Here is a 144,179-nt window from a genome sequence, read left to right on the forward strand (position 1 = left end):
TAAAAGGACCCCCTAGATTTGTTCTTGCACATAAAAGACTTTGCAATACTGGACAAAGAAGAATAATGGCGTGGCGGGGTATTTTTGATAGTGTGCCCAAGTCCAACTTTGGACGTTCTGATGAGTGCGTCCAAAAGTCAGGTGGAGAAAATATCCATTTTTATAACTGCAAGATGCCTATCTTTTTTATTTTTAATGGACCAGCTAGAGGCCTTGCTCCCTCAATGTGTCTTTTTTGGCCATTTTCAACCAATGGCATGTCCAAATGACAAACACACAGAACAAGCCATTTGGAGGTAGGAGGAGCTAGCATTTTTAATAGACTGCCAGCAGAGAAGTGGGGCATCTTAGAGGGCTCTGCTGTGAACAACGTATAATTAAACTCTAGAATTTGTTGCCGGAGAAAGTGGTGAAATCAGTTAGCTTAGCAGGGTTTAAAAAAAAAAAAAAAGTTTTGCTAATTTCCTAAAAGGGAAGTCTATAAGCCAGTATTGAGATAGTTTGGGGAAATCTACTGATTATTCCTAGAATAAGCAGCAGAAAATCTGTTTTACTGCTTGGGATCTAGCTAGGTACTTGGGAGCTGGGTTGGCACTGTTGGAAACAGGATTCTGGGCTTGATGGACCTTCGGTCTGTCCCAGTATGGCTATTTTTATATTCTTACGTGTATGTCTCACCATAACCCCCATATGACTGCTGGTGTCACTTATATGGCAGTACAGTAGGGTTTTGGTGTGATCACACTTTCCACCCAAATCATTGTGGTTAGGGTGGCATATGGGCCTGGGTCCTCCTCTTTATGATTTACTACTCCACCCACAAGACATAACATAACATAAATTCCATTTCTAGACCGCATCACCTTTAACTTCTATGCAGTTTACAAAACATTAGCTAGGAATATATAATTAGACTCTAATCCGTAACCACTCTTTTATATTATGCATGGCCACTCGGAATGGGTCAGAGAAAACACATTGCTTATATCCGTCAACCCCCCCCCTCCCACGAAAGGAGCTCAGACGATGAGTAAAGAGAAACCAAATCTCAACCATTCTTCTGTCATCCTACTTCCTCATTTAAATAGGTCCCAAACCACTTACGCAACTCCACTGCCTAGGAATCAATAGTGAAACAAGACTGTTCTCAAGTCAGCACTATAAAGGCTTATCCAGATTGAAGTCTGGCCCATTATATCTGAAGACTTGGACAGAAATAGAAAACGAATTCGAAGGGAGTAGAGCAACTGGGAAAGGAACATCTTCTTCTGGTAATTGTGCTCAGAGCCATGGAAACTATCTGAGCGTTTCTTAATGACTAATTAGCAGTGCAGAAGAAATACTTGAGGGGAGAGACTGAGCGTGATACACTAAGGCTGATTTCTAGAATGAACTATTTCATGGCAGCTGATATATTTTCCCAGTGCTTGCAGGCGACATTATTTCTTCCATTCTTTCTAAATCGTGGCTTGACAATTGCACATTAACCCTAATAATAATAATAACAGTTTGTAATCCGCTTTGAACCGAAAGGTAATGGCGGAATAGAAATCTGTAATGTAATGTAATATAATGTAATGTAATGTAATATACCGCAATACCGTTAAGTTCTATGCGGTTTACAATAGATTAAGTGAGGTACAAATTGATTGAATTTAAGAGGGAGGAAGAGGAGAGTTAATAGGACCGGAAATGCGTTGTTGAGGAGAAAGAGATTAATAGGACAGAGGAATCACTATGGAGGAGAAAGAAGATGAGTGGGAAGACAGCTGGCAGACTGTAAGGGCTGAGGTTATTTATTCAAGCAATAAATGGGGAAACTCATGCCTCTAACCCCTTCTCCCCCGCCCATCATGTGAGGAGTCCACGTCAGACATACTGTAGATTGCAGTGGCTTGTGGTGAGGGCTTTCAGGGGATCCTACAGCCCTGCTTTTCTATTATTTACTTTTTGCTTGATACAGTTTGATTTGTTGATTAGTCAGCCTGCTCAACCAGTCAAACTGCATCAAATAAAAAGTAACCCCCCCTCCAAAAAAAGCTGGGTTCTTGGGCTGGGGATTCTCAGAACCTCCTGAAGGCCCTGACAGTACTGATCTGAATTTGATTGGCTGAGCAGCTTCTGTCTGTTGCCTGCTTGACCAATCAAATTCGGAGCAGTGCCCTCAGGGCCTTTAATGGGTGGGGCGAATCCCCTGAAGGCCCTGACCGCACACCACTAGTAGGCTATAACAATAGTTCTCAAACCTCTCCAAGGGAGAGATTTTGCATGCTTACTACCTCCATTAGATGGAAATATCTCTAATGCATACCCTGAAAACCTAACTGAATGGTGGTGTCTCCAGGACAGTCTCCTGGGCAGTAATGCTTTTCTTATAACTTGCTTTCACCTCTCCCTCCAAATGCATTGCTTGCACAAGGACGGCTAGAACATCTTATATCAGCAGCCTTTGCTCTGCATATATGGAGGCCTCAAGAAGAAGGAACAGGTATGAGTGTAGAGGGGTGGAGGGGCAAGGGTGTAGTGGCAGTTTATAAGCACTGGGAAAAGGAGGAAATTTGCAGAAACAAAATTCTATGTTTTTGGCATTATTTCAGATCATTGATTGAACCATATCCCCGTCATTCTCGGTTGGGCTGAGAACATTTTGGAACCCCCCTCGTAGTGTGAAGCGTTTCAGTGTCTGGTAACCAGAGCTGAGCTTGTGATGTCATAATGCCTCATTCCACCAATAAGAGCCAACCTCATCAGTGATGTCACAATGGCTCGATTGTCCTATACTTGGTTCACTTTTATTACATACGAGGGGGTGCCGAAAAGTTCTCAGCCCAACCCACCAACTTCCTAAATTCTGAGCGTTATTTTGCCACTGGAGCTGAAATAAGTGTCAATTTGCAGAAAATAAATTCTATGTTTTGGCATTGTTTCAGATCATTGATTGAACCATATCCATGTCTTTCGCTTCTTGGTTGGGCTGTAAATTTTTCTGAGCTGATATTTCATTTTCAAACCTGTGGAGAAATTTTTGACTATCAAATGTGGTGAATTTTTTGATTTACCCAACAAGACAGACACGGCTGTAGCAAGGAATTGGTCAGCAGCTATTTACAATATTATATGTATTTCAGTTCTGGATCCACATGAGGCTCCTTTTACTAAGGTGCGCTAGTGGTTTTAGCACGGGCTACAATGCCGCACGCGCCAAACGCTTATGCCTCCATAGAGCTTGCATTAGTATTTTTCGTTTAGCACATGGTTAGGGCGCGCTAATCTTTAGTAACAGGAGCCCATGGTTAAATTACCTCTTGAATATTGGGTAATCTGACCAAAGTAATTCATGAAACATTAAAACACACTCCTACACTGTCAAATAAAACACATCTGAAGCCTGATGTAAAAGAAATGGTTTCTTTATTGATCAAATCAAACAGAAAAACAGCCCCAAATAATAATCCATATCATACGTAGATCCCGTACTTTTCATTTCAGCTGATTCTAGCAACGAAGGCAAACACACTGTGCCATACTATCCATCCTCTCAGTGACCTTTCCCCCTTCCCCCATCCTTCCCCTACTCTTAGGCCCTCTTTTACTAAGGTACACTAACCAATGAGCGCACGCTAATCGAATTAGTGTGCGCTAATTCGATTAGCACGCATTAGTCAATTAGCGCAGCTTAGTAAAACGATTCATAGACAAAACCGCCGAAGACAAAGACGCGCGCCGACAACTGAGCGCAAGACGGAAGCGCGCGCCGAAGAAAAAGAGTGTTTTTAGGGGGGGTTTGTTGGGTAACCCCCCCCACTTTACTTAATACAGATCGCGGCGGCGTTGTGGGGGGTTTGGGGGGTTGTAACCGCCCTCATTATACTGGAAACTTAACTGTTTCCCTGTTTTTTAGGGAAAAAGTGAAGTTTTCAGTAAAATGTGGGGGGTTACAACCCCCCAAACCCCCCACAATGCCCCCACAACGCGGCACGATCTGTATAAAGTAAAGTGTGGGGGGTTCCCCCCCCACTCCCCGTCGGAGCCCTTTAAAAGTCATTTTCTTTGGCGCGTGCCTCTGCGTTGCGCTCAGTTATCTGCGCGCGCCTTTGTCCCGGCGCGCTTTTGACCTGACACCTAGTAAAACAGGGGGTTAGTCTATCTCCACCACTCTCTCCTTCCACGGCTCAAATGCAATTTTGCAAAACACCAAAATAGGAGAAAAAAAAAATTCCCATATGACAAAATGCAAGTGAAAAAGAATTAGGAGAGGACCAATTAAAAAAAATAAATAAAAAAGACACCAGCCGATGGAGGCACGTGTGAAGTTTAAGTTTGGATGTTTTTGCTTTAAGGTACTATTCGGTTTAGCCCCTAAATACATAACTGACCTTTTCTCTTTCTCAACCAATAGACATAAGAGAGGCTCACACTTGAATGTTGTTTCTCCACTGGTTAGAGCAGCGGTCTCAAACACGCGGCCCGCGGGCCGCATGCGGCTCTCTAGGTGCAATTTTGCGGCCCGCGGTCTGGACGCGATGATCAACTGCTCCCTTGCTGCAGTTGATTGTTCCGGTCAAAGCTGCGGCCGGCGGCATCCCTAGCGCCATCCACACCAGCATTTCTCTTCTCCCTTCCCTTCCTTGTGGAGCAGCAGCGTGTCTGGCCGGCTCAGTCGATCGTTCTGTTCAAAGCCACGGGTGGCAGCTCCTCGCGCTATCCACTCCTGCATCGGAAGCTTCTCTGACGTCACAACATCAGAGAGGCTTCAGACGCAGGCGTGGATCTCGCGAGGAGCCGCCACTCGCGGCTTTGAACGGAACGATCGACTGAGCAAGGGAGCCGGCCAGACACGCTGCTGCTCCACAAGGAAGGGAACGGAAGGGGAGGGGAAAGAGAAATGCTTCTGCTGCATAGGAAAGGGGGACCCTAGGGAAATGCTGCTGCTGCTGTACAGGAAAAGGGAGAGGGAGGGTAGGGGGAAGAGAAATGCCTCTCCTGCACAGGAAAGGGGGAAGGGAAATGCTGTTGCTGCTGCTGCTGCACAGGGAAAGGGAGAGGGGAGGGAAAGGAGAAGAGAAATGCTTCTGCTGCACAGGAAAGGGGGAAGGGAAATGCTGCTTCTTTTGCTGCTGCACCCAATTGGGGAAAGAGAGGGAAGGAAGGAGAAGGAAGACAAGGGAGAGGAGAGGTACAAGAGATGCCAAGTTCATGGGAGGGAGGGAAGAAAAGGAGATACCAGACCATGGAGGGGGAGGGAGAGATGGCAGGGCATGGGGGGAGGGAAGGAGACAGATGCCAGACCAAGGGAAAGGAAGGAGGGAGGGAGAGAAAGGAAGGAAAGAGATGTCAGACCATGGAAATAGGACGGAAGAAGAGAGAGATAGGAAGGGAAGGTAAGACATGGAAACATAGATTTTGAAAAGAAAGCAGGAAAACTGAATATTAAGTTAATACCAAAGATGGATGCAAGGCAGAAAGTGAAGACGGAGAGAAAAACAGTCAAAGGACAAGAAGGCCCTGGAAACAGTTAAAAGCACAGAAAAATAAAGTCACCAGCCAACAAAGGTAGGGAAAATGATTTTATTTTCAATATAGTGATTGAAATGTGTCAGTTTTGAGAAAGAAAAGATATTAAACTTTAAATGTGAAAGCTGCAGAAAAAATAGAGTACTTGGAGGGCCACAGAAAAAATAGTTAATGTCTTATTAAAGAAACTAGTCATTAAGCCCGTTACATTAACGGGTGCTAGAATAGGTCTATCTGTCTTTCTTTCTTTCTGTGTCTCTCCCTCCCACTGTCTGTCTTTCTTTCTGTCTGTTTCTCTTCCTGGCCCCCTTTTCCTGTCTGTGTTTCTTTATTTCTGTTTCTCTCCCTGCCTGCTGTCTTTCTGTGTGTCTGTTTTTCATTCTCGTGCGCTGCCTGCCTATCTTTCTGTCTCGCTCCATGGCCCCCTTTTGTCTCCCCCCAAAGCAAACCAAGATTGTTCCCTGGCCCCCTTTCGCTTTCTCCCCCTCCCCAACTTCCCTGTGCAGCAACAGCAGCATTCCCCCTTCTGTGTAGCAGCAACAGCATTCCCCCTTCCCTGTACAGCAGCATTCACCCACACTTCCTTGAACAGCAGCAGCATTCCCTCCTTCCCTGTGCACCCACCCATTGCCTGCTCCCCCTGTTCCCTTCCTTTTCCCTCCCCCGTCCAGCAGCATTCATTTTCTGCTCCCCCTGTGCATATGCCCCACAGAAATTTACTTGCCTCACAGAAAAGCACTGCACCGCGCTGTTGCTGGCCTCAGTGTCTTCTCTACAGTGCGGCCAACCCTAGCGGAAACAGGAAGTTGTGAGAGGGCGGGCCACAGTGGAGAGGAGATGGTGAGGCCAGTGGCAGCACAGCGCAGCGCTTTTCATTTAAACGCTGTGAGCATGCGAGAGGGAGGAGGAGGAAAAATAGATGCCGGCAGGGGGGTTTGGAGGTCAGGGCGTGTGCGGCAACCCGCCGCTCGCGCCTGAAGATTTTAAAAGGGCGCTTGGCGTTGGGAAGTTGGGGCACATGCGGCAAGCCGTCGCTGGCGCCTGAAGATTTTAAAAGCGAGTATTTTTTTTTTTAGTTGAAAGATGCGGCGTTGGCTCCTCTCATGATCCCCACCTGTGTCGGAAGTCCGACGCAGGCGGGGATCGTAAGAGTAGCCACCGCTGCGTCTTTGAAAGAACGAACGGCGGAGATGAAGGGAGAGAGTACTGTAGGGGCATGCGGCTCCTACCTGCGGGTCCGTACATCACGGCAACGGCAATAATGGAGCAGCCACCGCTGCGTCTTTCAACAGGGAGCAGGCCAGACTGGCAGTTAAAGTTGGAGCTTTGGTCTGGCCTGCTCCCTGCTCGTCTTGCCATATTGTATTTTTGATCCCGTGAGAGGAGTCACCGCCGCGTCTTTCAACGAAAAAAATACAATACGGCAGGGAGCAGGCCAGACTGAAAAACAGCAGAGAGCATGGCAGAGCGAAAAACAGAACCCTAAGCCGCACATGCGCACTCCTACCTGTCGCTACAGCTCACGGAAAAGTGGCGCACATTTAGGAACTGCGCATGCGCGGCCTAGCGTTTTATTATATTAGATGACAATTTTGCATAAGGTAAAACTCTTTATAGTTTATATATATTCCCTTTTAACTCTTAAAGGAAAGTTTTATAAATTATAGTTTTACCTCATGCAAAATTGTCATTTCTTTAATAAGACATTAACTATTTTTTCTGCGGCCCTCCAAGTACCTACAAATCCAAAATGTGGCCCCGCAAAGGGTTAGAGGATATAAATTTAAAAGACATCATCAACATCTTTTCTCATATCAGGCAGTATTATGGGGTAAAGATCTGGAACAATTCCTTATGCTCACTAATACTTATGGGGAATTCAGGAGACACCTAAAAACATATCTGTTCCTGAAGTACTTAGGTAGCTGATTTGCACAATCTTTCCCACAATAACTGATCCCTAGAGCTGTTAGTCACTAGTTTTTAACTTTGTTAGTTCTACTCAATTTGTAGCATTTTTAATCATTGTAAACCGCAGAGAACTTCACGGTCCTGCGGTATATAAACTGCTAATAGTATTATTATTATTATAGAAGCTAAGAATCAATAAACACATAGGGCTCCTTTTGCTAAAAACACTAGTGCACCTTAGTAAAAAGAGCCCATAGTTAATTGTAATAAAACCTAGACCATCAGGTCTTTATAAGAACAATTGCCCCAAAAGTAAAAGTTCAGAAGGGTTCGATCCAGTGTCGTGTTTCGGTGCAACCACCTGCATCAGGAGTCGCAACAACCCTGAGTCGTTTTAACCACACGTATCTGTTGTTGGAGATAAATAATCCTCAAAGAGGAAAGTATCCGTGTGATTGCCTTCTCTGCTAAATGATCCACGGAGAGCTAGCTACCGATAACACCCATCACTCAACGCCAAGGTTTTAAAATGACAATTAAAACATCCCTTTCCATTTCAAACATCATCAACTCTCACTCAGTTTATCCTCTCCTGACTCTTTTCTTTGTGGTGGGATAAATCCAGCCGTGCTGCCAGCCACACCCCTGACTCCAGGGCAGACAGGGACACGCTGGAATTTATACAATGCATTTTAGCTTTAGTCTGGCCCTTATTTGCACAGATTTTCAAGCAGGCTGAATTTTGCTCAGTTAGATTCATTTGGATTTAGCTCACCACTTTTTCAACAGTACAGAGAGCTCGAGCTGAGCTACATGTAGGTACAGTTGGTATTTTGCTGTTACCAGAGGGTTTATAATCTTAGTTTGTACTTGAGGCGACGAAGGGTAAAATGACTTGCAGAAAATCACAAGGAGCGATGGCAGGATTTGAACTCGGCTTCCCTGGTTTTCAGCCCTGTGTTCTAGCCTCTAGTCAGAATGGTATATATTAATTTATTCAGGTACTCAAGCATTTTTTCCTGTCTATCCCGGTGGGCTCACAATCTATCTAATGTACCTGGGGCAATGGGGGGATTAAGTGACTTGCTCAGGGTCACAAGGTGCAGCATGGGTTTGAACCCACAACCCCGGGGTGCTGAGGCTGTGGCTTTAACCATTGCGCCACTCCTTCCTGCCCAACCTGCCACAAGCACCCTCCCTTCCCTTTTTAATTTTCCAGGTGGGAGCAACATCATGAACTTGCCTCCCGTGTTGTGCCATCTATCCATCTCACATCACATCCTTGGTGCGGAGCCCAGAAGTGACATCAGAGAGAGGTGACACTAATGCAGGCAGCAAGTTCATAACGATACCCGTACAGGGAAAATTGAAGAGGGAAGAGGGAACGGAAGGAAAGGGAAGGGGTGCTTGCTCACGCGGGGGGGGGGGGGGTGTCAAGAAGAAGTGTGTGTGTGTGTGGGGGGGGAGGCAGAGAGGAGGACGGGTGTCGGCACCCCTACCAAGACAGAGCTGGTGTGGACACCTAAGAATCTCATACACGACCTAGAGCAGGGATGGGCAACGAGGGCCGCAATCCAGTTGGGTTTTTAGGATTTCCCCAATGAATATGCATAAGATTCATTTGCATACCATGGAGGCAGTGCATGCAAATAGATCTCATGCATTTTCATTGGGGAAATCCTGAAAACCCGACCGGATTGCGGCCTTCATTGCCCACCCCTGACCTAGAGGCAGCCCCGCTCTGCAAAACTGCTTATGCATGGGATGTAAGTAGCGGCTTTTCAAAAAAAAAAAACAAAAAAAAACAAAACAGAGGAAGGACACTCGCTGAAAATCAGTGGAGGGAAATTTCAAGGTGATGCTAGGAAGTACTTCTTCACCGAAAGGGTGGTCGATCATTGGAACGAGCTGCCTCAGCAGGTGATTGAGGCCAACAGCGTGTCAGATTTTAAGAGAAAATGGGATATTCATGTGAGATCTATAGGGGAGTAAGAATCAGGGAGTGGGTCATTGGTATGGGCAGACTCGATGGGCCTTTTTCTGCCGTCAATTTCTATGTTTCTATGTTTCTATAGTGCTGAAATCCCACTCTCCCTAATCACACTTTGTGATTTTCTAGTCTCACTCTATGATCTTGGGCATCATGTCATACTCCCCCCCACCCCGCATTTGGCAGGAAAATAATATGTGTACCTGAATAGAAGTTTGCATGACCTTGGATTTGGAAAACACAAATAACAAATTCAAGCGTCGTCTTTTTTCGACAATTTGTATATTAGTAAAAAAAAAAAAAAGAATCACAGTCACCTCTTTGGGAATACCCAGAGGGGGAAATCTGTTGCTGCAGAAAACATCTCTCTTGGCTAGAAAAGGTATTCTTTCCCTGTGGCACCAGGAGCATGTGCCCAACATTTCTATGTGGAGAAATGAAATGTTTACTTTATTTAAATTTGAATATATGGATGTCAAGAGGGCCGGCCCAGGTCAATGGAAGAAATTTAAGGCTATCCTTTTTGGGAGGGCTTGTCCCATCGGGCTGGAAGTTCTCTTCTGAACTTCTGGCACTGGAATGGCAGAGGGGTTTCTTTCAGACTATGTCTGGACCTTTTAGGTGTCCGTGAAGGATGAACCCGGATGATCTTATTTTGTCATGTTGGTTGTAGTGTTGTGTTTTGTATGTTCTGCTGTTTCAATAAAGAACTTTAAAATGAAAAAAAAAAAAAGGACTCACAGTCTTCAAAGAATTTTGTAAACAGATGAGGTCAATTTTCTAAAAAGCTCAGTTTTTCTCTCGGGTATCTAAATTTTAGGGAACTATGGGGTCTTTTTATTAAGGCGTGCTAACTGATTTAGCGCACGTTTAAATGCTTTTTAAATGGTTGTTTTTGCTTCAAGGTACTTTATGGCTTAGCCCCTAAATATATAACAGACCTTTTCTCTTTCACAACCAACAGACATAGGCGAAGCTCACACCCGAACTTTGTTTCTCCACCGGTCAGAGGTTGTAAATTTAAAAAAGTCATCAGCAACATCTTTTCTCTCATCAACCAACATTGTGGGGTAAAGACCTAGAACAATTACTCGCGCCTACTACCTATAGGGAATTCAGGAAACGTCTAAAAACACATCTATTCCTGAAATATTTAGGAAACCAGCCTATACAATCCTAGCCCTCAACAAACGATCTCTAGAACTGGAGGAGGGTCACGAGTGGTGTTCCGCAGGGCTCGGTGCTCGGGCCGCTGCTATTTAATATATTCATAAATGATCTAGAAACCAGGGACGAAGTGTGAGATAATAAAATTTGCGGACGATACAAAAATATTTAGTGGAGCTGGAACTAAAGAGGAATGCGAAGAATTGCAAAGGGACTTGAACAAACTGGGGGAATGGGCGGCGAGATGGCAGATGAAGTTCAACGTTGAGAAATGTAAAGTATTGCATGTGGGAAGCAGAAACCCAAGGTACGATGGGAGGGATGTTATTGAATGAGAGTACCCAAGAAAGGGACTTGGGGGTAATGGTGGACATGACAATGAAGCCGACGGCACAGTGCGCAGCGGCCGCTAAGAAAGCAAATAGAATGCTAGGTATAATCAAGAAGGGTATTACAACCAGGACAAAAGAAGTTATCCTGCCGTTGTATCGGGCGATGGTGCGCCCGCATCTGGAATACTGCGTCCATACCTTAAGAAGGATATGGCGTTACTCGAGAGGGTTCAGAGGAGAGCGACACGTCTGATAAAAGGGATGGAAAACCTTTCATACGCTGAGAGATTGGAGAAACTGGGTCTCTTTTCCCTGGAGAAGAGGAGACTTAGAGGGGATATGATAGAGACTTATAAGATCATGAAGGGCATAGAGAGAGTAGAGAGGGACAGATTCTTCAAACTTTCTAAAAATAAAAGAACAAGAGGGCACTCGGAAAAGTTGAAAGGGGACAGATTCAAAACGAATGCTAGGAAGTTCTTCTTTACCCAACAAGTGGTGGACTACTGGAATGCGCTTCCAGAGGGCGTAATAGGGCAGAGTACAGTACTGGGGTTTAAGAAAGGATTGGACAATTTCCTGCTGGAAAAGGGGATAGAAGGGTATAAATAGAGGATTACTGCACAGGTCCTGGACCTGTTGTGCCGCTGCGTGAGCGGACTTCTGGGCATGATGGACCTCAGGTCTGACCCAGGAGAGGCATTGCTTATGCTCTTATGTTATGTCAATCACCAAGTCTATACTTTGTTGATTCCACTCAATCTGTAACATCTTTAATCATTGTAAACCACATAGAACTTCACGGTCCTGCGGTATATAAAAAAATTGTTATTATTATTATATTCTATGGGTGCCTTAGCATTTAGCATGCCTTAATAAAAGGATTCCTATGTAGGTCATTTTAGAAGGCTTGTGTAGATTTCACACATAAATAATGGCATTTAAATATCAAAATTATACCTTTAATAAAACTATAGCTGAAACAATCACTTTGATCACCTCTGGTTTGCAACCTGCTTCGCTAGCTATTCACATTTTTAAAAAATTGTTACTCAAGAATAAAATAGAAATGGAGTTTATTTATTTATCTTAACCTATATTCCACTTCATCAGACAAATAATTGATCTTAGAGGACTGCGAAAGAACATCCATAATTGCAAAAACCATAAAAGCAACATCAGACACAAACAGTCATGTTAAATTCATGGATTATGGATTATAGAATAAAAACATTCCACTTCACAAGATCACGCAGAAGTTCTGATGACCGAGGGATAAATGCTGCTGATAACAGAAATAAATTAAAGATTTACAAGCAAGCCTTCAGTTGCAAAACTTTTATCTCTTCTATGCCCAAGGCAAAAACCTCTTTTCAAAACAAGAGCTGGCTGACGGGAGTGGAGGAATGGCCTAGACTCGCAGGGGTGTCAAAATCCCTCCTCGAGGGCCGCAATCCAGTCGGGTTTTCAGGATTTCCCCCAACGAATATGCATGAGATCTATTAGCATACAATGAAAGCAGTGCATGCAAATAGATCTCATGCATATTCATTAGGGAAATCCAGAAAACACGACTGGATTGCGGCCCTCGAGGAGGGACTTTGACACCCCCGGCTGTAGGGTTACCAAAAGGAAGACGGATTGAGACATCTGGGTTTTACTTTCATTGAAAGCAATGGAAGTAAAACCAGGCTGTCTCAATCCGCCCTCCTTTTCCTGGAGCCACATGATAACCCTAAGACAGGGGTGTCATAGTCCCTCCGCGAGGACCGCAATCCAATTGGGTTTTCAGGATTTCCCTAATGAATATGCACTTGATCTATTTGCATGCACTGCTTTCATGGTATGCTAATAGATCTCATGCATATTCATTGGGGAAATCCTGAAAACCCGACTGGATTGCGGCCCTCGAGGAGGGACTTTGACACCCCCGACCTAGAGCAATGTCCCACAAACTTTCTCGAGCCGCGGCACACTAAGGGCTCCTTTTACTCATGTGCACTATGCTTTTTAGCACGCACTAAATTTTAGCGTGCACTAACCATGCACTAAACGCTACTGCGTGCATGTTAGTCTATGGGCGCATTAGCGGTTAGCACGTGCTAAATGTGCGCTAAAATGCTTAAGCCCACCTTAGTAACACAGGGGGTAAAGGTAGTGGCTGTGGCTCGAGGCACCTGGAAGTGTGCAGATGTCGCCATGACGATGTCATGTGACTGTGTGACATTACGTTGATGGCCCTCCAGAAGGGCCCTGAGATGCCAGTGGGGGATGGAAGAGGGCTGGAGAGGAGAGACTGAGGCACACCCTGTAGGCAGTCAGCTGGCGCCGGCCCCTCTCCCCCCCCCCCCCCCAGTGTGCCGTGGCACACCTGAAATCTCAGGAGGCACACGGGTGTGCCACGGCACACAGTTTGAGATGCATTGGCCCAGAGGTTTGAAGCCCTGCCTCTGCCCCCTGAGGTTGTGTGTTTGATCCCCATGCCACTCCTTGTGCCCCTGGTAAGTCACCTAACACTCCATCGCCCTGTAGTTAGGCTGTGAGCCTGCCAGGACAGATAGGGAGAAATACCTAGAGGCTCATTTTCAAAGTACTTAGACACACAGAATACCATAATGTAAGCCCTCCCTCTTTGAACGCCCAATTCCCACTCTCTTAACATTTAATCTTAGGTTACCTAACCAGATAAAGTAAGAATTATAGCAAAAAGAGGGAAAAGTTAACATAAAATATAAATTTAAAAAAAAAAAAAATTTTTTTTATAATTTCTTTATTCATTTTTAAACTTACATCAAGTGTACAGTAAATATCAACCAAATATAATACAACATCACTTGAAAAATTTTCAATATCATACACCAAGAAGATTTAACCCCACCCCCTTCCCAAATTCATATACAACTAATATATACCACATGAAAATAATATCTTACGACAATCATCTATATATTCTTAATGGAAAAACAAGAAATCCCCCCCCTCAAATCCACATCTGTAATTAAGATTGGGAAAAGTGTAACTTATTCATTACTATAATTTAATAATATAAAAATAATTTAAAAATATAAAATTACTCTAAATAAAAAATACAAGGAATAAGAGTTTTAGTTGGTTTATTGTTTCAAGTCTAACAAAAAGTATATATATCTAAATAACTTTAGAATTAGATTTCAAAAAAATAAATTTTCCTCAAAGAATTTAGCCCTTCCAAATAATTTTATCCTCACAGAGTTCAGATGTCAATTTTTCTCACAGGGTTCCGTTGTTTGATTTCCACAGCCGTTGGGTACCAGCGCTTCTTCTTTCCTCTATGGAGATTCAGCTCTAATCAACAGCGTACCTACTTCCTAACTAAAAAAAAATCAAAGGAAGCAAAACCTTATCACCCTGAAAATTATATTTGTTTCTTTATTTTTTGACTAACTACCCATAGAAAAGAATGGATAATTGAAATTCCCTAAACTTTTTCCACCCACGATGTATCTTAAACTATTCTCAAGTCACCTCAAACCAACCTGTCTTCTAGACTGATCACTACTCAACTGCTCTCTCTCTCTCTCTTGCAGTTTTCGAATCCTGACCAGCACTGCTCCTTCTACATGCAATCATCAGACCTAATGCAGACATCAGCATTCCAGAATTCATACTGTCAGTCAGGCAAATACAGCATTAATTTTGCTGGCTAACAACAAAAAAACTTTTCCCTTTAAAATATTAGAGAAAAAAACTTCTATCAGGTCTTCTGCCCTGGGTAAACTATAACATATTTCAAATTTATTTTGTAATCCATGGTTACACTAGGTTTCTATGGTCCCTTGGGTGTTTAAGTGCTTTGAAAATGAGCTCCTTAGAGTACCCGAATGTAAACCACTTCAAAAAGAAGCAATATATAAGAAATGTAAAATAAAATTTTTTGTTAGTGGCGCAGTGATTAAAACTGCAGCCTCAGCATCCTGAGGTTGTGGTTCAAACCCACGCTGTTCCTTGTGACCTTGGGCAAGTCACTTAATCCCCTCCCTCCCCCCCATTGACCCAGATACATTAGATAGATTGTGAGCCCACTGGGACAGAGAGAGAAAAATGCTGTTCTGAGCTCTCCCGGGAGAACGGTATAGAAAATTGAATGAATAAATAAGAAAGACCATTGGGGTTGCATTATACAGGCTGATATACATAAACTGTTGAGACCCCCAATCTTTGGATATTTTGCCCCCCCTAAAAACTATCACACCTTACAAAAGATTCCAGAAAACTCCAGGCCCAGGCCAATCAGTGATCTGAAACAATGTCAAAAATGACAAAAACATAGAATTTAATTTCTGCAAACCGGCACAAAGCCGCGCTATCGTTTTTAACACCGGCCACGGCGGTAACAGCTCGGACGCGGCAGCTGGCACTAAAAACGCTAGCGCGGCTTTGTAAAGGAGGGGGGGGGGGGTAAGATAACACTCTTTTCAGCTCCAGTGGCAAAATAACGCTCAAAAGTTAGGAAGTTGGCTGGTTAAGCGGAGAACTTTTCAGCACCCCCTCGAATGTAATGTGAGCCAAGTCTAGGACAATCGAGCCATTGTGACATCACTGATGAGGTTGGCTCTTATTGGTGGAATGAGGCATTGTGACATCACAATCTCAACCAGACACTGAAACTCTTTATACTATGAGGGGGTGCTGAAAGGTTTTCAGCCCAACCAAGAAGAGAATGTCGTGGATATGGTTCAATCAATGATCTGAAACAACGTCAAAACATAGAATTTTGTTTCTGGAAATTGGCATTTAACAAAATAAGGTAACACTCTTGTCAGCTACAGTGGCAAAATAATGTTCAGAATTTAGGAAGTTGGTCGGTTGGACTGAGAACATTTCAGCACCCCCCTTGTATATAATAAAAATGAGCCAAGTATAGGACAATTGTGACATCACTGATGAGGTTGGCTATTATTGGTGGAATGAAGCATTATGACGTCACAAGCTCAGCTCTGGTTACCAGACACTGAAACCCTTCACACTACGAGGGGATCCCGAAAAGTTCTCAGCCAGCCGAGAATGACGTGGATATGGTTCAATCAATGATCTGAATCAATGTCAAAATGTAGAATTTCATTTCTGCAGATTGGCACTTAACGACATAAGATAACATTCTTTTCAGCTGCAGTGGCAAAATAACACTCAGAATTTAGGAAGTTGGTCGGTTGGACTGAGAACATTTCAGCACCCCCCTTGTATATAATAAAAATGAGCCAAGTATAGGACAATCGAGCCATTGTGACATCACTGATGAGGTTGGCTCTTATTGGTGGAATGAGGCATTATGACGTCACAAGCTCAGCTCTGGTTACCAGACACTGAAACCCTTCACACTACGAGGGGGTCCCGAAAAGTTCTCAGCCCAACCGAGAATGACGTGGATATGGTTCAGTCAATGATCTGAAACAATGTCAAAATGTAGAATTTCATTTCTGCAGATTGGCACTTAACGATATAAGATAACATTGTTTTCAGCTGCAGTGGCAAAATAACGCTCAGAATTTAGGAAGTTGGTCGGTTGGACTGAGAACATTTCAGGACCCCCTCGTATATGCCATATGATTGAGAACGTAGTGATTTGTACCAAGGCTTTTCCAGATACTTTTTTTTTGCACTGAAGTTATATAGACAAATATGTTTTGAGACTTTTCATGAATCAAACACAGCGTGCTTCTGATCCCTGACAAATGTATTCACACAGCAACAGTTAAAGCAAAAGGCAGCTGTGCCATCTCACCCTTTTTACCATATACCCATCAACACTTCTGGACCTTTTCAACTTTTGTTCTGAAGTTATGCCTTATAGAATAAGCCTCACAAAACATTTGCGGACTCTGACAGCCAAGGCATACATCTGTTCCGTGCCTCCGGCAAACTTTCTCGGAAAGACCCTGTAGGTTCGGGGGTAAGAGCTTGATCACAAATCTGCCGGGGCTGCTGCTGTCATTGTATTCTCCTGGCAAATCCAGCTCCATTTCAAAACAGCACAGCTGAATTATTCCTGCAGTTATAGAATTGCTTAGCTTTGATTTTAGTTTGGACTTTTTTTTGGGGGCAGGAAAGTAGTAAAATCTGAAATTTGCAGAAACGTATAAATTTGGTGCACACGTTAAATTTGTCGCAAAATAATGGAGGTTTATGATAATGATTTGTCTCCCTTTGTACCCACTCTAATAATTTCTTCCATTGGGTCCTGACTGCAAGGCTTTCTCTGTCAAGAAATACACAGGGTTCCATTCTCAACAAGCACATTAGAAAGAGAGGGAGGCTATTTTGAAACAGAATACATACAATTATAGGGGGGGAAAAAAGCATGGCAGGACAAGGAAACAGTAGGAACCTAAGATACTTTGTGTGTCTAAGTGCTTTGAAAATGAGCCTTTTAGTTACTATGAGGAGGTGCTGAAAAGTTCTCAGTCCAAGAAGAGAAAACCTGCATATTTTGACATTTATAGACGGTCCCTGCTCGGAAGAGCTTACAGTCTAACTTGGACAGACAGGCACGACATGCCAAACTCAAGGTGAGAGGAGTTAGGAGTCGAAAGCACCTTCGAAGAGATGGGCTTTTAACCGGGCCTTGAACACTGCCAGAGGCGGAGCACGCCGTAGGGATTCGGGTAGCTTGTTCCAAGCATATGGCACAGCAAGGCAGAAGGGACGGAGTCTGGAGTTGGCAGTTGAAGAGAAGGACACAGATAGGAGGGACTTACCAGCTGAGTGGAGCTCACCGGGGTGGTGGGGGGGGGATCATAGGGGGAGATAAGTGAAGAGAGATAGTGAGGGGCAGCTGAGCGAGCACATTTGTAGGTCAGTAAGAGGAATTTTAATTGTATTCAGAAATACAGTCAAACCTCGGTTTGCGAGTGTTTTGCAAGACGAGCAAAACACTCAGCAAACTTTTGACTCGTAAACCGAGTGCTGACTCAATTTGCGAGCACCCCCCCCCCCCGATAACCGGCATCACTCCCCCCCGCTCGCAAAGGCCTCCTCGCTCGAACTGGCCCCCCTGCCTGAACAACTTAAACTTACCCCCCTCCCCCGCCTAGCACAGGCACAGATCGTGTGCCTAGAAGATCTTCCGGCTTCCGCTTCTGCCTACCTGCCTTGAGCATGCATTTGCGCATGCTCAAGGACTTCGAATTCTTCCTCTCGCCGAGAATCTCGGCGAGCGGGAGAATTAGAAGTCCTTGAGCTTGCGCAGATACATGCGAAGATCTTCTAGGCACACGATCTGTGCCTGCGCTAGACGGGGGTGGGGGTGGAAGGGGTAAGTTTAAGTTGTTCGGGCAGGGGGTGCCGGTTCGCGCGCGGGGGGGGGGGGGGGTGCCGGTTGGAGCGAGGGGGCCTTTGCGAGCAGGGGGAGTGATGCCGGTTATCGGGTGGGAACATATCAAAGCGAGTTTCCATTATTTTCTATGGGGAAACTCGCTTTGATAAATGAGCATTTTGGATTACGAGCATGCTCCTGGAACGGATTATGCTCGTAATCTAAGGTACCACTGTAAATGGGAAGCCAATGATGCGACTTTAGGAGAGGCTCTCCCGGAATATAAATCGTGCAGCCTAATTCTGAATGGATTGGAGGGAAGCGAGATGGCTAAGCGGAAGTCCTGAGAGTAGCGAGTTGCAGTATTCTAAGCACGAGATGATGAGAGTGTGGATAAGTGTTTTGGTAGTGTACTCAGAGAGGAAGGGTCGGATTTCAGGAATATTATAGAGGATAAAGCGGCATGTTTTAGCGATATGTTGTATATGGGCGGCGAAGGAGAGAGAAGAGTCAAAGATTATGAACAGACAAAACTGGAAGGATGAGAGTGTTGTCCACAGAGATGGAGAACGGACGCGTGAAGGTAGGTTTAGGCGGGAAGATGAGCAGCTCTGCTTTAGCCATATTCAGTTTTAGATGGCAGTGAGACATCCGGGCTGCCGTGTCGGACAGGCAGGCTGAGACTCTGGTAGAGATATTTAGCGCAGAGAGGTAGATCTGGGAGTCGCCAGCATAGAGGCGATACTGGAAGCCGTGGGAGGAGGTCCGCGCTCCAAGTGAGCAAGTGTAGATTGAGAAAAGGAGTGGTCCAGGCCTTGAGGTACACCAGTCGATGGCGGGAAGGCTATGGAGGAGGAACGCACCTATAAAACTCATCACTAATTCCAAAAAATTTGATCATGTGTCGTCCCTTCTACAGAATGCCCACTGGTTGCCAATATCCCATCGGATTACTTATAAAATAATTTTGCTCTGTTTTAAAATACCAGCATTCCTAGATAAACTCTTAATACCATATACACCATTGAGAACTTTACGATCTGCAGATCACAGTTTACTTGTAATTCCCTCCCTAAAAGTCATTAATACTCGAAGAAATGAAATATTCACAATTTATGCTCCGCAGCTATGGAATACTTTACCCTCATATCTTAGAGAAGAACAAAAGCTCGATCGCTTTAAAAGCAACTTAAGTCTTTTTTATTTCAAGATGCTTTTCACACTTAAGTATCAAATGCATGGTACTTCTTTTTACAGAAGTTTACAACTCAGGAGACCTCAGAGATTCCCCTTGTCAATCCTTTATGTGCTTCCCTAGACTCCTTTCTTTACTATAACGATTGTAGTGCAACCCATTTCCCTGTTGTGTCATGTTGGTCCTGGTATGATTTGAGATGTAGTCTTATTTTATAATAATGTACCCCATTTTAAAGTGCACTTCGCTTAGAAGTATTATAAGCGATATAATCAAATTTTAAATAAACCTGAAAAATAAAATAAAAAAATAAACCTGATTGCATACACTGAAGGTGTGATGGGACAGGTAGGAAGAAAACCAGGAGAGGGCAGAACCCTGGAACCCCAACAAGGACAACGTCTCAAGGAGTAGGTGATGATCAATAGTATCAAAGGTGTATCAGAGACATAGCATTTCATTTCTGCAAATTTGCACTTAACGAAATAAGATAACATTCTTTTTAGTCGCAGTGGCAAAATAAGGCTCAGGAAGTTGGTTGGTTGCGCTGATAACTTTTCAGCACCCCCCTCATACTTAAATGTGTCATTTCCACTGGAATAAATAAAATTAATATGAGTTCTCTCTCAATCGCCTGAACATTACCAGACGTATATAATCTTGGAATGATATTCCAGAAGTTCTGAACCTTCTCATTCCTGGTTGATCAGTACATTGACAATGTCCCCCACTACTCCCCCCCCCTCTACAATGCACTGAAATCCCCTCTCTCTCCTTCTTACTGTAATATCCCTTCCCACTACCCTCAACCTTTACTTCCCTTCTCCAGCTAACCTCAACGACATCATTCTATGTCAATTGTTCATTATTGTTCGTGCACTATTTGTAATCTCTGATATGTTTATAACTTTGATAAATTGCTGTGAACCGCCTAGAACTCCCTGGGTATGGTGGTATACAAGAATAAAGTTATTATTATTATTGGCTGGAGTTCCAACCCTTGTCTACCTTCATCTGAAGTTCTAGTGAGGTCCAGTGGAATTCTGTGCATTCTTGCTGAAATAAATGCCATGTGATATATATTATTACTGACAACCTGTATTGTATGTCTATGTAATATTGTACCTTCATCTGAAGTTCTAGTGAGGTCCAGTGGAATTCTGTGCATTCTTGCTGAAATAAATGCCATGTGATATATATTATTACTGACAACCTGTATTGTATGTCTATGTAATATTGTACCTTCATCTGAAGTTCTAGTGAGGTCCAGTGGAATTCTGTGCATCCTTGCTGAAATAAATGCCATGTGATATATATTATTACTGACAACCTGTATTGTATGTCTATGTAATATTGTTCCCCAATATTGATTCCAAAATGTGTACGAACTTTCAGTAGTGTAGGCTTTGATCATGTGCCTGTTGCCATCCCCAGTGAAGAAAGGCAGCTGGTATAAATAATATAGGGCAGTACATGTTACTGACACAGATATAAACAGTTGGAGAAGTAAAAGAGCTTCTGAAGCAGATGAGGCTGCTGATAAGTACAATCAAATGGAGTGCACATGGCTGCCCCCTAAAGGGCAATTCTATAATACAGAGCCCACATTCACAGAGATACGGCTACAATCAGCTGGAGTATACGTGCCTGCCCCCTAAAGTGCATTTCTATAACATGCACCCACATTCACACACCACTTGAGTGCACAAACTTACAGAATTCAGTCACTGCTGCCAACCATCAGATTACTGTAAATAAGAGACTGACTTAGTAAATTACTCCACCCACGAGGAGGGCCCGCTGTACAATAACTCAGCTCAGAGACATAAAACTCCGAAGAGGGGGAGGTAACCCCCCTCTTGGGGCAAGAGTTTACCATCCAATCATAGCTTAATCAATGATAAAAGCGGGTCCAACTCAAAGGTGTAAAATTGATTTGTAACTGTATATTTTGACCGATCACTATTTTTGAACTTAATATGGTGTGACTCCTTAGTAGAACTGAACTTTCAGTTGGCGGGGTCTCCTGAAGCAGACATCGAAACGGGGCCGCGTTGGGACCCTGATGAGCTTCCCCTGAAACTAAGTTAAGTGAGGCTTTTTTAAGTTTCCAGTGTCAACCTGAGTGCAAAAGTTTTTGAAATCATCGAATACAGTATTTCAATTAAGATATATATACAGTTACAAATCAATTTTACACCTTTGAGTTGGACCCGCTTTTATCATTGATTAAGCTATGATTGGATGGTAAACTCTTGCCCCAAGAGGGGGGTTAACTCCCCCTCTTCAGAGTTTTATGTCTCTGAGCTGAGTTATTGTACAGCAGGCCCTCCTCGTGGGTGGAGTAATTTACTGAGTCAGTCTCTTATTTACAGCCAAGTGTCTTTTCTGACTCCTTTGATACATTGTCCCTGCTGTATTGGAATCATCAGATTACTGACAGGTTTACTAAACTTCAGGAAAGCGATAAAAACCCACCTTTTTACCTGATCATCCCTAATCTCTATTTCTACCCCAGCAAAGTTATACTGCCTCACTGAATGTGCCCTCCACTTGACTTATAGGTGTAACTAAGTCTCTATTCGCACACTCGTTTCTAAACTATGCAAGATCTTATCTCCCCACTACATGTGCCAACACCAAGAATGCCTTAAACATAGAAACATGATGGCAGATAAAGGCCAAATGGCCCATCCAGTCTGCCCATTCACAGCATCCACTATCTCTTCCTCTCCCTATTGGCTAAGGCTCTTAACATTTGCATCTCCTCTTCTTATAGGCTAAGGCTCTTAACACCTGAATTGTGATGCCATAGAACTTTATGGTTATAGAAACATTGTAACATGATGGCAGATAAAGGCCAAATGGCCCATCCAGTCTGCCCATTCACAGCATCCACTATCTCTTCCTCTCCCTATTGGCTAAGGCTCTTAACATTTGCATCTCCTCTTCTTATAGGCTAAGGCTCTTAACACCTGAATTGTGATGTCATAGAACTTTATGGTTATAGAAACATTGTTAATGAATTAACTAATATAATAAAGGTACAATCGTATTCTGTATAGAACAATCTCAACTTAATGTACGTTGTAAATAGTTAAAGCAGGGGTTCATTCACTCAAAACATCACAAAAACAGGACAGTTGACAAAATCATAAATAAACGGAGAAAAATAAACCTCAATTGTGGGTCGCCAGGACTACACAAGTACCAAAGCTCACCACCTCATCACGGGTTTATGAAAAAAACTCCGTACAGTTATAAATTACTTTCACACTTCAGCATCACTTTAGAAGAATGTTTATCAAAAGATTCTCAAAGGATTTGAAATCAAACGTCCTGTAATTTTCTATAAATCAGAGAGACAGCCCCAAACTAACTAAATGTATGGCAATCAGCTACAGCTGTAGATAAATTCTAAGCAACGTTTAGTAGCGTGGCTAAACAATTATGTATCTTAGCATGTATAAGAGAGTCAAACACTCATCTGAAGAAACATCTTCGTCCCGATAGATAAGATCTTCTATTTCGCCTGCGAACAGGCTACTTCAGGGGATTATTTAACACTGTAGTCTCCACGCTGTCAGCTGTATAACGGGCGGCCAGGCACTCTCAAAATGGCCCTCAGACCGAGATACGCGCCCGACTCGTTTAAAAACTGAATCGAGTCGGGCGTCATGACGTCATCGCAAAAACGCGAAGGGTCATAGGTCAATCCTCACTGCTCCACATATATTCTACAATCCAGACCGAGCAAATGAACCTTGCATTCATAAGAAAGGCTGCCACTCATATTCAGAATTTAAACCTAGTGGTTCTATAGTATGGAGGCGATTTATCCATTGTTGTTCTTTTTGCCATAAAAGATTTCTTATGTCACCTCGTCTCATTGAAGGGATCACTTTCTCCACCACCCAACATCTAAGATTTTCAAACTTGTGTTTTAACTTAATACAGTGAGCCACTATTGGAGCTGTCATTTTACATGTATTTAAGCAACTTTTATGTTCAGTTATTCTTGTAGTTAAATTGCGTGATGTTTGGCCCACATAGAATAATTCGCATGGGCATTGTATTATGTAGATCACGTTAGCTGTTTGACAGGTGGAGGTATGTTTGAGAATGTAATTTTTCCCATCAATAGGATTTATAAAATTCGAGAGCGGGGTCATAATTTTACAATTAATGCAATGTCCACATGGGCTATGTCCAGGAGTAGATTCTAAACTCTCTTCTGTAAATTTTTCTTTAGATGTATGACACAGCCAATCATTTAAGTTTCTGTTTCTGGATTGAGGAAAAATGAATCTTTTATTCGCAAAACATGGAAGTGTTTTCAGCAGTGGGAGATGTTTTTTATATTTCTTAATCATCTGTGGAGATGCACATGTCTGTTTGATAATACAAGGAATTATTTCAGATTGTTCATTGTTCTCAGGAGATTTGTTGTAATCCAATAATATCTCTCTGGGATTGCATAGCGCTCTTTTCTTTGCTTTCTTAATTATAGATATTGGATAATTTCTAGATTTTAATCTTTGTTCCAGTACCTTTGCTTCTTGGAGAAAATTTTCTTTACTGTTGCAAATTCTCCTATATCTTAAAAACTGGGCAAAGGGAATACTGGTTTTCAGGTGTACTGGATGCATACTGTCAAATCTTAACAGTGTATTTCTGTCCGTTGGTTTTCGAAATACTGATGTTATTAAACGGATCCCGTCCAATTGTATACATACATCCAAAAAGCTTATTTTGTTTTTACTAGATGACATGGTAAATTTGATGGATTCATGGCACTGATTTAGCTCTGAAGCAAATTCTTGAAGTTGGACTTGGGTTCCTAGCCAAATTATAAACACGTCGTCTATAAAACGCCACCATTTAAACACCCATTGAAATCCTATCAGTTTATAGATGAAAGTCTCTTCAAACCACGCCATATATAAATTGGCTATGGTTGGGGCAAACGATGCGCCCATAGCTATGCCAGAAAGTTGTTTAAAGAGTTCTCCATTAAAAATAAAATAGTTATTTTTCAAAGCTATGGCACTTAGTTCTTTCAAAAATAGTACAAACCCACTCTCAGGGTTATATTGCCTATTCCATAAGTTGACCAAAACTTGAAGGGCTTCATCTTGGGGTATGCTCGTATATAACGAGCAAACGTCAAAAGTAACTAAAGTACAATTTTGTAAGGTATCAGGTTCGATGTCATTTAGCATTTTAAGAAACTGTGTAGTGTCCTGAATGTATGACTTAATATCCTTCAGGTGATCCTTCAGCTGATTGCCATACATTTAGTTAGTTTGGGGCTGTCTCTCTGATTTATAGAAAATTACAGGACGTTTGATTTCAAATCCTTTGAGAATCTTTTGATAAACATTCTTCTAAAGTGATGCTGAAGTGTGAAAGTAATTTATAACTGTACGGAGTTTTTTTCATAAACCCGTGATGAGGTGGTGAGCTTTGGTACTTGTGTAGTCCTGGCGACCCACAATTGAGGTTTATTTTTCTCCGTTTATTTATGATTTTGTCAACTGTCCTGTTTTTGTGATGTTTTGAGTGAATGAACCCCTGCTTTAACTATTTACAACGTACATTAAGTATAGAAACATTGTAACATGACGGCAGATAAAGGCCAAATGGCCCATCTAGTCTGCCCATCTGCAGTAACCATTATCTTTTTCTCTCTCTGATAGATCCAAGTGCCTAGCCTAGGCCCTCTTGAATTTAGGCACAGTCTCTGTTTCCACCACCTCTTCCGGGAGACTGTTCTACCCTTTCTGTAAAAAAGTATTTCCTCAGATTACTCTGGAGCCTATCACCTCTTAACTTCATTCTTATGTTCTTATGTTCATGTGAACTGGCACATATACATGAAAACGCCCTTATGTTCTTATCCTATGCCCTTCATTGCAGTTTCCTTTCAAATGAAAGAGACTCGACTCATGCACATTTATATTACGTAGGTATTTAAACGTCTTATCATATCTCCCCTCTCCCGCCTTTCCTCCAAAGTATACAGATTGAGATCTTTAAGTCTGTCCCCATATGCCTTATCACGAAGACCATGCCCCATTTTAGTAGCCTTCCTCTGGACCGACTCCATCCTTTTTATATCTTTTTTGAAGGTGCGACCTCCAGAATTGTACACAATATTCTAAAAGAGGTCTCACCAGAGTCTTATACAGAGGCATCAATACCTCCTTTTTTCCTACTGGCCATACCTCTCCCTATGCAACCTAGCATCCTTCTAGCTTTCGCTGTCACCTTTTCAACCTGTTTGGCCACCTTCAGATCATCACATACAATCGCACCCAAGTCCCGCTCTTCCGTCATGCACATAAGTTCTTCACCCCCTAAACTGTACTGTTCCCTCAGGTTTTTGCAGCCCCAATCCATGACCTTGCAAAATTGTCCAAATTTATTGTATTTATAGCTGCTATAAAAGGGCCTATCGTTTGCCATGCTACTGTGCTCAGCCTCCAAAACATGTTTTCAGTCCCCCATGCGGTTCATAGGAATTATCTCTCTGAGACATTAAGGGGGGGGAGAGGCGGGTATTTTTGATTATAATTGAAATAAATCATTTTCATAAATAAATAAGGGAGGGGGGTAATATTTTATATTATGATGATCAATTATAGGATTTCAAGTGTATTTGAATGCTTAATTGATAAATGTCAATATTGTACTTGATTTAAGATTTGAAATGAATAAAGATAAAAAAAAAAAAAAAGGAATTATCTCTCTGTTGCTGTTCATCCTTTTAATCTGTTGTTCTGTATATCATATATGTGAATTTGCAACCTTGTTGCCCATCGTTTGCCATGCTACCATGCTCAGTCCCCAAAACATGTACAGACCCTGTTTCCCCGAAAATAAGACCTAGCCCCAAAAATAAGCCCTAGCATAATTTTTAAAGATGCTCCTAAGATAAGCCCTACCTCAAAAATAAGCCCTAGTTAAGATTGACCCGCAAAGCCCTCCCCCGAATGTCCCCAACACTAGTGCTGCCGAATTCCCCCCCCCAAAATCAGACTTGTCAATTCAGTGAACCCCACACTCCAGTGATACCTGACATATCTCCGCTCTGAGGCCTTCTAAAGCAGCTGCGGCAGCAGCACTCTGAACTTGCTGCTTTGTGGTCTTCCCCGCTGGGGCTTTCCCTCTGCTGCATCACAGTGGGGAAGGTCAGTGGGGTCTGCTGCACAGGGGGATGGGAGGGAGGGATAGAAAGATGCTGCAGAGGGAAGGCCTGGCCCTGGCAGGGAAGATCGCGAAGCAGCCCACTTAGAGTGCTGCCGCCGTTGCTGTTTTTGGAGGCTTCGAAATGGAGGTATGTCAGTCTCAAGGTGGGACGATTGGTGGGGTTCTGTTGCACAGGGGGATGGGAGGGAGGGATAGAGAGATGCTGCACAAGAGGACGGGTGAGAGGGGAAGAAAGATGCTGCACATGGAGGGAAGGGGGCAGAAAGGAAAGAGGAAGAATTGGGGTGGAGGAGAGGAAGGGAAAGATGATTGTTGTACATTAAAAAAAAAAAATAAGACATCCCCCGAAAATAAGCCCTAATGCATTTTTTGGATCCCAAATTAATATAAGACATTGTTCTATTTTTGGGGAAACACGGTAGGAATAATCTGTTGTTCTGTATATCTGCTATATGTGAAGTTGTAACCTTGTTGCTAACCTTCTATTGTGTATGTAAACTTGTAACCCATTTTGGACTCTTCTGAGAGGATGGGCTCAAAAATCGACTAAATAAATAAATAAATAAAATGGCAGCAACCCCCTCTCCCAACAAAACAAGAACCTGAGCACAATTCTGTAAGGGCACATGTACCGGTAAGCAGCAGAGGGTGTAAATGCAAAGGGTGTGTGTGTGTGGGGAAGGGGGGGGGGGTGAGCATGGGAGGTGTTGCCACTTAGGTCCGCTCTTCCCACATGTGGCGCCCGCGGTTGTGCCAGGCTGATGTAATCGGGTTACGCTAGCATTTTTATAATGGAATCTGGTCACCCAGGCTCTCACAGCACCTCACCGGGGCACCAGGAAGTGGGCATCCAAGTTTATAATTACCCCCCCTAGTGGCTGGAGTGGCCATTTAAATGCTAAGCTGAACACGTAGCAGTATGAGACACTGATGCATGGCTAAGGGTGCCAAGCCTGACGGAGATCAGAGAACAAAAATTAATAGGATGAACTGGGAAAGCATGAATCATAGTAGAGCAGTTGTTAGTCATAAAACAAACGCAAGCAGTAATTTTGCCTTGATAAACTACTATCTCCAAACCAGAATGAATGCTCTGTAACTATCGAGTGTGATTTACCTAAGATGTGTTATAGCATATGGGAAAGATCTGTCTTGCTAAGCTTCTGTCCCATATACTCATAATAGGGGTGGGGGGGGGGGAAGTCTTAGGGGCAATTCGATAGAGTCTATCACTCAAGTGCACTGGATGTCCACTTGTGAGAGTGCGTTCTTTTGTCTGTGGAATCAGCTGCCTACTAGCATTTGAGAAAAAGAATCAATGCCTAAATTCAAAAAAAGAATGAAGGCACGTTTCTTTTTTCTTTTTTTTTTTTAAGTTCAGTACGTTTTATTGAAAATTTTTCATAACATAAGAATAAAACAATACTAATACAGAACAAGAGATCCTGACAATAATGCTTGTGTTGGTAATCAATAAATGCACAAGTCAACACCCAAAATTAGGCAATGATAATACGATATTCAACGTTATTTAACTGGTCAGAAATGGCACTGGCAGGTTAAAGAGCACTAAACCATTTAAATACAGGGATGCTCGATGAAGTTTACAGGGAAATGCTTTTAAAATCAATAAGAGGAAATATTTTTTCACTCAGAGAATAGTTAAGCTCTGGAACGCGTTGCCAGAGGTTGTGATAAGAGCAGTAACATTGGGACTCGTACATCAGCCACACTCCTCAAATATATCTCATATTCACCCCGCCCCTTTTCCAAATAATTCAAATACGTTCTTTAATTGGCAAAAAGTTGGCCGCAGCTTTATTTAACATCATCTTCAATACTCAGTTTATTATAACATTTAACATACAACCAAATTCTCAACCAATTTCTCAAATTTTTCTTGAATCAATTCCTGGTGCTAATTAGTATCGAACTAGCCCCAGTCTCCCCCTATCCTCCTTTACATTCTCCGGTGACCCACGGTGTCGTCAAGCCACCTCAACTCGTGGCGGCGCCACCCACGAGGACATAATTCAACTCTTATCTCATATATATTAACTTTCAAAACATTTGTAATAAAATGCTCTCCCCTAGGCCCCTCCCCCCAGCTGCAACTCCTCCCCACACAGTCCCAAACACCAATCTCCACAACGTACCCCTCTTTCCCAATTCTCCTACCCAATGGGTGGGAGAGAGGGAAATGCCACTCACAAAACTAATTTTACCTGCCCAAACTCGACTCCCAATCCCTTTCCTTTTCCCTCCTAGATTTTTGGCTAGCGCGCGCTAATCCGGAGCGCGCGCTAAAACGCTTAGCGCACCTTCGTGGAAGGACCCCTAAGTTTTAGGCTACCAAGGTAATTGTTCTACTGGAAGAGAAATTTGTCTGTGATGAACAATGCATGTCTTTGGGGGGAGGGGGAGGGGAAGGGATGGTGGGGAGAGAGGATACTTCTATTTGATCATGAGTAGGGAGCTGTCATAGATTTAGCTAAATGCAGAATGTGATAGGGGTCAGACTCATTTCACCAACCTTTAATCTACCCAAATGAATTATGGTCAGCTCTCTGTCAGAAGTACAGGGAGAAGCCTTTTGTTTTTACATTAAGCAAGAAACTGACTCGATTCGCTCAATGACTTCCCTTCTTTCCATGGCAGGGTGTCGCAGGAAGAGGGCCGAGGTGCTGGTTTAATCTGCTTTTGCTCAGCACACGTCCATATTCCTGAGTTTCAAGTTTCACGTTTTATGTGGTCTTGATGTACCGCTTCTTAATAACAAAGCGGTTTACAATTTTACAAATATAAAAATATGTTAAAATTATTAAAAAAAAAAAAAAAAGGGAGAAAAACAGACAACATGAACATTACAGACAAAAAACATGCTACATTAGGGAAGTGGGTAGGATACGTTGCATGAAATTAAGGGCTCCTTTTACTAAGCTGCGAGAGCGTTTTTAGCGCGCGCAGAATTTTAGTGCATGCTAAACCCGCGCTACGCGGCTAGAACCAATGCCAGCTCAATGCTGGTGTTAGTGTCTAGCGCGCGTGCCAATTCTGCGCGTGCTAAAACTGCTATTGCAGCTTAGTATAAGGAGCCCTGAAAGGTAAAAGGGTTGGAAAGAGCAGAAGGGATAAGGGAGTCTTCAATATATGGCCAAGCATCTGAGTCTCGTGAATTGAAAGTCCTAGGGACGAATTTCGTAGGCTTCCTTAAACAGAAAGGTTTTAAGGTTAGATTTAAAGTTGTTGAGAATAGTTTTTCGTCTTAGGGGCAAAGGTAGGGAGTTCCATCGTGTGGGGGGGGCGACTACTGAGAAGATAGTTTTGCGGGTTGTATCCTAGAACAACTGACGGACGGAAGGAACTGCAAGAAGATATTGTTGAGAAGAGCGCAATGATCGTTGAGATTCGTAGGGGATCAGCAATCTGTCTATAAATGAGGGAAGGTGACTAGATTGTACTTTGAGAGAAGGAGAGAATGAGAGGGTGTGGGAGATGAGGTAAGTTAGGAAGATACTACAGACAAACCACAGTGGAGGTGTGCAGTAATGTTTCGGCCAACGTGGCCTGCCTCAGGAGCCTTATTGCTGGTGAACTCTTGCTTGCGTGGTGTAGCCTATAGTGAACGGGAAGCATCATCAGTGCCATGGAATCTTCACAAGCACAAGCACCATTCACTATAGGCTACACCAGTGGTCTCAAACTCAAACCCTTTGCAGGGCCATATTTTGGATCTGTAGGTACTTGGAGGGCCTCAGAAAAAAATAATGAATGTCTTATTAAAGAAATGACAATTTTGCAAGAGGTAAAACTCTTTATAAATCTTTTTTTTCGGCTAAGTCTTAATAATAATATTGCCATTTATAGCTAAAGAGACATATGATCAAGAAACTTTTATTTTACTTTTGTGATTATGATAAACATACCGAGGGCCTCAAACTAGTAGCTGGTGGGCCGCATGTGGCCCCCGGGCCGCAAGTTTGAGACCACTGGGCTACACCATGCAAGCGATAGTTCACCAGCAATAAGGCTCCTGAAGCAGGCCACGTTGGCCGAAGCACGTGCGTGCCGAGCCAGCGCAGAGATTTCTATAATTGCGGAATAAAGTTGCACACCGGCGTTACTGCCCATCTCCACTGTGGTTTGTCTATTTCTGTCTGAACTGTGGAGGTTTATTTTCTCCTGGTTTTTCTGGCTGGAAAGATGCTACAGACGTGACTCACGGCAGTTTTACAAGTACTTAGACTAACCCTGACAGTTCTATATAAACAAGCAAAACTAGAGGGAGTCTTATAATAAAGATTAAGGCTCCTTATAAACAAACGAAAGCTAACGTGGAACTGTATTTCCAATAGAAATTCAACCTATTTTACGTCTGTGGTAGACGTCTATTACCGCAGTCTCCTTGATTGCACAAAAAAAATGTCATTCAGAGTTTCTGAATAGTAATAATAATAATAATAACTTTATTCTTCTATACCGCCATAGTCGTGAGACTTCTAGGTGGTTTACATTGAAGAGGGCTGGACAGTCAGTGAATTACTTTTTTTTTTTTTTTTTTTTTTAAATCTTTATTTAAATTTTAAACATATTATCAAGAATAATCTTCTTGTACAGAATATGAGTGAGTCAACATAATATAAAACAAATGAAGTAACAATTATATGACAAAATTACTATTTACTCATCAAAATTAAAGTCCCAAAATTAAATTGAGATCCAAGATGTTCCTGAGTGAGAATTATTAAAAGAAAAAGAATAAATTCAAATTGCAATTAGGCGGTCAGATGAGAGTGGACCAAGAGTAAATTTATACATTGAGATCTTTTTTTATCCCCTTCAAGGCCCTTCCTGGAGAGAAATCCTGTCAACTGAGAGGGCTCAAAGAAAATATAATTGCAAGATTTATACTTTACAATGCATTTGCAAGGATATCGTAAAAGAAATGATGCCCCCATTGCAGTGACCCCAGGCTTAAGAAGCAAAAATTCCTTCCTTCGTTTCTGAGACTCCCTTGTCACATCTGGAAATATTTGAATTTTATGTCCAAGAAATTCTTTATGTCTGTTCTTAAAATAAAGCTGTAATATCCAATTTTTATCTGGTGATAAAACCACCGTAGCTAATAGGGTAGCTGGAATAGCTACCTCCCTCATTGAAGATTCCAATAATAATGTTATATTGTCTTATACGCAGGAGTGGACGTGTTTGAAATATTAGAAATTGATTTAGTGTTTTGTGTAGATACTTTTTAGATGATATTTCTGTCGAATATCACCTAAAAAGTATCTACACAATCCCTAAATCAATTTCTAATATTTCAAACACGTTCACTCCTGCTTATAAGACAATAATTTATTCTGCATGCTGTATTTCCCTTATCTCTGCATATTGTAATTCACTGACTGTCCAGCCCTCTTCAATGTAAACCTCCTAGAAGTCTCACGACTATGGCGGTATAGAAGAATAAAGTTATTATTATTATTACTATTCAGAAACTCTGAATGACATTTTTTTTGTGCAATCAAGGCGATGAGTTAGACAAATTGCATTGTGAACAGTGAAAGAACTGGGTTTCAGGGTAGTTTTTCAAGGACTAAGGGCCCTATATACTAGACGTTTTATCCTATAGATATAAAGAATGTAGGTTCTCTATTTAAAACGATTTAGTTGGCCACTGACCAATTAAATCGCTTGGTTGGGGCCAGCTGCTAATATTCAGAGGCACTTAACCAATGCCGAACTCAAAGTCGGCTTTGTTGGAGGTGGTCACTTAAGTGGTGATAGTCAGCCCTTAAGTGGTTAGGTTTACCGCATACATGGGACCGCATTAAAAATCTGTCCTATTTTTATGCGATAACCCATGGCGGCTTAAATGCTGAATATTGGATTACACTGGTGTGCAAAAGTCTGTAACCACTTGTGAATTTTGCATTCTTTCAACTTTCTGACCTTTTATTTTAATTTCTTTTGCGCTCCCGAGAGAGGTGGTGGAGAGTAAAACTGTGACTGAGTTCAAAGAAGCGTGGGATGTACAGAGAAGATCTAGAATCAGAAAATAATATTAAATATTGAACTAAGGCCAGTACTGGGCAGACTTGCACGGTTTGTGTCTGTATATGGCCGTTTGGGGGAGGATGGGCTGGAGAGGGCTTCGATGGCTGGGAGGGTGTAGATGGGCTGGAGTAGGTTTTAACGGAGATTTCAGCCGTTGGAACCCAAGCACAGTACCGGGTAGAGCTTTGGATTCTTGCCCAAAAATAGCTAAGAAAAAAAAATAAAAAAATTTAAATTGAATCAGGTTAGGCAGACTGGATGGACCATTCGGGTCTTTATCTGCTGTCATCTACTATGTTACTATGACCCAATATATTTGTTTGTGTACCAAATTATATGGGATCCATTTGGCTATTAGAATCGACTTTGTAAGATCACTTGTTTCTAATTCTACAATTTTGTTGATACTGGAACATAGCTACTATAACTTTTACAGATCATGCTTCAAAACTGGATCAAGACTGTCCAATCGGCACGCATTATTTCTGACCTTTCAGGAGGCTGCTTACATCAGCCAATCACAGGCCAGATGTCTAGTAACAGGGCAGCTATAAAAAGCGCAAACTTTTTGGGTTTCACACACTTTCTGCACAAACCATGAACAAGACTCGGAACCTGACGTTGGAGGAGTGTGTTCGAGTGCCAGTGATGAGCGAGGAAGGATTTTCGTGCTACCAGATCTCCAGCAAAGTTGGCTGCCGTCACACCGCAGTAGTAAAGATTGTACATAAGAAGAAAGCGACAAGGTGCTTAGGTATTTTGGAAAGCATTCCAGAATACTGTGTGCAATTTTGGTCGCAGCATCTCAATAAACATAAGAACATAAGAATTGCCGCTGCTGGGTCAGACCGCTCATTCGGCGGTCCCCAGGTCAAAGACCAGTGCCCTAACCGAGTCCAGCCCTACCTGTGTTCGTTCTGGTTCAGCAGGAACTTGTCCAACCTTGTCTTGAATCCCTGGAGGGTGTTTTCCCCTATAAATGCCTCCGGAAGAGCATCCCAGTTTTCTACTACTCTCTGGGTGAAGAAGAACTTCCTTATATTTGTACGGAATCTGTCCCCTTTTAACTTTAGAGAGTGCCCTCTCGTTCTCTCTACCTTGAAGAGGGTGAACAACCTGTCTTTATCTACTAAGTCTATTCCCTTCATTATCTTGAATGTTTCGATCATACAGCAGAATTAGAAAAGGGAATGAAATCGATAAAGGGGATGGGACAACTTTCCTAAGAGGAAAGGCTAAAGTGGCTAGGGCTCTTCAGCTTGGAGAAGAGACGGCTTAGAGGAGATATGATAGAGGTGGAATGGAAAGATTTGTAATTAAACACTGGAATTCATTGCCAGAGAATGTGGTGAAAGCAGTTAGCTTTGCGGGGTTTAAAAAAGGTTTGGCTAAATTCCTGAAAGGGAACTCCATAGGCCATTATTGAGATGACTTGGGGAAATCCACTGCTTATTCCTAGGATAAGCAAGCTTAAAATCCGATTTACTTTTTGAGATCTTGGCCACTGTTGAAAACAGGATATTGGGCTTGATGGATCTTCGGTCTGTATCCTATTATGGCAACTCTTATGTTCTAATGTTCAGAATACAGGGTTGCATGTAACTAACTTGTCCTCCATACTGTTTGCCCTGAAGGTGAATTTGTTTTGACAGAGTGTGAAATGTCAGTGGAGAGACCGCATGATGCGCCATCTCTAGGGTGTCAGCCCAGCCTCCACTCCACTGATAAACTGAACTGGGCATAGCTACATGTGCTTGTTGCCTTTTGAATGGGCTGAGCTGGTGATCGAATGCAAGTTAAAGAAACTTTTTTTTTTTTTTAGCTTCGACTCGCTATAGATCGAGGTTACTATTTTGATACTTATTACCTCATTGATATTAAAAGTTTGCAGTTGGCGAGCCTCATAACTACGAAGATGGCCACACCAACCCTTCCACTGACAGCCGAGGTAATAAAAAGAGAAAAGCCCAGATCCTAATGTTTTCTATACACACTTGTAGCTTTGTAAATTGCTCTTTGATTTTCCTGGCACAACTCAGCACATTGACACGAGCAGAAATACCTGTTGAAGGTGAAGGCTTGACACCAAATTAATCATAGGCATTGAAGTCTTTATTTGGAATAGCCAAAACCCAAATCAGATTATGTGCCAAAAATGCAGACAGAGGGCCCCTTAATGTGACAATCTGGCCAGTCTCCCAGAGGCATCAGCAATAATCCAGTTTAGCTGGAAACTATCCAGTGAGCGTCCTTTATAAGGATTTAGGCAATAAGAAATCTGCCGTGCAAAATCTCAGTGATGGGACTAAAGCGTGCCAGACAATCGCGGACAAATGAGCAGATACAAATGCACGCAGGACGTCAGCACGCTGGATTAAAAGTCAAATTTAAAGAGCTCCGAGGGTGGGGTGCGGATTGTGTGTGTGTGAATCCCTCACTTTACTTAGAAGTGTTGGCGCTGCCGTGGGGGGTGGGGTGGGGAACCCTCCCCCACTTTCCCTAAAACAGGGAAAAATTACACTTCCCCCCCAACACCCCCAATGGCAGCACCAACACTTCTAAGTAAACTGGGGGGGGGGGGGGTTCTCCTCCCAACCCCCCCCCGTCGGAGCGCTTTAAATTTAACTTTTAATCCGTTGTGCTGACGTCCTGCGCGCATTTGTCTCAGCTCATTTGTCCGTGTGCGATTGTCCCGCGCGCTTTCATCTATGAACCAAAAACTCTTGTGTTCTAAAAATTACGAAGTGAAAGCCAGGGAGAGCTTGCTTCGTCATTCTACACTGGCAAAAGAAGGAGGAAAACAATAAGCCGGAATAAAAACAGAATCCCCGTTTAGTCTGTACGGCAATGAGTAAGAATTTATTGATATATTTACCCCCTCCCACCCTTTTACAAAACCGTAGCGCAGGTTTTAGCGCCAGCCGCGGCAGTAACAGCTCTGATGCTCAGTGTCAGAGCTGTTACCATTGCAACCGGTGCTAAAAACCGCGCTACGTTTTGTAAAATGGAGGAGGGTGTCGATTTGTAACGCTCCCTGGAAATGAATGCCTGTGCAAGAGCCGATTAGAGCTGGACCAGCACTGGCGTTCATCTGCGCAGAGGCGATGATTCTATCAACGTACCGAAAACATATTTTTATGTTTATTAAAATCTTTATATACTGCATATACAGCCAAAAAAGGATCAAAGCAGTTTATAATATAATTCAATCAAAATTATGAAAAGAACTCCATTTAAATAGAAAAGAAAAAAGTAACATTCCTAATACATAATATTATATAACAATCTAATCCTATTCTAAGCTTTGATCCTCGACCTGGCAGCAGGGCTTCAACGCTACGAAATGCAAGATCATGCACCTTGGCAGCAGAAATCCGTGCAGAACTTACACCTTGAATGGTGAGACCTTAGCTAGAACTTCAACAGAACGAGACTTGGGAGTGATCATCAGCGCAGACATGAAAACTGCTGATCATGTGGAGAAGGCTTCATCTAAGGCAAGACAGTTGTTAGGTTGCAGCCGGAAGCCTGAAGTCATAATGCCATTATACAGAACCACGGTGAGACCTCATTTGGAATACTGTGTGCAATTCTGGAGGCCACACTACCGAAAAGATGTGCTGAGAGTAGAGTCGGTGCAACGGATGGCCACCAGGATGGTCTCGGGGTTCAAGGATCTATTGTACGAGGAAAGGCTGAAAAATTTGCGGCTGTGCTCACTTGAGGAACGTAGGGAGAGAGGAGACATGATCGAGACGTTTAAGTATATTACCGGCCGTATCGAGATGGAAGAAGAGATTCTCCGTCTCAAAGGACCCTCAGCCACAAGAGGGCATCCGCTCAAACTCAGGGGCGGGAAATTTCATGGCGACACCAGGAAATATTTCTTCACCGAGAGAGTGGTTGATCCTTGGAACGAGCTCCCGGTGCAGGTGATCGAGGCAAACAGCGTGCAAGAATTTAAGAGCAAATGGGATCCCCATGTGGGATCCCTTAGAGGGTTAAGCCAAGGGAACCTGTCACCAGGAGTGAGATCCCTAGGATAGTAGACTTGGGGGTGGGTCAGTAGAGTGGGCAGACCTGATGGGCTATGGCCCTTATCTGCCGTCATCTTCTATGTTTCTTTTTTTTATTTTTTTTATTTTACAGGTGCTTTATTGATGTGGAGTGCTTTTTAGTAGAGAGCCATCCAGTTGCCAATCCATTTATCTGAACAAAAAAACCTAAGAATAAAAAGACGCCTTTGATCGCAAATTAAAACAGACACAAGCTGAAAAGATGAGTTTAAATAGGTAACAACACATTATAACTTGCGACAGACATCTTTTTGTAGAAGAGAAGCTGAAGTGCGGCACTTAAATCTTTATGTTCAGCAGTTCATCAAGCTTATTCTGGATGTCTCCATATACTGTATTAAGCAGTTCTTCTCTAGATTTTGTTCCATCTAATTGCACCACATCAACATGTTCTATGTTTCTATGTTTCTAATCTGCTCTTCGCTTTGTTGTTGGCTGTTTTTAAAAAAAATATTTCCAGTGACAACATGTGGAAAACGATGCTGTAGGGTGGTCTAAGTCACGAGGGATGGTCCTACCAACCACCGAAAGGGACCTGGGTACCACAAAGATCGGGCAACACTGAAAACAAAATGTGGAACCAGTTCCTGGGCTCCCAAGAGCATAAAATGGTGAAGTTTATGAATACAGAAACAATTCAAAAATATCACAATGTGCTAAAAGTCAAATTGATACAACATAAGGCCACTGCATAAATCGTAGCCAGACCTTACACGGTCCGTGTTTCGGCTTTATAAAGCCTTCCTCAGTGGTACTAAAAACATAATGATATAAAAAACAGGCAACATGTATACAAATTGAAACGTGAATAAAAGGAGAAAGAACAAAAAACAAATTAGAAAATGACAAAACCAAACAATATACAGTCTAAAATGCACAAATTTTGTGCCGCAGGTTCTCAGTTGGATCGAGATCCGGTGACTGAGCGGGCAGTCGGTCACCTTCACTCATCCATTTGGGTACAGTTTTTTGCTCGATGACATGGTGCATTATCGTCGTCAAAGAAGTAACCACCAGGAAACAAGTTCACTGCTGAAGGCGACATGCGTTTCTGCGGGATTTCAATGGACTTCACCATGCCCTCTACGATATGAAGCCGACCAGCACCGCTTGCGGTCAGACATCCCCCATACCACGACCTTTGTAGGATACTTAACTGACAGGGTTAACGCATTCAGGCTTGAATTCTTCTCCTGGATTTCTGCGCACATACGTTCTGCGCTGATCGCCCAAGATGCAGAAAGTGTTCTCGTCATTAAATAACACCTTCTCCGACATTTCCTTTGTCCACTTGCCGTATTGCGCAGCCCATGCCGTTCTTCGCTTTCTTTGCTACGCAGTCAGTTGTGTTTTTTCCTAGCTTTACACCCTCTCAAACCAAATTCCAGGCACCTACACCTCACTGTGCTTGTACTAACCATGGCCGAGCACTTGTCCTGCCATTCCCTCAGCAACAGAGGTGACGTCCGCTTCCTATTGCAATCTTGTCTATAACTTATCGTTCTTGGTCGACCTGAATGCTGTCTATCCTGTGTTCCTTCTGTCTCCTTCTTCTTCTGAAGCAGCCAGATCACTGTATTTTGATTGCATCCTGTCCTCTGACCTTTTGGTTGAGGATGGGCGGGGGAAGGCTTCAGGTTGGGCAGACTAGATGGACCATTCGGATCGTTATATGCCGTCATCTACTATGTTACCATCTGCCTGCTGGAATAACCCTTTTCACCAAGAACCACTATTCGAACCCGGTTTTCCTCCGACAAGAACCAAAATTTGGACTTCATTGCTATTGATGTTGCTGGTCAATCAGCTGGAATCCCAGAAATTTATACTTCACGCCATGTAGTGAAGCTTAATGCTGATTGGCTGCAAAAATATCACTTCTGATTGGCTGCAAATGCTACGCTGCTGATTGATGAATTTCGATGCAATTTTCACACATGCCTGTTATCCAAATCATCCTGATCAATCTGATGTAGCTGAATAGTCACAGTTATCAAGGAATTACCAGACATTTCATGAAATTACATGGAATTATACTTTTCAGACAAAATTATGTTCTGTTGGTAGCTTAAATTAGACAGACAAATCACCACTCTGTTATCTTCGACTATAGACTACAAAGCCTTCAGGAGAGACATTAAAACCATACTCTTCAAAAAACACATAAAACCTATCCAGCACAACCAATCCCAACCCAATATCCAACACTCTATTTACCCTTAGATCTCTCTAATACTCTTATCTACCAAACGTTATCTAAAACCCATAATTTCACCCTATTCTTATCTCCTAAAGACCTCCACTTCCCTTTGGTAACTCTTTACCCAACATACAGCCCTCAGAATCATCTACTCACTAGGCAAATATGACCACATCACCAAAGCATACCTAGACTCACACTGGCTACCAATAAAAGCAAGATCCCAGTTCAAATTCTACTGTCTTCTATACAAAGTAATACATGGAACAGCACCCAGCTACCTAAACAACAGAATACACCGTAACCTCTCACACAGATTAAGGAGAACTCAGAGCCTATTCACTTACCCCCCTCTCAAAGGAACACGACGAAAGAAACTATATGACAGCCTTCTAGCGACACAGGCAGCAAAGATCGATACTACCATCACCAACCTACTGACCAAATCAATAGACACTAAAGTATTCCGAAAAGAAATCAAAACTCATCTCTTCAAAAAACACTTCCCATCATCATAACCTCACAAAAGTATTAGAAAATGCTCTCATGACCACCCTACCACCACCACCAGCAACACCTGAATCCGGACAGTATTATCTCTATTCGTCTAAACAACAGAATCCGGACAATATTATCTCTATTCGTCTAAACAACCTATCACTATCTACTATCTGCTATCAATTTCTCCTGGAAAATGTCCAGAATAACAATTGTAACTTGACGCATTCTTGATTACATGTACTACAATGCTACTGGAAATGTCCAGTCTTCTAACTTGTAATCCGCTTAGAACCGCAAGGCACAAGCGGAATAGAAATCACTAATGTAATGTAATGTAATATATTACCTTAAAAATTCTATGTCATCGCTTATTCTATTCCTTCAAATTTTGAATGTAATTCTTGTTTTAGTTTGGATGTAATCCGCCTTGAACCGCAAGGTAATGGCGGAATAGAAATCACTAATGTAATGTAATGTTAACTGAGTCTCAAATGACTAAATATAGTCAAACCTTTGATAGGGAGTAACTTGATGTGCGAGTGTTTTGCGAGACGAGCAACACATTTCATTAAATTTTAACTCGATAAACGGGCGTTGTCTCGCAGTACGAGCGCGAATTCGCGCGTCGCGTCAAGTACGCACAATATACGCGCGCCGCATCGCTGAGCGCAGTTGAAAGTAATACAAGCACCCACAGTACAAGCGTGTACAGCATACGCACATCTCACGCTGAGCGCGGCTGAACGTAATAAAAGCGTCACGCCCAATTCACCCGCAGTTTAAGCGCACTATACAACTGTGCATATCGAATGAAAGAAACAGATTCCAGTGAGCAATGATTTGGTTAGTTATATTGAAAGTCGTCCAACACATTGACCCTCGTCTCCCTCACACCAGCCACGATTCCATTCAAAAGTAAAGTGCAGGTTATTTGTTTTAATGTATATTTTAATTTTATATAGTACAGTATTTTGTATTAAAGTTTTCGGGTTGTGGAACGAACCGTCTGAGTTTCCATTATTTCCTATGGGGAAATTCGCTTTGATATACGAGTGCTTTGGATTATGAGCATGCTTCCGGAATGAATTATGCCCGCAAAGCAAAGTTTCCCTGTACTTAAATTTCACCATGTGATGCAGGACTTTTGCCTAACTTTTGACACCCTTTATCGAATCAGCCCCTCAGTGCTGGGCACTGGGGAGCTTGTTTTCTGTCCTGCTCTATCCCTGGGCGCGTTTGCTATAGTGCTGGATTTCCGAGAGTCGACCCACTAGAATCTTAACTGCGGTGATTCACAGGCACCTACTCTCATAAGCAGAGCAGCCCACCCCCTCTCCCCCCCGTACGGAGTGTGAATTCCTGGACAGGCAGGAGCACGTGGGGTAGGGTGGAGGAAAGAATGGTATCTCTGAGCTCGCCCAGGTGCCTCGGTGTCATGAGCCCAGATAGGAATGTTAGTAACCTTAGTAACGCACGGTAACAGTGCTGTGTTTTTCGCAGCTGTACGCTTCGTTTTACGACGACTGCTACCGACGGGATGGCTGTTATATCTGAAGCTGTATCAGCCTTTGCTATTTTGGGAGTCGCTGGAGGGAGTGAACAAATGATAACAAGCTTCAAACAAATGCCATTCCAGTTTATGAATTGCAAGTTTCAGAGGTGAAGGCCTGAAGGGCTGCATGGCAGTCAGGGCAGGATTAATTCTAGGTACCCAAGTACACTGGGCCCCCTCCATGGCCCTGTCCCCTCCCTGCCTCTGCCCTCTTATGTCCCGTCCCACCCCCCCCCCCCGAGCTCCAGAAGTCCAAGTAGCACTTTCTCCTTCCTTCTTCATTATTCAGTGCAGCCGAATTTGCAGTCTTCAAAAGGCCACGGGCAGCGGTTCCTACACGCTGCCCCAGAAGCCTTCCCTCGAATGCAAAATCCCAGCATCAGAGGAATGGCTTCCGGGTCAGCTGCGGGCAGCATGTACGAGCCAATGCCCACAGCCTTTTGAAGACTGCGAGTTCGGCTGCGCTGAATAATGAAGGCGGCAGGGGGAGGCAATACTTGGACGCCTGAAGCCGGACACAGAGGCAGGTACACTGACGTTTTCAGAGCAGGCAGCATTTTGGGCCCCCCCCTGAACTCTTCAGGCCCAAGGCACGTGCCTACTTGGCCTACCCTTTAATCCTGCCATGATGGCAGTCAAGTATTAATACTGTATAGGAAAGATTGCTGATAGAGACCTAACCTAATCTAAATCTGATATAGATCTAACCCAGGGATCTCAAAGTCCCTCCTCGAGGGCCGCAATCCAGTCGGGTTTTCAGGATTTCCCCAATGAATATGCATTGAAAGCAGTGCGTGCACATAGATCTCATGCATATTCATTGGGGAAATCCTGAAAACCCGACTGGATTGCGGCCCTCAAGGAGGGACTTTGAGACCCCTGATCTAACCTAACCTAATTCTTAGTTTTATATACCGCCAATGTTTCAGAAAATCTTTTCTAATTGCACCCTCTGTGCCACACTCACACCTGTCCTCCCCCCCTGTACGTCTTAAATCTTCGGCAGCACGAGCAGCTTTTCTGGCCTGCTGCTCACGCCGGCTTTCCCTCTGATGTCATTTCCTGGCCCCGCGACCCGGAAGCGATTTCAGAGGGGAGCCAGGCCTGTGGGGGGAAGCAGGCTTGAATAGTTGCATGCGCTTCCGAAGATTTTAAAGAGGTATGAGGGGTGAGGGAGGGCGTGAGTGTGGCATGAGAGGGTAGAGAGGTGCTGGTGCACCCACCCGCATGGCACCCGGGGCAGTCTAACCATCTGCCCCGCCTTACTATGACACTACTCCCACCCACTCTCTACTCTTGCCTATGGATGTCAAAATCTTAAATCCAGCTGTTCACTATATAATAATGGGCCTACAAGGGACCATGTTAGAAGAAGGACTTTGCTTTCCCTTCATGCACTGGGAATGGAGAAATGCTACTTTGACCCCTGAAACCACAAGAGAGGTAGATCTGAATAGGCTCTATACACAAACGTCATGTGCCATGGATGAAATTCAGAGACACTTTTGTCCTCCAAATGTAACATAGACTCCACCAGGGTTAAATCATGGAATTCTTTGGCATCTGTCCATTAAAAAAAAAAAAATAAATTATATCCAATATTTCCCCTAAATAGAGCCCCTCATGTATTATCATTTTTTTGAGACTCTGAAGTCTGAAAAGTTTTTACGCTCATGAAAACAATTGTCCAGTTGGTATGTTCCACAGCTTGAATCAGCCTATTCAGACTTTCATCAGAAGGTCTTTATGTAAATGCTATGCTGGTTACGAAAGATTATCTGAAACATTTGCGTTTTATAGAAACACAGAAAGAGAGAAAAAAGATGGCAATACACGTTTAAAAAAAAGGTGCTGATGTAGGGGATGGAACTCCTCTCGCATGAGGAAAGACTAAAACGGTTAGGGCTCTACAGCTTGAAAAAGAAACGGCTGAGGGGAGATAGGATTGAAATCTACAAAATCCTGAGTGGAGTAGAACGGGTATGAGTGGATCTATTTTTCACTCCGTCGAAAATTACAAAGACTAGGGGACACTCGATGAAGTTACAGGGAAATTACTTTTAAAACCAATAGGAGGAAATATTTTTTCACTCAGAGACTAATTAAGCTCTGGAACGCGTTGCCAGAGGATGTGGTAAAAGCGGATAGCGTAGCTGGTTTTAAGAAAGGTTTGGACAAGTTCCTGGAGGAAAAGTCCATAGTTTGATATTGAGAAAGACAAGGGGAAAGTCACTGCTGGCCCTGGATCGGTAGCATAGAATATTACTACTCCTTGGGTTTTGGCCAGGTATTAGTGACCTGGATTGGCCACCGTGCAAATGGGCTACTGGGCTTGATGGACCATTGGTCTGACCCAATAAGGCAATTTTTATGTTCTTATGTTCCCGGAAGGGAAGAGCTTTAAAGTTGTACAATTAAACCATAATCCCCAAATTGCAAGGATATATAACAAAATATGGGGCCTATTTATTAAATTCTGCCTATAACATGCCATTAACAGCCATTTATGATTACATGGGCTGTTTGAAAATTGCTCTGCATAATTGAAGAAGCTACATAAGACTCCAAAGTCATTAAATATCACAAGCAAGGAATGTCTGCAAAAAATAAAAAATAAAAAAAGAGGGCACTTTTACTAAGCTGTGATAAAATGTGGCCTAAGGTGTTATTATTATGAGGGGAGTGCTGAAAAGTTCTCAGCCCAACCCACCAACTTTCTAAATCCTGAGCGTTATTTTGCCGCTGTAGCTGAAAAGAGTGTTTGTATTATTTCGTTAAGTGCCAACGCGCAGAAACAAAATTCTATGTTTTGACATTGTTTCAGATCATTGATTGAACCATATCCACGTCATTCTCTTCTTGGTTGGGCTGAGAATTTTTCAGCACCCCTCATAGTATGCAGAATTTCAGTGTCTGGTAACCAGAGCTGAGCTTGTGATGTCATAATGCCTCATTCCACCAATAAGAGCCAACCTCATCAGTGATGTCACAATGGCTTGATTGTCCTAGACTTGGCTCACTGTTCTCAGCCCAACCCACCAACTTTCTAAATCCTGAGCGTTATTTTGCCACTGTAGCTGAAAAGAGTGTTTGTCTTATTTCGTTAAGTGCCAACGTGTAGAAACAAAATTCTATGTTTTGACATTGTTTCAGATCATTGATTGAACCATATCCACGTCATTCTCTTCTTGGTTGGGCTGAAAACTTTTCAGCACCCCTCATAGTATGCAGAATTTCAGTGTCTGGTAACCAGAGCTGAGCTTGTGATGTCATAATGCCTCATTCCACCAATAAGAGCCAACCTCTTCAGTGATGTCACAATGGCTTGATTGTCCTAGACTTGGCTCACTGTTATTAGGTACGAGGGGGGTGCTGAAAAGTTCTCAGCCCAACCAACCAACTTCCTAAATCCTGAGCGTTATTTTGCCACTGGAACTGAATTTATTTATTTCGTTTCATAGCTCGTCCTCCCCAGGAGCCCATAACGGGTTACAGCGGTACATTCACAATATTTTGGAGGCACGGCATTATGGGTACATTCACATTATACTGAACGGTGACATAAGGGAAATAGAAGTGTATTTACAATATATTTATGCATATATATTGCAAAACAAGGCCATGATCTGCCCCATAACCACCCACACTTTCTGGTAGGCACCTTGGAGTAAACACCTACCTCGAAGTGGTAGGTGCCTACCAAATTAGGCACTTACCATCTAATTAATTGTGATTGAATTGGTTTTCAATTGTCATTTTCAATTAATGGCACCGATGAATACTTTTAAAATCTTAGTTCAGTCATTACTCTTGAGTTTATTGGACTACTGCGATTTTGTTTACACGATGAGTACTAAGAAAAATATGGCTAGATTGACCTTAGTTCAGAACATGGCAGTTAGATTGTTTTATGGCCTGGGGAAATATGACCATGTGACACCTTGCTACCAGGAGCTGCACTGGGCTTACGGTTGAGGCTCGGATAGGGCAATCTTTAACTTGGGATGTTTATATTATAAAGTTGCCTTCGGAGTCGCTCCACTGTACCTTGTCGACAGGGTCGTTATGGTGTCACATAAGAATAGTAGAAAATCTCATGCTTTTATTCACGTTTCCATCAGTTAAGGGCTGCAAAAGTCAGAAATATCATGAGCACACTCTCTCATATCAAGCAGCATATTATGAGAAGGATTTTCGACTGTTGCTATTCAGATCTATCTCTAATGAACATTTTAGAAAATTGTTGAAAACCTCTCTCTTTTCTAAATTTTGGACTAATTAGATATGTTTGTATTTTCATCACATTCTCTATAATTTTTTATAGCATAATCTTTTGTTAACCGCATTGAACTTATGGCTATGCGGCCTAGAAATATGTTGTTATGTTACACTTTCCCCTCCGTGAATTCGCAGGGGGTTAGGGGCAGAGCCGGCCTGCGAATATTAAAAAAACACAAATAATATTTGGGACGGTTCTGCCCCTAACCCCTGCTTCCCCCAGCTATTTTAAGCCCTGAAAGCCCCCCTTACGCCTTACCTGATGGTCTAACGGGTTTTTGAGGCCCGAGCGATCTTCCTATGCTCCTGCCCTGTGCAGATCGCTCACAAGAAATGGCTGCTTTGAGCTCCCGTAGTCTCTCGAGCCATTTCCTGTGAGCGATCTGCACGGGGCAGGAGCGTGGGAAGATCGCTCCTGCCCCGAAAACCCATTAGACCACCAGGTAAGGCTTAAGGGGGGGGGGGCTTAAAATAGCCTGAAAAATGAAAACGTAATTTTTGATTTACAACCGCGAATAAGCGAATCCGTAGATACAGAATTCGCGAATATGGAGGGGGAAATGTATATGTAAATAATTAATCCCCTCTTTGACGAACGCATAGCACTGGTTTTAACCGCTCTGATGCTCAGCGTCGGAGCAGTTACCGCCGCTGCCGGCGCTAAAACCCACGCTATGCGTTCGTAAAAGAGGGGGTAAGTTAGACTTCTAGACCAGCTAACCGCATCAATCTAGGTATTTAACGTCAGGCATCATTTATTGAATCAGGGCCTTATCGAATAACGTTCAATGCAGTTTTTTTCTTCACCCACATTTGGCTGCAATTTACTTAATGTAGTCTTTAGGAAAAGGGCCCCGTTATCAGAAACTGGAAAATCAGGCTTGGTCTCCCTCTCTCTCAAAACACTTCTAAGATTTGATTTCTAGCAAATTGTATTGACATGAATTCTTCTGTCTCATTTAATGATATCTGTTCGACAAAGCGTAGCCTGGCACCTTTGCCTCCTGTTAAAAGCCTCCCCCCCCCCCCCCGATGGCCGCAACCCCTTCCCTTCAGGACCTCCACCCTGTCCCCTCTCCATTTTGAGATGCTGTCAGAGTTCAGGCCACATTCCTGTTAGCAACTGGAGTGTGGGTCCCCTTTTGTTCACTGCCACCAACTGCTGAAATGTGCGTTCAGCACTTTTTGTCCTTCCCCCGGCATTAAAGCCTGTTATTCCGATCACTTTCTTTTGAATTCCGAGATGCAGGGCACCACTTTAAAGACGGGAATGACTTAGCGCAGCCTTTCACTTGCACATTGGCAGGACTTGGCTGGATTCCTTGTTTTCTTTGCTTTCAATAGAGAATGCCTCAAGCAGAGACTGCAACGTTCCAAAATTCTTCTGGAAAGATAAGATCATCTTGAAATCTATAAAAGGATAGGCTTGCTTCTGATGGTTTTTACCCTATCAACAGCTTTATAGTCAGCTTCCATTTCACTAGCAATAAAGCAGTGAGTACACAGTGTCACTTACATCCCAAAATGTCAGATGAAAAAAAAAATAGGACTCTATGGAACTTTGCAACCTTGTTGCTTTGATCTTAGCTTTTGGATAGAATTCTAATCCAGTGCTAATTACAGTTTGTATCAATCATTTGCGCAGTGAATCCGAAATAAAACATTTCAAATCAAAATTAAAAACATTTTTGTTCCAGGATGCCTTTGGACAATAACTGTCCTCTTAAGGACAAAAAAAAAAACCAAATTTTATATTTTTTTACCCTAACCTATTGTATTTTTCTGTTTTGTTTCGCTTTCTCTTTTACGATTGTAGTTCTTCCCTTTCTTTCCTATTGTTTGAAGTAAGTCCATTTGTCTTATTATGTGTTTTATTAAGATGTTTTGGTTGTATCTAGTATCCCTGATTTTTAATCTGTTTTTATGTAAATTTTATATTGTACACCGCTTAGAAATTTGATTAAGCGGTTTAAAATTTTTTTTTAATAAACTTGAAATTATCTCTGCTTTATAAGACATTTAAATCACTTTTTATTTATTGTGGTTCAAATATACTTTTTCTATGAACTAGAGAATAAAACGGAAGAAATATAAGTCTCACAGCTATACATCAAAAAGAGGGGAGTTTTATATCAAGCTCATAATTTTTAAAAATTTTAAAAGTTAAAAATTTTTTTTTTAAGCATTGGCTGATAGGTTCCTACCTGATTCTACAAAAGGTAGGTGTCTCTCGCATGGCGCTTAATGGCGTCTAATGCCTAAGTTGGCGTGTTTAGGGGTGGAGCGGGACATAGGCGTCGCTAAGTGTGATTCTGTAAAGAACTTAGATGCCGGTGATATAGGCTTTTAAAACCCTGGCCTAGATTACAGCCACCTAAGTTTTAATTTAGGTGCCGATAGGCACGATTCTGTTCATGGCACCCAAGCATGATTGACATGCAGCCGGTGCCATTTTTCTAGGTGCTGGCTTAGGCACCATTTACAGGAACTGGCCCCTACTTCCTTCATAGAGCACTATGTAGTGTAGCAACATAGATACATAAGAACATAAGAATTGCCATACTGGGACAGACGGAAGGTACATCAAGTCCAGTGTCCTGTTTCCAACAGTGGCCAACCCAGGTCCCAAGTACCTGGCAGAAACTCAAAGAGTAGCAACATTCCAGAGCCAGCCTCATCACTGATGCCACAATGGCTTCATTGTCCTATACGTGGCTCACATAAGACCATAAGAGTTGCCTTTCTGGAAGGTCCATCAAGCCCAGCATCCTGTTTCCAACAGTGGCCATCCCAGATCCCAAGTACCTAGCTAGATCCCAAGTAGTAAAGAGCTAGAGTAAATACTCATAGCTAGATTGCTAAAAAAAAAAAAAAAAAAGACAAATTTATAAATTATAGTATGCCATAACTTACAAGTGTAATTCTGCATTTCACCCACCCTCCACCCAGACTTTTACCCATCACATGTAGGTGCCATTGTATAGAATAACGAGTGGCTGGGATTATTGGCATCTATGAGCGTATACACATATACTCCCTTGGTGCCTAAATGTTGGCATCCTCATTATAAAATTATTCTCCATTTGTGCAAGCCAAGACTATCCCTATAGTCCACCTACACAATGGGTTTCTGACAATTATTGTAATATTAAGATAGGAAGACCTTAATCATCTCTACCTGTGAACTGTGTTCTGTTTGTTAATTGGAAAATAGGTGCTAATGAAGATTAATTGCTCGTGACTCATAGTAATTAACAGTTTCTTTAGCAGGGCAATACTAATAGAAGAACAGAAGATGAATTATACTGAACTGGACCAAAGGTTTATCAAACCCGGTATCCTGTCTCTGACGTGGCCAATCCAAGCTACATGTACCAAGCAGGTTCTGAAAGAATAGGTCCATTCCTTAATGTTCATATCCAGAAATCAGCAGTAGCTGTCCCAAGACTACATGCCTAATAATGGTTTATGATTTTTCCTCCAAGAACTTACTTAGACTTTTTAAAACCCAGCTATGGTAACTGCTTAGACCAGTGGTTCTTAAACCTGTCCTGGGGGACCCCCAGTCAGTTGGGTTTTCAAGATATCCCTAATGAATATGCATGAGTGAAATTTGTATGCCTACTATCTACTTTATAGGCAAATCTTGCTCATGCATATTCATTAAGTATATCTTGACAACCAGACAGGTTTAAGAACCACTGGTCTAAGCAGTTACCATAGCTGGGTTTAAAAAGGTCTAGATAAGTTCCTGGAGGAAAAATCATAAACCATTATTAGGCATGTAGTCTTGGGACTTAGACCACATATTCTGCCAACCTATTCTGCTGCTTAACTGCAATGAATGAAAAATTACTTTCTCTGGTTTGTTCTAAATGTGCGATGTACTGGTTTCTTGAAGTGTCTCCTTGTCTCAGTATTATGTGTATGGGTAAAAAACTCTTCTCTATTTATTGGGTCCACTTTATTCCTGATTTTATAGACCTCTATTGAATCTTCTTTCAGCTTTCTCATCTTCAAGCTGAAGAGCTGTAATCTGTTTAGCCTTTCTCCATAGGGAAGCTGTTCCACCCCCTTTATCATTTTGGTGGTCATTTCTGGTTTTAAGAAAGGTTTGGACAAGTTCCTGGAGGAAAAGTCCATAGTCTGTTATTGAGAAAGACACGGGGGAAGCCACTGCTTGCCCTGGATCGGTAGCATGGAATGTTGCTACTCTCTGGAATTCTAGAATCTTGCTACTCTTTGGGGGTTCTGTATGGAATGTTGCTACTATTCGGGGTTCCGGAATCTTGCTTACTCTGAGATAATGGAATGTTGTTACTCGTTGGGTTTTGGCCAGGTACTAGTGACCTGGATTGGCCACCGTGAGAATGGGCAACTGGACTTGATGGACCATTGGTCTGACCCAATAAGGCTATTCTTATATTCTTATGTTCTGTACCTTTTCTAGTTTTGCTATATCTTATTTTGAGATGGCATAACTGGAATTGCATGCAATACTCAATTCAGTTGATAAAGAGTCATTATGACATTCCCCCATCCCCTTCTGAATAATTCCAAAGAGACCTTCCAAGTGAGGTGATAGGACAAAGTACAATACTGGGGTTCAAAAAGGGACTGGATGACTTCCTGGAAGCGAAAGGGATTGCAGGGTACAGATGGTTACTTTAAAGTACATTAAGCAAATAGGGTATGAGCGTTTTAGGTTAGGATCAATAACAGGTCATGGACCTGGGGGGCCGCCGCGGGAGCAGACTGCTGGGCATGATGGACCCCTGGTCTGACCCGGCAGGGGCAATACTTATGTTCTTATGCCTAAAGCTAGGTGCCAAACCTACCCCTTCTTTTATAAAAGCGCAGAAGAGATTTTTAGCGCCAGCCGGCACGCTGAATGCTCTGCGCTGCTCCGACACTCAGGAACCCTATGACCGTCAGAGCAGCGTAGAGCAATCAGTGCTAAAAAAAACCTCTTCTGCGCTTTTGTAAAAAGGGGGGGGGGGTGTTAATTAATAAGTTGGTTTCAGCAACGAGTTCATATTTGAAAAAAAAAAAATTTAAATATAATCGGGATGTAGGCGCCTATCTTCTTAGGTGCGATTCTATAAAAGAGCGTATCACAAGATGTGTGTCGTGGCACACTAGTATGCCACCCAAGATTCCAGGTGTGCCGCAAAGTGTGTCGGGAGAAGGAGAGGTGCCAGCGTCAGCGGACTGCCTACAGGATGCGCCTCTTGCGGCAAGAGGCACGTCCTGCGGGCAGTCAGCTGGTACCAGCGCCTCTCCTCTCCACGCGTCTTCCCTTCTAGCCCCCTCCGCTGGCGGCTCAAGGTCCCGTCTGGAGGGCATGCGTGGACATCGACGTGGTAATGTCACGCACGCGCCTGATGTCATCACGCCGACCTCCAGGCACTTCTGGATGCCTCGAGCCGTGGCCACCACTAAGCGGCACCTAACACCGAAGGAGGCGTGCGTAGGGGTGGAGAAAGATTTAAGTGCCACTAGGCAAGATTCTCTAAAGCAGTGTTCTTCAACCACCGGTCCATGGACCAGTGCCGGTCCACAGAAATTTCCTGCCGGTCCATAGGGCCAGCATGTGCATCAGGCCCAAAACAGTGTTCTTCAACCGCCGGTCCATGCTGCGATCGATGCAACGTCAGAGGGAAAGCTCTCAGATGAAGCACGGGATGCGCAAGGAGCCGCTGCCCGCAGCTTTGGGCACTGCATCAGTGAGGAAGAGGGAGCCGGCCTGAAGATAATACCGGGGGCGGCATAAAATGGCCAGGTGGGAGCAGACCAGAAGGTAAGGTATAGCATGGAGGGAGGGAGACAACAAAGATAGGGGGGAATGATTTTATTTTTGAATTTAGTGATTGAATTAGGTCAATTTTGAGACTTTACATCTGCTGTCAGTGTGCTTTGTGTAGTTTAATTTTGTGGTTAACCATTATGTGTTGTTAAAAAGATGATATTGTGTATCTGTGAAAAATAAATGGAAAAAAATAGTGTTACAATTAGTACTATTATGGAGGCGGGGTCTGGGGGGTGGAGATTGGGTAGAGATGGGCGGGGTCTGGCCCATTACTTAGCCCAGTGTTGTTCAACCGCTAGTCCACAGACCGATGCCGGTCCACAGAATAATTCTTTTATTTCTGCCGGTCCATAGGTGTAAAAAGATTGAAAAACACTGCTCTAAAGGACTTTAAAACCTTGGCCTACATTACAAGTGCCTAAGTTTTCAGTTAGGGACAGTTAGGGTTACCAGACGTCCAGATTTTGAGGACATGTCTGGAGGTCCAGATGGCTTTTCAGAACCTGACACTTTGTCCAGGTTTTGAAACGAAATCGCGTTTGGAGGGGGCATACGTGGTTGCAATGCGGCGATATCATTCGCGTGCCCGATGAACAGGCAGTGGGGGTTGGGGCTGGGGGGCAGAGCTGAGGGCGTAGCTGAGGCATAACGGGACAGGGATGGGTGGGCCTGGGTGGGCCTGGGTGGGCGGGCCTAAGGGGTCCTGATTTTACTGACGTAAGATCTGGTAACCCTAGGCACGGTTCTGTGATGGGTACCTACGTGTTATTGACATGCATAGGTGACTATCTTTTTTAGGTGCCCATTACAGAATCAGCCCTTTGTGTTTTAAGAAACTAAAAATCTTCTTTCATCCAATACAAATACAGTGGAAGACCTGAAAGCATTTTGTTGATACTAGCAAGAGATTATAACTCTGATGCCCTGTTTACTATTCCCGCAACCCACAACTTCACTAACTAATTAACTAACTAACAAAGGCCTAGATTCACTAAACTCACCGTTGTTATACGATCTGTGGCCGAGTCTTGCCGGGCGACCGATTCATTACAGCGTCCTCATGCAAATTAATGTGATCAGACGCACGCCCCATGGCGACCCCCCCACGGATCGCTGCAGAGCGATCTAGACACATGCGCAGACCATCCTCTTCAAGTTTCAAGTTTCAAGTTTAATAAATTCTTTGATTTGATCGCAAAATCATATTTCGATGCGATTTACAGCAAATAACAAATCGAATAAAAATAATAAAATCCACATACATCACATAAAACACTACTAGACATTAATACATTAGGGAAGAGGGCAATATAAAATACAATATTAAAAAAAATAAAACAGTAAATAAAATCCTCCACACAAGATTGAGGTCAAAACAAAAGGGGGAGGGGGTGGCTGCACTCGCTGGCCCCATGAGTGGACTTCAGGAATCATTTCACTTTTTTGCGCAGCCAGAACAGAACAGAACACGCCTTGTGCAGCCCCGCTTTAAACCCGCAGGTTAGAAGCGCGGGTTAAAACCACAGGCTCGCACTGCGCATTTTGCACAAGGGAGATGTGTTATGATAGTCCAAAAATGTTTTATTATGATACTGGGATTTCCGGGCGGCAGGGCTGGGATTTCGGGACGGCAGAGAGCAGGACAGTCGGCAAGGACGTGAGTGACTGGTCCTCAGCCGTCGCTTCTTTTTGGACCGGCCAGCCCAGCCGGTGTCCCTTCTTCTGCTTAGTGAATCGCTGCCTTCCTACTTATGCGGGCAATTTCCCCTCATTTGCGTGGGCGAATCGGATCGGAGATTGATCGCACAGCTATTTAGTGAATTGGGTCGGGGAACGATCGCAAAGTCATCGGTACACGAACGGTAAGTTTAGTGAATCTAGGCCAAAGACTCCAGTTGCCGAAGCTGTGGGCTTGCTGGCTGCTCTGGAGGACTCGTTATTTAGCGGAAGCAGCTGGAAGAGGCTGTAAGCCAGAGCTCGTTCCTTTACTACTTAATCTAGGCTTGGATCTAAAGATTAATTACCACCCATTTGTCCTCATTTAAACTTACTCATTCTTACTGTGGCATGTGTTTGGGGCTGCATCTATGCCATTTGACGGTCTGCCTGATTCCTTCCCTCATGTAACCTCTTTTCTTCAGTGCTGGATTTACCATAAGATGGACCTCAGACAAATATGTTGTTTATGTAAGAGATTTTTTAGTAGAATCATGGCTTACCAGGCTGCTCTTTGGGATAAGAGTTTTAGTAGGTTGATTTCCAGTTCTTATTCCTATTTTAATTGTAGGAAATTGTTAAAAACTTATCTTTATGAGAAAACCTTTTCCTTTTTAGTCATCGATTTGTTACATCTCTGCGTATGCGCGGTTTTCGTTGTATGCGAACCGCACAGAGCTGCGAGGTTGTAACGGCATACAAGAGCATTGTTATGTTACTGTAGTATAGATTCATTTTAAAGCTTCCAGAAATGGGGATTTGTATGGTTTTGAGGGCAGAGGGGAAATAGCAGAGGAGGGAGTGGCGGATAAGAAGCGCCTCCTGCTGATGCACAGGGGGTATGGAGAATAGAGACCTGTGGCTAGTGATGGTGTTTCACCTCCACCCAGCTCATAAAAACACTGCAATAAAACTTTTTTTTTTTTTTTTTTTAATATTTATTAGTTTATATTAAAATGCCATACAAAAAAAAAGGTTATACTATAAACTCTGGACATGATACAATCCAGCTGTACAAGCCAAGCAGAGTATATGAAAAAAATTAACATAACCAAGGCAATACAATACAACCAAATATCTCATGTCAAACAAATACAACATACAATACACATGTTATTATTGACGTTGCACATGCAAAGCATGGGAGAGATTCTCAGCGAGCATCACCGAATAACATAGATTAAGCAATCCGAAAATACTGTGTGTCAACGGTCCAAAGTACAGTACGTTTGAACAGGGCTCTATATTTTGAGAAATGAATTGGTAGCATTATGTTTTCCGTCTATGGCACTTTCAAATTTGATGGTTGTGCAAACTGTGTTCCACCATACCATATATTCCTTCCAACAGTACAAAATGTTTTTAATGGCCAAGAATAGTAAGATGTTGGGTAATGGTCAGATAGGGAGTGTTCTAGAATAATGATTTTGAGGTGTAAGGGTTCACGGATGTTCAATATGGAAGAAATGGTGCTCTAGACCAGTGTTTTTCAACCTTTTTACACCTATGGACCGGCAGAAATAAAAGAATTATTCTGTGGACCGGCATCGGTCCGTGGACCAGCGGTTGAAGAACACTGGGCTAAGTCGTGGGCCAGACCCCGCCCATCTCTACCCAATCTCCACCCCAGACCCCGCCCCCATAATAGTACTAATTGCACCTTGCACGTCCCGTGCCTCATCTGGAATCCTTTCCTCTGACGTTGCAACGTCAGAGAGAAGGCTTCCGGTTCAGGCGCAGGACGCCCGTAAGAGCCGCTGCCCGTGGCTTTGTGCACTGAATCAGTTAGGAAGAGGGAGCTGGCTCGAAGATAACGCCACATCGATCGCACTGTGGACCGGAGGTTGAAGAACACTGTTTTGGGCCTGATGCACGTGCTGGCCCTGTGGACCGGCAGGAAATTTCTGTGGACCGGTACTGGTCCAAGGACCGGTGGTTGAAGAACACTGCTCTAGACTCTGTCCCAATACAATTTAAGATGAGGACACTGGAATATCATATGGGGCAAGGTGCCCACTAATGTCTTACAAAATGCTACAAAATTTGGTCACGTTACACCCCTTCAAATAAAAGCACGCTGGCTTCCTATGAACCCATGGATTAGCCTATAAAATCAGACTCCTAACATTCAAAGTGACTCATAATAACCAACCAGATTTCCTGCATAATATCTTAACTCCGTAGACCCCCATCCAGAGCACTCAGATCGCAGTCACAAAATCTTCTTACCGTTCCATCGCTCCATATTATTGCCGCGACACGTACATCGAATTTCGCAGTTACTGCCCCGACCCTGTGGAATTCATTACTCCCGGACTTACGTGACCAAAGTGTTCTAGAAAGATTTAAAGGGGAACTAAAAACATTCTTCTTCAAAGAGGTTGCGAGCCGAGGAGACAGGGAGGACGAGAGCGTCGTCTACCAAAACTAGAGAATAGAGGAAGGGGAGGGGGTGGTTTAGGAGGAAAAATAAGGGCGCTCAGTCCTGGCTATGTTTAATTTTAGATGGTGGCGAGACATGCATTTTCTGTCCACTTTCTGTTTTAAGGTGCGGGTTATTGTAGGAGTTTCACAAAACCTTACTACTTATGGCCCACTGCTAATTTCATTTTGGCCTGAAGCATCACATTTCCATTAAGTATAGTCATTTGGAATGATGTATTTCACTAATTACAGGGAAATCCAAGCAATTGCCACTGTCTTATTCTTGGAGCTGTACCGCTGTTAGAAAATTAAAGCAGAGCCATCTTGTGCCAAAGCGCTCGCTCTGGCTCCTCGTAGCTATGCATTGGCAGGGAAAGACGAACATATCTAACGAGGGGTTTTATTTTTCTTTCAAATATTAAATCCGAAGAAAGGAAATAGGGGAGCCATATAGGCTATCATCATTTGTCAGCAGCCAAGGACCTGCGGCTACAGCTGGAACTTTCTGCGAAATTCTGTACACGATGAGAAAGCAAGATAAACTCTGCTGTCTTTAGGTAGGTGAAGGCAGCCAGAGCAGTTTGAGGGAGAATTAGATTTCCTATTCCCAATATATAAATTTTTTGTCAATATTTATTTTCTTACTTAACACGCAGTAAAAACTAACTACTACACAAAAAATATATCTAATATAATAAAGCTCTAGCCGCGCATGCACACTCCCACCTGCGTGCGCTGGTTTTCCGTGAGCTTTAGGGCACCTCAGGTAGGAGTGCGCATGCGCATGAATCTCTCTCTCTGGCCGGTTGTCGGCATCATCTTCGCTCCTCTCCCCGGCACACCCGAACCCCCATTCAGCCCCTCATCCGACCCTACCTTCGACTCCCTTAGTCCCTTGCCGCCGCTCCTCCTCTCTTCCAGCCCCGCGGTCCCGACAAACGTCCTTACTCCAGCAGGGGCCACAGCACTCTAAACACGCTGCTTCGCGGCCTGCCGACACGGCAGAGCAAATCAGGCCAGTAGAAGGCTGTGAAGCAGCGTGTTTAGAGTGCTGCGGCCCCTGCTGGAGTAAGGACGTTTGTCGGGACCGCGGGAAGGGGGCGGCAAGGGACTAAGGGAGGCAGGCAGGGATCCTGAGAGAAGCCGCTGGGCACTTTTACACACACAAAAAAAATCCGGTAAGGGACGACGTGGAGGGGGAGGGAAATACCGCTACTGCACCACATACCCGCTCTCACTTAATTCAAGGATCTTGCAGTACTCTAACGAGCAAAATACCCTTACAGCTGGAACACCTCCGTGGTAATAGCATGCACATTCAACAGTTGCTGCCGAAGGCACCGACATTGAAGAAAAGGTTGTTTGTTGTTTTTTTAAAAAAGCAGTTTGCTGGGCAAGAAAAAAATACTTGCATTTTGTTTTGGGTGAAGGGTGTGTTCTGGGGAAGCTGTTAACTATTGTGCATTGATTTAGGTAAAGGACAGAGTGGGTGGGGGGGGGGGGGGGTGCTGGGGAAGGGGCCCAGGGAGCAATCTTGCTTTCCTTGGGGGGGAGGGGTGTGATTGGTGGTAAAAGGAAGGGAGAGCAGGGAAGGGGTGCTGCTGGACATGGGGGAGAGACAGAAAGGAAGAAAGACAGACAGATGGGGCCAGGGAGAAAGAAAGAAATGCCTAAGTCTACACATCTATTCTAGCACCTGTTAATATAACGGGCTAAAAACCTAGTATATATATATATATATTATAATTCTCAACCTAGACCTATGAGGATTCAGCACACAAATCTCCCCGCAGAAAAATTGATGAATGGGGCGGAGGAGTGGTGTTTCTGAGGTCTTTGGTTGTAAATGGGATGATTAACAACAAAAAAGAAGAATTACATTACATTAGAGATTTCTATTCCGCCATTGCCTTGCGGTTCAAAGCGGATTACAAAAGAATTACAAAAAACGTATTGCAAAAAGAAGATATCTGGTAATTTCTAGAGGAGATAAAGAGTAGATGAGGTTGCTTCGGGGAATCGGGAAGGTATTGGGAAGTGGGAAGGAGCTAGCGGTATTAAGTCGTTTCCAGGAATTTCTTGAAAAGTAGAGTCTTTATTTCTTTTCTGAACGTTTTGTAGTCTGGGGTTTTTATAAAAGGATTGCACTTAGAGTGGAAAATTTTGAGAAGCCTTATATTTTGAACATTGGGCCCTTATAAGCTGCAATGATTCCCCAATTGACATTTGCGAGGTATAAGAAACAACGTGGTACGGTAATATTGTTTGTTTATAAGCAAAAGCTGCACTTGGGCAGCTCCGCACAGGTAATATCCTCAGCCCCTGACGAGGAGAGAGTCCTGTACATAGTTTAGGGCCTGTGGTGGCAGGTGAAGGCATACCGCTTTGTGGCCTGTGGCTGAAGACTGTGGCTGCACTAGCTGAGCTGAATTAGGGGAAAGCAATCCCTGCATAGTTGTGAATGAAGGCTGCAGTTCATTAAGGTCCGTTCTGGATGAATTGGAAGCCCAAAGAAACAGGAGGTACCCACTGTGGAAAACTTTGAAAGAAAGGGAACCTGTGTTGTCTGCATCTTCTCCTTGGGTGAGGGCAGAATGCGTTGGCAGTCATCTTTTTTTTTTTTTTTAAACCATTCCTACACAATTTTCAAAGGAAAATCCCTGAATTTGTTTTTGGAACCAAATAGATCCATATGCCAGGAAACGTTTCCCCGGCTTGTTTTATTCAGTCGTGCACCTGCCAAATTCTCCATGACCTCTGTACTAGAGAATGACACGGTGACAAAATTCATCACCGTTCCCGTCCCCGCGGATAACCGCGGGAAACCATCTTCATGTCATTCTTTAAGGAGAGAGGGAAGAATCAGAGTATAATTGGGCACAACCACTGACCCGCAAGCTTTGCTTTGAAGAATGCTGGTGTAGAAGGATTGAGGTTGAGATAGACACTACAGAATGACAGTCTCTGGTATCCAGAGCAGATATTGTGATGTCATAATGCCTCATTCCACCAGTGCCTAAGAGCCAATCACATCAGTGATGTCACAATGGCTTCATTATCCTTGGCTCACATAAGAATCAGAGTATGAATGGCCACAACCACTGACCCGCAAGCTTTGCTTTGAAAAAATGCTGGTGTAGAAGGATTGAAGTTGAGATAGACACTACAGAATGACAGTCTCTGGTATCCAGAGCAGATATTGTGATGTCATAATGCCTCATTCCACCAGTGCCTAAGAGCCAATTACATCAGTGATGTCACAATGGCTTCATTATCCTTGGCTCACATAAGAATATGAATGGCCACAACCACTGACCCGCAAGCTTTGCTTTGAAAAAATGCTGGTGTAGAAGGATTGAAGTTGAGATAGACACTACAGAATGACAGTCTCTGGTATCCAGAGCAGATATTGTGATGTCATAATGCCTCATTCCACCAGTGCCTAAGAGCCAATCACATCAGTGATGTCACAATGGCTTCATTATTCTTGGCTCACATAAGAATCAGAATATGAATGGCCACAACCACTGACCTTCAAGCTTTGCTCTGAAGAATGCTGGTGTAGAAGGACCGAGGTTGAAATAGACACTAGAAAATGACATGGGATTATTTCCCAAGGTTATCCGCGGGGACGGGAACGGTGTGAATTTTGTCACCGTGTCATTCTCTACTCTGTACAACGCAATAATTTTGTTGCTGAGTGGTGTGTCAGGCGCTGGGTTAATAGGGCTGAAATATTGTGGCACGAAGACTCCCTGGGTAAGATTTGCTTTGGCAACTCATTGATGCCTAAGAGGTTTTAGAGTTTTTCTGTGCTAAATTCCCCCACACAGCTTCTGGATAATTGGCAGGGATGCAATACAAACTCCTCTCAATTCAGTGGTCTACAAGACTATCCTCCAACTAACGGTGGCTCTGCACGTTGCAGTGTCCTACAGAAATTTACTCTCGGGTGGGAAAAAGACTTCACGCACTCACGGGTGCTACTTGTTTAGAATGGACTTGGGTCCCTGTTACTAAGGCGCGATAGCCATTTTAGCTCAAGCAAAATATTAGCATGTGCTAAATGCTAACGCGTCCATAGAATATAATGGACGCATTAGCGTTTAGTGCGCGCTAAATAATGGATGCGTTAGCATTTAGCGTGTGCTAATATTTAGCATGCGCTAAAACGGCTAGTATGCCTTAGTAAAAGGACCCCTTAGTGCAGTCCCTTACTCGTGAGTCTTATTAAAAAAAACAAACACCTGGTATATTTGTATTTTAATTTTTTGATTTTTTAAAAATTAATTTAAATTTTTCTCAGGAATAATTATTGTCTATTAAGTGAAGTACTTAGCTCAAAATGAAGACTGCCATTTCAAAGGAATTTTCGTTTCACTCTAGGAGCTTCAAAATATACAGACAGTTCATCGTACATTTGCAATTCCGGAGATATGTTAGTTTCACATATAGTTACGGAATGGATGGTCGCTTAAACTGAATGAGGAAGATTAGTGGTAGAAAGTTTAATGACGAAGTGTTGAGGGTGCTGGAGTCTAGGTGCTGTACCGTACAGATACTAGGCTAAGGGAATTAGGTGAAGAGGTAGGTTTTTATTGTTTTCCTAAAGCTCAAAGCCCTTCGAGGGATTTGATGTGTGGAGGCAGTTGATTCCAGTACTTGGGTAAGAAATTGGAGTAGGATCGGCGTCTGGCAGTTTCTAGTCAGAAGCTCTGGCCAGGGGGTAATTGTAGACATGTTTCCTCCTTGGAGCAGAGGGGTATATTTAGGACTGATATGTAGCCAGGGGTCATGTTGTGTAAAGACTTGAATGCAAGTACTAAGCCTTTGAAGATGCAGCGTTTGACTATTAGTAGCCAGTGAGCAGTGGCGTACCAACAGGGGGATGGGGGGGGGAGGTCCGCCCCGGGTGCAGCCTTAGGGGGGGTGCACAGCTGGCCAGGTCCGGAAAATGGTCGATCGCCAAGGCAAAGTGAGTTGATCGCGGAGCCCATCCCAGGAGCGTTTTTTAGCGCCAGCCGTGGTGGTAGCAGCTCTGATGCTCAGAATTCTAGGAGCGTCAGAGCTGTTACCACTGTGGCTAAAATCTACACTACAGTTTTGTAAAAGGGGGAGGGGTTAGTTTGTGATGACATATTCCATACTAGGCGAAGGTGTTTTCTGTGTTCTGTGTGTTCGAAAGACATGGTTTTCTGTTGGGATTGACGGTGTAGGATTGATCTGTGCTGGTCTGGCTTGTTTAGTTTTACAATGGGTGTATTGATGTTCTTCTCACTGCAATATGTAAGATGCTGCCTTTTCCTAGGTACTCATGTGTGATGTGTGGCTTGTTACTAAAAATCATGTTTTTCGTACAGATGGGGGGGAGTGCCAAAAAATGATGGGCCCCGGGTGTCACATATGCTAGGTACATCACTGCCAGTGAGCTGACATTTGTGCTTGGGATACTGGATTGTGGGCGCGAAGGTTCTTTAGAAGTCTAATTTCTGCATTTTGTATATGTTGAAAGCGCTGAAGTTTTTATTTTGCTGTCAGGTCTGTTGAATTATGCGTTGCAGTAGTCCACTCCGGAGAGGATGTAGGCGTAGAGAAGTTGGGTAAAGTCAAGTTTGGAGAAGTAGTTTCTTATTTTCTGGATTTGTCAGAGATAGTCGAACAAAGAGGAGACCGCTTGAGAGATATGGTTAGTTAGACTTGAGAAGTACCTCTAGGCTGCGTACTTGGTCTTTGGTGGTTATGGTAGATGATTCCCAGAGAAGAGAAGGATGCTTGTAGGTGCAGTGCTCTTTGTGGATCCAAAGGAGTTCAGTTTTTGAGGCGCTTAGTTGCAGTTTGTTTCCCTTTTAGTATGTATTATAGCTCTTTCATTTGAATTTCACTGCTGTTAATAAATATATTTTTGAAACAGTTTCATGGTAGTCCTATGATTAAGTTCCAATTTACTGATTTTTACTTTACCTCACTCATTGTATATATGTTTATATCTGATCTTTTTACTATTGTTATGTCGTTAAGAAAATCGGGTGAATCTCTTTATAAAGAAAATAAATCAAATACATTTCAGTAACTCATCACAGATCTTAATGAAACCTGCCGTAGCTATAAACCTGCTTTGCCTTCAATCTACAACTCATTGCTGGTGGCTGGTTACCTGAAGAAAACAAAAACCCTGCCCTAACATTCCTTTCGGGCAGTAGTTTGCTTCGGAAGCACCAGATTAGTAGAGAAAATTCGAGAGTGGAAATGGTTCCAAATATTTAACCTTTCAGCGCATTTCCATCCAAGCCCTCTTTGTTAGTGGCTAGCACTTAAGGGGATTAGCAGACCATCAAGCCTTCCTTCTCCAAAGGTGTCACCTGTTGTCAAAATGTTAATGACAGTAAAGCCCTAAAATGCCGATGTTTGGAAATGAAATCTCATGCCCGCTTCTCGTTCCTAGGCAAAAACATAACCTGTACCGCAGTGATGGCTTTGGGTTTGACCCATTAATGCTAGAGCTTGAAATTCCTTCCATAACAACATTTATTTATTTTTTTATTTTTGTTTCCTTTTGGCAAGACGTCCGTACATTAGGAATATAACTGATCATAATTTAACAGAGCTTAGAATCTCACAGGGGAAACTATGCGTTTGTCTGATAACGGCATAACTTTGTACTCAATAGAAAAGGAGATAACAGGATATCTGAGGGGGCTCCTCACGCAACCTTGTTCACGTTAGCGGTGCCAAAACAATGAGTGATTTGGAAAACCCTGGACTCCACATTCGGAAGGAATGCTTATATTTTACTCATGAAGTAGCAAATGTGGAGGGAGCAGCTTGATGAGATTTGGCCGGGCTTGCATCAACCCACATTTATCAACTGCTGGAGAGCAACTCAGCTGGTTGGCAACCGATGCTCGGACTGGGTTTGTGAATAGTGCAGAGGCAATCACTTTAAATCAGATACATCTCCCACTCACACCCATTCCCCCAGCCAAAGAATGCTTTAGCCTAGGCAGGGAGACATGAGAGAAATATGCCAGGCTACCTGAAACATGTGTGCTGCGTCTTAGCCTAGCAAAATTGATGTTCTTGCAATCGGATTTCCACGGCACGCAAGAGGCGTTTGCCGGTTTGTTGCATGAATTATAGGGAGCATTTGAGACGGGCTTGTCGGATGATTTGATGAACCTGGCAAAATTTCAAACGATGGTGCAATTGGTTTGTTGAGCCTTTGTGTACAATTCCAAAATGGATTTGAAAAACTTGCTTCGGATTTTTTCAAAAAACCCCCCCCCAAAAACATATGGTGCATTTTCTGTTGTTTGTTGCCCAAAATCTTGAAAGTGATAAGAAATACAAGAGCTCCTTCAACCGTAAACCCCAAGATAATTGTATTGGATTGTGGACCCGTTTTTGAAGATTTTGATTTCTTTTTTTTAATTCTTCTCAAATGTAGTGACAGATAACTAATTGAAGATCTGGGTTTTTTAAAAATTTTTTTATTTACAACAATAGTATCACCAACAAGTTCCTTAGGGTACCAAAAGAAAGCCCAAAACAGAGCTGTGGGTACGAAGTACTTGATGTCAAAGTTTATTTCAAAAGATTCTTTTCAAATAATTCAAATGGTGCAGATATAGCCAAAGACAATCCATCCATCACACTTCAATGAGTTGTGGTGCGGACCCAACAAGGTCTGCGTTTCGGCTATGAACGCTTTCTTCAGGGGTCCGCTTGTCGAATGTCACAAGAATGAGGGCTCCTTTCACAAAGGTGTGCTAGTGGTTTTAGCGCGCGCTTAGTGCACGCTAAAATGTCCCGTGCGCTAGCCGCTACGCCTCCTTTTAAGCAGGTGGTAGTTATTTGGCTAGCGTGCGCTATAGCGCATGCTAATCATGTGCGTGCGCTAAAAACGCTAGCGCACCGTCGTAAAAGGAGCCCATAATTATGCTCAAAGGCATACGATGGTGTGTGAATGCATATAATTACTATAAGCATGATCAAACATTTCCAGAACTTGATTCCTGAGCGGCTGCTTCCCTTCTTTACTCATGAACGCTTCCGCCCGCACCAGCTGGAGAGCGGCCATCAAACAGAATGTGAGTACTTTGTATCCACAGTTCTGTTTTTTTTTTTTTTTTTTTCTATTTTAAATTAATGACTTAGAAACATAGAAACATGATAAAGGCCAAATGGCAGATAAAGGCCAAATGGCTCATCTGCAGCATCCACTATCTCCTCCTATCCCTATTGGCTAAGGCTCTTAACATTTGCATCTCCTCTCCCTATTGGCTAAGGCTCTTTACACCTGCATTGTGATGTCATAGAACTTTATGGTTATAGAAACATTGTAACATGATGGCAGATAAAGGCCAAATGGCCCATCCATAGCATCCACTATCTCCTCCTCTCCCTATTGGCTAAGGCTCTTAACATTTGCATCTCCTCTCCCTATAGGCTAAGGCTCTTTACACCTGCATTGTGATGTCATAGAACTTTATGGTTATGGAAACATACTAACATGATGGCAGATAAAGGCCAAATGGCCCATCCGCAGCACCCGCTATCTCCTCCTCTCCCTATTGGCTAAGACTCTTTACACCTGCATTGTGATGTCATAAACTTTATGGTTATAGAAGTGCTGGGTTTTGAAAAGCCATCCAGACCCCCACACATGTCCTCAAAAAGGAGGACATGTCTGGGGAAATCCTGGTAACCCTATATTTATGTCATTGATGTGCATATACTATTTTTAAAGTTTCTGTACAGTATATCATGTATTCATTTCTTTGAATTATTCCTGAGTTCACTCTTTCATGTTCCAAGTTTCCTCCAATATATGCTGTACCTCATCATCTGTGCCAGTAATTCTTAGCTGTCCCTCTTTTCCAAGTAATCGTCCTTCTTCTCTAAAATAGTTATTGTGAAACAATTCCAGTGCTCGTGTTCCACGTCGAGAGCTCTCCGACTTCTTTTCTAGACCATGGGTTCTCCAGGACCCTAAAGACTCATTTCCTAGTGCCCGGGTGCTTCAACACAGTTCAGGAAAGATGGAGAAGAAAAATAATCCCCCAAATCAGTGCTTGGTTTTTGACAAACATAGTTTCAAGTTTATTTATGGCTTGATATACCGACCATCACATGTATCTGGATGGTTTACAATATTAAAAATTAGACAAATCTAATACTCCTCTTCGACACGTCCCCTTTGAAAAGGTCATCATAGCTTCTCTCTCACTGTTAGCTCATGACTTGTGGGTCCTGTGTAAACTCTGTAGCCTTTTATAGCAAGCTTTGGTAACATTTTCTTTGGCTTTAGAAGCTACTAGCTGAGATCATCCCTCTCCCCCCATTGTCTGTGCTGGGGGAGAGTGTGGTGCAGTGGTATAAAAAAACTACAGCCTCAACACGCTGAGGTTGTGGGTCCAAACCACACTGCTCCTTGTGATCCTGGGCAAGTTACCTAATCCCCCCATTGCCCCAGGTACAGTAGACAGATTGTGGACCCACCTGGACAGAGAAAAATGCTTGAGTGCTTGAATAAATATTGGAGGGGGGATTATTTCTGAGGTCTGCTTTAGCTCCTTTAGGACTTGTGTTTCCCATTCATTTTCCATAGTGACATTTCAGTCACTCAACACAGATCTTATTAAAACCTGCCACAACTATAAATCTGTTTTCTCTTTAATCTCCAACTCATGTTGACTCTTGGTCTTCCATTCGCTGGGAAGCTTAGTACATCAGACCCATAATGCACCCCTCCAGGCCACTGGCAGAGGATGTGGTAAAAGCAGTTGGCATAGCTTGGTCCGGACAAAACATTTGGACAGTTTCTGTGTTGTCTCCATCCCTGTGCACACCTCTTAATTTGAGGCCCACAGTTATACCTGAAGCAACAGAAGGCGAGTTGACTTTCCCAATGAGATTGGAAGTGCCATTGAGTTCTGAACCCTAGCTTTGCTGCCGTTCTAATGATTAGGTATTCTTCCGTGAGAGGGGCTGGAAATCATTACCCTCTGCATCGGCGTTCTTTGGCACGGATGAGAAAGAAATTGCCAGGGGGAAAAAAAGCCCAAGCAAAATAACATATAAAATAACATATAACATAACTTTATTCTTCTATACCGCCATGATCAGACGACTTCTAGGCGGTTCACACTGAAGAGAGCTGGACAATCAGTGAATTACAAAATACAAATATAAGAACATAAGAAATGCCTTCACCGAATCAGACCTTTGGTCCATCTAGTCCGGTGACCCACACACGCGGACGCCAATCCAGGTGCAGAGTATATTTATCAGCATGGCACTTATAGTTCAACATAAAAAAAAGGAACATCCGACTACTGCTTTGTGAAAGATGGTCAAGGCCATTATCGAACCCCTAGATGGAAGCTACAATGATATTAAAAAAAAATTGTTTTTTTGCATTGAACAAAGTTTTTTTAAGCTCATGTTCTAGACCTATAAAAGTACAACATGTTACTCAAGAATAGACAGAATAAAATTATCATACAATACAGTTTTAATTTCTTTCCGAAAGGCGCCGTAGGTCAGCCTGGCTCCATTGATATAGTTGGCTAACCAAGACTGTTAGGACATAAGAAATGCCTTCACCGGATCAGACCTTAGGTCCATCTAGTCCGGCGACCCGCACACGCGGAGGCTAAGCTAGGTGTTCCCTGATGATTACCATGTTTACCCGTATCCCTCAATGTGACTCGCAAGAAGGTGCGCATCCAACTTGCCCTTGAAACCTAGAATGCTGGTCTCCATCACAACCTCCTCCGGGCAGTGGCGTGCCAAGGGGGGGGTGGGGGGGGGGCGGTCCGCCCCGGGTGCCAAGCCCTGAGGGGGTGCTCCAGGTCCGGTCCATTTCCCCCCCCCTCTGCGCTGGGTGTCGCGTCTGGAAACAGCCTGCAGCAAGATCGCGATGCCAGAGATCTTTGCCTGCTTCAGCTGTTTCCTCCTCCACGGTCCTGCCCCCTCCTCTGACGTCAGAGGAGGGGCGGGACCGCGGCGGAGGAAACAGCCAAAGCAAGCAAAGATCGCTGGCATCGCGCGATCTTGTTGCAGGCTGTTTCCCCAGGGCAGTAGCGTACCAAGGGGGGGGGGCGGGGGGGGGAGGTCCGTCCCGGGTGCCGCCTTAGGGGGGGTGCACAGCTGGCCCGGCCCCTATCGCGCTCCTACCCTCCCAGCGAAAGCAGCATCGGAGCCATTACCGAAAAAGGTAATGGCGCCAGGCCTTGGAGCACCGAGGCAGACCGCTTCTCCCCCCTCCCAGCCAAAACCCCGCTGACCATCCTATCTCCCCCCCCCAAGTGAACCTTTCCGACCCTCCCAGCGAAAGCAGCAAACCTCCCTCCAGTAGCGTCGGCTTTATCCTCCCTCTGCCGCATCACTGATGACGTCATCAGTGACGCGGCAGAGGGAGGAGAAAGCCACGAAGGAGGTTTGCTGCTCTCGCTGGGAAGGTCGGAAAGGTTCACGGGGGGAGATAGGAGGGTCAGCGGGGGTTCGGCTGGGAGGGGGGAGAAGCGGACTGCCTCGGTGCTCCATTACCTTCTTCGGGCAGCAGCAGCGTTTACAATTCACTGCTGTTGCCGGCTTCAGGCCTTGTTCTCTGCCGGGTCCTGCCTACTTCCTGTTTTCATGAAGACAGGACCCGACAGAGAGGAAGGCCTGAAGCGGGCAACAACAGTGAATTGTGAATGCTGCTGCTGCCCGATGAAGTTCAGGACATCGGGGAAGGAGCAGGGAGAAATCGGCTGCTAGCTTGGGGGTGAGGGTAGGGAAAGAATCGTGGAAGTGGAGAAATTGGCACGATGGCTTTGTGCGGGCTAGGGGGAGAGAGAAAGAAAGGAAAAAATAAAGAGGGGGGACCAGGGGGAGAGAGAAAGAAAGGCAGAAATAAAGAGGGGTCAGGGGGAGAGAGAAAGAAAGGCAGAAAGAAAGAGGGGGACCAAGGGGAGAGAAAGAAAGGCAGAAATAAAGAAGGGGTCAAGGGGGAGAGAAAGAAAGGCAGAAAGAAAGAGGAGGGCCAGGGGGAGAGAGAAAGAAAGGCAGAAAGAAAGAGGGGGTCAAGGGGGAGAGAAAGAAAGGCAGAAATAAAGAGGGGGGCCAGGGGGAGAGAGAAAGAAAGGCAGAAATAAAGAGGGGGCCAGGGGAGAGAGAAAGAAAGGCAGAAATAAAGAGGGGAGCCAGGGGGAGAGAGAAAGAAAGGGGGGGGGGCAGGAGAAGAAAGAAGAAGGACCAGAGACTCATGAAATCACCAGACAAAAAAGTAGGAAAAATGATTTTATTTTCAACTTAGTGATCAAAATGTGTCCGTTTTGAAAATTTATATCTGCTGTCTATATTTTGCACTATGGCCCCCTTTTACTAAACCGCAATAGCGTTTTTTAGCGCAGGGAGCCTATGAGCTTCAAGAGCAGCGTGGGGCATTCAGCGCAGGTCTCTGCGCTAAAAACCGCTATCGCGGTTTAGTAAAAAGGGAGGGGGAATATTTGTCTATTTTTGTATAGTTGTTACTGAGGTGACATTGCATAAAGTCATCTGCCTTGACCTCTTTGAAAACCCGCGGAATAGAAATGATAATTAACATTTTCTCTGCGTACAGCGTGCTTTGTGTTTTTAAAATTTTATTGTTGGTAGATCATTTTGACTTGGCCACAAAGGTAAGGGGGAGGGAGGGAGGGGAGCTGCTGAAAGACATCTAGTAATCCTTGCAGGCTTGACTGTGCAGGGAATTATTTTTGTAAAATCATGTTTTGTTATATGACTGGCATTATCTAGACTTTAATTTCTATGAATGAATAGAATGAAAATGATATAAAATTACTTGCTTGTTTTTATGTGCGTGCGCTGAAGGAAAGTGAAGAGAGAGTGGGCTGAGGATGCTGAAGGGAAATGGGGAAGAGAGTGGGGAGAAGACGCTGATTTATAAATTGACAATTGTACAGAATATTGTTTCTTTTTATACTTTACTATAAACAATTCAAGACTTGTGTGGATGGATTCAGGTGGTTTGCGGGGATGGGGACCGAGCTTACGGGGATTAGTCCAATAAAATGGTATTTTTTTATTTCTCATTATTTGTTTTATTTTATTTGTTAATTTGTAAAGTGGTGATTGTTATGTATCAGTTTTTTCAAATTTACATCTACTGTCTTTATATTTTGCACTGTATTAGAGGACATGTGTTACTGTTTTTTGTGGTGTTGCATTGTATCCAGGGTCTGGTTTCTTGGCGGATCAGTTTAACTTTTGTCTACATATTTCTATTTTTAGTTTGTGATTATTCCATTTTGGGCGAGGGTGTATCTCTGTTCTGTGTGTATGAAAAGAACACAGTTTTCAGTTGGCATTGACTACAGGATCAATTGACTGCGGGATCTGGCTTGTTTAGTTTTACAATGTATGTGTTGGTGTTCTAGTGCTCACTGCAGTGTTTAAGATGCAGCCTTTTCCTAGGTACACTCTTGTGGTGCGATATGTAGATTGTTACTAAAAATCATATTTTTCATATAGATGGAGGGGCTGTCAAAAAATGATGGGCCCCGGGTGCCACATACCCTAGGTACGCCACTGCCTCCGGGAGAGCATTCCAAGCGTCCACCACTCGCTGTGTGAAGCAGAACTTCCTGGCATTTGTCCTGGGCCTGCTGCCCCTCAGTTTCAGACCATGTCCTCTTGTCCGAGCCACATTTGACAATGTGAATAGCGGTGATTCTTGCTCTATTTTGTCGAATTCTTTTAGCATTTAAAAAGTCTCTATCATATCCCCTCACAGTCTTCTCTTCTCGAGGGTGAACAACCCCAGTTTTCCGAGGCGTTCCTGGTAGCTCAAGTTCTCCATACCTTTTACTAGCTTCGTGGCTCGTCTCTGCACCCTCTCCAGCAGTGTTATATCCTTCTTTAGGTAGGGAGACCAATGTTGGATACAGTATTCCAAGTGCGGTCGTACCATTGCTCTGTTTACTTGCTTGAAACATGAAAGTCCTATCCAAAAAGGACTTGTATTTACAGCCAGTGATCCTTGGGTATGCAAATAAATTACAATTTCTGGTTATCCTTGTAGGGCTATATAGCATGAAATGAGGTAAAAGATAGGTAGGAGCTAATCCCCAAACCAGCTTAAAACAAATGCAAGAAAACTTAAACATTATTCGTGCCTCCATTGGCAACCAGTATAGTAGGGACTAACATGGTCGCTTTTTTTCAATCAGTCCGCCAAGCTGAGTCTGCTCTTTATGAATACGGTGTGTATTAGATTTTATTCCTATTATTGCTGTAATTGACATGGGGCATAGTATAAAGAACCCATTGGTGGAATGCAAAGATTTGTTTGAGTTTACAGATTGCTATACTGATATGAGTACTGAAAAAGCTAATGAAACAGGTGTCGTGTTTGCCCGTGGGAAGAAGGTGATACAGAACTGGGAATAGCTAATGCAAGGATTTCACATAACCTTTGGAGATTGCTTCCTGAACGTACATTGATATTCGGGTCCTTCTGGTGCACATCTTGGTACGGCAGGGTAAAATATGTTAGCATGGCTTCTTTTAAAGCTGTTCACAGCTGATGGCTAACGTCCTGTTCTATTTCTGCACCCGGAGTCTCCCAGAGTCAGCATACAGGGACTCTCCTTTCTTCCTTCCTTCCTGCAATTAAGCTGGGAAGCTCCGGATGGAGTCCTGTCAGTAGCGTCAGTTTTGGGGAGCCATTCATCATCGGGCTTGCATGAGACAGACAAATTTCTCTGAGTCAGTCGCTGCTCTAACGATGTCCATCACTGCCCGGTGTGGAAGATTTGCAAGAGTGATGGCTCATTGGGGAGGCAAGGGCATGTCTGCTAAATGACCTCAGGCCACTGGCTTAGCATGGAGACACTGTTAGTTTTGAAAGGCTACCATAGGGCGTTCTACGGCTTCACCTGAAAGGAACTGGAAAGTAATCCAAAATGCCTTGGGTAGCATTTTCTTTCAGAACTTCAAATGGGAACCTGGAATAGACAGGCAGGGCTGATGGTGGCTCCTGATTCTTTTCAAGCATTTTTGGACAGGAAAATTTGCGGGGTTTCCTGGTGAAAATGAGTTATGAGAGAAATATCTTAGCCTGAAAAGATTTAAGGTTTTCCGAAATAATTGCAACTAGTCTATCATTCTAACAACACCAGGAAGGGTGTCAGGTCAAAAGCGCGCCGGGACAAAGGCGCGCCCAGACAATTGAGCGCAGCGTGAAGGTGCGCACTGCGAAAATTACTGTTTTTACGGCTCCGACGGGGTGTGTGTGTGTGTGAACCCCCCCTCTTTACTTAATAGAGATCGCGCCGCGTTGTGGGGGCGTTGTGGGGGGTGTGGGGGGTTGTAACCCCCCACATTTTACTGAAAACTTCACTTTTTCCCTGTTTTTAGGGAAAAAGTTAAGTTTACAGTAAAATGTGGAGTGTTACAACCCCCCAAACCCCACACAACACTGGCGCAATCTCTATTAAGTAAACTGGGGGGGGCTCCCCAACAAAACCCCCCGTCAGAGCCCCTAAAAACTGTAATTTTCTTCGGCGCACGCCTCCGTCTTGCGCTCAGTTGTCGGCGCGCGCCTTTGTCTTTCGCAGGGTTGTCTATGAACCCCAGGAAGTCCATTCCAAATCTCTACCAACTTGAAAACATAGGACTGACAAAAGTTTCCCAGCTGATTTAATTCCCTTGAAAGAGGGAACCTCGAATAGCAGGCTCTATAAGCATTCAAATGTAAGAGAATCAGAGGATGAAATATTCTATAAAGAAGTTTGATAATAATACTTGCGTATTTAAATTGGATCCTGATATTATATATCAAAATACTACAAAATTAAGAAAGGAATGCCATAAAATAGACAGAAAAGACCCAATCCATAAACAGTCCCATAATAAAAACCAATTAAACTATAATTTTAATCGATAATAAATACAAATTAAAAATAGACCATTACAGTAGAACATACAATGTAGTGCAGTGCTCTCGGAAAATTTGCCAATTATCATAAACTAATTAAAAAATTTTCAACTCCATCTCATATGCCTGCTTAAACAAATAGAGGGGCATAATCGAAAGGAGTGTCTAAGTCCGTTTATGTCTGTCGCAAGTTGTCCAAAGTAAAAAACAGTTTAGGACACCCATTTTCGAAAAATACGTCCAAATTTTTTTTTCGTTTCGAAAATCGTCTAAGTATATGTCCTGCCGATCTGATCGTCCAAGTCGCTAAATCGTCCATCTTTAAACCACATTTTTGTCCTGTTGGACGTGGGAGGAATCTGCAAAGTGATGGAATGAACACCCAGACATGGCATCTAAATAGTGGGGTACCTTATAGGGCACTGCTGTGAACTTCACAAAAAGGGTGCCATATCTTCATCTCACTACAGCTCCCTTATAGGTCATGGTGAGCCTCCCAAACTACCTCCAGAATCCCCTAGACCCACTTATCTACCACCCCAATAGCCCTTATGGCTTCAAGAGCCACATATATGCCAGTATAAAAGGGTTTTGGGGGTGTATAGGGAAGTGCACATATTTCAATATCAATGCAGTGATTATAGGGACTTATGGGCATGGGTCCTCCTCTCCATGGGTCCCTAACCCACCCCCAAGACGGCTTAGGACGCCTCTGTGCAGCATGATTAGGCTTTCCTATGCCAGGCTGCCAGGTGATGATGTTCTGAAGGCACAATTTTCATGTTGTGATTAATATTTTTTGGGGGGGTCGGGGTCGGTGATCACTGGGGTAGTGTGTGTGTGTGGGGTCTGTATTATGTGTTTGCAGTGCTTATCTGGTCACTTTAGGTGGTTTTTTGTGACTTAGACCATGTTTTAAATGGTCTAAGTCGCAACGTCCAAGTTCCTTTGATCCTGTGCTGTATAACTTTCGGTTATACATGCAGTACGACTAAGTCTAAGCCTGCCCACGTCCCGCCCAAATCCCGCCCTCGACACTCCTTCTGGCATGCCCTGTTTAGCTGTGGTCATTCAGTGGCACTATGAAGGCATAGGTAGTTTATAAATACGTCCAAAACCCAGTTTTATTATCGGCACTTGGACGTTTTTGACTGATAATCGTCCAAGTGTCGACTTAGGACGGTGTTTGGACGCTTTTCTCTTTCGATCATGAGTCCCATAGGCTTTCTTTAAAACATAATAAAGACAATTTGTTTCTGAAAAATTATTGTAAAGAATTCCGTAGTAAAGGTGCCACAGAATAAAAGGCACCCTTACGAGTACACTCCAGTTTAGCATCCTTCACCTCAGGGATTACAAGCAAGTTAGTCCGACTTGAACGTAGCTTTCTTACTGGATTATAGGTTTTTAATAGCTTGGCCAGAGTAACTGGAACACCAGTATGTATGATTTTAAATACTAAGGGCTCCTTTTACAAAGCCATGGTAGCGAGTGCTTCTGCGGTAATTGCTCCAACACCCTAGGGATTTAATAGGTGTTGGAACGTTTACCTTAAGAACATAAGAATAGCCTTACTGGGCCAAACCAATGGTCCATCAAGCTCAGTTGCCCATTCTCACAGTGTCCAATCCAGGTCCCTAGTACCTGGCCAAAACCCAAGTAGTAGCAACATTCCAGCTTCTCAAAGAATAGCAAGATTCCGGAACCCCATTGAGAGCAACATTCCAGAGCTGAGATTGTGATGTCATAATGCCTCATTCCACAGTACCTCAGAGCCAACCTCATCAGTGATGTTACTCGTACAATGGCTTAATTGTCCTATACTTGGCTCATGTAAGAACATAACAATAGCCTTACTGGGTCAGACCAATGGTTCATCAAGCCCAATAGCCCATTCTCATGGTGGCCAATCTAGGTCCCTAGTACCTGGCCAAAACCCAAAGAGTAGCAACGTTCCAGCATCTCGAAGAATAGCAAGATTCCGGAACCCCATTGAGAGCAACATTCCAGAGCTGAGATTGTGATGTCATAATGCCTCATTCCACAGTACCTCAGAGCCAATCTCATCAGTCATGTTACAATGGCTTGATTGCCCTGTACTTGGCTCATGTAAGAACATAAGAATAGCCTTATTGGGCCAGACCAATGGTCCATCAAGCCCAGGTGCCCGTTCTCATGGTGGCCATTCCAGGTCACTAGTTCCTGGCCAAAACCCAAGGTGTAGCAATATTCCATGCTACTGATACAGAGCAAGCAATAATAAACTGGTAGCCTATGATTATCTGGCATCAAAGGAGTCACATGATCAAATCTTCCGTCTCCGGCAATCATTCGAATTGCTGCATTTTGAAGTGATGGCAATTTTGTCACATCTCTTCTCGTAGCTCCAATTAATATTGAATGGAAATAATCCAATTTAGATATAAATATGGAATGTACTAGAGTTAAAAATGTAGCTCTGTTAACCGATTTTTAAAAATAGCACGTAGCATCCGTAAAAAAGCAAAGCGCTGTTTGATATTTTGTATGTGCTCATCAAATGTTAAAATAATATCGATAGTTATTCCCAAATATTTAAACGCTGAAGTTACAGGTAAGGTTTCTCCAAATAAACAAAGAAGTGGGGGATGAATTACCCTGGTAGATCCAGCATACAACCGTCTTTTCCAGATTTAAAGATATACTATGGACTCCTTTTACTAAGCCGCGTTAGGCTTTAACGCGCGGAATAGCACACGCTACATTGCTGCGCGCGCTAGGCCTTAACGCCAGCATTGAGCTGGCTTTAGTCCTAGAAGCGTTGTGCGCGGTGTAGCGCGCAGTTATTTCCTGCGTGCGCTAAAAACGCTAGCGCACCTTAGTAAAAGGAGCCCTATGTTTCTGTAACCACACTCACACTGCATGTGAACAGGAATCTAAATTTGGCAAATTAATCGATGACTAATCAGTGGGACAAGAAAGCAACAGGTCATCAGCGCACATAAATGCACTTAGAAACATAGAAACCAGGACGGAACTTATTCCAAAGGATTGAATTGACCTCTTTAAAGAGTGGACATATATATTAAACAAAGGTGGAAATAGCGGGGAACCTTGTGGGACTCCAAAACAGTACAACCTTGGATTGCAAGAAACTTGGTTTGCAAGACAAGCAAAACATTTGATTACATTTTGACTTGATATACAAGAAATGTCTTACAATATGAGTACAAACAGTATACAGGCATCACATCATCGCAGCTGAGCCGACGGTTCTTCTCTCTCTGATGCTGTGGGAGTGTAGTGACTGTTCTAAATGAGGAAAGCCTTGCAATACGAGTACATACAGTATACACGCGTTACATCATCACAACTGAGCCGATGGTTCTTCTCTCTCTGTCGCTGCGGGAGTGTAGTGACTGTTCTAAACGAGCGAGGTCTTGCAATACAAGTACGTATAGTATTTTGCATGAAAGTTTTTGAGTTGTGGAACGAATCATCTGAGTTTCCATTATTTGCGATGGGGAAATTTACATTACATTGCATTACTGATTTCTATTCCGCCTCAACCTTGCAGTTCTGGGCGGATTACAAAAGAGACATCTGGACATTTCCAGGATGATTACAAAGAGACTTCTGGACTTTTCCAGAAGAGTTACAAGAAGAAGAACATTTCCAGAGGAGTTACAAGAAGAATGGTGTAGTATAGTTTTAGGGAATGGGATACAGCAAGGAGGATTGGGCTATTCCAGTGGATATACAATTCGGGATGCTGTACAGATAGGATATAGTGCAGTTTCAGTATATATGCAGTTAGGGAAGCAGTTGACAAGCTTGGGCTTTGAGGGGAAGGGTAACTGGTGAAGAAGGGAGGATGGGGGAGTCACACTGAGGGGAATCCAGGTTGGAGTTATGACATCTGTATAAATTTTTTGAATAGATGGGTTTTGATTTCTTTGCGAAAAGATTTGAAATCGCTTGTTGTCATCAGCAGGTTGGAGATGGCATGGTCCAGTTTCGCTGCTTGCGTCGCTAGCAGACTGTCAAACATCTTCTTACGCTGGGTGCCTTTGAGTGGGGGGGTAGGTAAATGGAGTCTTAGATCTTCTTTGTCTAGCGGCGAGATTTTGGTTCAGGCAGTTGTTTAGGTAATTGGGGGCTGAGCCATTTATTGCTTTGAATAATAGACAGTATAATTTGAATTGGATTCGCGCTTGTATTGGTAACCAGGGTGAGTCTAGGTAGGCAGTGGTGACGTGGTCAAATTTTCTTAGCGAGTAGATCAGTCTGAGTGCAGTGTTTTGGATTGTCTGTAATTGTTTTATCATTGTTGCAGGGCAAGGCAGGTAGAGGATGTTGCAGTAGTCCAATAGGCCTAGTACTAGGGATTGGACTACGAGCCTATATTGCTCTTTGTTGAAGAATTTTCTGATTTTACGTAAATTTGCTTTGGCATACGAGTGCTTTGGATTTCAAGCATGCTTCCGGAACGAATTATGCTCACAAACCAAGGTTGAACTGTATCTGGCAACCCTAGCGCTTCTCACAGTGAACTGTGATATTCACGCAATTCTTTATTCCAGCTTATGCTCACCCTCATTACCCTGAGTTGCCTCTGCTGTTGCTGCCTCTCTGGAAGGTTCATAGAACTTGGATGGAAAAACTCCAGTTTTAAAGCCAGAGTAGGAAGTATTGCTTCCCCCATTGACTTTAATGCAAACCAAATAAATGATAGAATGAAATAAGAGAAATAACTAAGAAGACGTAGTAAAAAAAAAAAAAATGGCAGAAAAGGGCAAATGAGAAGAAATTACAGGAAGATATGAAAAAGCTTGCCATGCGCTTTCATACCTGTCACACCTTTGCTCCCTAATTCTATAATCTTGCATCCCCAAATTTAGGCTTACTGCGCAAAATGCATGTGAAATATTGAAGGTGAGTTGCACGCACAACTTTATGTAATAATTGGCTTTAATTGGCACCAATTAGCATTTGCATGGAATGTTGCTACTCTTTGGGTTTTTGCCAGGTTCTAGTGACCTGGCTTGGCCACCGTGAGGATGGGCTACTAAGCTAGATAGACCATTGGTCTGACCCAGTAAGGCTATTCTTATATTGTCGATAATCTAGAAGTTGTGTGCACAGGTTCTATGGAGGTTGAATGCGGGAGGAGCATGGGTGAGTCCGGGGTGTGTTTAGGAGTTAGGCGTGTAGATTATAGAATACTAGGAGTTGCGTGCCTGTCAATAGTTAGGTGCGATCACTTACACAAGCCTTTGACATGGCATAAGTGCAAATGCCTAAAGTTAGGCATGAAACTGTAGACTTTATGCTAGTATTCTATAATGGAAGTTCTGCACGGAACTGCCATTATAGAAGCCATTATGGAAGGCTTAAGGAACAGGATTTTCCATGATTGCCAGAGGTGTTGCGTCAATGCGTTAATAATTTAATAATGGTCTCCACACATCCTTAAATTTATTATAATAACCTTTTTGAACTGCCAACGCTCTTTCCATTTTATACACATGACAAACTGAATTCCACCAAAAACAACAATTCAGTCTACTACAGTCCTTCCAATTATAAGTTATTTGTTGTATGGCAACTCCTGTTAATATCATCAAAAGCTTGTTATTATTAGTTGATATTTGACATTTAGTTCTCATATACATGCCAAATAAAATTGTGTCATAAGACAATGCTACATGATGGAATGGCGAAATTTAAAAACTCGGTAGAGCTTGCCGGACCTATGCTTCCAGCCAGATTTGCTAGGGCATCAGGCAGTCAAGTGGTATAAATTAATATCAGAATATTTGAATAAGAAACCAAAAACAAGCCTAAGGGACATTTAGAGCATTGAGATTAAGCAACAGATTTCTGCTACTCAATGGCCACGGATTTGGACTTGGAGGACGAGGCGTACAGTGTCAGCATCTATGAGACAAACTTGGTGTTTTTTGTTCCATAGAACATTTTGGACCCCAATTCGTTTGCAGAAGTTAGATAGTTCCAAATCTAATAGATGCTGTCACTGTCATCTTGAAATAGGGACACTGGATCATCTGTTGTTCTATTGTCCCTTGATACTCAACTTTTGGAGATTAATATGGGGACAAATCAACTTGATTTTGGAATCTTCAATTTCGCTGTCTTATGAGGTGATAATTTGTGGTACTTTGTTGTTACCTAAACCTCCTTTGGACAAATATAAAAGTAGATTATTTGCCATCATGACTGGGATAGCCATGCAACTGGTTACCAAAAACTGGAAAAACTGGGATCGGCTCAATTTCTCTTTTTGGTGTAAGTCTTTATGTTTATGCTACAAATATGCACAGATGGATCGGCAAATGGCTAGAAAATAGAAGGCAGAGGGTTAGCATAAATGGGAAATTCTCGGACTGGGAGAAAGTGACTAGCGGCGTGCCCCAGGGCTCGGTTCTTGGACCTATCTTGTTCAACATTTTCATAAACGACCTGGAAGAGGAAACAACATGCAATATAATAAAGTTTGCTGATGATACAAAACTATGTCGGGCAGTTGGCACTCAAAGGGACTGCGAGGACCTCCAGAAAGATCTGAACCAGTTGGAAACATGGGCGACAAAGTGGCAGATGAACTTTAACATAAACAAATGCAAGGTGATGCATCTAGGAAAGAAAAACAAAGGACATGAATATAAGTTGTCGGGGATGAAGTTAGCAATATGCGAACAAGAAAGGGATTTGGGGGTTCTGATTGACTGTACCCTAAAGCCATCGGTACAATGTGCGGCGGCAGCGAAGAAAGCAAACAGGATGTTGGGCATAATTAAGAAGGGGATTACGAGTAGAACAGGAAGATGTCATAATGCCACTTTATAGAACAATGGTCAGACCGCACTTAGAATACTGTGTCCAACACTGGTCTCCATACCTTAAGAAGGATATAACTCTGCTGGAGAAAGTGCAGAGGCGAGCCACAAAACTTGTCAAAGGAATGGAGCATTTGAGCTACAAAGATCGACTTAGGAAACTGGGACTGTTTACCCTCGAGAAGAGAAGACTGAGAGGGGATTTGATAGAGACTTTTAAAATATTAAAAGGATTTGATAAAATAGACCAAGAAGCAGCATTACTAACATTTTCGGATGTGACACGGACTAGAGGTCATAGCCTGAAACTGAGTGGCAGCAGGTTCAGGACAAATGTCAGGAAGTTCTGTTTCACACAACGCGTGGTAGGGTGCTTGGAATGCACTCCCGGAGGAGGTTGTGGAGGAGACTACTGTACTGGGATTCAAGGGCAAGTTGGATGCACACCTTCTTGCATATCATATTGAGGGATATGGTAAATCCAGGTCTCCAAAAAGGAGTACCTAAATGGGCCGCCGCGTGTGCGGATCGCTGGACTAGATGGACCTCGGTCTGATCCGGTGAAGGCGTTTCTTATGTTCTTATGAGAAAATGAATTCAGAAATTTTGGGTAATAATAAATTATTTAAGTTAACTTGGAGTCCATTGACAAATTTTGTTAAAATGGATTAATTGGAATATTCTCCTGATTTCTTATTGGAATTGCACATCCAGGAAGGGTGGGTGGAGGGGTATTATATCTTGATGTCATCATTGATCAATAAGTTCAATATGATTTTTACTGAAGTAATTCATTTTGGTTTTGTTCTTATATTGGGGTGGAGGTGGGGGTGGGGGGAAATGTTTTTGAAGCATTTTTATGATTGATGAAAATGCAATTTTGGAAAATTGATTATATGTATTTATATATTTAATGCATGGTTTTTTCAATGAAAAATGAATAAAGATTTAACAAGAATCAGACCCTTAAGTTTTTAAGCGGCAAAGAAATTTTTAAAATAAATAATAACCCTCTCTTTTAAAAAACCGCGCTAGCGGCTGCCGTACAGCAAAAGCCCCAAAGCCCTTCCAATCCCTTGGGCTTCAGGGCAGTTACTTCAGTGGCAGAAATTCTTATACCTCTTCCTTTAATCCAACATATCTCAGCTTGTCTTTCACTTCTCAAAAAGCACGAAGCATAAGGCCGCCTAGATCTTCAATGAGCAGAGTGCATTCTTTCGCCTTAGGCTAGGGATGTGCTCAGAAGGGAAGGGAAAATCTAAACCAAGCCCCAGAGAAAGGAAAACAATCTTTAGAAAGGCATTCAGTTTGGCAGCGATAAGTGATGGATGGAAGGCAAGTATCAATAAAAGAAACCAGAAGAGAAATGTCGAATGAATATTTAATTAGCTTTCAGACGATATCCTCATAGTTACTAAGCAATGCAGCTAATGAACTGATTTAAGACACTGACACACCATTTCTACACCCTATAGTTTTCCCATGAAAATTTCCACTTCCCACCCTGTCAGAAGGAAAGCAAAGTTTTCACTTTCATAGGTGATGAGCAAACAAAGTAGCAGGAGACAATGTATACATGAAAATAATTTACTGAAGAGAGTTTGACGGACATGAAGCAACAGCAAAAGTGATTCTAATGGTAGGGATATGAAAGGGGAAACCAGGCGAGAAGACTAGAATAGGCAAGTTCACAAGGAACTCTGAAAGACACTGGGAAAATCCACTAATTAAATTTCAAGTTTATCATTCCGTAGCTCGAAAGTATGCATTGCATTCTAGACAGAAAAAGCCTTCTTGTGTAACAGTGGTGCTTATTGGATAAAGTTTCTTCTTTAATACCAACAAATATGTGTCTGATTTCAAGAGAGCCTGGGATAGTTACATGGGATCTCTTAGAGAGAGGACAAGATAATGGTTATTGCGGATGAGCCATTTGGCCTTTATCTGCTATCATGTTACTATGTTTCTAAAATCATAAAGTTCTATGACATCACAATGCAGCTGTAAAGAGTCTTAGCCAATAGGGACAGGTGAAGACAGTAGATGCTGTGGATGGACAGATAGGATGGGTGTTTGGCCTTTATTTACTGTCATGTTTCTATGTTTCTTAATTTTATGTTGTAAGGTATAACACAGTTATTTTCTCTGGTTGTTGAGGTTGACGTTTATTAATGCATATTAATAAATCACCTCAGGTTGACTTGTTTGAGTGTTTCCTCTTTGGTTTATTTACAACTTTCATTGCTTTGTGTCCAATGCCAAATTATTCCTTATAAATCAAAGTCACTGTATAAATGGATAACAGTAAATCATACATATTTAAATACATACAAACATAACAAAACAGTATGATACAGGCCCTCTTCCTACATATCCGAAAACATCTCTGCTTAAAGTGGCATGCACTCCACTGATAAATTTATGTATAGATTCCTCTTCCACCAAACCAAAACCCAACAATTCCGTTATTTAGAGTTCTATTGATCAGACAGTGGATGAAAGTTAAAAGATTGGATAAAAGACAAGAATAAGGGGAGAAACTGGGAAGCTTTATTCTCATCTATCCAGAATGGTAGAGGACCATTAGGAAAACCAATCAACCAAACTTAGGTAAGAAAGAAACATTAGTTAGTCAAGCACATAAGGTTCCCTGCTGGAATGTTTCATTAGCAGTAGTAGGTATGGACTGCTTACCGGTAGTTGATCATGTCAACATGAGCCAGTTGATCTTTATCTTGCATTATCTACTATGTTCCTGTACAATTCTTCCGGTTCTTGTGGGTGTCAGTCTAAATTCACGGTAAGAATTCTTTATTATTTTGGCATAAAAGCAACAGAAGCATCGGCTAAAAATTCTTTATTTTGCAAGTTTAGAAGGGTTGAAATAGAAAGAATCCACCATGACACTCTAGTTTCAAGTTTATTTAGTTTCTTTGATTACCTTGCATAGTCCAAATCCAATGCGATTTACATAAGTTCCAAAGTTATGTAAAATATTAAAAACCAACAAACATAACATTCATTCCTAATACAATAGTACATATAAGAAGGGAAGCGGTAAACAACAATTAACATAAATACAATTCTAAAAAAAAAAAATTAAAAATAAAACCAGGGGAGGATTAAGCCACAGAAGGTAGGGGAACAAATACCTGCTTGATTCTATTAGATCATCTTCCTGAAACTATTATAGGCTATGACAGATCTATTGGAAAGCGTCCTTGAATAGCCAGCTCTATAGGAGACTTTTAAACTTGCTAAGTGATTTTTCTTCTCTTATATTATCCAATAAATACAAGACTGGTTGACCTACTTTAAATGCATGTTGGGTCATCTAATAAAGAGAATGCTACTGTTCCATTTTATGAGGTCCTTGGTGCTTTTCTATTTCTGCAGTACTTGTGGCAAAGCATAGATGGAATAGTGGAGAAGTAGCCTAATGGCTGAGAACCAGGGCAATTGCATTTGATTCCCAGGGCAACTACTTGTGATCCTGGGCAAGTCACTTAACCCTCCATTGCACCAGGCATAAAAACCTAGATTTTGGGCCATATTCTGTAAATGGCACCATATGTTAGGTAGTGGTAGGTGCCCTGTTACTGTCTAACTTAATTGCTTTAATTGGTGCAGTAATTGACTGTGCCATTTAAAAGCTAATTAAAATTCCATTTAAAAAGTGTCTACCCCCGATAGGCATGGAATCACCGCTATGTCATAGTGCCTAGTGGCGCCCAAGGTCAAAGTAGGCATTGGTATGGCTGGAACTGACCTTAGGCGCTGTTAGGCATGAGACCTCGTCCAACTTAGATGCCGGTAATGTAGGCTTTTAAAACTCTGGCCTAAATTAATGGTGCCTAAGCTGGACATTCTTCTTCACCCAGAGAGTGGTAGAAAACTGGAACGCTCTTCCAGAGGCTGTTATAGGGGAAAACACCTTCCAGGGATTCAAGACTAAGTATATAAAGACAGGTTGTTCAATCTCTCCAAGATAGGGAGAACGAGAGGGCACTCTCTGAAGTTAAAAGGTGATAGATTCCGTACAAACGTAAGGAAGTTCTTCTTCACCCAGAGAGTGGTAGAAAACTGGAACACTCTTCCGGAGTCTGTCATAGGGGAAAACACCCTCCAGGGACTCAAGACGAAGTTAGACAAGTTCCTGGTGAACAAGAGCGTACGCTGCTAGGGCTAGTCTCAGTTAGGGGGCTGGTCTTTGACCAGAAGGCCACCCCGTGAGCGGACTGCTGGGAATGATGGACCACTGGTCTGACCCAGCAGTGGCAATTCTTATGTTCTTATGATTCTGGTAATAGCACATACGTGTGATTGACATGCAGCCTGCACCGTTTTTTGAGGCGCCGGCCAATGTAGGTGTCATTTCCAGAATCTGGGTCTTTGTGTCCACTAGGGACAGAGAAAGTACCTCAATATAATAAATGTAAACCACTTTGGTTGTACCACAGAAAGGTGTGGAAATTGGGCGAGTGCCCAAATTTCCACATGCAGTTTTGAACGCCATTTGTAGAATCTGAGGGACTGGCCATTCTTAGAGTAAATATGTGCTGAGCTCCTATTGCCTTGGTCAAGGACTGTTACTACTATGGTTAAACTAGAAAGGGGTAGAAGATTAAGAAATGGGAGCCAACCTCCCGGGTGCAACTTTAGGATTATGATACTAGAGTCCCATAGCGGCAGGTTCTAATCAAGCATGAAGCTCAAAGGAGCAGGAGAAAGCTGATGGGTCAAAGGCCAAAAATTGTATTAAATAAAGAATGAAATATTCAGAATGGTGAACAACTAATGCAGAAAGTTGCAAAAGCCAACACTTTCATCAACTTTCAGGAGCTGGAACAAGACGGAGGTGATGGATTTATTCTCTTGTCATGTTTGTAAAGCGTATTCTTCTGAGGTCTGGTAATTCACTGGAAGAAGCCAGCGCTATTGCACACGATTCAGGACATGGAAGAATGGGTTGATTTGATTTGTTTTTCTTCTGGACATTCTACCAACGGAGTTGGCAGGTCAAAGTCAGCACATGTTTGCTGGCAACCTTAGCCTCAGTTACAACACGACATAAATCAGCTTTGCCTTGACCGTTTGATGGAGCACGAGGGTCTTCTCGGGATGCTGATCTTTATCCTAAGTATGTCTCTTGCCAGTTGTTTCTTTTCGTATTAATGATCCAAAGAAACCGATTTACATTTTTAAGGAGATCTCTGCCAGATGACGTTTCTATTTTTGTGTTTTGAAGGAAATTGACATCTCCAGGAAAATCCCAGAGCTGTGTCACTGACTCAGTGCTGGTGATCCGTTTAGGTAAATATTGGAGACTTTGAATGCGGTTCCTTGTCTGCACTGGTTGTACGTTCACACTGTGACTGCTTATTCTGTATTTGGGTTAGAGAATGAACGAGTGAATAAGTGAATGAATACCTGGCGTCACTGTCTTGCCAGTTTGAGTTACCATGCTAACCTGATGGCCATAAAAATGTTCTTTTAATTACAAGAAATCCACAAAATGGTTTCATGTCCTAGAAACAGACATTACGGACCAATTTAAACTGTGGTGATGGCCTATTAAGATAAATGCAAGTTGTCCTTTAAGAGTCACAAACCTTACTTTGCCTCTTTTTGCTCGGTTCCAAAAATGCCCCCTTTGTTTCTCTTACGTGTCTATATGGAAAGAAAAAAATATGTTAAAGATCATTTGCTTGTCAACTTTAACCTTGCTGGATCCAAGCTGTCAGAGAGGTAGGAACTGAGCACAATAGCTTGTTATTCTGTTAGTAAGATGCACATGCCATCTTAAGTCCATGACATCCAGTGTTAAAGCTACTGAGATGGGCTTAAGGCTTCCCATAACTCTCAGTGCTACCTGGCTTTGGATTCAAAGGGAGTGTGGGGTGTGGGGTGGACTTAGCTTTTGAATTCTAATCTGAGGCCGACGCTGAGCTTTTAAAAGCTTTGTTAACTAAGACTCGAAACCCCACACAGTTGAACAGCAAAGAAGTATAAGGGATGAAAAAAAAAAAAGCTCCTTTTTGCAAGATGCTGTCAGGGAAGCCTAACAATTAGGGGAATTTGTTTTACTGATGAAGATTTAACATCTTTTTTTCTGCGATATTAGAAGATGAAATGGAATGTGGGGTAAGGAGGGATGGGTGGTAGATTTTTAACATCCCATCGCTATGACTTTGATCAGACTAAGCAAAAAAAACAAACAAAAACAACAACCTCCCAACAAAACAGCAGGGTTAAAAAGAATTGCCCCCACGAAAAACCAATAAAAAAAAAGCAAAGGAGTAGGGGACTGACGCAATGTTTTCCAGCCAATATGAAGTTTAATCAAGACTCTTTTTTTAATCCAGTGTAAAGTTTAATCAATTCAAAAGTGCCCAAGTGGGAGTTTTCAGGGTTTGGCCTGCAAATAAATTTTACACAGAGGTTTTTGTTTTTTTTTTTTGTTCAAAGAGGGTAACCCTAAGCTTGGAGCCTTATCTGGGGCATGCTGGCCCTTTTAGACAACCTGGAACCCAAACATTCTGAGGGCAACCAGGAAGAGCCAAAGTTCCTAGAATTTCCCCAGACAAAATGAATATGCCATTGATCATTGAGTGGTGCAGTGGTTAGAGCAACAACCCCAGCACCCTGAGGTTGTGGGTTCAAATCCCATACTACTCCTTGACCCTGGGCAAGCCACTTAATCCCCCAGTGCCCCCAGGTACATTAGATAGAGTGTGAGCCTGCTGGGACAGAGAGGGAGAAATACTCGAGAACCGGAATAATTTGTAATTTGCATAGAATTGTAGGATATGCAGTAAATAAATAAATAAAATCTTGTTGACCACTGATCAGTCTAACTACAGTTTCAAATTAAAATTACACTGCCAGGAAGGAAACAATTCTTTACATTTTAGAAGTGAATTTCCATCCCCCACCCCTTTAATGCGATTATTGAGTTCTACAACATGAAAATGTAAGTTGGCAGAATTAACTGCAGATCTTTCAGGCATGGCTCCAGAAATGCCATCTGTTCTAATGTGGCTTTTCTGCCAAGCGTTTGCTGATTTTCCTGCCCTTACAGATATTAGATTCTGTGTTGGTTTTGGAGGAAATAGCCAAATAGGAAGATGGGCCATTGAGGGGAGGCAGGAGCTCAACTAGGCTGTGTTTGGACGGAAATAATGGCTGATCTGAAATCTGATTATGCTCTAGATGTGACTATCCAGCACAATAAACAGACAAATTGGTTTTGCTGCCGCGTTTGTGAAATCTACACAACCAGAGTCACAAGTACAACCGGCACAAGGAACATAGGCCACAAATCTCTACATTAACAATGAACCTACTCCCAATTGTTTCGGACCAAGCACAGACGCCGCTTCAAAGGGAATGCTACGGCGGCCCCCCCTCCAGTACAGGAGACTCATCTGCCCCCATGGATCTCAAATTCTGCATCCGCGTGTGAAGAACTCAAATCTGGCCTTGTGTGACATCACAGCCGAGCTTCAAATAAATTAGTCTTTCCAAATGAGTTATTAATCATGGCACCTCTATTTCTGCAATATTTTCTTGAATAAATTAACTTCTGACAAAACATGAAGGAAGTTATTGAGTATAAATTGACCGTGCTTTTTCATGACCTCTCTTGTTAGGCTATTGAGCTCTTATATAAGCACATAAGCATTGCCTCTGCCGAGTCAGACCATAGATCCATCATACCCGGCAGTCCGCTCCTGTGGCGGCCCCCCAGGTCAATGACCTGTAGTGATCTATTACTCTACTACTCTATTACTTTACAGCCTTTTGTACTGTATAGTAACCCTCTAGTTGTACCCCTGGATCCCCTTTTCCTTCAGGAACTCGTCCAATCCCCTTTTGAACCCCAAAGTCGTACTCTGCTCTACCACCTCCTCTGGAAGCGCATTCCAGGTGTCCACCACCCTCTGTGTGAAGAAGAACTTCCTAGCATTTGTTATTGTTGATGCAATGGTGCTTTAAAGAACTCTAGTTGACTGTACTCGGTAACACAACCGCCAGCGTAGAATCACAATAAGCAATGTTTAATCAAGGTCAAACTATTTTAGTAAAACTCATTATAGTTTATTTCCCTGTAATATTTATGTCTTTGACTGCAGCAAGTGTACAATTAATATGGATTTAGCTCACACAATTTCTGTGGCATATTCTGACAGAGTAAGTAGTTTCCTGACATCAATAGGTTGTCAATAAAATGTGAGAAGTCTTTAAAAAGTGTCCGCACTTTTAGTTTTTTTAAACACTATTTATTAAATAGCTCGAAAGCAAATTACATCACTTCCTGCAAGGTGAGCCGGCTTGCCTGACTGACTGGTCCCATGACATTCTGCGACACTTCTCCCGCCCTAACCATTTCCATGAAAATATGAAAGTGCGTAAATCTTTTGATATCAAAACTAGGATCCCGTCTAAATCTGTATCAAGAAAATACTTTGTAATATGGTATTGTAAGAACTCAACACTTGGCTTTGATACACTCGTGTTACGACAGGCCAATGAAAAATTCTCAGCCCTACCAACAAAGTTGGGGCAGTCTCCATCGAGGGCTGTACACTTAGTCCAGGGATTTTCCACTTTTTTGGTTCTGTCGGAAAAATACGGAACGAAAAAAGTGGAATATTCACATGTAGGTATTGAAGATTTTTTTTGCCCCAAAATGTCTTAGAGCCCAAATCTGATGGAAGGAGAAATAATCAAAGTCAGGGGTCTCCAACGTCCCTCCTTGAGGGCCGAATCCAGTCAGGTTTTCAGGATTTCCCCAATGAATATGCATTGAAAGCAGTGCATGCACATGGATCTCATGCATATTCATTGGGGAAATCCTGAAAACCCGACTGGATTCGGCCCTCAAGGAGGGACTTTGGAGACCCCTGATCAAAGTGAACAAGAGACAAGATAGTGGCAAATGGTAATAGCCTCCCAGAATTTTATTTACAGTCTTTAGGTACTGAGCCAGTGGCAAAATGCTCTATACGGCGACGATATCAGCGGCCGCCGATTCCTATCAATCATGTGATGGTGCCGTATAGAGAATTATGCCTCTGGGAAATATATGCCCTGGAAATGTAGGCGTTTTATGGCGCCTAACGCCACTTCTGGCATTAAGTGCCAGTAGGCACCTCTGGAGGCGTGATTCTGGCTCCTTTTCTTTAGGCACAGGTAGGCCCTTTAAATTTAAAGTTATTTGCCATTTCAAAAAGCGTTTCCCGATTAACTTAGGCACCATTTATAGAATTTCCCCCTTAGGCCCGGATTGATTCTCTATATGGCACCGATAGCTGTGGCCGCCTTGAAAGCGGTCGCCGATCGCATGCCAATCATGCAACGGCGCCGTATAGAGAATCGCACCTCTGGGAAAGATAGGTGCTGGAAATGAAGGCCAGGGTTTTTTCAGGCCTACATTTCTGGGCTCCTTTGGGAGAGTGGGCTAAATAAATAAATGAATAAATAAATGTCCAGCGCCTATCTTTTTCATGAATCGTGCACCTATGTAGGTGTTTCACGGTGCCTAATGCCACTTCTGAGATTAGCCACACCCACAGTGGCATTAGGCTCCGGCAGGTGCCCCTGGAGGTGTAATTCTGGCACCTTTTCTTTAGGCCATTTCAAACGGTGTTTCCCTATGAACATAGGTGCTGGTAGGATGTCTACCGGCGCCTAAGTTAGAGTTACCAGACATGTCCTCCTTTTTGAGGCCGTGTCCGGGGTTCTGGAAGGCTTTTCAAAACCCGGCACTTTGTCCAGGTTTTGAAAAGCTTCCTCGACATCGCGTCGGGCAGGAGGACATCCGCATGTGCGCAGATGCCAACCTGCCCGATGAGAATAGGCAGCGGGGGGCGGGGATTGAGCAGGATTGGGGGAGGGACTGGGGTGTAATGGGGCAGGGATGCGTGCAACTGGGCGATGCAGTGGTTTGCAACTAACACATGAGAAGGCTGAACAGTACTCATGAGTCAACAGATAATATGACTTATGACGCAGCTGGTTTCTCATCGAAACATGGCTCCATGTCATCTTTTGTCTGAGATTTCATCATTTTAATAAATATTGTGACTGTTCCTTACCTGTAGGTTCTGGCTCATTTTTATGGAAGGCCGTTGTCTTATTCCTACTCTGTGCACTTGATCTGGACATACGTAGAGGTTTCTCCCTTTCCTGTTGTGGTTTGATTGTCGTCAAATCACTTTACAACAGTTCAAGCCCAAGTTCTTACTGTGGGAGAGTGAACAGGTCATGGCTGACCAGGCCAAAGACGGCACTTAGATCAAATGAAAGAATACGATACAAAACAATTTTTGTTGTATACCGCCAATACCTCCATGAAGTTCAGAGAGGTTTACAAGAGTAATTATGGTGATGCAAATGAAAAACTAGTGTTACAATATTTAGGAATTATTGGTAACAAATTCATGAAATAGAGAGGTCTTTAGGTCTTTTTTTGAAACATTTAAAATTAGATTGCTGGTTAATATCACACTTCCCCCTCCGTATTTGCGGTTTCATTAACCTCTGTTTCGGTTATTCGCGGGGTTTTTTGTTCCCAGGCTCCGCCCCCAAATTTACATCACAGGAAATCGCTGCTCCCAGCGTTGTACAGAGAAAATCGCTATACTTGCAGGTCAGGCTCTTCGCGGTTTTATGTCGCTGCCATGCTGTTCCCCTATCACCATGAATGCGGAAGGGGATGTGTAGTTGGTAATGCTTTCCACAGTTTCGCTGCTAGATGTGCCCACATGGAGTTAAAAGTTCTATTGCATCTAATGTTCCTAATGATTGGATACCGAAAAGTATCATTGTTCCTTAGGTTCAAAGATGGATTATTAGACAATTTAACGAGATGTGGCATATAATCAGGAGTTTTAAACAGAATACAATAGAATTTATAAAGTACTCTTCTCCCTTCCAATCCATGGGTTTAGGACTTGCGACTTCGGTTATTCATGAGTTTCTGCCTCCCGGATGATTGCAAATTTTAAAGGCCAACTCTGACCCATCCCCACGTCCTTCCTGCATCGCGGAACTCCCCAGACCTTACTTGTTGGTCTAGCGGTGAAGCGGGGCAGGAGCGATCTTCCTACGCTCCTGCCCTGTACAGAGCCGCCAACAAAAAATGGCTGCCATCAGTTCCTGTTGTAGTCTTATGAGATCACGGGAATTCACGGCATCCATTTTTGTTGATGGCTCTGCACGGGGCAGGAGCGTAGGAAGATCGCTCCTGCCCCGCTTCACCGCTAGACCACCAGGTAAGGTCTGGAAAGGTCTGGGACGCAGGAGGGGTGGATCAGAATCAGCCCTAAGTTATTCACGATTTTCCATATTTGCCGGCTGTCTCTGACCTTAACCCCCGTGAATATGGAGGGAGAAATTTATTCTCCCTTCTATAGGTTGCCAGTTTAATTCACGTAAATAAGGTATAATCTTATCATTTTTCTTCTTTGCTGAAATCTTGATTTGTTATGTTTTTTATTCACCATAACAACCAGGGACAATTCATTACTTTACCATACTGGAAAAATAAATGTTTATGTTTCTAAAATAGCTAAGATAAATGTTTATGTTCCAGCATATAAATGTTTCTATGCCGGCACCTAAAGGTTTATGTACCCGTTGATATTTTAAATGTTTATTTATCTTAAATGGATATTTGTGTTGCGTGCAACTGGCATATAAACATCCATTTCTCCATGTATTTTGGAATAGGCTGTATGTTGAGAGATCCTGTCCTAAATTACAAACGGAACTTGAGACTTTCCAACCTGAACGTCTCAATTCCGATCTGAACGTGCTTTCTAAAATGTCGCTCCACAGGTTGATCAAAACCAGACGCACAAATGGCCATGGGGAGGTGAACCGAAACCAAAGGATGAGAGATTGATAGTTGCAGCCCAGGACAGTGGATTATGAATGAGAGGATTCACTGTGAGCTCAGGGAAAACTGACATATGTAGACTCTGCAAGCAAGAGCTGGAAATGGTTATGCGTAACTTGACTGCCGAGTTCTTGTGGGAGAAGGTTTGTACAGTATTTGTAAAGACACAATAAGGGAGCTTGTCTCACCCGTCGGAAACTCTGTGAACACTACAACGCTACTGTTACAGAAAAGCACTGGGATCATGACCCTAAGAGAATTATGGAAAATGAAGAAGTTATGATTCCCTGAGACGTCCCAATTCCTACTAAGTACTGGACCTCGTGGTAAAGGAGGAAAAAACAGGAAAACAGCACTGATAATAGAGATCTCACTGTCAAACAATTATTCTGAGCGAGGAGAGGAGAAAGAAAAGGTCTTCAGATACCAACCAATACAGTCCGAGACCAAGAACATGTGGCAGAAAAATACCAAAAGTATTCCCCATTGCGGTAGGTGCTACTGTCTTGATTGAAAGGAATTTTCTAGCATACATTGATAAGCTGCATCTACATGCCAAATCAGGTTTCAAGTTTATTTTGCATTTGATTTACTGTCCTTGAGAATCCAGTTTACAAGAAAGACATTGATGAATAGGACAGAAGAGTGATATTATGCTTGAGTACCTGAATAAATTAATGTAAACCGTTCTGAGCTCCCTTGGGAGAACGGTATAGAAAATTGAATAAATAAATTAAAAAAAAAAAAAAAAAATATTATAAAGCAGACTCATAGAAACATAAAAACATGACAGCAGATAAAGACCAAATGGCCCATCTAGTCTGTCCATCCACAGTAACCATTATCTCTTTCTCTCCCAAAAGGTGTCTAAGACAGTGGTTCCCAAACCTGTCCTGGAGGACCACCAGGCCAATCGGGTTTTCAGGATAGCCCTAATGAATATGCGGATTTGCATGCCTTTCACTTCCATTTTATGCAAATCTCTCTCGTGCATATTCATTAGGGCTAGCCTGAAAACCCGATTGGCCTGGTGGTCCTCCATGACAGGTTTGGGAACCACTGATCTAAGACACAAGAAGGGGGGAACCCACCGGGCAAAAGCATCTAGAAAGAGAAAAAGGGTTTTGGGTTTTTTTTAGTAGGACTTTTCTAGGTGAAGATGGGAGGGGGGATCTTCAACACTTGGTTCTTACAAAGGGTCAAAGCATATCTGTCTGAATGATGGAACTGAAAGGTAATTCTATTAGGAACAGTTGCGAATTCTGAATGGAGTGTAGGGAATCAGCCTTGTCCTGTGACCAGGAAGTGAAGTCAGAAGGCAGTCGAGGCCAGCATGAGCAGCAGGTAGAAGATGGTGCTCATGCTGGTGAACATTTAAAGAGGTAAGAGGGGTTGGGATGGCAGAGAGGAGGAGAGGTGCTGGCGACTGGGACAGTCCGCCCCCCTATCCCCTCCTTACTAATACACTGGTCTCAGAACTAACTGAGGAGCATGAACTTTTAGGACCAGTAATAATAAATGTTACTTGAAAAGGAACCAGGAAAGGTGTCAGGAGCTAGAGACACGTAGCGATGCTACTACACTATTGGTCAAGGAGGGAACTCTAGAAATTGTACTCAAAATTTGGTGCTGGAAAAAAATTGCAGCTAAGTGCACTTCTATAAAGGACGCACATCCTTTATAGAATTGCGCTTAGCTCAAATTCCCATGCTTAGCCTTAAGCGCAAGACTTATTCCTGCTGAAACCTAATGTGAACGCTGGCGCCCCAGTTAAGCATGCCGAGGCAATACTTTGTAACAGCACATGCAACTTTTTGGAACACTCCTGACAGGCCCGTGGCCACAACCCCTTTTGAGTTGCATGATAGTAGAGTTAGTAACTATGCCTCGTTAATGAATGCTGATTAACTTCAATAATTGGTTGCTTGCATTTATTGCTATTAATTGGCGTGTTAGCTAATTCATTTGTATGCGCAGCTCAGGCGCGTATCCAAATTTTGCTGGTTTTAAGAAAGATTTGGACAAGTTCCTGGAGGAAAAGTCCATAGTATGTTATTAAGAAAGACCTGGGGGGAAGCCACTGCTTGCCCTGTATTGGTAGCATGGAATATTGCTACACCTTGGGTTTTGGCCAGGTACTAGTGACCTGGATTGGCCACCATGAGAACGGGCTACTGGGCTTGATGGACCATGGGTCTGACCCAGTAAGGCTATTCTTATGTTCTTAAATCTATGCACCATATAAAGAATCCTGGGTAAGGGTCTAATGAGAGAATTAATGAACCTTTGAAAAAGATGGTAGAGGCGCTGATAAAGAACCGCATCATCGATCACCTTGACGGACACAAACTGATGAGGACCAGCCAGCAGAGCTTCAGCAAAGGAAGATCTTGCTTGACAAACTTACTGCACTTCTTTGAAGGAGTAAATGGGCAGAGAAATAAAGGTGACCTGGTTGACATTGTATGTCTAGATTTTCAGAAGGCGTTCGACAAGGTTCTGCATGAACGCCTACTTTGGAAAATTGCGAGCCACAGAATCGAAGGTGATATACTCATGTGGATTAACAGCTGGTTGGCAGATAGGAAGTTGAGAGTGTAGGTGAATGGACTGTAAAAGTATCACGAGTGGAGTGCCGCAAGGTTTGGTGCTCGGGCCTGTGATCTTCAACATATTTATAAACGACTTAGAACTTGACACGACGAGTGAGGTGATTAAATTCGTGGACGTTACAAAGTTATTCAGAGTAGTGAGGACACAGAAGGATTGCGAAGACCTACAAAAAGACATAAATACGCTCGAGTAATGGGCCGCGAAATGGCAAATGAGGTTCAACGTGGATAAATGCAAGGTGATGCATGTCGGTAACAAAAATCGTATGCACAAATACAGGATGTCCAGAGCTATAATCGGAGAGAGCCCCCAGGAAAGAAACTTGGGAGTACTTATAGACAAGTCAATGAAACCATCCGCGCAATGTGCGGCGGAGGTGAAAAGGGATAACAGAATGCTAGGAATGATTAAGAAGGGGATCACAAACAAACCTGAAAAGGTTATCATGCCTTTATACCGGGCCATGGTACGCCCCCACCTGGAATACTGCATCCAACACTGGTCACCGTACATGAAAAAGGACATAGTACTACTGGAAAGGGTCCAGAGAAGAGCGACAAAAATGGTTAAGGGACTGGGGGAGTTGCTGTACAACGAGAGGCTAGAGAAACTGGGCCTCTTCTCCCTTGAGAAGAGAAGACTGAGAGGGGATATGATCGAAACATTCAAGATATTGAAGGTAATTGACTTAGTAGAGAAAGAGAAACTGTTCACCCTCTCCAAGGTGAACAGAATGAGAGGGCACTCGCTGAAGTTAGAAGGGAAAAGATTCCGTACAAACGTAAGGAAGTTTTTCTTCACCCAGAGAGTGGTAGAAACTTGGAATGCTCTTCTGCAGTCTGTCATAGGGGAAAATATCCTCCAGGGATTCAAGACAAAGTTAGACAAGTTCCTGCTGATCCAGAACGTACGCAGGTAAGGCTAGTCTCAATTAGGGCACTGGTCTTTGACCTAAGGGCCGCCGTGTGAGCGGACTGCTGGGCACGATGGACCACTGGTCCGACCCAGCAGCGGCAATTCTTAGGTTCTTATGTTCTTTGGATCGTCGTCTTGTGCAACATTGTAGGCACTCGCCCAACGCACTGCTAAGGGTGGCTCCAGTTCGATAAATAACAGAATGTGCAGGAAGATCTGTTTGGAAAACATCGGTTTCCCCATTGGTATTCATCTAACCCTCATACCTTAGAAATCCTGAGGAAGACGGTTAGTCAAAACACGGCCCGTGTCAGGTCCATATTGTCCAAGCCTTTGTGGATTCTATTCACTGTTCATATATCTGCCCCTTTGTGTTGAAACATCAGCTGTAGAGTTTCCTGTCCTTTATTTTTCTGCATATAGGGAGATTTTCAAAAAAGCCCTTTTTCCTTCATAAATAGCTAGTCAGATGGCTTTGGAAATAGTTATCAGTGAGTTTAAAGAGATAATGGCTTCAGGCAGTGTCTATCTTCAACGTACATAAAGGTGCAGCTATCCAGTAATGTATGTTTGCAGTGACTGTGCCGAAATGAAGCATTTTGAAGCTTATGTCTTTTCTCAAATGCTAGGCTTGTCATTCTTTCATATACCAAGCTGGCATTTTCTTCACAGCCTATAATTGCCTGTATTGGCTTCTGAACTTTTGCTATATGGAGATGAAAGTGTGTAAACACTCATCATGCCACCAGCTGAACCATTCATTTGGGAAATGATTCATCCTCCCTGAAAAGGATGCCTCATGAATGTGTTATCTGCAGGGTGTAGAATAATTCACACAATCGATTCCCATACGAGGTCTGTTCTAAACTAAACTAAACTAAACCTTAGGTTTGTATACCGCGCCATCTCCATGGTCATGGAGCTCGGCACGGTTTACAGGGATTGTAATGAGAAAGGAACTCCAGGGAAAGGGTTAGATGAAGATCGGAGGAAAGAAGAATGTTAGAGAGCTAGGATGTCAGATGAGGAGGGAGAGTTAGATTTTTGAGAAAAGCCGGGTTTTCAGATGTTTACGGAAGGGTTGGAGAGCACTCAGGTTCCGAAGGGGGGAGGTAAGGTTATTCCAGAGCTCGGTGAATCTGAAGAGGAGGGAAGTCCCCAGTTTTCCTGGGTGGGAAATGCCTTTGAATGAAGGGAAGGATAGTTTCGATTTTTGGGTAGGTCTGGTGGTACTAAGATTCGAGGAATTCCAGGAAAGTGGAATTAATGGAGGAAGGATGCCGTGGAGGATCTTGAAAGTTAGGCTGATGCATTTGAAGTGGACTCTGGAAATTATCGGAAGCCAGTGGAGCTTGAGAAGGAGTGGTGAGACGTGATCGAATTTACTTTTTGCAAAGATAAGCTTGGCCGCGGCATTTTGGATCCGTTGGAGTCTGTGGAGGTTTTTCTTCGTTAGGCATATGAAGATGGAATTGCAATAATCCAGTCTGGAGAGGATGATGGATTGGACGAGAACGGCGAAATGTTTTTGATGGAAACAGGATCGTACTGACCTCAACAAGTGAAGGCTGAAATAGCATTTTTTTACCAGGGAGTTGAGGTGGTCGTTGAAGGTCAGTGTAGAATCAATGATGACGCCCAGGACCTTGCTGGAGAATTCGAGCTGCAGAGTGGAGCCGGAAGACAGTGGGATTGAGGGGGGTAGCTGAACTAATTTTGGGCCAAGCCAAAGTAGTTTTGTCTGTTCAAAGAGTTCCAGGACTGATTTTATGTGTAAATATGTTTATTGAACAAGAACGGAAAAGCAGTATACAGAAAATCAAAACTTTTTCCTCCATACCATCACAGTTCCCAATCCCCCCCATCCCCCCCTCCCACCCCACCCAGGCAGCAGCAACTAGAACCAATATAAGAAACAAACAAAAAACATCTCAAGCATCCCAGAGTTGTCTACGAACATAAGAGGTAAAGGTCAAACTAAAAGAATACCAACATTGACGAAAAAGTCTGCCTGTCTTGGCTGACATGTCCACAATGTCTCTGCGCTCCAGCAACATTTGCTGCAGCATTAATGCTCTCCACTGTTGAATAGTCGGGGGCTGAGAAGAAAGCCACTGCAACAGAACACACTTCCTCCCCAGCAGAATAGTCCTCTTGAGAAAGGCCGAACAGCCCGGCTTGGGCGGGTGAAAACGAATCTGTAGAGTAATGAGGAAACTCGGGTGGAGTCTCCAGGAGCACCCCCATAGCTGGGCCACAGCAGAGACCAATTGCAACCAAAAGGCAGACACCAATGGGCAGGTCCAAAACATATGTCCAAAAGATGCCATGGGTTGTTCGCATTTACCACAGCCATGCTCCGCACTAATCCCCATCACATGAGCTCTCTTGGGGGGATAAAAAGCTCGCAAGAGAAATTTATAATTGCGTTCCCACTCCATGGAAGATAAGCGCAGGGCATTCCCCAAGCAAAGTCCCTTTCGAATCATGTCGGCAGTGATAGGCACCTGCAAATCCATCGTCCATTTCCTGGCCAAGGTCGGAAAATCAATATCTCCCAAGCAGTCCAGAAGCAACCCATGATACATTTTCAGGGGTATCAGGTCCTGTGCTGTCAGCCCAAGAACTTCGTGTAGTTTAGTATAATTCTCCTCACACAGCACCGCCGGTGTCAGGTTCCGCAAATAATGCTGCAATTGTCTGTATGCAAACCAATCAGCTGCGGTGAAGTGGAACTGTGTGGTCAGGTCTGTGAAGGAGACAGGAAGTCCCGTGTGTTGTACGGCCTGTGAGATGTACTGAAGCCCCATTGAAGTCCATCGGCGAAACGATCCAGAATCCAAGCCAGGTGAAAAATCACCATTGCCAGCAATGGGCAAGCAAGACGTCACCCTGGAATTGATCTTCAACAGTCTGCATAGGGATTTCCAAGCCCTGCGCATGGCCGGCAGAAGTGGATGAGAGGTAAGCTGTGGCAAATCCGGCAAGTGGAGAGCATGTAATAAATAACTAAAATGGTATGGTTGAAAGCAATAACATTCGATCTCCGGTAGAGAAAAATAGGTAGTAGCACAAAACCAATCATGGACATGTCTTAGCTGGCAAGCAAGGTTAAATCTAGAAACACTCAGGAGACCCAACCCCCCCTTCCTACGAGGTAACATAAACTTAAATAGAGAAGTCCTAGCCCGCTTCCCCTGCCAGAGATACGCATTAAGGTGGGAATTGTGTTGAGATACATGAGCGGGGGAAAGCATGACGGGGAGCATCTGTAAGACATAAAGCCATTGGGGTAGGATCATCATGTTGTAGAGGGCAATACGGCCCGAAAGGGACAAGGGAAATTGCCTCCAGTTAGAAAGAGTAGACTCCGTACGACGGAGCAGAGGTAAGATGTTCGCAGTGTACAGCCTATCCAGGTCCCGAGGTATAACCACCCCCAAGTAACGCAAGGAAGAAGAAGCCCATTGTAATGGAAAGTCCCCCAACCAACCCTGACGTACTGCCTCCGAGGTGGGCAATGCCAGGGATTTCTGCTTGTTAAGGGTCAAGCCAGAGTAAAGGTGAAATTCGTCCAGGATGTCCAATGCACGAGATAGGGATCGGTGAGGGTCCCCCAGAGTGAGTAAAAGGTCATCCGCAAATGCCAACACCCGTAGCTGGGCAGAACCCTCAGACAACCCTACAATCTCATCATCTCTCTGGAGAGTACGCAACAAAGGGTCCAAATACAACAAGAAAAGCAGCGGAGAGAGCGGACATCCCTGTCGTGTCCCCCTACCCACGAGGAAACCATTGGAGCGTACCCCATTAACCATTATCGAGGCCGTGGGATCTGAGTAGAGCGGTCGGAGCAATGCCAAGTAACTGTCCGGAAGTCCGATATACTGTAATACTTGAAATAGATACTGCCACTGAACCTTGTCAAAGGCCTTTGCCGCGTCCAATCCAACTAGCAAACCTGGACATTGGGTATGTTGTGCCCGCGAGAACGCCATCAACACTTTCCGAACATTTAAAACCGAGTGCCGCTCCCGGACAAAACCCACCTGCTCAGGCACTATGATGGAAGGCAACAAAGGTGCTAACCTATCTGCCAGCACTCGAGCTAAAATTTTTATGTCAACGTTCAGGAGCGAAATCGGCCGGTAGGATTCGATCTCGGTGGGCGGTTTAGATGGCTTTGGAATCAATGTGATGAGAGCGTCATTCGCATAGCAGGGAAATGCACCGCAGTCGCGAACTGCCGAATAATAATTCAGCAGGGGCTCCCCCAGGACCGATGATAAGATCTTATAGAACTCCGGAGAATAGCCATCCGGTCCCGGAGCCGTGCAAGTCTTCAACGTTTGTATGGCTCGCAACACTTCTTGTGTGTGTAAAGGCCTATCTAATCGAGATTTCTGAGCCGGCGATAATTTAAGCATCCCCGCATCCTCTAAGTAATCACACACGTCGGGGCCCATATAGGGACCCGGGGAAGCATAAAAGGCCTCAAAATAATTTTTAAAGCAATCTGCAATTGCCTCTGCCGAGGTCAATATGTTCCCCGAGGTATCTCGGATCATAGGAATATATCGAGAACCCGACCAGCTCTTAGTTACAGATGCGAGCAACTTCCCCGCCTTGTTTCCATGCTTATGGAATCGAAACTTTCTATAAAACAACAGTTTTTTTGTGCGTTCATGTATAAGGGTATTCAGCTCAGCCAAGACCGTTTTATACATGTCATTAGTGGCCACCGACGGGGAATTCAGCAGGTCACGTTTCAACTGCTGCGAATGACGCTCAAGTTGTACTATGCGATGTGCAATTCGTCTGGTCCTAGAGGCAACGTAAGCTATAATATCTCCACGCATCACCGCTTTAGCAGCATCCCAAAATAGAATAGGTTGTTCTATGTGTTGCGCATTGAAAGAGCAATAATCCTCCCATTTGTGCATTAGAAATTCCCGAAAATGAAGGTCTTCATGCAGGTACGCAGGAAATCTCCAACCCATCCCCGAGTTCACAGGGCCCCCCACCGCAACATCAAGCCAGATCATATGGTGATCTGACACCTCAAGGGGACCAATGGTAGCCTCCGACACTCGAGCAAACAGCGTCTCAGATAAAAGCGTATAATCAATCCTGGAGAAAGAACCGTGGGCTCTGGACTGGTGAGTGTAATCTCTCTCCGTGGGGTGAAGCAACCGCCAAGGATCCACCAGTCCCAGAGCCCGACAGAGATAAGGGATTCCCCTGGTCTGCCTCCCAGACGGCGTCCCTGAACCTCCAGAGCGATCCACGCCCGGGTCCATCACCTGATTCAAGTCACCCACTACTATCAGGGGACAGTCCGAGTCTTTCAAACAAATATTAACCAGGTTTTGAAAAAAGGAATGTTGATATTTGTTAGGGCCATATCCCACCAAAAGCCGAAAGGGCCCCCCAGGTCCCACCACCCTCACCAAAAGGTAACGGCCCTGCGAGTCACGCCTCAGAACCTGGACTGTACACTGCAAACCCCTCCTAAATAAAATCGCCACCCCCGCCCTTTTCCCAGGGGAAGAGGCGTAATGCAAGTCTCCAACCCAACCCCGGCGTAATTTCTGGTGTTCTACATCTGTAAGTCTGGTCTCTTGCAGGCAAGCTATATCTGCCGAATGATGTTTCAGTTGAGACAAAATTTTTGTGCGCTTGGCAGGAGAAGTAATGCCCGATACATTCCAGGAAAGTATACGCAACTTCCGGTCACCCATCAGGGGCCAGCACCGGACTCACCACAGCTAGCAAAGGGTTCAGTAAATGGAGTCCTAGGGCGCCCAGCCCCACCCCAAGACTCACACACACACGCCAGGCATACAGTCTCACCAATCTGAAAGAAAAATGACCCACGACAACCCTGAAAGAGAAAAACAAAGTAAACTAATAACATTGCTGCTGCCACCCAGGACCCCCCCTCCCCCCAAATCCCCCCAACAACCCCAATCTTCCCCCACATGTGGGAGCTAGAAGGTCACCAGAGATGCCCCGTCCAGGGCCGCCCCGCCCCGCCCCATCAGAATGTGCGCCCCTGAGGGCCCTAAAAAACCCAAGTCCCCCTTTTAAGTAACCAAAACTAGTAAATATCACAGACAAACCACATTGCATGAATAATGTCAGTTCAATCAGTCTGCTCCCATTTCTGGGTTACCAAGAAGCTTGATAAATGCAGCCGCCTCATCCGGTGAATGGAAGGATTTCCAGATCCCATTTCGCTGGATCCTCAAGATAGCTGGGTAGTTGAATTGAAATCTTTGCTTGAGCTCCGATAGCTGTGCACACAGTGGATAGAAAGGTTTCCTCCTCTCCTGCAGGGCCATGGAGTAATCTTGGCTAATGCGAATCGGTGAGCCATCATATTTCAAAGTGTCTTTCTTGGTTCTGTACTGTTGTAGTATCTCCACTTTGTGTCTGAAGTTCAGGAGCTTTAATATGACCACACGTGGTCTGGCTTCCAGGCCAGGGCGAGATCCCAAACGATGCGCTCTTTCAATGCGCACAGGCCCCGCAGCAGGAGAAATCGGGAGCTCCTCTTGCAGCCACCCCTCCAGCAATTCCGGCAGCGAGCGATCCGAGAGCGTTTCCGGGACACCCATCAGGCGCAGGTTCGAGCGACGGGACCGGTTCTCCAGGTCGTCCAACTTGTCAGCCTGGGCCCGAACCTGCGCCTGCAATGCAAGGAGGTCAGTACTCTGGGAGGTACCTGCGTCCTCTAGGGAGGAAACCCGCTGCTCCAGCTCTGTTGTACGAGCTGACGCTGTTTCCAGGAGCGACTCGATGTTAGCTATCTGCGCCGTTAACACCTCCAATTTCGGTCCCAAGACCTGGGCAAGGGCCTCCTTTATATCGCCCAACGCGGCTTCTGTAAGGCTCGACACCGCCGCCGCGGGGCTCGCCGCCATTTTGGTGTCACCAGGCCGTACCCGATCTCGGTCTTTGCGCGCCGATTTTGCCTGCATTAGCTCCCGGGACCGTGTCAAATACTTTTCCATGCGCTAGTGCTGGCCCAATCTGCGGCGTGCGCGCAACGAGGGGGGGTTCAAATGTCCGTTTTCGGCGAAAAATCGGCAGGGCAGCCCCGGAGCGAGCGAGGAGACGTCCTCACGCGCTCATGACACCACGTGACCTCCCCAGGACTGATTTTATAACAATTTATTAAATAATCTTACAACTTATTCCATTGGGTCCCCTTCAAAGTGCTCCCCTTCCCTAAGTATACACTTTTCCCAACGTCGTTTCCACTTCTGGAAACAGTCCTTAAACGCATCTTCAGGAATTATTCAAAGTTGCTGTGTTGGATTTTGCTTTATGTCTTCAATGGTGTCGAATCGCTTCCCTTTCAGCGTGGATTTAAGTTTAGGAAACAATAAGAACTAAACTAAACCATTAGGTTTGTATACCGCACCATCTCCGCATGCGCAGAGCTCGGTACGGTTTACAGAGGTTAAGAGGAAAGGAATTACAAAGAAGGGATATAGGAGAGGGACTGAGAGGATAGAGAGGGGCAGGGTACTAGAGAACGGGAGGAGAATTAGATTTTTGAGAAGAGCCAAGTTTTCAAGCGTTTACGGAAGGATTGGAAGGAGCTAGAATTTCTGAGCGGGGATGAGAGGTTGTTCCAGAGTTCAGTGGTTCTAAAGGGGAGGGATGTTCCAAGTTTTCCTGCGCGGGATATACCTTTTATAGATGGGTAGAAGTCAGCAGGGGCCAAGTCGGGAGAGTAAGGTAGCTGGGGGAAGAACCGTCATCGCGTTTTTGTGCAACATTCGCGAATTTTGATGCATTCAAAACACCTTTCACGACTCATGATGCTCCCCATTAGCCACTTTCAACATTTCATAAGTTTCGGTAGCGGACTTACCCAATTTAAAACAGAATTTCACCTTTATAAAGATGCATGAGAATCTTAGATCAGATAATTTTTTTTCTCTTTTTATGGTCCTCCTACTAACTCTTAGATTAAGTTTTCTTTTAAATATGTATTTTAGACCAAGTTTCATCAAAAAAAAATCAGTGTTTTTAACCCTTCCTGATGTTGTTCTTCCCTAAATGTTTTTCTTTTCTTGTTTTTTTTTTTAATTTTAAACAGATGTAGTTTATCCTTGTACTCCTTATGTATCTTTAATTATCTATGGATATGTTTGTATGTTTATTGCTTAAATGGTTTTATTGATTTCCCCAAATTTATCTTTGTTATACGCATTGAAAATATTTGATATTGCGTTTAAATCAAAATCTCAATAAACTTGAAACTCATCGAGGTTGCACATGATGAAAAATAGTCGATCACGAAAACGCGCTTTCACATAAACTGCTGTAGCTTGGAGATGAAAACAGATATCAACAAACGGAAAAAAGGAGGTTACTCGTGAGGTTTCAAGCTACTCAACGCCGCCTAGAGCATCTCAAAAGAACTTCCCGTTGGCACGCAATTCAAACTATCCTGGAACTTTTTGAACAGACCTTATCTTCTGAGACAAATTGCCCCCATAATCCCCCGCTGGTTTTTAAACCCTCCAAATGCCAAACTGGCAAGGGAAGCTTGTCACGGACAGACTCAGAATAATCCCCGCTTATGTTTCTAAGATCACATAGATATCCGATTATCACTCTTCTTCTAAGCCAGGGGTGTCAAAGTCCCTCCTCGAGGGCCGCAATCCAGTCGGGTTTTCAGGATTTCCCCAATGAATATGCATGAGATCTATTTGCATGCACTGCTTTCAATGCATATTCATTGGGAAAATCCTGAAAACCCGACTGGATTGCGGCCCTCAAGGAGGGCTCTTTCATCGTTTGCTCTTTTATGCATTTTGATCTCCAATTATTTATTTGTCCTCCCATTCCTTTTTTGTTTTTACCTTAATTGTTGATTCTTTCCTATCGAAAATTGTATTTCTTCCCCTTTTGTCCTATTGTTTGCTTGTTTTTGTATTATTTACTTTGTTTTTAATTAGTTTGTTTTTGATGCTTTTATACCCTTGTTAACGTTACTCTCTATTTTATGTACATTTTAGAAATTTATTTTATTATGTGTACATCGCTTAGTAATTGCGATAGGCGATTAATCAAATAACAAATAAACTTGAAACTTAAACTTGAAATTTTGACACCCTTGTTCTAAGCTGAGCGTGAATTCTCCACTTACAGTGTTGCCAGTGTGTGTGTGTGTGTGTGTGGGGGGGGGGGGTGCTGTTTTAATATCAAATTTTCAATAGTGAGGGACAGACAAGCTCTGCAGGAGTTCAAGGAACATGCCTGTCCCTAGTGATGTAAAAATACAATATTGAAGCCCCATTTCCTACTGGCAGCAATGCAGTTGGAGGATTGCTGCCCAGCTTAGAGGGGACAGTGCCGGTTAGGTGCTATCTTTGAGCCCATCAATATTACATATGTTTATGTTTCTAAAATGAATTCCTATTTCTAAGACCGGTCTAATGTGGGGCTCTTTGTGTCGTCTTGAAATAGGCTTCCAAAACCAACCCCTGCAGGTGGTGGAGAGTAAAACTGTGACTGAGTTCAAAGAAGCGTGGGATGAACACAGAGGATTTAGAATCAGAAAATAATATTAAATATTGAACTAAGGCCAGTACTGGGCAGACTTGCACGGTCTGTGTCTGTACATTGCCGTTTGGTGGAGGATGGGCTGGGGAGGGCTTCAATGGCTGGGAGGGTGTAGATGGGCTGGAGTAGGTTTTAACGGAGATTTCAGCAGTTGGAACCCAAGCACAGTACCGGGTGAAGCTTTGGATTCTTGCCCAGAAAGAGCTAAGAAGAAAAAAATTGAAGGGTTTAGGTTGAATCAGGTTGGGCAGACTGGATGGACCATTCGGGGTCTTTATCTGCCGTCATCTACTATGTTACTACAGTAATGCTGATGCAAACATCCATATTTAGAAAATACGCTAAGGAGGAGAGCCCGATAAGGTCTCCACGATGAAGACAGCGGTCCAAATACGAGAGTCGTGAGGAAACGATGTCGATCACCCAGCGGTGGACTATCCAGAATACTCTTTGATTGGGAACAGCGCGACGTGAACTTGTGGACTCGACACTGACAGTGTTTCGGCAATTATGCTTCTATCAAGAGTCTTCAAATAAAGACCCTTTTCAGGAAGTGTTGTGCGGAGTGATCGACATCATATCCTCACGACGCTCATGTTTGAATTTTAGAAAATATGAACATGCGTTGCAATTTTGCTCTGTCTCTACCCAAACTCTACCCTTGGGGTTGCTTATATGTACAAATATAAGTCAACTTAGATGGGTCGCGATGATTTCTTAAAGGGGTGTGCTACTGCTTGATCAGCCTGAGCCAAACGTGGACAGGACAAATATGAACTTAACTGCCTAAGTATTGACTCTATCCCCAGAATTCCCCCGAAATAGCCAGTTTGTAGTTTGGTGCAGTTCATAGACAGTAACACGGAAGACAAAGGCGCGCGCTGACAACTGAGCGCAAGATGGAGGCGCGCGCCGAAGAAAAAGACTGTTTTTAGGGGCTGCGAGGGGGGTTTTGTTGGGGAGCCCCCCCACTTTACTTAATACATATCGCGGCGGCATTGTGGGGGGTTGTAACCCCCCACATTTTAGTGAAAACGTAACTTTTTCCCTAAAAACAGGGAAAAAGTTAAGTTTTCAATAAAATGTGGGGGGTTACAACCCCCCAAACCCTCCACAACGCCCCCACAACGCGGCGCGATCTGTATTAAGTAAAGTGGGGGGGTTCCCCCCACCCCCCCGTCGTAGCCCCTAAAAACAGTCTTTTTCTTTGGCGTGCGCCTCCACGCTGCGCTCAATTGTCTGCTCGCGCCTTTGTCCCGGCGCGCTTTTGACCTGACACTGTTTGGTGCTAACCGGTTATTTTCAGCAGCGCTAACTGGTTAAGTGCCACTCAAATTAGCAGTTAGCTCTGAACAGGTAATTTAACCTTCTATGAGCTGTTTCTGGCTGATTAAATGACTTTAAATACTGATTTAGTCAATTTCTTATATTGTTCACCCAGGGGAGCTCAGAGCAATTTACATGAATTTATTCCGATTCTCAAGCATTTTCCCCTTTCTGTCCTGGTGGACTCATTAATCTATCTAATCTATCTGGGGCAATGGGGGGTTTAAGTGACTTGCTCAGGGTCACAAGGAGCAGCACGGGTTTGAACCCACAGCCTCAGAGTTGTAGCTTTAACCACTGTGCCACACACTCCCCTCCCTTAATCATTCCATCTGAAAGGCTGAATTAAAATGCTGATGAAAAATATCAACTTAATTACATTTTCTAGAGCAACCATTAGTTAACCATAAAAAAATAGCTACAGGATAAAACACCGGGCTCGGAAGTCTCCATATTGCTTTGCAACTGACAATGCCCTGCAAATGTCATAAGAACAGGAGCAGAATTTCTGTTCCATGTTCTTCAGGTCACTGAGTTGCCCTTATGGATTTCTTTAGTACTAGATTTTTTTTTTAAATTTATTAAAGTGACCATCTCTACGTTTGGATGTAACGTGAAGGCAGTAACTTATTGCTCACAGGCTTCTCACAAGCATCCCCTGACCGTATGCAGACTGGAGACTTAGAAGAGAAAAATCATTTGTGTCTGCAGAGCCTACAGTCGCCTAATTCTGGAAGCTTTCCAGAGCGTGAAGAAGGAGTTCATTAACTTTGTAAATCACATAACGTATAACGATCCTCTAATAATATGTTGATTTTGAATTGCCATCTGTCACGGTCTTACAAAATATGATTACCATTTGTTCTCGGTTCATGAATATTTGAAATTTTTAGACAGAGTAAATCAACGTGGAAATTGATGCAGCATCTACTATGTTCCACAACAAACTATATTTCAGAATTTATAGTTCATTCAAGTGAAATCTCTAAAAACAAATGGATAAAGCAATACGTTGTAAAAACCACTGGATTCCCATTCATTCACAATCTGTAGTTAGGTATTCATGTAGGTGGAGCAAAGGGAGAGAATGACACAGGGACATAGTGCGCCTTAGTAAAAGAGGGAGTAAATAAACATGGTCCCGACATGGACCATGTTTCGAAGTTCTTCCTCGAGGAACCCAAAAGGAAACGTAAGCTGCTCGAATGCCAAAGAACTAGAAATGGTGTGATTCGGGTGGGTTTCTTGAGAAAGAACTTCAAAACATGGTCCATGTCGGGACCTGTTGAAACATTTGGAAGCTAAGTGGAAATTAGCTTCCAAAGCAAAAAGGCTGTCTTAACATTATCAACCAAGCTAACCAGGCACCAATCTGAATATTGCCTGGATGTGGTCCACCGTTGACGATCTAGACCAGGATTTCCCCAATGAATATGCACGAGATCTATTTGCATGCACTGCTTTCAATGCATATTCATTAGGGAAATCCTGAAAACCCGACTGGATTCCGACCCTCGAGGACCGAAGTTGCCCATGTCTGATCTAGACTTTATCCAGCCTTAAAAATTGATGAATATCGGGATTGTTCATTTTCTGGTTCTCCCTAACCTGAAAAAACTATATATAACAGCCTAATTAAAAAAAGAATCAAAGACACAGGGCCAGATTATGTATATATCGCCTAAAGAAGTCAGCAGCCACAAAACTGGCACTTAGCGCTATTCTATAAACCACCTCTGGAGTTAGGCACGGTTCATAAAATTATGCATGGTGCCCACCCATGTGGCTAACATTTAGGTGAACTGTATAGATTAAGTGGAGGAGTATATTCTATCATGACTTAAAAAGCTAGGAGGTCAAAGTATTTGAATACTGTATAGCTGAATAAGACTTCTCAGTGCAAGAATAAATAAGCAAAATGTATATCTGGCTTATGAGATAAATAATTTAAATGTTCACATACACTCAGAATTGTGAGATTTGACGGGAAGGGGTAAAACGCGGACCTCACGGACCTTATGGACCTGGCGGATCTAAAACCGCACGTCCTTAAAAATTCGAGGTCCATGCATTGACAAGTCCACCTTCACTTTCCCTGCAGCTCAGCTCAGAACCCCCTGCTCCCTCGCGGACCTCACGGATCTGAACTGCACGTCACATCCTTAAAAATCTGAGGTCCGCGCCACTTTTAGTCTCTGACTCTGACAGAGTTCTATGACAATTTAACTCTGGTGGACCTCACGGACCTCGCGGATCTAAAACCGCACATCCTTAAAAATCGGAGGTCCGCACCACTTTTGAGGTCCATGCCACTTTTAGTCTCTGGCTCTGACAGAGCTCTATGACAATTTAACTCTGACGGATCCTAGCATAGGGAGGGAAAAGCATTAGGATCCATCAGAGTTAAATTGTCATAGAGCTCTGTCAGAGCCAGAGACTAAAAGTGGCACGGACCTCGGATTTTTAAGGATGTGACGTGCAGTTCAGATCCGTGAGGTCCGCAAGGGAGCCGGGGGCTTGAGCTGAGCACCAGGGAAAGCGAAGGCGAACTTGTCAATGCATGGACCTCGGATTTTTAAGGACGTGCGATTTTAGATCCGCGAGGTCCGTAAGGTCCGTGTTTTACCCCTTCCCAGATTTGACCAAAAGCAATGGCTCCTATAGCCAAACCCACCGCCCCATCACTGTGTACGACTTGTTTTGGAAAACTTGAGGTGAACGTGCTATTCAAACGCTAAAACTAATTTTCAATGGCAAAAAAAGAGGAAAAAAATTTCCACTTAGCTTCCAAATGTTTCAACAGGTCCCGACATGGACCATGTTTCGAAGTTCTTCCTCAAGGAGCCCAAAAGGAAACGTAAGCTGCTCGAATGCCAAAGAACTAGAAATGGTGTGATTCGGGTGGGTTTCTTGAGAAAGAACTTCGAAACATGGTCCATGTCGGGACCTGTTGAAACATTTGGAAGCTAAGTGGAAATTGTTTTTCCTCTTTTTTTGCCACGTGCACTAGCCGCTACTGCCTCCTCTTGAGCAGGCAGCAGTTTTGCGGGTAGCGCATGCTAATCTGGTGCGAGCGCTAAAAACGCTAGTGCGCCTTTGTAAAAGGAGCCCTAAGGTTTATGACATTAAGAAGCATCTATAATAATAAAATGCTAAGCACGCATGCGCACTCTCACCGCGTGTTCCCTGAGATCTGATCTGTCGGGCTGTGGCGGTAGGAGTGCGCATGCGCGCCAGACAAGCCTCCCTGCTCTCCACCTCAAGCAAAACGGCCCTACCGGCCAAAGTTTCTTTTTAACTTAAAAGACGCTGCAGCGGCTCCTCTCACGAGCCACTCCTGCGTCGGAGAAGGTGGCGATCGTGAGAGGAACCGCCGGAAAGTTAAACTGGTCGGGGCTCGGGCTGTTCGGTCCATGCAGGCTCCTCTCTCGCGGTCTTGCCGGCTCAGGCTCCCTTACATGCAGGCGGGGATCGAGAGAGGCTCTCTGGCTTTCTGGCTCTAAATCCACAACCCCGGTCCAGCGTCTCACCCGGTCCAACCTTTAAATTTATCTTCGGCAGCAGCAGTCAGGTCGGAAAAAGGAAGTCGCGTCTGGAGGGGTGCGGGATGCGGCAGAGGGAACTTTCCCAATGGGTGCAACTGGGTGGGCCTTGAGGCGGCTGTTGGCGGAGGGAACCTCTGAATAGGGGCAGAGCAAGGTAAGTGTATCATAGGGATAAGAAGGAGGGGGGGAAGAAAAAGGAAGGGAGGCCTACTGCTGTACAGGGGGAGCAGGAAAGAGGTGCTGATGGACAGGGGGGGTGTGAAGAAAAAGGAAGGGAGGCTTACTGCTGGACAGGGGGAGAAGGAAAGTGGTGCTGCTGGAAAGGGGGGAGGTAAAACAAAGGGAGAAGGGCTGCTGCTGCATAAGGAGAGCAGTGAAGGGGTGGTGGTGGACACAGGGGAAGTAAAAGGAAGGGAGGCCTACTACTGGACAGGGGGAGCAGGAAAGAGGTGATGATGGACAGGGGTGTGTGAAGAAAAAGGAAGGGAGGCCTACTGCTGGACAGGGGGAGAAGGAAAGAGGTGCTGCTGGACAGGGGGGAGGTAAAACAAAGGGAGAAGGGCTGCTGCTGCATAAGGAGAGCAGTGAAGGGGTGGTGGTGGACACAGGGGAGGTAAAAGGAAGGGAGAATGGATAGGGGGAGCAGGCAAGGGGTGGTGGTGGACAGCCAAGGAAAAAGAAAGACAGAAATACAGAAAGCGGCTAAGGAGAGAGAGAGAAAGAAATAAAGTTTCAAGTTTCAAGTTTATTAAGTATTTTGATTTATCGCCTATTCAAAATTCAAGGCGATGTACAAGCAAATAAAATTTTTGGTAACATACTTACAATTATTAAATTAAAAAATTAAAAAATGATAATCTTATATATACGAATTACAGTACGTTTATAGGGTATTTCTACAATCTATAATGAGACAAAAGGAAAATTATTTAATGGTTACAGACACACACATATATTCTAGCATCCGTTAATGTAAAGGGCTATAAGACTAGTATAATATTAATACCAAAGAAGCCCCCTCTTTTACTAAGGCGGGCTAGCTGATTTATATTCTATGGACGTGTTAGCATTTAGCGCTCGCTAAATCAGTTAGCACGCCTTCGTAAAAGAGGGGGAAGGTTATGTGAACGTTGCAAGAAACTAACAGTAGTAAACCCTTCCCATGTTATTTTTTTAATCACGGAAAAAAAGGTGACCCATCAAATGAGCGCAGGACAATTGCGTTCCGACAATCGAGCACAGGGACAAGTGTGCGCAGGGCAATTGCAGCGGTGGATGCTTTTTTTTGTCTTTTTGCTATCTAGTGTTAGGGTAAGGTTTATATCGTGATTATGGGAACCCTAATCACGATATAACCCTTACCCTAACACGAAAGCCCTGATTTGCTGACACTCCTCAGGCCCCGTCTCTTGGGAGGGGCTTGAGGTGCCTGAGGACCGAAGGGACGGGGCCTGAGGAGTCGTCCTGCGCACACTTGGCCATGAGCGCAATTGTCGGGGCACTTTTGTCGGAGCGCTCATTTGTCAGTGTACCGAAAAAAATAGCGTGCATGTATACAATATCCATTCTGGTGCTTTTCGTGTCACAGAACTTTTACAACCCCTTTTTCAACTATAAAAATTTTTGCTTGCGGTGTTATATGTGGCAGAAAATCCTTAGCGAACGAGAGACTTAAAATTTGACATTTTTTAAACGCGAGATGGTCTATTAAAATCTGCTATTACTTCACAGAAATGAGCTTATTGTGAACCTGATTCAGCGCTTCCAGACACACCCCTTTTATCTTCCCTTCTCTTGCGGTTGCTTCATTTAAGAGCTCTTCCAGCTGGTTCACGGGCGAAGGTCGTTTGTCTGTACTCAGCAGTTCCTTCACAAATCCATTCAACCTTTGCCAACAGCCTACATCGAGTACTCTGCTGTGGTGCTAGCTTGTTCTTATTTATTCATATGTAGGCGGTAAAGCAGTTTTAGAACAAAACAATCTATTTTTCATGACAATACTGGATCTGTGGTAACCACAAAGCCGTTCAACTAGATTATCAACTAGACTGTTATATTATCCAGACTATATGAACCTACCGTATATACTTGAATATAAGCCGAGATCTTTGGGCCCAAAACAAGGCCCCAAAATGGGGGTCTCGGCTTATATTCAGGTTAGTGCCCACCTGCCCTCCTCCCGGATTGGTGTAAGGCCTCCGTCAGGCATGCCATATGACCTAGTGGGGTGGCCTGGGGCTGGAAGGATACCTCCCGTCTCCTGTCCCAGCCAACTCTGACAATTAGGTTTTTTTTTTTTTTTACCTAACTCCTGCCTCCCCCCCCGCACCTTTTTGAATCCCTGGTGGTCCAGCAGTGTACCGGGCAGGAATGAGCTTCCTGTGCTCCTGCCCTGCGCTAAGCCTCTCCCTGAATGGCCGCCTCGATTTCTTGCAGCCCAGCGGTATACCAGGCATGAGTGAGTTTTTGCGCTCCTGCCCGGCGATGAGCTGCTCACTGCATGGCTGCCGCAAGTTCTCGTGGGACTCGTGAGCACTTGCGGCAGCCATTCAGGGAGCGGCTGAGCCCCTGGGCAGGAGCGCGGAAAGCTAGTTCATGCCCGGTACCTGCTGGGGACAGGGTGGGACAGTGTGTAGAGCCTGGTAGGAAGGGAGGACAGGGTGGAGAGCTTGGTAGGGAGGGAGGGGGGACAGGGTAGAGATCCTGGCAGGGGAGGGAGTGGGGGAGGGGGTCAGGGCACAGATCCTGGCAGGGCAGAGCACATGAATATTAACCTCCTCGGCTTATATCATGTCAACCTATTTTCTTTATTGTCATATACTCGGATCAACTTATATTCGAGTATATACGGTAAATCAAATTATGGCAATGATTTTCAACCTGGTTGTTTTTCATTTCTTATAAATAACATTTTATTGTGAACCGCTTAGTTTTATATTTGCGGTATACAAATAAATTGAACTTGAACTTGGTTATCTGTGATTTACAGCTTTCCCTAACAAATGATGCAACGCTTAGACCTAAATGTTAATTCAAGCAATAGTAAACCAGAGCCTCACCAATAATTAGTGCAAAGTGTTACAGGTTTGAATAAAAGCAATTATGAAAATTTGATGAATAAATGGCATGGCTGAATCTTAGTATGTGATCTTGCTAACGATTAAAAAAAAAAATGATACAAAAAAGTCATAATTTATGCTGCAAAAAAAAACAAAAAACCCCACACGCTCTGGAATCTTTAGCAAATGTTCTACTGTATTAACATTTTGTTACTGTGTGTGGTCTGTAAAATTTGGCAGAACCGTCTTTCTCTGGTACAGTTGCCTTTTCAGACCACATTTTGAAATGGTATACGCTTCATATCTGTCTGTATCTGTGTGGTATGGTACCCAGAAACCATTATGGTTTTCAGATGTACTTTGTAGTGGTGCTGGAACAATGGAAGTCATTCTTTGCTTCATAAATTAACAGGAAGCCACTGCTGAAATGTAGATTATCCTTGGTATTAAATAACCTGAAAGCATTGTGTTTCTGTTCTCTTTTGAGTTAATGGCAAAGTGATTTTGAGGGCACCGAGCGTTGAGTCAGGAAGACATTCTGGATGGGAACTGAAGAGAAGTTTGCACACCTACTAATACCCTGGAGACACCGGAGCGCTGCATAAGTCTGGATAATGGAAGAGAAATAGATAGGAAGAAAGACCAAAGTAACGTACCGTGCTGTGGTTTCTGCTTGGTGCTGTCTTAATACACAAACGATTAATGCCAGCAGCTGCTTATCAACCAGCCTGATTGAAGACTTTTTTCTTTTTTTTAAAGTTCTGTCTAAAAAAACGAGGCAAGCAAAGAAAGGTCCTATTGTATCTTTAAAATAGAGCTGAAGGAAAAAAAAGGTTGATAGAGTTGTTTGATTAGTCTATATTTTATGTTATCAGTCCATCTTAAATTTGTGTGATGCCTAACTTAGAAGAGCACATAAACTACAATCTAATCTAATCCTTAGGTTTGTATACCGCATCATCTCCATGTTCGTAGAGCTCGACGCGGTTTACAGTAGGAGAAATAGGAAGGAACTACAACAGAGGGTTAGAGGTAGAAGTGTGAAGAAAATTTAGAGGACTTGGGATGCCAAGATATAAGAGTTTCCTTGATTCCTAAGTTGGAGGGTGACTTACATTTTTTGAGAAAAGCCAGGTTTTTAGATGTTTGCGGAAAACTTGGAGAGAGCTCAAGTTCCAAAGAGGGGAGGTAAGGTTGTTCCAGAGCTCAGTGATTTTGAAGTGGAGGGAGGTCCCTAGCTTTCCTGTGTGGGAAATGCCTTTTAGCGAGGGGAATGTTTTAATCAATTAATTTTTACTAGAATAAAATCATTTTATGGATTGAAATATTGATATTTGGGGCTGGCATGGTCACTCAATGGCAGTGCCACATACCGTAACAGTAACACAGAGGGTTTGATTCCCCGATCAGGTCTTTGAATCCTGGGCCGGCCGATGACATTTTGAAAGAAGTTATTGGGCTTTGCCCGATTTGGACTCCTTTACCTCCAGGAGAGGGGACTTCAGGCAGGCCCTTGAGGAGGGGGGGGGGGGGGAGGGTTATATTTTAAAAAATGGTTTGCAGTTTAAATTTTCAGCAGGGGAAGAGGGGGCCCTAAACTTGATATTTGTTTGATTTCTTTTGGGGGGGGGAGGTAATTTATTTTTAAAATGTAGGAGTATGTTTACTAAATAAAGGTCATTAATGCCTAACATGCGCATAGCACACATCAGGGATCTCAAAGTCCCTCCTTGAGGGCCGCAATCCAGTCGGGTTTTCAGGATTTCCCCAATGAATATGCATTGAAAGCAGTGCATGCACATAGATCTCATGCATATTCATTGGGGAAATCCTGAAAGCCCGACTGGATTCCGGCCCTCAAGGAGGGACTTTGAGACCCCTGACTTAAATAGTTCTACTACAGGGGTAGGGAACTCCAGTCCTCGAGAGCTGTATTCCAGTCGGGTTTTCAGGATTTCCCCAATAAATATGCATTGAAAGCAGTGCATGCAAATAGATCTTTTGCATATTCATTGGGGAAATCCTGAAAACCCGACTGGATTCCGGCCCTCAAGGAGGGACTTTGAGATCTCTGGCACACATGAAACACCACAAAATACGTTAAAATATTTTGCAGGAAGTAACTTGTTTGTGTACACTAAACAGGCGGTATTTCATTTTTGGGGTATTTATTTTCTGGAGGGGGCATGTCAGGGGCACAGAATGGGCATGGACACACTATCTAGCTAGCACATTCTGATTTCTTTTGCGATGTTGCTCCCGGTATCAGCTCAGATTTGATCACGTTATGATCACTGTTTCCCAGCGGAGCCAACACAGTTAACTCCCGTACTATGTCTTGCATTCCACTAAGGACCAAATCTAAAATAGCACCCCCTCTTGTCGGTTCCCAGACCAGTTGCTCCAAGAAGCAGTCATTTATGATATCTAGGAATTTTACCTCCCTAGCACTCCCGATGTAACATTTATTTTGTACGATGAAATATGATTATTGAGGTTTCACAGAAACAGGATGATGTTTGAGATGTATCTGGTGTGTTGGTATAGTTGTATGTTGCATTGAATGCTTATTATGTATGTAAGGTTGTAATCTGCCTTGTTAAAGGCAAATTATAAATGAGCTATAAACCATCATAAGAACATAAGAAATGCCTCTACTGGGTCAGACCTGAGGTCCATCGTGCCCAGCAGTCCGCTCACGCGGTGGCCCAACAGGTCTAGGACCTGTGCAGTAATCCTCTATCTATACCCCTCTATCCCCTTTTCCAGCAGGAAATTGTCCAATTCCCTCTTGAACCCCAGTACCGTACTCTGCCCTATTAAGCCCTCTGGAAGCGCATTCCAGGTGTCCACCACACGCTGGGTAAAGAAGAACTTCCTAGCATTCGTTTTGAATCTGTCCCCTTTCAACTTTTCCGAATGTCCTCTTGTTCTTTTATTATTTGAAAGTTTGAAGAATCTGTCCCTCTCTTCTCTCTCTATGCCCTTCATGATCTTGAAAGTCTCTATCATATCCCCTCTAAGTCTCCTCTTCTCCAGGGAAGAGAGTCCCAGTTCCTCCAATCTTTCTCTATCTCTCTCTATTTCTGTCTCTCTCCCTTTCTCTCTCTCTCTCTCTATTTCTCTCTGTCTCCCTTCCTTTCTCTCTCTCTCTTTCTGTCCCTCTCTACTTTCTCTTTGCCCTTCATGATCTTGTAAGTCTCTATCATATCCCCTCTAAGTCTCCTTTTCTCCAGAGAAAAGAGTCCCAGTTCCTCCAATCTTTCTCTATCTATCTCTCTCTATTTCTGTCTCTCTCCCTTTCTCTCTCTCTTTCTTTCTATCTCTCTCTCTCTCTATTTCTCTCTGTCTCCCTTTCTCTCTCTCTTTCTGTCCCTCTCTACTCTCTCTATGCCCTTCATGATCTTGTAAGTCTCTATCATATACCCTCTAAGTCTCCTCTTCTCCAGGGAAAAGAGTCCCAGTTTCTCCAATCTTTCTCTATCTATCTCTCTCTATTTCTGTCTCTCTCCCTTTCTCTCTCTCTTTCTTTCTATCTCTCTCTCTCTCTATTTCTCTCTGTCTCCCTTTCTCTCTCTCTTTCTGTCCCTCTCTACTCTCTCTATGCCCTTCATGATCTTGTAAGTCTCTATCATATCCCCTCTAAGTCTCCTCTTCTCCAGGGAAAAGAGTCCCAGTTCCTCCAATCTTTCTCTCTCTCTCTCTCTCTATTTCTGTCTCTCTCCCTTTCTCTCTCTCTTTCTTTCTATCTCTCTCTCTCTCTCTCTATTTCTCTCTGTCTCCCTTTCTCTCTCTCTTTCTGTCCCTCTCTACTCTCTCTATGCCCTCCATGATCTTGTAAGTCTCTATCATATCCCCTCTAAGTCTCCTCTTCTTCAGGGAAAAGAGTCCCAGTTCCTCCAATCTTTCTCTATCTATCTCTCTCTATTTCTGTCTCTCTCCCTTTCTCTCTCTCTCTCTCTCTCTATTTCTCTCTGTCTCCCTTTCTCTCTCTCTTTCTGTCCCTCTCTACTCTCTCTATGCCCTCCATGATCTTGTAAGTCTCTATCATATCCCCTCTAAGTCTCCTCTTCTCCAGGGAAAAGAGTCCCAGTTTCTCCAATCTTTCTCTATCTATCTCTCTCTATTTCTGTCTCTCTCCCTTTCTCTCTCTCTTTCTTTCTCTCTCTCTCTCTCTATTTCTCTCTGTCTCCCTTCCTTTCTCTCTCTCTCTTTCTGTCCCTCTCTACTCTCTCTTTGCCCTTCATGATCTTGTAAGTCTCTATCATATCCCTTCTAAGTCTCCTCTTCTCCAGGGAAAAGAGTCCCAGTTTCTCCAATCTTTCTCTATCTATCTATCTCTATTTCTGTCTCCCTCCCTTTCTCTCTCTCTCTCTCTATTTCTCTCTGTCTCCCTTCCTTTCTCTCTCTCTCTTTCTGTCCCTCTCTACTCTCTCTTTGCCCTTCATGATCTTGTAAGTCTCTATCATATCCCTTCTAAGTCTCCTCTTCTCCAGGGAAAAGAGTCCCAGTTCCTCCAATCTTTCTCTATCTATCTCTCTCTTTTTCTGTCTCTCTCCCTTTCTCTCTCTCTTTCTTTCTCTCTCTCTCTCTCTATTTCTCTCTGTCTCCCTTCCTTTCTTCCTCTCTACTCTCTCTTTGCCCTTCATGATCTTGTAAGTCTCTATCATATCCCCTCTAAGTCTTCATCAACAAATCATATGTCATGAAATTTCAGTTGATCGGTATTCCATAAGAGACCATTTAGGTGGGTAAATGTCTAGGCGACCCCTTGTAGAATTACCCCCTTAGCGATCCCGGGGTCACATTTCCAATACCAGGATTTAAAAAAAAAAAAAAAAAATCAGAAACATACATGGACCATTACTTTAAAACCTGTCCCTGCTTTAAAACTAGACCTCGCAGCTAATGCCGTCCTGTTACTTTTGTATAAATGCTTTTCATTTCTGCGTATTTTTATAATGACAGGATTGCACTTTCATTTGTTTGCTGTTTCTTCCCTTTGCGGTGTGTTGTGGTGGCGTTCTTCAGGCTGCATCCTTTCCCGATGGTTCAGATGGAGCCAAAACGGGATAGCTAAATTAAATAATTATCAAACCCTAATTGGGAGTTTCAGATTGTCTCATTATACTTTGTAGTCTAAAATTACATTCACAAGAAAACAATAGAGCAGTTTGAGGAGGGCTGGTGTTATTTTTATATGTTTAATTCTAGACTCTGCGGCTAAGTTGATTGGGTAGCCTAGTAACCAGTGCCTACGTTGCCTCTGATTCCTCACTGGGTTTGTGTCAGGTTGTTGCAGGTCATTTTCACTGTATTTTCCTTCTAATCTTCAGAGGTGGATGGGGTAACCTGTGTGATTTCCCCACGGGTGACTGACCTTCTTTGCATGAAACACAGATGCCCATGCCCAATGAGAAATTCTGCTCCTGGGATGGCTGTATATATGCCATAAAAATATAGAGAATGGCTATCATTCTTCTCAAACTTTGCTTTGGTGACCAGGGCGTTCATATTTTAAAACTTGCCCTTTTATTTTGCACTGAATTTGGCCTTAGGTCTTAGTGAAAGGGTTTCCTTAGAGCAGGGATCTCAAAGTCCCTCCTTGAGGGCCGCAATCCAGTCGGGCTTTCAGGATTTCCCCAATGAATATGCATTGAAAGCAGTGCGTGCCCATAGATCTCATGCATATTCATTGGGGAAATCCTGAAAACCCGACTGGATTGCGGCCCTCAAGGAGGGACTTTGAGACCCCTGCCTTAGAGTAACTTCAAGAACATTCTAGAATTTTCCATCAATGTAAATAGTAGTATAGTATAACTATAGCGATCTTAAGCCCACCAACTCAGTTCAGTTCCAACTGTCTAAGTGGTAACCTATCTATTTATTCAATTTTCTATACCGTTCTCCCAGGGGAGCTCAGATCGGTTTGCATGAACTTATTCAGGCACTCAAGCATGTTTCCCTGTCTGTCCCGGTGGGCTCATACTCTATCTAATGTACCTGGGGCAATGGGGGGATTAAGTGGCTTGATCCAGGGTCACAAGGAGCAGTGTGGGTTTGAACCCACAACCTCAGGGTGCTGAGGCTGTAACTTTAACCACTGCGCCACACTCTCCAGATGGCATCCAGAGGATTCAGATATCTGGCAGATGCATTTTGCTATGTATGTGACCAATTTATCAAGACAAGAGGGAAAAAGTACGCCATAGAAGCTAAGATGTGCGATGCCCACAAGGCATATTTTAGCATGCCTGTTGGGCACATGGAGCACTGTCAAAAAAACTCTGGAAGGTAAGACAATTTTGTTTCTCTCTAGGATGCCAGAATTTTCTGCTATAAAATTCCTTAGAATATTTAATTTTTAAAAAAATTATTTAACATTAAAAATATATCATTTATGAAATACATATGTTGCAAGAATCTTGTACACATAAGTGAAATAAATTTATTGTTTTCATCACCACAATTTCATTTTGTTCTTCTACAGGATGGTACAGAGGGGAAAAGAGAGCCTTGACGTTTGCTATCCCAAGAATGTTGCGGAAACCCACTGACCATTCAAGCAACTGCTACTTCTGTACGGTGGACCCTTCCAAATATCGAACTGGCAAGCATGCATCTGCATCCGATAAGAAGATTTACCCCCCTCTTTATCTACGGTGCGCTAGCTGTTTTAGTGAGCGCTAAACACTAATGCGTCCATAGGCTTATAATGGGCGCGTTAGCGTTTAGCGCATGCCAAAACGCGTAGCGCATCTAAGAGAAAGTCCATCACGTAACATCTTCAAATCAAACTTGAAAACATTTCTATTCAAAGACGCCTATGATTTATGATCGTCCTTTGCCGGCCTATTGTCTCCCCGCCCCCTCGTTCTTCCCGTCTCTTCTTGACTATTCAAAATACTGTAGTTCTTTTTCTTTCCTTTTGTTCCTGTTTAGTCCATGACTTGTGTTTATCTGTATTGCGTTTATTTGTCTTTTAAAAATTTTGATGTATCCCCTTATTGTTTTAATTAAGTTAACCGCCTTGAAACTTGATTTGACGGGATATCAAATTTTTAATAAACTTAAAATTAGTAAAAGGAGCCCTTAGTGGAGGACAGAATTATTAATGAAACAATAAAAGATAAAATAAAGGAATTTATTTATTTATTCACTTTTATGATTGCGAAGCATTCTATTTTGATATTTTATATAAGTAGACCAGACCCCAAGAACTATCCCCAACGCGCTTGTATAAATTTGCATCTGCTCTGAGACAGGTGAAATATATGTATGCTCTCTATGCTTGTATTGCTATACAAAAGAAAATAATAATCTTGGTAATCTGGGTTTAATTTTTGATTCACTCAATTAACCTCCCTTTTACTAAGCCATGGTAGATGTTTCTACCATGGCCCGGAGCGACAAATGCTCCAATGCTCATAGAATTCCTATCAACGTCATAAGAATATAAGAATTGCCGCTGCTGGGTCAAACCAGTGGTCCATTGTGCCCAGCAATCCGCTCACGCAGCGGCCCCCAGGTCAAAGACCAGTGCTCTAAATGAGTCCAGCCTCACCTGCGTACGTTCCAGTTTAGCAGGAACTTGTCCAACTTTGTCTTGAATCCATGGAGGGTGTTTTCCCCTATAACAGACTCCGGAAGAGCGTTCCAGTTTTCTACCACTCTCTGGGTGAAGAAGAACTTCCTAATGTTTGTATGGAATCTATCCCCTTTCAACTTTAGAGAGTGCCCTCTCGTTCTCCCTACCTGGAGAGGGTGAACAATCTGTCTTTATCTGCTAAGTCTATTCCCTTCAGTATTTTGAATGTTTCGATCATGTCCCCTCTCAGTCTCCTCTTTTCAAGGGAGAAGAGGCCTAGTTTCTCCAATCTCTCACTGTATGGCAACTCCTCCAGCCTCTTAACTGGGGCGTTGGAGCAGTGTCGGAGCATTTAGCACCCCAGGCCACAGTCGAAGCCTCTACCGCAGCTTAGTAAAAGAGGGCCTGAGACTATTTTTATCCAACAGACTTCTGGAGTGAGTAGAAGCTAGCATCAAAGACAAGTAAACAGATCTCTGATTTGGCGAGTGACTGTCCATTGAATTAAGACTGTGGATCTTCGGGACCCATTATTCTAGGATTCAAATTTATCCATGAAAGAACATATCGATCAGTTGGTTCCGAAGTGCTTCTACTCTTTCTGGAAGTTATGCTCCATACGCTCATACTTTGACCATTCTGCTTTCAGGCTGCTTGTTAGAGAGTTGCGCGGGGACAGAAATCCTACCCATTCCCGCCTGTCCCCGCCAGGGTACTCTCCATCCCCACCCATCCCCATCAGGATCCTCTCTGTCCCCACCCGTCCCCGTCAGAATCCTCTCTGTCCCCTCCCATCCCCACCAGGATCCTCTCCGTCCCCACCCATCCCCACCAGGGTCCTCTCCATCCCCACCTATCCCCACTAGGATCCTCTCCATCCCCACCCATCCCCACCAGGGTCCTCTCCATCCCCACCCATCCCCACCAGGGTCCTCTCCATCCCCACCCATCCCCACCAGGATCCTCACCGTCCCCACCCATCCCCGCAAGGAATTACCTCCATCCCTGCCCGTCCCCATAAAAAGCAGCAATTACTAACATAGAAACATAGAAATAGACGGCAGATAAGGGCCACGGCCCATCTAGTCTGCCCACCCTAATGACCCTCCCCTACCTTTGCTTAGCGAATAGAACCCACGTGTAGATCCCATTTGGCCTTAAAATCAGGCACGCTGCTGGCCTCAATCACCTGCAGTGGAAGACTATTCCAACGATCAACCACCCTTTCAGTGAAAAAGAATTTCCTGGTGTCACCTCGTAGTTTCCCGCCTCTGATTTTCCACAAATGCCCTCTTGTTGCCGTGGGTCCCTTGAAAAAGAAGATATCTTATTCCGCTTCGATGCGGCCTGTGAGATACTTGAACATCTCAATCATATCCCCCCTCTCTCTGCGCTCCTCGAGCGAGTATAGTTGCAGTTTGTCTAACCGTTCTTCGTACGGGAGATCTTTGAGTCCTGAGACCATCCGGGTGGCCATTCTCTGAACCGACTCCAATCTCAGCACATCTTTGCAATAATGTGGCCTCCAGAATTGCACACAGTATTCCAGGTGGGGCCTCACCATGGATCTATACAATGGCATAATGACTTCCGGCTTACGGCTGACGAAACCCCTACGTATGAAACCTAGGATCTGTCTTGCCTTGGATGAGGCCTGCTCCACCTGACTGGCAGCCTTCATGTCCTCACTGACGATCACCCCCAAGTCTCATTCTGTTACCGTTCTTCTTAGGATCTCACCATTAAGGGTATAAGTCTTGTATGGATTATGGTTGCCTAGGTGCATGACTTTGCATTTTTTGGCATTGAAGCTAAGTTGCCAGGTCCTAGACCAGCGCTCCAGTAGGAATAGGTCGTGCATCATGTTGTTGGGCATTGAATCTTCGTCCGTTGTGCATTTGCCCACTACATTACTTAGTTTGGCGTCATCAGCGAATAATGCTATTTTACCTCGAAGCCCTTCTGCCAAGTCTCTTATAAAGATGTTGAATAGGGTCGGGCCCAAGACCAAGCCCAGTGGCACTCCACTGATCACCTCCGTCATTTCTGAGGGGGTGCCATTCACCACTACCCTTTGAAGCCTACCACCAAGCCAGTTCCTAACCCATTTCGTCAAAGTGTCACCTAATCCTATAGAACCCATCTTGCTCAGCAACCTGCGGTGTGGTACGCTATCGAATGCTTTGCTAAAGTCCAGGTACACGATGTCCAGGGACTCCCCAACATCCAGCTTCCCCGTCACCCAGTCAAAGAAGCTGATCAGGTTGGATTGGCATGATCTCCCCTTAGTAAATCCATGTTGACGGGGGTCCCGTAGATTTTCCTCATCCAGGATCTTATCCAATTGATCTGACAGGATCATCAATTCCACAGTTTCTTTTGTGTTTGCGCTACTGTTTTCCTTGTGGAATCTCTTTGGTGGAACCCTTTTTTTGTTTTCTGTTCAGGTAATTAACTTATAAACCCCCTCTTTTACTAAGGCTGACGTGTCCATTATATTATATGGACGAACCCTTCTTCCAAAGCCTTCCATCCCCGTGGGAGTCCCGTTGGCTAGAGGGTGGTCCCTGTGGGAGTCTCATGGGCCAGAGGGGGGTCCCCGTGGGAGTCCCATGGGTTAGGGGGGATTCCCGCGGTACCCGCGGGATTCCCGCGATCCCCATTCCCGTGCAGACCTCTACTGCTTGTACAATCTCTGCTTTTTAGCTCTCTTGATGATTGTAACATCATTTATTATGCTGGCCTAAAAAGTAATCTATGCAGATTGCGATTGATTCAGAAAACAGCTGTCTGATTAATCTTTAACCTGAAAAAAAAAATTTGATCATATAACTCCTTTTTATAGAAAATTACATTGGTTTCTGATAGAGGCTATATTCAAGTTTGGATTGCTTTCTTACAAGGTGTTGTTTGGTTTTACAGCAAATTACTTGAAGAATCATTTTGAATTGGTAATATCAAAAGGGTCCCTTTTTCTATCTAATTTCACGTTCCCCTCTGTAAAGGACTGTCAACACAAAAAGTTTTTTGATAGATCACTTTCGTATCAGGCTGCGATCAGAGACAAGGAATATAGTCGGCTAATAGCTAACGCTACATCGTACAAGCATTTCAGGAAACTCTTGAAAACCTACTTATTGGATAAATTTCTGTAATACATAATTATGGCATACTAATTTGCTTTTGTAATTCCTGAGAGTGTCTCAGAATCTTAAAGCTCTGAACCGCATTGAACTATATTAGGGTATCCGGTATATGAATGACAGTGTAATGTCATATAATGACTGGAAGTGAAGAAAGGTTTCCCTCTCGCCCACTTTTCTGTCGCCCCTGTGGTTGAAATCCATAGTATACCTGGAGACTGGGACCAGCTACAGGAAAATCAGGACGGAAAAACCCCAAAGTAAGTACATGGACTAACAGTTTTCAAGAAATTCCTGAAACAGCCCTAACCTCACGTACTCTCAAAATCACTAAAATAGACAAAGGATCTACCCTTTACTATCATAGCAAGGACAATGGTGCTCCCATTGAAACCCCAGTTTATAAATCTTCTGTTAAGCCCTCCTGTTCTTAACTACCAAAGAAATATCAAAAGATCTACTCTTTACCACTCTAGCAAATCAATTGTTCTCCCATTGTAACCCTGTTTATAAATCTTTTGTAAGCCGCCTTGAACCGCAAGGTAATGGTGGAATAAAAATCCCTAATGTAATGTAATGCTGACTTTTGCCCATCAAGAGCAACCAGCATTGTTAAAAACATTACATTACATTAGTGATTTCTATTCCGCCTTTACCATGCGGTTCAAGGTGGATTACATAAGAATTGTTAAGATATTAAGAAGTACTTAGGGAACAGATTGAACATTTTCTGGTTTGCTAAGGAGTAGTTGGTATCGCAGGAGGAGTTCAGAGTATGTTTGGTTGTGTTTTATTGGTTTTATGTATTTTTTTGAAGAGTAGGGTTTTTGTTTCTTTTTTGAAGGTTTTGTAATCTGTGGTCGAAGTCAGCAGATTGGCGAGTTGTCGGTCCAGTTTCGCTGCTCTGGTGGCCAGTAGGTTGTCAAGCATTTTTCTTCGTTTGACATTTTTGGCTGGTATTGGACACATTTTGCTTTTACATATATGCAAGCAGTGGATCTACCTCATAATAACCGTGAAGAAGTCAGTCATGCCTTGAAATAGTTGTGGAACATAGAAAGATGTGACCCTTTTTTCCACCGTAAAAAAAGAATGATCTATTATGAGATAAACCATAGACCATTACCAGCTATCCAGAGAGACAGATGGTCTTTCCTGTCCTTTTAAGAAGAAAATCACAGGAGTAGCAGAGAGGCTACAGGGCAAGCTGAGACATACTATTAGTCTTTGTGGCATTGATGTCTGCGAAATGATTTATGTGTGTGCTGAAAAGAGACACAAAAGATGAATAGAGGGCATCAAAGGGAATGAGGGGTTGCAACAAGTGACCACTGGGAGATTCCTTTACACTTGGGCGTGCGTTAAGCAAAAGACCTTTTTACAGTAAGCTGTTTCAGGTGTGTTGATGTTTGTGGCATAAATATACGGCTTTGAAGACCTGACTTCGCTTGAAGAGCCTTGCCTGGTGTGTTCTGGGAAGAAGGGCAATCTGAAACTGGTTGTGTTTCTATGGCGAGCTTAAGAACTAGTTCTCTTTGAGTAAGATGGTGCATTCGGTCTTCTTGCAAGCCTGTGTGCTACTAGTGTTTTAGCCCGTTACATTTGTTACAGTAACGGGTGCTAGAATAGCCTCACCTATATCCTGACCCTGACCCCTCCCATGGCCCTCCATCTGGCCTCGTGGTCCCCCATTACATACCCGAGGCGGTCCTGACGTACCAACCCCTCCTCCCTCAGTGCCCCAAAACAGCAGCGGTGCTACCATTTCCATCTCTCCCTTTCCCCCTTTCACACCTCTCTAACCCTGTTGCACCCCTTTTGCCATGTTTCCCTTTCCTATCCCCTCTGTCCTTCTCCAAGGCCATCTCTCTCTCTCCTGCACCCGCTGTACAGACAGGCAGCCTTGAATGCTTGCAGGGTCTGCTGGAGTATATTAGGGGGGAGGGGGGGGATAGATTCTGTAAAAGTACAGAATTACCAGTGCTTTTTCTTTCTTTTTTTTTTTTTTTTGTGAGCTACCTAGTCTCCAGGGCAACAATTCTTCATTCAGGGCACGCGCCCGCAGGCCATTCTTCCGGCCACGTGGCCGCTTCCCCCAAACCGGAAACAGGAACCGCAGTCGGAGGCGGGAAGGCGCCGATGTGGGCTGACAAAACAAAATCCAAATCCTGCGCCGGCTCCGGTCCTGCCAGGCCATTTTGCTCGGGCCTCTTTGGTGGACTGGATGGAGGACCTGTAGAGCAGGGAGGTTGGCGCTTTGCAATTTCTCTTCCGGCCGCTGGCACTGGTAAGCGCGCCTACGCACTCCTGCCGCCACAGACCTACTGATCACAGATCAGAGATCACGGAACACGCAGGTAAGAGTGCGCACGAGCGGCTAGGGTTTTATTATATAGGATGGTAGATGTGAAAAATTTGCCTAAACAAAGCATTTCAATTTTTTTACAAACAAAGGGGTCCTTTTACTAAAGCGCACTAACTGATTTAGCATGTGGTAATCGATTTAGCGCGCACTGATTAGTGCACACTAAATGCTAACCCGCCCACTCTATTGTATGGACGTACTAGCGTTTAGCGCGCACTAAATCAGTTAGCACGTTCTAAATCGGTTAACGCGCCTTAGTAAAAGGACCCCAAAATGTTACATTTTTAGAATTTCTTGCAAATATATTATAGACGCCTTGGTAGAATTTCCTTTCTCTTTACTGGTGTCTGTTTTCACTGTGTTGACCTCTTTTCACCCCTGTGACGTCCTCCATGGCAGGGGTGGGCAAGCTCGGTCCTCGAGGGCTGCAATCCAGTCGGGTTTTCAGGATTTCCCCAAAAAATATGCATGGGATCTATTTGCATGTACTGCCTCCACTGTATGCAAAGAGATCTCATGCATATTCGTTGGTGAAATCCTGAAAAACCTCACTGGATTGCAGCCCTCGTTGTCCACCCCTGCCCCAGTGGGATTTCAGTAAAGGCAGATCTTGCCTGACGAACTTGCTGCACTTCTTCAAGGGAGTAAACAGGCAGATAGACAAGGACAACCCGGTTAACATTGTATATCTGGATTTTCAGAAGGCGTTCGACAAAGTTCCACATGAACGACTACTTCGGAAAATTGCATGCCATGGAATCGAAGGTGAAATACTCACATGGATTAAAAACTGGCTGGAGCATAGGTAACAGAGAGGGGGGGTAAATGGACAATACTCGGACTGGAAGAGCATCACCAGTGGGGTGCCGCAGGGCTCGGTGCTTGGACCCGTGCTCTTTAACATCTTTATAAATGATCTGGACATAGGTACGATGAGTGAGGTGATTAAATTTGTGGACGATACGAAGTTATTCAGAGTAGTGAAGACGCAGGGGGATTGCGAAGATCTGCAATGTGATATAATCAGGTTCGAGGAATGGGCATCGACATGGCAGATGAGGTTCAACGTGGATAAGTATAAAGTGATGCATGTCAGAAACAAAAATCTCATGCACAAATACAGGATGTCCGGGGCGGTACTTGGACAGACCTCCCAGGAAAGGGACTTGGGAGATCTGATCGACAATTCCACAAAGCCATCTGCACAATGTGCTACGGCGGCAAAAAGGGCGAACAGAATGCTAGGAATGATCAAGAAGGGGATCACAAACAGATCCGAGAAGGTTATCATAAGAACATAAGAACTGCCATCTCCGGATCAGACCTTCGGTCCATCAAGTCCGGCGATCCGCACACGCGGAGGCCCCGCCAGGTGTACACCTGGTGTAATTTATAGTCCACCATATCTTTATATGCCTCTCTTAAGGAGATATGCATCTAGTTTGCTCTTGAAGCCTAGGACGGTCGATTCCGCAATAATCTCCTCTGGGAGGGCATTCCAGGTGTACCGGGCCATGGTGCGCCCTCACCTGGAGTACTGCGTCCAGCACTGTTCACCATACATGAAGAAGGATATGGTACTACTCGAAAGGGTCCAGAGAAGGGTGACTACAATGGTTAAAGGGCTGGAGGAGTTGCCGTACAGCGAGAGATTAGAGAAACTGGGCCTCTTCTCCCTTGAAAAGAGGAGACTGTGAGGGGACATGATCGAAGCATTCAAAATACTGAAGGGAATAGACTTAGTAGAGAAAGACAGACTGTTCACCCTCTCCAAGTTAGGGAAAATGAGAGGGCACTCTCTAAAGTTGAAAGAGAATAGATTCCGTACAAACGTAAGGAAGTTCTTCTTTACCCAGAGAGTGGTGGACAACTGGAATGCTCTTCCGGAGTCTGTTATAGGTGAAAATACCCTCCAGGGTTTCAAGACAAAGTTGGAATAGTTCATGGTAAACTGGTGAGACTGGACTCATTTGGAGCACTGGTCTTGACCTTGGGGCCGCTGTGTGAGCGGACTGCTGGCAGGATGGACCATTGGTCTGACCCAGAAGCGGCAATTCTTATGTTCTTATGATTCATGCTTTATAACCAGCTTATAGTGTATCAGATATCATAGGCTATATTTCCAGGGATAACACTTAATCAACACACATATCCCCTGGATCTTCTTAATTAACTTTTTCAACTTTTTCAATTTTTAGATCCTAAGCAGACTCGTGTATAGATTTTGTAATGGTACTATCTTTACCGCATCAACTCCATTCGTCATCGGATCTGTTTTTGTTACTTTTTCCAAAATTTACTGTTCAATAATTTATTATTTCGTTATTATACTGTATGATAAAAGCCACTTATCTGTTCAGGCTCAATGAAAGGAGCGCCTCTCCCGGCATGATCATGCTTCAATTTAAAGTTTCCTCAGGGTCGAGGCTCCTCCACTGTTCTTTTGTACTAATTTTCATTCGCGTATTTTCTGCTCGCCAATATTTTGGTAATTTAAGCAGTGGTTCCCAAAGGACCACCAGGCCAATCGGGTTTTCAGGATAGCCTTACTGAATATGCATGGAGCAGATTTGCATGCCTGTCACTACCATTAAATGCAAATCTCTTTCATGCATATTCATTAGGGCTGAAAACCCGATTGGCCTGGTGGTCCTCCAGGACAGGGTTGGGAACCCCTGATTTAAGCCACACTCCACAGTGTCTATCGGTATGTAATTTTTCATTGAATAAATGAATTACATTACATTAGGGATTTCTATTCCGCCATTACCTTGCAGTTCAAGGCGGATTACAAAAGAATTATCCAAGGTGTATTACAAGAACTTACAAAAAAAAAATAAATAAATTGGTCATTTTCAAAAAGAGTAAGAAATGGGTAAGGTTATTTGTTTGGGGTAGTTGGCTTTAGTGAGATGTGGAGTTTGAGACTTGCGGTATTATATTCATTATATTCATTGAAGAATTACATACTGAAAGACATTGTGGAGTGGCTTAAATTACCAAAATATTGGAGAGCAGAAAATACGCGAATGGAAAGCCTCAACCCGGAGGAGGCTTTCAATTGAAACATGATCATGTTGGGAGAGGCGCTCCTTTCATTGAGCCTGATCAGATAAATGGCTTTTATTATACAGTATAATAAAGAAATAATAAATTATTATATAGTAAATTTTGGAAAAAGTAAAAAAAAAACCCAGATACGATGCCGAATGGAGTTGATGTGGTAAAGATTGTATTTTAACCAGTTTAGCCATCTTTCCTAACTTGTTATGTTTTAAAGTGAAGTTGATTTTAGGACATAAGGAATTCCTTCTGAGATGCAGGTGCGATGACTTGGCTTCATATATTGACTATTTGTCCTCATATATCAGGCTTTTTGATGGCACAGGCTCTATTTTTTTTTTTTTTTTTTTTAGAGGTTTTATATGTTCTGACCTTCTGTTCAAATCTTTTGAAAAAAGCGGAACAATGCACTGCAGTGACTCCCACCCCAACCACAGAAGGTGCACGCTTTAATACTGGTAGAAAGGCATAAAGTACGCAAATCCCTGTAATACATCATTGTCCTTCTGGCCTGTGTTTCACAGCTGAGGAAAATGAACTGGACCAAATTGCTTAAATTCTTCCTGTCTCCAGCTATTCGGAGTCTGAGTAAGCTGCAGCTTTGTTACTCAGTTTAACAGGGCCTTCGCTAGGGGTAACAACCCAATGCTAGGGGTGTCCTGACATTTTAGTATATAGTATGCTAAAGTGAAAACAAAAGAGGATATTAATAAGTGTCTCTGCTCCTTCAGTTTAACAAGGACATGGACTGAAGAGCAAATTGATATTTAGGCTCATTTCAAAAACTAAAGCACATTTCTACACTTTGCCGCTTTAACTGGGAAGGTAAACTTTAAAAGGAGATACAGTATAAACAGAACTTTAATCTGCTAAATTCAGGAGCATGCAGAGTTAGTTTTTAGAGTGCTAATCGACAACCTCCTTCTAGCTCCCCTTCCTTTCTCCTCTCTCCTCCCTCTCTCCTTTTTTCCTCCCTCTCCTGTTCCCAGCTCCCCTTCCTTTAACTCCTGGCTCCTCTTCCTTTCTCCTCTCTCTCTCTTTCTCTTCTCCCTCTCCAGTTCCCTGCTCCCCTTCCTTTAACTTCTAGCTCATCTTCGTTTTTCCTCTATCCTCCCTCTCTCCTTATCTCCTCCCTCTTCTGTTCTCTGCTCCCCTTCCTTCAACTCCTAGCTCCCCTTTCTTTCTCGCCTCCCTCTCCAGTTCCCTGCTCCCCCTCCTTTAACTCCTAGCTCCCCTTCCTTTCTTCTCTCTCCTCCCTCTTCTGTTCCCTGCACCTCTTCCTTTAACTCCTAGATCCCCTTCCTTTCTCCTCTCTCCTTCTCTCCTCCCTCTCCATTCCCCTGCTCCCCTTCTTTTAACTCCTAGCTCCTCTTCCTTTCTCCTCTATCCTCCCTCTCTCCTTCTCTCCTCCCTCTCCTGTTCCCTGTTCCCCTTCCTTTAACTCCTAGCTCCCCTTCCTTTCTCCTCTCTCCTTCTCTCCTCCTTCTCCTGTTCCCTGCTCTCCTTCCTTTAACTCCTAGCTCCCCTTCCTTTCTCCTTTCTCCTCCCTCTCTCCTTCTCTCCTCCCTCTCCTGTTCCCTGCTCCCCTTCCTCTAACTCCTTCTCCCCTCCCGCTCCCCCATCTCTGCCCTCCCTTCCCCTTCCCCTGCTCCCCCTCCCCTTCTCTCTCTATGTCCCCTCACCTGCCTCTTCTTCGAATGCCTATAATTTTATTGTCCTGTAACTTTACTGTGCATATCAGTTGTAACCCGTTCTGAGCTCCCGGGAGAACGGGATAGAAATCTAAATAAATAAATAAAAGCAGGGCAATGCCCAGGGTCCAAGCACCACCAAGAGGCCCCTTTGCCATGCCAGCATTAATATTCAGAGCAGCTGGCACCAGTAGGCCCCAGTCCTTATAACCACCTCGAGGTACAATAGGAACCAGCTCTGTGGGAGCTGAGCATCCCCGATATTGAGCAATCTTCTTCATCGTGTCTAGATAAGGGCCATTTTATTTTATTTTTTGAAATATTGGCACCCATGAGCTCACTCCAGATTGCGCGAACAGGCTAATCTTATTCTGGATTTGCCTGTAGCATAGAGGGCATTTCCTTCAGAAACGCAGAGCCACGTACCGATCCGTACATGCACGGGGGCAAAACCAGACCTGGATCAGCCTGTGTGATCGACCTGCAGTGAGATGGTAACCTTAGCCAAAATGTTTCTAACATCAGCACCGCACGACACAGCCATCTCACCTACATATCTCTAGTTTATACAGCTTGATGGAAATCCTGAGGGCCGAATTTCTTGTGACACTTATGAGTCATGCAGGGAAGAGATGTGTATGGCCTTTGTGTAAACTACAGATCTTTAAAAAAAATTCCAAACAAAATCTAAACCCCCAAAAATATTTGTTAGCAAAAAAAAAAAAAATTGGAAAAGGAAATATAGAAATTAAAGCCACGTAGGTAAGGACAGGAGCCAAGGAAGCAGCAAAACTGATACCGCTGCTATAACAAGCAATGTCCTTTAGAGAATCATGGAATGAAGTAATGTGGGGTTTGGGTTTTTTTCCCATTTGGAACTGAACTATGGAAAATTGTAGAACGTTTGTATGCATTGACAGACCCTTCTCATCATAAGTTTCTCATTCAGAATTAGCCACTGTATAGATCCATGGTGAGACCGCACCTGGAGTACTGTGTGGAATTCTGGAGGCCGCATTACCGCAAGGATGTGCGGAGACTGGAATCGGTCCAGAGAATGGCCACCAGGATGGTCTCGGGACTCAAGGAGCTCCCATACGAGGAGCGGTTAGGGAAGTTGCAGCTTTACTCACTCGAGGAATGTAGAGAGAGGGGAGATATGATCGAGACATTCAAGTATCTCACGGGCCGCATCGAGGTGGAGGAAGATATCTTCTTTTTCAAGGGTCCCGCGGCAACACGGGGGCATCCGTGGAAAATCAGGGGTGGGAAACTGCACGGTGACACGAGGAAGTTCTTCTTCACTGAAAGGGTGGTTGATCGCTGGAATAGTCTTCCACTTCAGGTTATTGAGGCCAGCAGCGTGCCAGATTTTAAGGTCAGATGGGATAGACATGTGGGATCTATCCGCAAAGATAGATAGGGAGGGTCATTAGAGTGGGCAGACTTGATGGGCTGTGGCCCTTATCTGCCGTCTATTTCTATGTTTCTATGTAATATCAACAAAATCACAAGCTTTAAAATGGCTACTAGTATGTGAACCTCTCTATAAGACGCTAATTCTATAAAAACACTGCTAACAACTAAATGGATGAATATTAAATCAATGCCAGAAATCAAAGACAATGGGTTTTGTTTTGTTTTTTTGTTTTAAATTTTAATGTTTTATGTGAAGCCCAAAAGAAGAGTGTTGTATTCTTTCTCACTATTAATTAAATTAGATCCAATCATGATATTTCCTGATGATACGTGGGCAATGTAAAATCACACAAGCAGACGTACACATGAAAAAAATGTTTTTTAACACGATCCATTTAAACTAGCAATGGTTATTTTATTATTGACATACAACGCGCTGCTTTGGTGGAAAAGCAGCTGTTGATATCTGAAGACGATGCAGGACTGGTAATCCCATATAATTGCCAATTTGTGGGGTAATTTGGCGAAGGAAAGCTTAACACATTCTGTTCACTTGTCAATGATGTTGAAGGAGGTGGGCAAAACATATCTGAAAGCCTCTCTTCTCATTCAGATCATCAAAGCTTTCGTGACAAAGTCCTTTGCTTTTGTAAACGGGGCTTTGGTCTTCCATGAAACTCCAAATCATGGCCACTTAATTAATTTTGTTAAATGGATTAGCCAATTGGACCTGTGAGCTCCAGGGAAGGAAGCGACTCAAGCAAGTGTGCTCCCAGTGTTCGAGGTGATGTATTATGCTTCAGATGCAGCGGACTACTTTTAGACTGGATTAGTTGAGGCAAATGGATTATTCCTTGCAGGCCTTAGTGGCAGTCATCTTTAGAAAGGAAAACAAGATGCTTAATTTCAATGGCCAAGAAAAGCTGCTTAGTGCAAACATCCGTAAAACTGTGAAAGAACGAAGACTCATTTAAAGAATTATAAGGATAGTGGTCTGCTGATGACAGAATACCCATTTACGCGGATTCATATGTAACGATGAGAAAATCACACATTTAAATGATCTACGTTCCAAAAATACATACGAATGTTTGAATTTCTGCATTATCTTCCTTAGGTACCCCAAGTCAGAAGATCCTTTTCACTAAACCTCCATTTAAGCCCTCTCAAGAATCTATAGGGCAGGGGTTGTCAAAGTCCCTCTTCGAGGGCCGCAATCCAGACGGGTTTTCAGGATTTCCCCCATGAATATGCACGAGATCTATTTGCACGCACTGCTTTCAATATATGCTACATAGTAACATAGTAGATGACGGCAGATAAAGACCCAAATGGTCCATCCAGTCTGCCCAACCTGATTCAATTTAAATTTTTTATTTTTTTATTTTTTCTTCTTAGCTATTTCTGGGCAAGAATCCAAAGCTTTACCGGGTACTGTGCTTGGGTTCCAAACCAGTACTGTGCTTGGGTTCTATTAGCTGCGAAGGCTTGGCCCAGGATCACCATCGACCAGTGGGCCCTCAGCATCATCAAGCAGGGATTCCGAATTCGTCTCCACTCCCGCCCCCTAATAGATCTCGTGCATATTCATGGGGGGAATCCTGAAAACCCGACTGGATTGCGGCCCTCGAGGAGGGACTTTGACACCCCTGCCCTATAGATTCTATAGGGCATACCATTCGTACAAATTATTTGGGCTTAGGAGAAATGGAGACGAGAAGCACAAACAGATGAATGTCAGCCTCTCATCAGCTAAGAGTCCTTGAAGCTGATAATTAGGGGAAGAGATGTGCTCAAATGCATTGTGTAGTGTTTAACAAAACTCATTGAGATCATTTGAATTTAAAGGTTTGTTTTTCTCACAAACATGCGGCCTGATGGTTAACACAACTCTGCGCCCATGCTAAAATAGTTTATTTTGCTTAGTTTGCGTGGAATAGTGGCTGAAGCTTACACTTTGGTTTCTGTAGGAAATAAATGAGTTGGAAGGTGTGTTATTGTTGCTGGTGTCAGGTCAAAAGCGCGCCGGGGAGGCGCGCGCCGAAGAAAATTACTGTTTTTAGGGCTCCGACAGGGGGGGGCGTGGGGAGAACCCCCCCCACTTTACTTAATACAGATCGCGCCGCGTTGTGGGGGCGTTGTGTGGGGTTTGGGGGGGTTGTAACTGACCAAATTTTACTGAAAACTTCACTTTTCCCCTGTTTTTAGGGAAAAAGTTAAGTTTACAGTAAAATGTGGGGGGTTACAACCCCCCAAACCCCGGCGCGATTTGTATTAAGTAAACTGGGGGTGCTCCTCAACAAAACCCCCCCGTCGGAGCCCCTAAAAACAGTAATTTTCTTCGGCACACGCCTCCGTCTTGCGCTCAGTTGTCGGCGCGCGCCTTTGTCTTCCGTGTTGTTATCTATGAACCATTGTTGCTACGTTCCGTTGGATCAATGCCAATGATGGTGACTGTTTAGAGAATTGTCTTGAACCAATGTGTTTGGTCAGGCAGCTAATCAGATACTAGAACGTTATGGACTTGCTTTGTAAGAACTGGAGACACCAGTTTTAGATGTGTGAGGCCTAAATATGGGATTCGGGGTAATATTCTTCCAATGTGTCATTTTCCCCAGTCATTGGAGTTATTTTTAGAAGGGTTAGGTGCAATTTACACATTGAAATCATCCCATTTGTTTGTGTCGATATTAGAAAGCACCCTTTATACATAGGACTGTGCTGTGCACGGTTTCGAAGGAAGCAGGCTGTGGATGTGATTTGGTTCTCAATAGAACAAAAGAAGGTCCAACCTAAACTGCAGTAAAGAACAGCCGAGAACAAACAAAACAAAACTGCAGATCTGTACAAGACGTAGGCAAAATTTATTAGTGACAAAAATATATATATGCAAACCTTTTACCAATCAAGGGACCCGACACGGACCGTGTTTCGGACAAACCTTCGTCAGGAGTCCATGGTAAAAATAGAGGGAAAAAACAAAAAAATCACAAAGATACTGTATAGTGGTGGCTGTCTCTGCTGCAGGAACCACCTAATACACTGAAAAATTACTCAAAGCAGCCTCGTAGACTCAACAAACATAGACAGCAGCCTTAGCTGTCTAAACGAACTATGCGACACTGGGTTCTCAATGACATGACCCCAAAAAAAGAGCATTGCATGAACTGCCCACTTTGACCATTAGCATGTTCAAATATTGGATTTCATGTCAGCAATCCGGCTAAAAGCTAAGTCCTGTCTGCTACACAGGCCAACAACAACATCATTTTCTTAGTGCCTTGGGTTTTTGATCTGTTCCAGGGGTTATTTGGAGCGCTGATTCAGAAAATTGCATTGGATAGACTGCATCAGCTCTAGTTTCTTAGATATGATTGAATTTATTAATTTTTTTTTTACCGTTATTTAAAAGATCTCTTCTGCAGAATTGGGATGTCTTAACAGACAACGACACACAATTAGTAGAGGTTATGCTCTTTCATTTCAACAGGCTTGGCTATAACATGAGTGTTAAAGTCCATTATCTGCACAGTCGTTTAGATCGCTTTCCAGAGAACCTTGGTAATTTAAGCGAAGAGCAAAGTGAAAAGATTTCACCAAGACATACAAACAATGGAAGCCAGATACCAAGGAAGATGGGATGCACACATGATGGCAGACTATTGTTGGAATCTTATGTGGGATTGTCCTAGCAGATCCCACTCTCGGAGTCTTACAAAAGGTGCTTCTCGTGTGTCGAATGACTGGAAAGTTCGTATCATAAACATAAGAACATAAGAAATGCCGCTGCAGGTTCAGACGAGTGGTCCATCGTGCCCAGCAGTCCGCTCCCGCCGCGGCCCTTAGGTCAAAGACCAGTGTCCTAACTGAGACTAGCCTTACCTGCGTACGTTCTGGTTCAGCAGGAACTTGTCTAACTTTGTCTTGAATCCCTGGAGGGTGTTTTCCCCTATAACAGCCTCTGGAAGAGCGTTCCAGTTTTCTACCACTCTCTGGGTAAAGAAGAACTTCCTTACGTTTGTACAGAATCTATCCCCTTTTAACTTTAGAGAGTGCCCTCTCATTCTCCCTACCTTGGAGAGGGTGAATAACCTGTCTTTATCTACTAAGTCTATTCCCTTCATTATCTTGAATGTTTCGATCATACAGCAGAATTAGAAAAGGGAATGAAAACGATAAAGGGGATGGGACAACTTTCCTAAGAGGAAAGGCTAAAGTGGCTAGGGCTCTTCAGGTTGGAGAAGAGACGGCTTAGAGGAGATATGATAGAGGTGGAATGGAAAGATTTGTAATTAAACTCTGGAATTCATTGCTAGAGAATGTGGAGAAAGCAGTTAGCTTTGCGGGGTTTAAAAAAGGTTTGGCTAAATTTCTGAATGCTGCTGTGGCTGCTGTACAGGGAAGTGGAGGGGGGGGGGGAGAGAGACAGATAGATAGAAAGAAAGCCAGACAGCGAGAGGAAGGGAGGCAGAAAGAAAAGAAGAAAGGCACTGGGGCAGAGAGAGACACAGAAAGACATGTCCCCTCTCAGTCTCCTCTTTTCAAGAGAGAAGAGGCCCAGTTTCTCCAATCTCTCACTGTACGACAACTCCTCCAGCCCCTTAACCATTTTAGTTGCTCTTCTCTGGACCCTTTTGAGTAGTACCGTGTCCTTCTTCATGTATGGTGACCAGTGCTGGACGCAGTATTCCAGATGGGGGCGTACCATGGCCCGGTACAGCAGCATGATAATCTTCTCCAACCTGTTCGTGATCCCCTTCTTAATCATTCCTAGCATTCTGTTCACCCTTTACATAGCCACCGCGCATTGCACAGACGGCTTCATTGACTTGTCGACCAGTACTCCCAAGTCTCTTTCCTGGGGGCGTCTCTCCTGGAGGGCTACTGAGAATTGTCAGTGTTGATGGCAATAAAATCATTTATTTATATAAAAGAAAAAGCCCTACCAAAGCCCTACCAAAAAGCCCTACCAAATCTGGGCTTAATACATAGGAGAGTCCTACATTAAGATGCTTTAAGCCCAGAATTTACTGCACTTTAGTAAAAGGGCTCTGGGGTCCTTTTATTATTTAATAGTTGGAACTCAGTGAACAGAGAGGTTCGCACTACCTTTTCTACCTAAAGCCAGATGGAAGAACACTGACTCTAATGATACGATCTCTATTGACTTTAATCTTATTCCTCAATCTATGGAAGGAGGGAGGGAGGGCTGGAGATGCATTACGGAAAGGAGGGATGCTGGAGAAAAGAGCATGGAGTAGGACAGTGCTAGACAGGAGAAGAGAGACAGAAATAGCAGGAGAGGAAGTTGGAAGGAGAGAGAGAGGGGCACCTGAGGTGGAGGTGGGGGATTGTTTTTGAGGGATTGGTGGTAGTGGGTGGGTGGGAGGTTGGTTCTATTTGTTGTTAAGAAAACTGGATAACAAGTGCTGTACCATGATTTGTGCTGTCGTGCAGTCATGAATACAAATTGTTGAAACATAAAAGTAATGCATGGCACAGAAGAAGCATCCTGAAAGTGGACATGTGTTTGCTGGTATGTGTTACTTATCAAGAAGCAGTGCAGGGAATGAAGCTGCAGTGGGAGTGCAGTGGGAAGAGAAAGTTAAGAGGCAGCATAGAGTTGCTGTTTTCACACTAGATACAAATGCTGTTTATAGAAAAAAAAAAACCAATGTAAGATTTGGATGTGCTAAGACAGCAAATAGAATGCTAGGAATTATCAGGAAAAGAATGGAAAACAAAGATGAAAATGTTATGATGCCCTTGTAACGCTCTATGATACGTACACAGTTTGAATACATTACATTACATTACATTAGTGATTTCTATTCTGCCTGTGCCTTGCGGTTCTAAGCGGATTACAAATTAGAAGAGATCTGGACATTTCCGAGAGAATTACATAACAAGGATTCATATAGGTTACATGATACGGTAGAGAATGACAAATTAGAAGATATCTGGATTTTTCCGAGAGAATTACATAACAAAGATTAAAGTAATTACGGAATACAGTGGAGAAAAACAATACATTCGGGTAACTGAAGAGAATTCCTAACATTGAAGGAAGAAGTTTGTTGGATACAGATGGAGGGGTTTATTTAGGAATCTTAGAATATAGTGGAGATAAGGTTCAAGGAGTTGACTAATATGTTATTCACGGGGGAGAAAACATGTGCGACTAGGGATGAGGTTAGTAAGTAGGGAAGTGTTTTTTGAATAAAAATGTTTTGATATTTTTTCAAAACACTTTAATGTCTGTTGTTTTGATCATCAGTTTGGTGATGGTAGGGTCAATTTTCGCTGCCTGTGTCGCTAAAAGATTGTCGTATAGTTTCTTACTGCCGTATAGTTCTGATTGCCGTATCTCAAAAAAAGATATAACGGAATTAGAAAAGGTACAGAGAAAGGCGGTGAAATGATAAAAGGTTTGGGATGACTTCCCTATGAGTAGAGACTAAAGCGCCTAGGGATCTTCAGCTTGGAGAAGAGATGGCTCAGGGGTGACATGGTAGAGTAGAAAGGGTAGATGTGAATCGCTTGTTCACTCTTTCCAAAAATACTAGAGAAGGGGACATGGAATGAAGCTACTAAGCAGTAGATTTAAAACAAACTGGAGAAAATATTTCTTCACACAACGTATAATTAAACTCTGAAATTTGTTGCCAGAGAATGTGGTGGAATCAGTTAGCTTAGCGGGGTTTAAAAAAAAAAAAAAAAAAGCTTGGATAATTTCCTGAAAGAGACATTATTGAGATGACTTGGGAAAATCCATTGCTTATTCCTAGGATAAACAGCGTAAAATCTGTTTTAGTACTTGGGGATCTAGCTAGGTACTTGGGACCGGTGTTGGCCACTATTGGAAACAGGATACTGGGCTTGCTGGACCTTTAGTGAAGTGCACTGAGATTTTTATATGTTTACCCTAATCTCCCTGCAAAAATGTTATTGCTTTTATTCAGGCAAAAGCATGGCTAAATTTCCAGTTTTGGGGGTGAGTGTATTTGTTGGCTGGGGTCCCGGATTGGAAAAATTCCCGCCCTCATCCCATACAAGCCCAGAGAGTAGGAAGAGTGTCTTTCCCTTCACCCCTCACCCTCTTCAGTTCTCAAAGGGAATGGAGTACTTATCTGATATCAATATGTTACTTAAGAACATAAGAAGTTGCCTCCGCTGGGTCAGACCCGAGGTCCATCGTGCCCAGCGGTCCGCACCCGCGGCCCATGACCTGTAATGTGATCCTTCCCTAATCCCTTTTATCCTTCTATCCATACTCTGTCTAAAACCTATCTCTACCTCTATCTGTATCCTTCAATCCCCCTATCGTTCAGGAATTTATCCAACCCTTCCTTGAACCCCCGTAGTGAACTCTGTCCTATCACAACCTCCGGAAGCGCATTCCAGGTGTCCACCACCCTCTGTGTAAAGAAGAACTTCCTAGCATTGGTTCTAAAATTGTCCCCTTTCAGCTTCTCTGAGTGCCCCCTTGTGCTTGTGGTTCCCAATAATCTGAAGAATCTGTCCCTTTCCACCCTCTCTATGCCCTTCATGATCTTGAAAGTCTCTATCATGTCTCCTCTGAGTCTCCTCTTTTCAAGGGAGAAGAGCCCCAGCCTTCCCAACCTGTCTGCGTATGAAAGGTTTTCCATACCTTTTATCATTTTCGTCGCTCTTCTCTGGACCCTCTCAAGTATCGCCATGTCCTTCTTGAGGTACGGTGACCAATACTGGACACAGTACTCTAGATGCGGGCGCACCATCGCACGATACAGCGGCATGATGACTTCCTTCATCCTGGTTGTAATGCCCTTCATTAGTCATTCCTCTAAAACTGAGTGAGTGCGCCTCATGTGGGACTGCCCTTTCTTTTTCGAGGAACGAATAACGAAGGAAAAAGTAACATCTTGGACGATGGATGAGTGATGTCTCGTGCTATCAGCACATCATGAGAAAAGATAACTGGAAAGGAAGACCTATTTTGCTTCTACTGTCTTCGGAAATCACATTTAAAATGGCCAAGTTTAAAATCCATTTTAAGCTGCTTTGAAATGAGTTAAGTTTAATCAGAATCTATTGGCCTCACAAGTTTCTACCACGGTTGGTATTCTCCAGCAGCCCAGCTCTCTTCTCTCTAATTGCTTACAATAATCACCTCTTTATTCTCATACTAGGCTCTTTACTCTGTGATCCAGTTCTTTTGTTCATTATCCTTTGATCCACTTTGGCTTAAGTTGTGTGTAATCTGACCCGTTGCCATCTAATGCCCCTCATTTTTCACGACCCATGGCCTCTGCAATATTCTGCTTTCATCTTTCCCATGTCTCACTGTTGATATAGCATGTGTGAAGCAGTAACAACGGATCTACAGTATCCTTACAACTTTGCCGTTACCTTTAGAATAGAAACTGAATTACATTTCTCCAGCTTTCTCTTTCCTGTTAATTCTAAAAATCTAAGACAAAAACGTAGCTTTTGGAGATAATGGTTAAGGGACTGGAGGAGTTGTCATACAGTGAGAGATTAGAGAAACTGGGCCTCTTCTCCCTTGAAAAGAGGAGACTGAGAGGGGACATGATCAAAACATTCAAGATAATGAAGGGAATAGACTTAGTAGATAAAGCCAGGTTGTTCACCCTCTCCAAGGTAGAGAGAACGAGAGGGCACTCTCTAAAGTTAAAAGGGGATAGATTCTGTACAAACGTAAGGAAGTTCTTCACCCAGAGAGTGGTAGAAAACTGGAACGCTCTTCCGGAGTCTGTCATAGGGGAAAACACCCTCCAAAGTTAGACAAGTTACTGCTGAACCAGAACGTATGCAGGTAAGGCTAGTTTAGGGCACTAGTCTTTGACCTATGGGCTGCCGCGTGAGCAGACTGCTGGGCACGATGGACCACTGGTCTGACCAGCAGCGGCAATTCTTATGTTCTTATCTTACAACTAGTATTTAGCCCGTTACATTAACGGGTGCTAGAATATGTCTGTCTGTCTTTCTTTCTGTGTCTCTCTCCCTCCCGCTGTCTTTCTTTCTGAGTCTCTCTCCCTCCCACTGTCTTTCTTTCTGTGTCTCTCTCCCTCCCGCTGTCTTTCTTTCTGTGTCTCTCTCCCTCCCGCTGTCTTTCTTTCTGTCTGTCTCTCTCCCTGGCCCCCTTTGTCTGTCTGTCTTTCTGTATCTCTCTCTGCCCCTGTGCCTTTCTTCTTTTCTTTCTGTCTCCCTTCCTCTCGCTGTCTGGCTTTCTTTCTATCTAACTGTCTCTCTCTCCCCCCCCCCACTTCCCTGTACAGCAGTCACAGCAGCATTCCCTCCCCCCCCATGTCCCTGTGCAGCAGCATTCCCTCCCCCTCCACTACTTCCCTGTACATTAGCATTTAGATCCCCCCCCTTCCCTATGCAACAGCCACAGCAGCAGCAGCATTCCTTCCCACCCCACCCCACTTCCCTGTGCAGCAGCAGCGTTTCCCTTACCCCCCCTTTCCCTTCCCTCAGTCTTGCCTGCTCCCTTAATCCCTTGTCGCCCCCACCCTTCCCTTCCCGTGGTCTGACAAACCTGCTGATTCCAGCAGCGTGTGCAGCACTCTACACACGCTGCTTCAGGGCCTTTTACTGCCCTGATTTATTCTGGCATTTCCCTGATGACATCATCAGAGACGCAGCAGAGCAAATCAGGGCAGTAAAAAGCCCCGAAGCAGTGTGTGTAGAGTGCTGCACACACTGCTGGAATCAGCTGGTTTGGAGTTGGGACCGCGGCATCCCTTTGCGGCTGGAGTGTTTTGGGCTTCCCTTCCCGCCCCGCGAGGTGTCGCTGCGGCTCCTCTCGATCCCGCCAGCATCGGAAGCCTTCTCTGACGCTGGTACGGCTGGTGAGAGGAGCCAACACGGAGAGCAGGGAGTCCAGCGCTGGGGTGCAGTCCTGCCGGCGAGTGGTAGGTGCTGGGAAGTAAGGCTGGGGACTCGCGCATGCGCACTCCTGCGGCCACAGACCTGGAAGCACGCAGATAGGAGTGCGCATACGCGAGGTAGGCTTTTATTATATAGGATATATCTGTAAAGGAGTGAACAATTCACCTGTCTGGTAAGCCATGCCGGTTCTCCTTTACCTTTTGTTCTCCCTTCTTTGGATATCCTCGGAATGTGGAGATTTTGTGCTTCTGTGATAGTATTTTTCAGTAGGGACCATGCCTGGTCTACTGTTTCGAGTTTGTCCACCTTTTTCTTGAGACGTTGTTCCACCATGGCTCTCATGCGATCGTATTTGCCCTTTATAAAGTTTAAGGTTGTGGTTAAGGTTTTGGCACGTTTTCTATTCCCGATGTCAAGCTTAAAGGTGATCACATTGTGATCGCTCGTCCCCAGTGGTACCGTAACTTCCACTTCTTTTGTCGGTCCCATGAGGCCGTTTAGTACCAAGTCCAGGGTGGCGTTGCCTCTTGTCGGCTCCTTTACCATTTGTTCCAGGAAGCAATCCCCTAGCGCCTCCAGGAACTTGGCCTCCTTGCTGCAGTTGGAGGTTCCTAGTTTCCAGTCTATCCTCGGGAAATTGAAGTCTCCCAATATTATTACATTGCCCGTCTTGCATTCCTGTTTGATTTCCTCTATCATTTCTGAATCAGTTTCCTCCGCCTGTCCTGGGGGACGATAGTAAAGGCCAATTTTCGTGTCTGCGCTGTTTTGTCCAGGAATCTTGATCCAGAGGGACTCCAGCTTCTCTTTCGTTTCCATCATAGCCACTCCAACAGATTCTACTCCTTCCTGAACATATAGGGCAATACCTCCACCTTTCTGCCCTACTCGATCTCTTCTATATAGTTTGTATCCCTGTAGTACTGTGTCCCATTTGTTTTCTTCATTCCACCATGTTTCTGTTATGCCAATGATATCCAACTTATCATGTCTTGCTATTGTCTCTAGTTCCCCCATTTTGTTTCCTAGACTTCTAGCATTCGTATACATACATTTGAGTTCTCTTCGTGTTACCTTTTTGGACTTTCTACTCTTTGCTGTCCGTACTGTTTCTTTCACGGTATCCTTAACCGCTCCAGTGTTGTCTCCCTTGTTTGCTGTGCGGTCATCCCCTCCTGTATCTGAGTTGTCCCTTCCTGCCTTGTCTTCCCTATTTGCTGTGAGGTCGTCCCCTCCTGTGTATGAGTAGTAGCCCATGGTTCCTTCATCGGGGCATCCTGTCGTCCGTGCCATCGACTGGTGGTCGACTGTCGGCTTTCCCCTATTTCTTAGTTTAGCTGGGAAACAATCCATTGAAGCTTAAATGATAGCTGTAATACATGAACGGTTTCAAGGTGGATTTAGCAGAATCCAAGCAATTAAAATGTAAATAATAAATGAGCTGCTTATTTTATCTATATATTGAACATCCGTTGGCCAATTATGCTAAATAATCATTGATTGCTGAAGACAAAATACACTTGCAAAAGCCTATCGAGTAGAATATTTCATTCCTTCTTTTCATCTATTTTCTTTACAGGGTCATCATATATACTGTACAGTATAATTATCCCGAAGCTGATGTTTTGTCATATGGTAACCACCTGAGCATGAGGAGGGCCAATGGGGTTGTAGCCTCACCCAAAGTTTTACCCAACATAGCATCAGCAACTAAAGAACTTGGATTTTACAATCACAAAATCTGGTAACCCTAAGTAAGATAACACCCAACTTCTGTAAATAGAGCTCAAACTTACGTGTCCAGATTTAGATAAGCACCCAGTTTCCATGAGTTATTTAATTTACTAGGTACTGGTCTATAAAGATCTCTTCCTCTCTTAGGATATGCAGAACACAAGCTTCTGTTTCAGGTAACTTCCAGTCCAGTGACCCCCCTACAAATTGGGGTCCAAGTACCTTCCCCTCCAGTGCAGGATTAAACTTTTTGAGTTTGATCATATACAGTTTCTTTACATCTGTGTTCTTCAACCACCGGTCCATGGACCGGTACCGGTCCACAGAAATTTCCTGCCGGTCCACAGGGCCAGCACGTGCATCAGGCCCAAAACAGTATTCTTCAACCGCCGGTCCACGGTGCGATCGATGCGGTGTTATCTTCGAGCCAGCTCCCTCTTCCTCACTGATTCAGTGCACAAAGCCACGGGCAGCGGCTCCTAAGCGTGTCCTGCGCCTGAACCAGATGCCTTCTTTCTGATGTTGCAACATCAGAGGGAAGGCTTCCAGATGAGGCACGGGACTTGCAAGGTGAAATGAGTACTATTATGGGGGCGGGGTCTGGGGTGGAGATTGGGTAGAGATGGGCGGGGTCTGGCCCACGACTTAGCCCAGTGTTCTTCAACTACCGGTCCACAGAATAATTCTTTTATTTTTGCCGGTCCATAGGTGTAAAAAGGTTGAAAAACACTGCTTTATATCATACTGGTGCATTCTGCTTTCCTGGAACTCGGGTGGTGCTCCTGGTTTCTCCAGGCTGGGTTACCATGTGATTACTTAACTTTCTGGTGGGCCAAAGACAAACTGACCCCCCAAGGGGTCAATTCAGAGTGATTTACACAACTAGCTAGTTTAAATTGCATGTCTGTGGAATGGGGTGATTCATCGCGGGATGTTTCTTCGCAGCTGTGCTGAAATGGCCGTGCTGAATTATCCCATTCTTACCAGACGTCTGGATTTACCCAGACATGGGCTCTTTTTAGAGCACAGGCGTCCAGGCGACTTTTCAAAACCTGGCACTTTGTCTGGGTTTTGAAAAGCTTCCAGCTCGGGACCGCATGGGAGGGCATCTGCGGATGCAATGCGATGACATCACGTGCATGCGTGCTTGCATGCAATGTCGTTGCATCACACCTGCGCAGGTGCAGATGCCCTCCCGACGCGGCTCTGAGCACAGGTTGAGGGGGCGGGGCTGAGGGCAAGGCTGGGGCGGAATGGGGCGTGACTAAGGTGAAATGGGGGGGGGGCTAGGTAGAACTGGGCGGACCTGGGGGCGGGGCCATTGGTCCAGATTTTGCAATAGTAAAATCTGGTAACTTTACCCATTCTGATCCTGGAGTCAGAGCTGTCCGGTCAGTTTTCAGAGGTATAAACTTTGCAGCGGTGGGTTACTTCCAGTTCCTGCTCAGTGCTATGCTGCTTCTTCCTCTCTGTCTCTTGTCTTGCCACAACTTCCTACAGAACTTTTCTGCTGCCATTCCAGCCCGCCAGGTCCAGTCCAGAAATTCCAGCCAATGCAGACCTGTTGGCGGTCTGCAAGTTCAGGAAGAGGCCAGATTGCAGACAGGGAGAAGAGGGGGAGGATTTAATTTTAGGGGGACGTAGGGGACATCACCTCCCCCCCCCAAACGCTGACCTAGACTCAGAATGGGACGATTTATTGTGGCCAGTTCATTGTACTGAAAGATCACGCTAAAACGGCTGCGATGAACTGGCTGCAATGAATCATCCTAGACCCGCTTGTCTGAGGTTAACCACAGATATTCTGTGATATTTAAGTGGTTAATGCCGCTAAATATCTATGGTTATTGCTTAAGACAAAACCAGCTATTTTGTGCGCGGTCTGGGGGTCAGAGTCTGCATTTATGCACTTAACCGCGTAAGTTTTAACCAGGCCCAGCATTGAACATCCAGTGATAATACCGCCGACGGCAGGACAGATGTTGATCAGCACTCGCTAAATATTTACCCCTAAATGTTGTTTAATTTGAAAATATACAGTTATGCAGGCGACATTACCATCGTAACACTCATTTGTTCTAGTCTTTCAGCATCACTCAGTATGATTCGAGAGACTATATACGCTGTGAACAATTGGATGGGAGAATATAAATTAAAACTTAATTTGGATAAAACCATGTTTTTTTTTCACATCCCCATCTAATCATGTAGTAGAAAAAAATTTGCTTTCCAAACTTTTGTGGGTCTCACTGAAATCTTTAAGACTTGGCTACCACACAAGTCTATAACCACTCAAAATAGGTAGCATAGAGAGGAACTAGGGGTCTCAAGCGCTCACAATT

This window comes from Geotrypetes seraphini, chromosome 11 (genome assembly GCF_902459505.1).
Source record: "Geotrypetes seraphini chromosome 11, aGeoSer1.1, whole genome shotgun sequence".
Lineage (NCBI taxonomy): Eukaryota > Metazoa > Chordata > Amphibia > Gymnophiona > Dermophiidae > Geotrypetes > Geotrypetes seraphini.